The 143,469-nt window shown below is 37.1% G+C and overlaps 10 protein-coding genes and 1 pseudogene across 36 annotated transcripts in view; 7 read left to right on the top strand and 4 right to left on the bottom strand.

Moving 5' to 3' along the window:
- The first annotated feature begins 18,612 nt into the window (after window positions 1–18,612).
- LOC137735651 (uncharacterized) lies at window positions 18,613–23,437 on the top strand. Of its 13 annotated transcripts, none has more exons than XR_015964528.1 (7): window positions 18,637–18,795; window positions 18,894–19,049; window positions 19,451–19,620; window positions 20,634–21,842; window positions 22,109–22,241; window positions 22,437–22,516; window positions 22,668–23,437. XR_015964528.1 is itself a non-coding variant. In XM_088697588.1 (4 exons), the coding sequence occupies exons 2-4, from the start codon at window positions 18,928–18,930 to the stop codon at window positions 21,623–21,625; spliced, it is 1,284 nt and encodes a 427-aa protein (XP_088553714.1). In that variant the 5' UTR covers window positions 18,613–18,795; window positions 18,894–18,927; the 3' UTR covers window positions 21,626–21,886. The 13 variants fall into 13 exon arrangements, 2 of the variants coding, with proteins under 2 accessions (XP_088553714.1, XP_088553715.1); XR_015964526.1 differs by adding an exon at window positions 22,318–22,351 and having other exon boundaries at window positions 22,437–23,437; XR_015964525.1 differs by having other exon boundaries at window positions 22,109–22,351.
- Window positions 23,438–40,769: 17,332 nt separating this feature from the next.
- On the top strand, window positions 40,770–44,235 carry LOC137734738 (uncharacterized). Its single transcript, XM_068474011.2, has 4 exons — window positions 40,770–41,033; window positions 41,132–41,287; window positions 41,855–42,024; window positions 42,981–44,235. The coding sequence occupies exons 2-4, from the start codon at window positions 41,166–41,168 to the stop codon at window positions 43,970–43,972; spliced, it is 1,284 nt and encodes a 427-aa protein (XP_068330112.2). The 5' UTR covers window positions 40,770–41,033; window positions 41,132–41,165; the 3' UTR covers window positions 43,973–44,235.
- A 5,141-nt stretch (window positions 44,236–49,376) lies between these two features.
- LOC137735650 (uncharacterized) lies at window positions 49,377–51,888 on the top strand. Its single transcript, XM_068475092.2, has 3 exons — window positions 49,377–49,685; window positions 50,005–50,174; window positions 50,394–51,888. Exons 1-3 carry the CDS (start codon window positions 49,564–49,566, stop codon window positions 51,377–51,379), a joined length of 1,278 nt encoding a protein of 425 aa, XP_068331193.2. The 5' UTR covers window positions 49,377–49,563; the 3' UTR covers window positions 51,380–51,888.
- A 1,158-nt stretch (window positions 51,889–53,046) lies between these two features.
- Window positions 53,047–60,023, bottom strand: LOC137733228 (CO(2)-response secreted protease-like). Its single transcript, XM_068472379.2, has 11 exons — window positions 59,808–60,023; window positions 59,560–59,663; window positions 59,316–59,413; window positions 57,151–57,303; window positions 56,566–56,677; window positions 55,845–56,382; window positions 55,663–55,763; window positions 55,312–55,554; window positions 54,855–54,969; window positions 54,276–54,489; window positions 53,047–54,054 (listed from the first exon to the last, which is right to left on the bottom strand). The coding sequence occupies exons 1-11, from the start codon at window positions 59,913–59,915 to the stop codon at window positions 53,504–53,506; spliced, it is 2,337 nt and encodes a 778-aa protein (XP_068328480.2). The 5' UTR covers window positions 59,916–60,023; the 3' UTR covers window positions 53,047–53,503.
- A 1,599-nt stretch (window positions 60,024–61,622) lies between these two features.
- LOC137734680 (zinc ion binding protein) lies at window positions 61,623–67,976 on the bottom strand. Its single transcript, XM_068473942.2, has 7 exons — window positions 67,416–67,976; window positions 66,770–67,025; window positions 66,522–66,667; window positions 64,255–64,342; window positions 64,015–64,161; window positions 62,290–62,439; window positions 61,623–62,207 (listed from the first exon to the last, which is right to left on the bottom strand). The coding sequence occupies exons 1-7, from the start codon at window positions 67,625–67,627 to the stop codon at window positions 62,112–62,114; spliced, it is 1,095 nt and encodes a 364-aa protein (XP_068330043.2). The 5' UTR covers window positions 67,628–67,976; the 3' UTR covers window positions 61,623–62,111.
- Window positions 67,977–79,832: 11,856 nt separating this feature from the next.
- Window positions 79,833–82,048, top strand: LOC137733565 (protein CDI pseudogene; annotated as a pseudogene). Its single transcript, XR_015964538.1, has 2 exons — window positions 79,833–79,951; window positions 81,060–82,048. The product of XR_015964538.1 is annotated as a protein CDI pseudogene (transcript).
- An 8,395-nt stretch (window positions 82,049–90,443) lies between these two features.
- Window positions 90,444–95,285, top strand: LOC137734163 (transcription factor GAMYB). The gene is made up of 5 exons (XM_068473473.2): window positions 90,444–90,739; window positions 90,971–91,175; window positions 91,872–92,294; window positions 93,460–94,471; window positions 94,653–95,285. The coding sequence occupies exons 3-5, from the start codon at window positions 91,935–91,937 to the stop codon at window positions 94,934–94,936; spliced, it is 1,656 nt and encodes a 551-aa protein (XP_068329574.2). The 5' UTR covers window positions 90,444–90,739; window positions 90,971–91,175; window positions 91,872–91,934; the 3' UTR covers window positions 94,937–95,285.
- A 2,280-nt stretch (window positions 95,286–97,565) lies between these two features.
- Window positions 97,566–103,158, bottom strand: LOC137733563 (uncharacterized). The gene is made up of 8 exons (XM_088698023.1): window positions 102,460–103,158; window positions 102,195–102,292; window positions 101,463–101,674; window positions 100,586–101,296; window positions 100,314–100,462; window positions 99,867–100,091; window positions 99,551–99,700; window positions 97,566–98,187 (listed from the first exon to the last, which is right to left on the bottom strand). The coding sequence occupies exons 1-8, from the start codon at window positions 102,583–102,585 to the stop codon at window positions 97,930–97,932; spliced, it is 1,929 nt and encodes a 642-aa protein (XP_088554149.1). The 5' UTR covers window positions 102,586–103,158; the 3' UTR covers window positions 97,566–97,929.
- A 9,181-nt stretch (window positions 103,159–112,339) lies between these two features.
- LOC137733662 (SUPPRESSOR OF ABI3-5) lies at window positions 112,340–122,254 on the bottom strand. Of its 4 annotated transcripts, none has more exons than XM_068472808.2 (16): window positions 122,126–122,254; window positions 121,329–121,448; window positions 121,078–121,118; window positions 120,068–120,845; window positions 119,906–119,977; window positions 119,720–119,812; window positions 119,558–119,637; window positions 118,431–118,584; window positions 117,886–117,973; window positions 117,713–117,804; window positions 117,530–117,598; window positions 116,915–117,079; window positions 115,188–115,374; window positions 113,614–114,573; window positions 113,074–113,258; window positions 112,340–112,755 (listed from the first exon to the last, which is right to left on the bottom strand). In XM_068472808.2, the coding sequence occupies exons 2-16, from the start codon at window positions 121,374–121,376 to the stop codon at window positions 112,576–112,578; spliced, it is 3,192 nt and encodes a 1,063-aa protein (XP_068328909.2). In that variant the 5' UTR covers window positions 121,377–121,448; window positions 122,126–122,254; the 3' UTR covers window positions 112,340–112,575. The 4 variants fall into 4 exon arrangements, with proteins under 4 accessions (XP_068328909.2, XP_068328911.2, XP_088553713.1 ...); XM_068472810.2 differs by having other exon boundaries at window positions 120,068–120,839; window positions 122,126–122,251; XM_088697587.1 differs by having other exon boundaries at window positions 118,431–118,581; window positions 120,068–120,839; window positions 122,126–122,251.
- Window positions 122,255–124,363: 2,109 nt separating this feature from the next.
- On the top strand, window positions 124,364–131,054 carry LOC137735700 (protein ELC-like). Its single transcript, XM_088697586.1, has one exon. The coding sequence runs from the start codon at window positions 129,586–129,588 to the stop codon at window positions 130,846–130,848; it is 1,263 nt and encodes a 420-aa protein (XP_088553712.1). The 5' UTR covers window positions 124,364–129,585; the 3' UTR covers window positions 130,849–131,054.
- Window positions 131,055–137,928: 6,874 nt separating this feature from the next.
- The window catches only part of LOC137733638 (putative disease resistance RPP13-like protein 1), a 12,655-nt gene continuing 7,114 nt past the window's right edge, over window positions 137,929–143,469 (top strand). For all 11 annotated transcript variants that reach the window (XM_088697582.1, XM_088697583.1, XM_088697584.1 and 8 more), the window contains exon 1: window positions 137,929–143,217. In XM_088697582.1, coding sequence (XP_088553708.1) covers window positions 139,346–143,197 — 3,852 coding nt within the window. In that variant the 5' untranslated portion in view covers window positions 137,929–139,345 and the 3' untranslated portion in view covers window positions 143,198–143,217. The remainder of the gene's footprint in view (window positions 143,218–143,469) is intronic.

Below are 143,469 nucleotides of genomic sequence, written 5' to 3'. Positions count from 1 at the left end.
AAAATATATAACATGAGTGAACATAGGATTAAGAAGAAAGAACCCTTGAAGCAAAACTGATGTCGAAATCCTTTAAGAAATGGGAGAGTGTATCTAATGGAATGAAGCCGAGAGGAAGTTCCTCATGGTACAAAACAAAGAGAATCAAAGAAACACCTAAACATTCCAACAACTCAAACTTGAATTGTATGAACGTTTAGGCCCTCTTATCTTCCTCTTCGTCGTAGCACAAGGTCTAAGGGATGTTGTTGGTGTGTTGAATGGATTGGGGAATTATGGAAATGGATGAGGAGTGGTGTTTGGATTATAAGGGAATGGTAGCTCACGGCAATGAGGGAAGATTGGATGTGTTTGTGGTGTGTTGTGTATGAAAATGAGATGTGATTTTTGTGTATGAATGCATGGGTTTTTATAGGGGGAATGAGAGAATATGTGGGTGATTGTTTAAGAATGAATGTGGTTGTTATGATTGAGAGTGCATGTGGATGAAATGATGAAGTAGGAAGGTGGAAATGCATGTGTTGAATTGGTGGTGCAATGATGAAAGAGTAAGTGCATGTGTGTGTGAATGGTGGTAGCTAGGGTGAATTATGATGAATGCATGTGGAATAAAGATGGAGAAGGTGGTGTAATGATGAAGGATTAAGTGCATGTGTGTGTGAATGGTGGTGCAATGATGAAAGAGTAAGTGCATGTGTGTGTGAATGGTGTTTCTTGATGGTTTTGGGGTTGTGATGCATGTGAATGCATGTGGCTAAGGGTTGTTGATTGGGCTAGAGGTTTTGCATGGCTCAAAGGATTGTTTGATTGGGCTAGGCCCTTTGTTTTATGTCCAAAGTGCATACAAGGCTTTCAAATTCGTCCAACACTTTGGCTCCAAGCATATGCTATCCATTCCAAGCCCAATTTTGCTCCAAAATGCATCTTTTTGCTTCCTTAGCCATATGAACCTAAAAACACACGAAAATGGCTTAAACTACTAAAACAATTATGAATTAACAACATAGATGCACGAAAACAAGCTAAGTAAGTCGCCTAAATATGCTCCTATCAAATTCCCCCACACTTAGCTTTTGCTAGTCCTCGAGCAAAACAAAATAATAACAAATAAACAAAACGACACTAAACAAGTAAAACACACCCTAAACCTTCCAACAACCGTCTTAGGGATTTCCAATGCACATGACAAGTTAAAAATCATTATTCTCACATATTTTAGCCATCTTTACACTTAAGTACATTCTTAATCATAGTCACCACATACTAGTTCACAATTAAGCAATTAAAACACATTTCAAATGTAGTAACATGCTTTAGAGAATTTACTCAATTCCTTACTAGAATGCACTCTATTTTCACACAGATTTTCTGACTACACACCCTACACTAGTTATATGTGAGAGATTGATGTAAACATGAAAGACTAGTATCTCACATATGTTATAACAAAGAAAGCATTTTCTGGATTTACGATAATGACTTGAATATGATCTCATGAATGGAATGCTACTACTTAGAATGAGAACCAGTGATTCCATAAGCTCATATCAAATCCAAACTCCACATTATTGAACACATAACGATCAAGATAGAAGCATAAGGGTTGAAACGGGGCTAAAGGTGTTTGGCTAACAAAGAAGGGATATGGAAAACAAAGGTTCTTTAAGCCATAGTGAGCAAAGTAATGAATTAGACATTTAGAATTCCCTTTAGAACGCAAAAATGAACTTTGAACACCCAAGGGAAAGTCACACAAAACTTAGGGCCATATTCAACTTTTTGGACCCTTTCTTCAACCATCAATGCTTGTGAGTTCATTCTTACTTATTTTCACTCCTTTTCTTTCTTTTCTTCTTCTTTTTCTTTTGAATCTCAAAACATACATATAAACTTTAAGAACAAACTTTTACTCCCCCACACTCATTTTCTTGCATAATGTAACTCAAAAGGAATTCATTTTCCGTCATGCTTACTATGCTTCAAGAACAAGGGTACGGATGGTCCTAATCTAGGCTAGGTGAGGATAATGTGGGTAAACAAAGAATAAGGCTAAACAAGGCTCAACGGGGTTAAAATTTACAACAAATACGAAATATGGGAAGTAAGGCTATTTGGCTATGGTGGCAATTACACAACTCCATCTTGATATATGTTATGCAATTCAATGTCATGCTTTGAATGAAACGGATATAAGTTCTAGCATTTAGTTCTATCATGATACAATTGCATTCTAAGTAGCAACCAAGCAAGGAATAATGAGATCATGCAACAACTTTTAGAAAACAAAGAATCACAGAATATAACTCTCCAAAGAAGGTAATGGCTCGAGTCTCATAGGGTTGTAGCATTTGTTTGAGTTCCTTTCTTCAAGCATGTTACAAAAACGAATTTTTCTTTTATGATTGCATGTGAAGTCATACATTATAACCATAACCAAGCATATACCAAGAGTAAATCAAACTTTTCTCTATGTTTATAACTCTTTTTAACCGTCATGCAATTACAAACCAAATCCTTATCATTGTGTTGGAAGGTACCCTAAGACACAAACACACAAAAACGACTCAAAACACTCTTTTTAGGCTTTTCAAAACATTTTTTTTTTCAAAATTTTATGTGATTTTCGGAGTTATAAAAACAAAACATACTAAAACACAACTTAAAAACATTTAAAACAGCAAGGAACAACACCCCCCCCACACTTAAATCAAACATTGTCCTCAATGTTTTAAGCATAGATTCACACAAAACATAAGTAAACACACAAACAGCACTAAATATACTAAACATGGCAGAATGTAACTAACAAAGAGAAGAGTTTAGAGACGCAAATCTGGTTATGGTGTGTAAATTCCATCTTCTCTTTGGTGATTGCATTGAGGCTTGATCTTGGTGATTCCACAGGCTTACTCTTGAACTGGTTTCCGCCCATTGTTGATTTTCCTTTGTGCTACTCTTGAACTGGGCAGCAGGATTCTTTTGTTCTCCCCCGAAGGTCTGAGCTTATCCCTTTTATCTGTTTCTTTGTTCAATCTTTGCAGGAGTGGTCCCTTCTCCGGAAGTGTATCAACCGTTGAAGATGACTACTCGAGAGCAACGCTAGGTAAGCAATCAGGAATAGATTCCAGGCAGTTGGCTCCAGATCGGAAGACTGACTCCAAGTGCCGGCTGATTGCTTCTTTTACTTTGCCATGCGAGTAAGAACAAGGACAAAGAAAAAGACAGGGAAAGAGCATGATATGAGATACTTTTGCTTTTGACTTTGATGATATGAGATACCTTTGCTTTTGAAGAAGCGGTGAATGAATCAGCACATGTATTTGTTGTGCTGTTTCCTCCTGGGTCATCTGTACTCCAGGCATCTGGTATCATTTTTGGGGAAGAAGAAAGAATTGAGTATTTCGAAAGGCTTTGCTGGGAGTGCGCCCTCAGAGGTGAGGAAGAGTTGGGCATTTTCTTCAGGTCTGCCTTGCCATAAAAGATGAAGGTCGATATATATATAGAGATAATAACAAGTGGTGGTACCATTCTTTTACCCTTGTCGACAGACGTTTTGATCCCGCAAATCCGGCTTTTTGAAATAGTGGCGCCTCTTCGATCTTTGAAGACGCCCCTTCGATTTCTGAACGACGCCCCTTCGCTTTCTGAATGACACGTGGTAGTGCAGATGCGGCTCCTTTTGACAAAGCTGCACGCGTCTTCTGAAAAGCAGAGAAAGCGTCGCCGAACTTTGCGCTTGTCGGCTAAAGATGTGTAGTTGCGATGATGGCCTCCACGTGTTTTCAGCTTTGTCAGAAATCTTTTGACAAAGTTGAACGCGTTTTCTGAAAAGCCGAGGGAGCGTCGCCTAACTTACGCCGGAAAATCCGGCTCTTTGAATCGGTGGACGCGTCGCCTTGGCTTTTTATAGAGCTATCGATCACCGCCAACATACATACTCTGAAGATCTCCCATTCTTGAAAATCATCTCCGGCCCTTTGAAAATTTACTCCCTCCACCCCTTCTCTTTGAACACTTTTGAAAAAAATGGCAAACTCATCGAACCTTAGCTTAGATTTGAGTCTCAGCAGCGATCCGGTTGCGCCCCGTCAAGGTAATGTATGGCGCCCTTCTTTTTTATCTTCTAACGGTCTTCTTACAGGTGAAGACTCCGTGATGCAGGACGCCACAACAGCTACAATAGTAGCTAGGAACCTCCTTACTCCAAAAGATAGTAGGCTGCTGTCAGGACGGTCTGATGAGTTGGCCGTTCAAGAGTCCCTCGCACTTAGTGTTTAGTGTGCGAGTTCTGTGTCCAACATGGGCCAACGCCTACTTGCTCGCTCCCGGCAGGTGGAATCGTTGATGGCAGAGGTGGAAACTCTTAAGCAGGAGATCAAACTGCTTAAGTATGAGAATAGAAGTTTGCACGTGCTTGCAAATAACTATTCGTCGGGCATGAAGAGGAAGCTTGATGAGCTGCAAGAATCTGAAGGTCGAATCCAAAGTGACCGTCAAAGGTTTGCGGCTTTCGTCCAGAGGCACATTTTTCCTGGGTCATCTAGCGTTCCACCAAGTATTGAGGCCTCGAATGATCTATCTTCGATGCCTCCCGCTCCGATGCCTTCTGCTTTGATGCCTTCCGCTCTGATGCCTTCCACTCTGATGCCTCCTGCTTCTAGAGTTGTGCCACGTAGTGGGGCTTCACGTAAACCACCTTTGTGAAAGTTACATTCTTTTATTTCTTTTTTTTATTTTTTTATTTTATTTTTTTATTTATTTTATTTATTTTATTTATTTATTTATTTATTTTTTATTTTTTATGAACATGCTTTGTTTTATTCAGTGCATTGGGTTGCCTCCCAAGTAGCGCTTTCTTTTACGTCTTGCAGCCGGACGAAGAACCCAATCACTCCAGGATATGTTCACGAATCGGATGAGAACTCCGAGTCATGAACTAGTACCTAAAACAAGAAACAAAACAAAATTAAGAATCTGGAAAAATAAAAACAAACGAAATTAAAACAATCCAAGGGATTAGCAAAGTTGCTAATCCCCGGCAACGGCGCCAAAATTTGATGCGAGAATTATACGCACACAAATTAAACCCTCTTTTTGACAATTGTAGTAAGTATGTAAGTAGGGATCGTTCTGGACCGGGGATTAGGAGGGATTGTTAATCACTTGGATTTGACTCAAAAACGTTAAAAATACAATCTAAAACACTATACTAGACTCAAAGAATGCAAAACTAAACTTTAAAACACTAAGACAAACCAAAGACTCAAAATGCTTTAAAACATAAACTAAATTGATTTCTAACTAAATTGAACAATAAGGTAAAGGGGGATTTAGGTTTTGATTAAACTAAATGACAGATTGTAAATTAAAGCATAAGGAAATGAAGTAAACACAAAATGAATGAATCAACAACTAATAAAAAGAGATAGCACAAATGGAGATGAAGCTAGAGATTCGATTTCACCATTGCTAAGCCAAGTCCATGCTTGTTAAGTCAGATTATACTCATCCCTCTACTTATTTCTTGGGTTTGTTTCACTTAGATATGATCAGCCATATGATGTGTGTATTTGATCAAATGTCTCTAATCATGAGCCTAATTGTGATGTGCAACTTTGGTTCCTAATCAAGACTATGTAGTGCACAAGAAACTTTCACAAAACCAAAGGGAACACTCGGCAGGATGTTTGCAAAACATTCCCTTCATTCATTCACATATCCACCAAGATTATGCATGATGTGTGCTTTAATCTTGGCTAAACAACCTGTGGTTAATTCAAATGATGATCAAGCATTAAAATCAACACACTAAGTCACAATTAAATCGGAGAATGAAACAAGAAATAGATAGATTAAATGAGAATTCTGAATTAACTACATGGCAATCTTGCAAGGCTACATCGAATCCCTAGAGAGAGATTAGTTACACTTCATGTTTACAAAAGGTTTGACATAAAAATATATAACATGAGTGAACATAGGATTAAGAAGAAAGAACCCTTGAAGCAAAACTGATGTCGAAATCCTTTAAGAAATGGGAGAGTGTATCTAATGGAATGAAGCCGAGAGGAAGTTCCTCATGGTACAAAACAAAGAGAATCAAAGAAACACCTAAACATTCCAACAACTCAAACTTGAATTGTATGAACGTTTAGGCCCTCTTATCTTCCTCTTCGTCGTAGCACAAGGTCTAAGGGATGTTGTTGGTGTGTTGAATGGATTGGGGAATTATGGAAATGGATGAGGAGTGGTGTTTGGATTATAAGGGAATGGTAGCTCACGGCAATGAGGGAAGATTGGATGTGTTTGTGGTGTGTTGTGTATGAAAATGAGATGTGATTTTTGTGTATGAATGCATGGGTTTTTATAGGGGGAATGGGAGAATATGTGGGTGATTGTTTAAGAATGAATGTGGTTGTTATGATTGAGAGTGCATGTGGATGAAATGATGAAGTAGGAAGGTGGAAATGCATGTGTTGAATTGGTGGTGCAATGATGAAAGAGTAAGTGCATGTGTGTGTGAATGGTGGTAGCTAGGGTGAATTATGATGAATGCATGTGGAATAAAGATGGAGAAGGTGGTGTAATGATGAAGGATTAAGTGCATGTGTGTGTGAATGGTGGTGCAATGATGAAAGAGTAAGTGCATGTGTGTGTGAATGGTGTTTCTTGATGGTTTTGGGGTTGTGATGCATGTGAATGCATGTGGCTAAGGGTTGTTGATTGGGCTAGAGGTTTTGCATGGCTCAAAGGATTGTTTGATTGGGCTAGGCCCTTTGTTTTATGTCCAAAGTGCATACAAGGCTTTCAAATTCGTCCAACACTTTGGCTCCAAGCATATGCTATCCATTCCAAGCCCAATTTTGCTCCAAAATGCATCTTTTTGCTTCCTTAGCCATATGAACCTAAAAACACACGAAAATGGCTTAAACTACTAAAACAATTATGAATTAACAACATAGATGCACGAAAACAAGCTAAGTAAGTCGCCTAAATATGCTCCTATCAATCATATTTTGTTTTGGGCCCCCTCAGGACTTAGAATCGAGGTGTACAATCCCGCGTCAAGGCACTTCCGCATCAATATCTTCGAGTCATCTCGGTATAGGACCCATTTCTTTGTAATCTTAATTAGTAGTATAACATGTCATGCGTTATCACTTTTAAGTTGTTGGCATTTGATTATTATATTTTATTAAGGTTTGTACTTGAATATTATATTGTGTGGTTACGCGTGAAAATCATATGCATGTTTCACATGTTCTCGTCATATGCATTCATTAAATGGATTACGTCACCCTCGGGTGTCGGCTAACACGTGGCCATTCCGTTGTCCTTCAGACATTGAGATCGGGGTATGTCATATTGGTATCAGAGCATAGTTCATTCAGAGCATACTTAGGATCTTTTTTTTTTTTTTTTTTTTTTTACTCTAGTAGTGTGTCGACCTTAATATCATTTGGATGTGATGGCTTTCAAATTTGGTGCCTTTCGGCGTAGTTGTGCAAACCATTTTCTTTTTGGCTTGTCATATTTTATTTGAAGTAGAAATTCATGTCGGGATTGTGCCTCATCGGTGATGTAATAGATTGATGGACGACTTTCAACAATTAACCGATACTCTACCATATGCATTCCCTAGAAATGGCAGGCAGAGTCGGATTTATATTGAAGTGACGTGAAATAGAAAATCTTCGTGAGAGGAAGTCTAGTTAGACTAGCTGAAGATCCAAAACAAGGATGTTACTCTGCGACATGCGTTCCCTAGGAATGGCGAGCAGAGTCGAATCTACATAGGAGTGTTGGGAAATAGAAAAATCTTAGCGGGTTAAGGTTTGGGCCAGACTAGCTAAAATGTTTTGAAACGTTGATGTTACTTTGTGACATGCATTCCCTAGGAATGGTAGCAGAGTCATATCTTCGTGGAGATTGCTCAAAACACCTGAAGTTCGTGCTGGAGAAAGTGAGGAAACATCAGTTGTAAGCATAGTTTAACAGGTGTTAGTTGGTAGGATCGAATCAATGTTCTCAGACTCGTTCTCACTGAGGAAATTCGTGTGGACCTCAAAACAATTCTCAGCGATTATTCTATCGATAACTTTCTTGTTTACTCCAACAACGGGGTCAAGTTCACTAAACATTAACAATAAGCTTTACACTGAATTCTTTGAACATTGATTTTGTTTAGATTCGATACTTCTCTTAGGAGACTCTATTATAGTAGATGTTATTCTCATCAATTTCCAAAAGAGTTGACACCGTTGGAAATTGAAAATCCTCACAAGGTGTTGTGAAATACGAAATATCTATAGTCTTGTCCACTCTCTATCGGTAGTTCTTCACGATTCTTTGAGCAGAACTTTATTTCTTTGTGGCTAAGGAACTAGTTAATTTTGTTTGAGTTGTTGAAGGTGAACGAAGTTTCTGAGAACGTACGTATTGTCTCACTTGATAATTGTTCTTACACTTTTCGATGACGTAGATAAATTTTGAATTCTATGTGATGTTTTATTGAATGTTTTGTTGTACGCTGATGCAGCATGATCGAGTAGCACGTGTGCCTCTTGATAGTTGGAACTGCATGAAGTGAACCATTTTATCTACGACCTTAAGCCAATGGTTACTATCTTACTTGAAAACCTAATGACACATTTTCTTTGTAGAGATTTCATGGGAAGAAAGTTGGGAACGAAACTTTTTAAACTCATGCTTTTGTCCCTGCTTTTCTTGATGTTGGTGGTGAGTTTTAAGTCTTTTGTTTTGCATCCTTGTCATGTTTAGGGTTATTTTCTGATGTGCATGGGAAGGTCATCGCCTATGCTCCCTGACATCTTAAACCTCACGGAAAGAATTATCTTATTCATGACCTAGAGCTATTAACAATTTCCCTTGTTGTAAAAGCTGGTGACGCTTTCTCTATAGCAAGAAGTGTTGCATCCTTTCTGACCAAAGAAATGGTAGTGTGTTTTCACCTAGAAGGTGTTGAGCTTGAGACATAACAGGTGGATGAAACTCATCGATGATTTTGATTGCGCTTTGAGTATCATCTTGGTTAGGCAAATGTTGTAGCTGATGCTCTTAGTAAAAAATCACATGGACAACTTATCCATCTGAGCTATCCATGTCCTACTATTATTTTCTCTTCAAGGACTTAGCTTTACTTTAGCGCACAATCCATGTTGAGTATTGTTGGCACACTTTTAAGTTAAACCTGTATCGGTAGATTTTGTGCAGGAAACCTAGGAGTTTGATCAGTAATGTGCGAGTTTGAAGGAGTAAGTGTCAGATGACATGAGACGGGATTTGAAAATCTGAGGAGTTGGAACTCTGTTGTTAAGAAACAAATTGTTTTTGCCTAAGGGGAATGAGGTTGTGAAAAAGGAAAATTCTTACTGAGGATCATATTTCAATGTATGCCATGCATGATGGTAGTAGACTTGGCATTCGTGTCGTATTTTTCGTGTTCGTGTCATTTTAATGTCATACCCGATATCTTAACGGGTCATGTTGTGTAACACCAGTTAAAATAAACGAGTAAAATGACCTGACCCGAAATTGCCCCGATAATATTAACAGGTAATATAACCCACCCGTTACCCGTTAAGGAAAATATATTTTAAACCAATAAATAATCAAATGAAAAACATAATACTAAATAAGTATATACATACCATATTGTCACATCCAAAACATAAAAACGGAATTTTCTTTTAAGTATATATTTACATACCCAAAATAAGAGCATAATAAAATATATATATAATAGAACATTACAAAATATCAAATGTTCAAAAGATTTACAAAATTAAGGACATTGGAATATTAGAACATTGGAACCTTGCACATTTTCTTCCAATCAAACCCTTCAATTTTCCTCAATCACCATGGAAATAGTATTAGAACTTTCGCTTGATGTATTGTCTTCAAGAGTTATATTGATGATGTTTTCAGTGAGGTTTTCCACATTGGCACTTTCTTCCGCATAAATTAAACATAGAAAAATCAAACATTGTAAACCATTCAAATTATGGGTACTAAAAATAATTATGAAAAGAAATAAAAAATAGTTCTATATTATATAAACGATATACTACCTCCTTTTCATAGTTGTATGTATGTCTTCTTAGTTCTTGCCTATACAAATACTATACTAGTTTATTTTATTTTATTTTATTTTTGCAAGCATTTTATTTTAATTTGGACAATAACATGTTAAGTAAAATTTATCCTAGTAATGATAATAAGGAACTCTCATAATAAAAATAAATAATGACTAAAACTTTTTTGTTTTTTTAACTTATATAGAATAATACAAAACTATATATTTAATATAGAATACATTGTATATATTAATGTGGCTATTGTATTTTATAATAAATCTTTTAGTAATTAAACTTTAAAATTATCAAAATAAATTTTTTCTTAACGGGTCGAAACGGGTTACCCACGTGTTACCCGCGTGTATTCCCGTTAATAACTTATTATTAACGGGTTCTTAACGGGTCACCCGATAATGACCTGATTATTTATTGTGTTGATCTGAAATTCGTTATTTTCATGTCGTGTCAGAAACTGCCGGGTCTAGCTGGCAGTACTCAATTGTACCATTGTTTTTTGTCCACTTTATTATTGGTATTGTATGAATGAGATATCGCTGAATATGTGAGGAAATGCTTGATCTACTGGTAAGTGGAAACAGAGGGATGGAAGCCATCGGGCTTATCTCAATTTCCTTCTATTCCTGTTTGGAGGTGGGAAGAAATTTCCATGATTGTCTTTTTTAGGTTGTTGAGGACCCACTGTGTCACATCCTGACCCGGGCCCCACCACATCCTAGGCTCGACTCCACCGTAGCACGATATTGTCCGCTTTGGGCCCCGACCACGCCCTCACGGTTTTGTTTCTTGGAACTCACATGAGAACTTCCCAGTGGGTCACCCATCATGGGTTTGTTCTCACACGAACTTGCTTAACTTCGGAGTTCCTATGGAACCCGAAGCCAATGAGCTCCCAAAAGGCCTCGTTCTAGGTAGAGATGGGAATATACATATAAGGCTTACATGATCCATTCCCCTGGGCGATGTGGGATGTAACAATCCACCCTCCTTAGGGGCCCGACGTCCTCGTTGGCACACTTCCAGCCAGGGATTAGCTCTGATACCAAATTGTAACATCTCGCCCTGTGCCCCCACCACATCCTAGGCTCGACTTCACCGTAGCACGATATTGTTCGCTTTGGGCCCCAACCACGCTTTCACGGTTTTGTTTCTGGGAACTCACACGAGAACTTCCCAGTGGATCACCCATCATGGGATTGCTCTCGCGTGAATTCGCTTAACTTAGGAGTTCCTACAGAAACCGAAGCCAGTGAGCTCTTAAAAGGCATCGTGCTAGGTAGAGATTGAAATATACATATAAGGCTTACATGATCCATTCCCTTGGGCAATGTGGGATGTAACACATTGGGTATACAAATGGAAATGGGTGAATGTCACCATAGACTTCCTGTACAAACCACCTTGTACATGTGGAGACTATGATGACGTTTGGGTATTAGTTCATCAACTCACTCGGCATACTACCTACCATTCCGTGATGACTATACTTTCAACCGCTTAGCATAATCCTTCATTCTAGACTTTGTTAGATTGATGTCTCAATTAACATCGATTTTGATTGTAATCCTAGATTCACCTCTTGGTATTGGAACGTATTTTAGTTAACTTTGGGTTCGTGTTTACCCTACAACACTTCGTATCATTTTTAAAGCAGATAGACTGTTCAAGAAAACCACTCAAATTCGAAAATTTTAGCTCAGACCATCAGTCATTCAATCACCCATTAACACCATATCGAGTGAATGATTACCACTAGTGTTTAAATATCCTTGAGGTTATTGTTGTAACAGGTTATGAATATTGGAATAGGAAAAAGTCTAAGTTCCCGCCTATTAGATTACTTTAGACTATCAATCGAGTCAAGTCTGCGCTCAACCATCTCGACTTGCCACCACAGAATCAAGTTAGGTACTCACACGTATTCTGGCATCAAAGTTACGCATTCAATCTAGTTATCTTGTACTCTAGATTTGATGGACTTAATTTGACCCTTAAATTTTTTAGAGTTCTTTTAGCCTTCTCAGCATAGCCTTTCGCTAAATCCGAGAGAAATTTACAAATGGGGACCCTATATTTGCCACATCATCACTTAATGATTAATTTAACAGATTTTTAACGGTTGTATGAAATTGTAAACAAAATAATACTAAATGTATGAGATTGAAATGTTTTAAAGATGTTGTATGAGGTTGTAATTACACTGAAACCTGATGGGGTAAAATGTAATTTGCCCTAACTTTTGAGAAATGTTAAGAAGATTCTCTCAAAAGTATGACTCTCCATGGACTCTCTGCCACTCATCCTCATGGCACAATTCCAATGCCAACATTATAAAACATTGTGCCAAAAAAATGAGGTGGCAGAAAGTCTATAGAGCGTCCCACTTTGAGAGACTTTCCTTAGCATTTCTTTTAAAAGTAATGCTAGAGAGACTAAATTTGCAGACAAAGTTTTGAAAACTAAAGGGTATGGAAGTTGACGATTGGTTTATTACTTACATGTTGATAAACGTACTTATTCCTATTGGTGACACATCATTTAGTTTGCAAATTTAGTCTCCCTAGTACTACCATTCTGTTAACTTTTTCTTTTGTTTTTATTAATTTTTTTCTGTAAATTTGGGGATTAAAAGGGAAGATTTATTGCAATGTGTCAAAAAGATGGCAACATATGTAAAACGGGATAGGCGTCAGATGCTCATTTGTGCGGTACATCAACTATCTGGGTACCAAGTATCGAGTTACACTTCAAAATATTGACGATTCGTATAAAATGTCGTAAAGGCTTGTGGAGTGGCACCACAATTTGTCCCATCTATTGTGTGGCAACTGATCCTACTTTGTTTCCAATTATGGGGTCCATTATTTTCCTTCTGTCTAGTGAGACCTAAGCAGTGTGTGGCATGGTAGGGGTGTGCAAACGGGTATGGGAACCGCAAGTCAGGGAGGGTAATCACGGTTCAGGACAGGTATAGGTATGGGTCGATTCTTAATATTTTAGAGAACAAACGGGGCGGGCCGAGTCTAAATACTTAGAGGGTACTCGAACCGACCATTTTCTAATTATAATGAATGGCCGAGATTGAATGATAACCTATCATCCAATCTTAACCGTTAGTTTCTACCCTAGGCTCTACCCGAGTCCAAGCCAAGGTTCCAGAATCACAGTCACTTTCTCAAGTCTTAGTTGCCTCTCTATCCCTCTCTTGCTTATCTCTTTCCCTCTCGCTCCATCTCTTTCCCTCTCGACTCTGTCACAATTTCATTGGAATGGAAACCTTAATTGCCTCGTACGGAGACTCGTCGTTGGACTTCGACTCCAAGTCACCGGCTTTACCTCCACCACCACCTTCGGAGCTCAACAACCCTCAAGAACCCATGCCTGCGCTGCCTCCCCCTCATCTATCACTTCTTGATAGCCCCAATTCCTTCGGTAACCTCTGATTCCCATCAATTTTCTATCGTTTAACTTTCTGTAGTGATGGCTTTTTTTGAGTTGTGCACCAAGTGTTTGATTCGACTTCTTCAACTTAGAGTCGACGATGGTGTTCTGCTATGACTTCTTTAGCTTGGCTTACTGTTGGTGGTCGTCTTTCTTCTCTTCCTTGGACTTGGGCTTGGGTTTCCATCCTTAAGTCTCATTCTTCTTCACTGATCCGGCTTGATGTTGCAACTAAGCGTCCATGGCTGCTCCGTCGAGTGTTTGGTTGTGAGACTCTGAGTCAGTCCCTCTTCTCCCTCTCCTCCCTCTCCCTTGACTCTCTCATTCCTCTGCCTTCTCTCATTCCTCCCCAATCAAGGTACGCCTAGGGTTTCTATAGATCTCGATTAGTTGAATTGTGAACGATGCATTGTTATAAGTAAATGTTTCTGAATTCGAAGTTTGTATAGGAGATTTGATATTGATTAGGGTTTTTTAACGATCTGTGTTTGTTTAGGTCGGAAATTACAGGCTAATGCGGACACTAATTCCAACGTGCTCGTGAAGGTTGAGGAGCAGATCGGCACTGTTCCAAAACCGAAAAAAAAGAAAAAGAAAGAAATTGGACCAGTGGACACGTCCCGAATCGGTTTGTTTGAAATGGACCAGGTTAGGTCTGGTTTTCAAGCTCAAAATCCTTCTATCTGGCTCGTTACATTTTAAAATGGGTAGAGCTAGGTTCCTCTTAATTTAGGTCCTGCCCGACCTATGCCCAGTGTAAAACGGGACAGGTGTCAGGTGCTCATTTATGCGGTACATCAACTATCTGGGTACCCGGTATCTAGTTACACTTCAAAATATTGACGGTTCGTATGAAATGTCATAAAGGTTTGTGGAGTGGCACCACAATTTGTCCCATCTATTGTGTGGCAACTGATCGTACTTTGTTTCCAATTATAGGGTCCACCACTTTCCTTCTGTCTAGTGGAACATGAGCAGTGTGTGGCTTATGGTTTTCCACGTCATCTTGTAATTCCTTCTTACTCATGAGGAAACAGGAGCCACGAAATGTAAAGAAAATCCACAAAACATAAGTCATTGCGTTATCCTCTTCCCTCTTCTACTTTCTCACTCTCTCTGGAAATGCCAAGATTGACTCCCACAATGTGCCACCATGAATTCACGGCAAGATATTCGCCTTCACTTCCATTGATGGCAATAACTACACTAACACTTGACAGTGAGGAGAATATGAGATTAGAAGGGAAGATTATTTACAACATGTAAAAAGTGATATATTTCTCAGTTTAAATGAGAAGACAGGAGTTAACTGATAGGAGCATATTTATGTGACTTATTTTGCTTGTTTTCGTGCATTTATGTTATTAGTTCTTAGTTATTTTAGTTCTTTAAGCTTCTTTTGTGTGTTTTCAGGTTCATAAGACGTATTTGGCGAAATGATGCATTTTAGAGCCTTTTGGAGCACTTGTGGGCACAAATTGGATAGCTTATGCTTGGAGCAAAAGGAATGGACGAAATTGAAGAGTTGATGTCGCATGGATTCCTACTACGACAAGGATTCCTACTACGACGAGGATTCCAATTACGAGAAGGTTTCCAAATTGAATGAGGTTTCCCACTCACATGAGGATTCCTAGTTGGACGAGGATTCCTAATCACACAAGGATTCCTACTTGAAGTAGGAAAGTTAAGCCAAAGTTTCCTATTTTGGTTGACCTTTCCTAAATCAAGAACGCTCTAAGTTTTAGCACTTAAGATGACTCCCGAGCACCCTTGGACAACCAACAAAGGTTCTTTGCAAACTTTCCCTTCCTTGCCGTGCAAAGAAGGGTGTTTCCCTTTCTTTGTGTAAACTTCCCTATTTTCCAGATATGTTAGGACCTTTCCCTTATTCTAATACCTCTTGTTTTGTGCCTTACCTTTCCCTAAACTTTATGCCGCACCTCCCCTTGTGTTTCCAGATTTCAAATTCTTATTTCCTAGTTTAATTCACTTTCTTAGTTCTAAAACTTTCCCTAAGGTCCTAATTTCTGATTTCTTGCAAGGAATTGACTTTTCCTTACTTCTTTTGCACCAATTTCGTTTCTTACCTTAAATTCCCTTTCCTTGCTGTGCAAGAGGTTTAATTTTTGATTCCTTGCAGGGCAAGGACATTCCTTATTTGTTTAAATTCGTGCATCCCCTTTTTCTGATTTTATTTGGACTTTATTCACTTACCTTTTCTATTTAGACTAGGAAATCTGAATCATAACTTAATTAGGTATGTTATTAACTTCCCAAAACACATATAATCAGCCTTTGGCCGAACCCTAGAGATCATTCACCACATAAATTCGTCCATTCACTCCCACACACATCCATTCATCCCAAAACACCATTCTGCTGCCCAGAAATACAACCAGCCGCTCCACATTCTTCCACCACCTTTGCCGAGTTCTCCACCACCTTCCAACCATCAAACACTCATCCACACTCAACCTACACCCCTTGCCGTGCCTCTAAACACCCCAAAATCCATTCTACATCATCAAAACAGTCCAGAAACCATCACCACCCAATCTGCTGCAAGCAAGGGAAATGAGACAGATTCACTCAATTGTTTGGCTCTTCATTCTGAGTTGTTGAACAATTTTAGGTGTATTCTATCTTATATTTCAATGTCTAATTCATGTAATCTTTGTTTTTCTTTGAGTATGATTGGCTAAATTTGTTTTGGCTAAGGGTGTATTCGAAACCATGATTATATATGTGAAATAAGTTGATTACTTCGTTACATAAGTCGTGAATACAATTTGCTTAACCGTTTGATTGAGAACTTATTCTTGTATGTTGATTGAGAGTGCACGCTTAATTTGCATGCTTGAATCTGGTGCTAGGGTATAAGTTTGTTTCACCTAATCGTTATGAATTTATATTCGCAAGTAGTGAAGGTCGCCAGTCACGATCGTGTTAAGTAGATTCCTGGCAGGAGTATCATGTTTTTCATAGTTACAAATGCCTTGTCGATGCTTATGATTTCCAAAGAACGTAATGATTCTAACATATGTCTTTATCATGCTGTTCATATAGAGAACTTGTTAGGAATAATTTGTTTGCGATGCATATTCATCCAATTCAATGATTCTAGGGAAATCTGAAGGTTAATTTAAGCGGACCTAATTAACTTGGAGTGTCGAGGTTCATAACTTATTGAATTGATAACTGGAAATTGATTTACATTGCATATATTTCACGTGTGGAGAAGAACCCCTTAGCTATTCCATCATCCATTGATTCATCACAATTTGTTTTACAATCTATTTTCTTTACAATCTATCCATTTAATTTAATTTCGTCCAAACACAATCCCCCCCCCCCCCATATTTTGTTAAGTCTTAGTCATTATAATCTGTCTTATTTTGTGTGTTTTAAGTATTTGGAGTCATAAACACCTTCAAATTCGTCCAAATCTGCCTAGTTTATATTATTGTTTTGTTTGTTTGATTTTCGTCCAAAACCAAATCCCCAATTGTCTTAGAGTGTCTAATTTGTTCAATTATGTTTTAGATTGTGTTTTTAAGAGTTTTGAGTCAAGTTAGAACCAATTTTCGTCCAAGTTTGTGTTTAGGCTCAAAACTGCCCAGTTTGTGTTTTTAGGCAGTTTTGAGTGTTTTTAGCTTATTTTGAGTCTTGTGAACTTGTTTTGAGTTTTTTTAAGTAAGTTAAGTGTTTTAAAGGTTAGTTTTATTTATTTGAGTCAGTTTGAAGTGTTTAGCACCCCTAGTTAATCCCCGGTTAGAACGATCCCTACTTACATCATTACTACAATTGTCACAAATAGGGTTTAATTTGTGTGTCACATTCGTAACGCATCATTAACTTAAAAAATAAATAAATAAATAAATAAAGATAATATGCAACGTGTCAGAAAGATGGAAAATATAGCCAGGTGTGTGGTGCTCATTTGTAGGGTACATCAACTCGTAAAGGCTTGTGGAGTGGCCCTATAAATAGTCTCATTTTATAGCATAAGTTTGACATTACCCCCTTAGGCCATCTCCAACCGAAGGGTCCAGATGGCCCAAAATTACCTGAAAACCGTCTCCAATCAAGAGCAAGGCCAGTGGGCTGTGGAATCTGAGAGGGCCCCACAAAATCGGAGAAGGCGAGAGGACTGGAGGGCTGGCTGCATGCAACCAGCCAGCCAGCCTGGGGCTGGCCATAATTCAAATCAATCATGTCGGTTAAAACTAACAGGAATACATTCATATTGTTTTGTATAAATGTATTATTGTCGGTTAATCGACAAGATTGATTTGAAATTTTTTTTTTACAGTTTTATTATTATTTTTTATTTACGAAATTTTTCCTATAACTTCTATTTTTCATTTTTTTTAAAATTCGATTTTTTCCTATAACTTTTATTTTACAAAATTTGTAGTTTTTAACAACATTTAACAAATTATTAAAAACATTTCTAGTTTTTCATATTTGTTAAAAAAAACATTTAACAACATAAAACTTAAACAACATTTAAGTTGTAGATTTTAAATAATAAATTATGTTTGGCCCTATATCTCTCGATTGGAGATGATTTTTTGTGATAGGGCTAAAATGAGCTCTCTGACCCTTTGACCCTCGACTGGAGACGGAAGCAAATATGACATTGTACTGTTCATTAAAATAATAATATCTTGGAGAATCTTGGAGGGTCAGAGGGTAAAACGAGCCATCTGACCAACCATCTGCTGGAGATAGCCTTACACTCCAAAATAGAATAATGTTAGGGAAATTAAAATTTTTAAACCAAATTGCAAACTAAATGATGTGTCACCGATAAGAAAGAAATACGTTAAGCGACACTTAATTAATAATCCAACCGTTTACAACCACGTCATTTAATTTACAAATTTAATTTAAAAAATTTGATGTTTCTAAAGTTACTCTTTCAAAATATTCCGCCCGCAATGAATTTCACTAGATACTGTAGACGGTAGACTTGGCAGCTCCCGTGATTGTCGACTGCTTTGTTTCCAATCATGGGGTCCACTACTGTCCTTCTGTTCAGTGAGAGCAGAGCGGTTTGTGGCTTATTGTTTGCCACGGCATCTTGTAATGCTCACTTGCTCCTGGGAAAACAGGAGCCACGAATTATATCTGAAGAAACCTACATAAGTCATTGCCTTCTCCTCTTTCCTTTTCCCCTCTCTCTCTCTCAATCTGCAAGTGCCAAGTTTGATTCGTTCATTTGAGGAAGGTATGTGTTCTTTGTATCTTTTTTATTTCTGGGTTTTTTGGGTGTTAAATGTTAGTATATAAATATGTACTTTGGTGTTTTTCTTGTTTATTTTATAGATTGTTAGGTGCGTTTGAGTTGCAGAAGAAGCAAATGGAGCAAAAACAAGTTGGGGAGCTTGTATCGGTGACGTTCACATGGAAGATTGAGAAATTCTCTAGGTTGAGATCCCAGAAACATTACTCCGATAGTTTTAATGTCGGTGACTTTGAATGGTATGTTTCACTTTCTTCTTATGGTTTGATTTTTGTTTATATGTGTACTTTGGTTGTCTGGTTGTTTTGGTTCTTGTATATATTTGGTGGTTTGATTCTTGTATATATGTACTTTGGTTGTTTAATTCTTGTATATATGCACTTTGGTTGTTTGATTCTTGTAACGACACACTGAGGTTTTTTGTGATAAAACCCTACTTGTTATGCTGATATGTGGTAAGATGCAAGTAGAGGACAGGACAGTATACGTTTGATTAGTAGTTGGCCGATGACCCATCTTTCTGAAATCTTGATATAAATATCAAACCTTGTTTTTGTTCTCCTTCTGGACCCGTCCAGATTAAAATAGGAGTACGAAAATCACTTTCCTTATAAGATGTATATGTTGTTTTAATCATCAGGCAAATTGTCGTATATCCGAAGGGCAGCAGCGGAATCCCTGGAACGCAAGACCTGTCGATATATTTGAAAGTGGCAGATGCTTCAGCATTGCCGTCTGGGTGGAGTAGATATGCCCAATTCACCTTGACTGTCGTCAACCAAGTCAATTATGATAAGTCCATAACAGTTGGTAAGTCACATGCCCTCACTGCCCTCACTTCGTCTTGTTTATTTCACAATTATGTTGGTGCATTTCTGTTGGTTTTGCTTTCATTCAGGCTCTCACTTGCTTGAATATTATTATTTTACTTCAGATTGCAATTCAATCTTTGATTGCCTTGTCTGCACTTGTTATGTTTTTCGCAAGACTCCTTCGTACCAAGTGTTGTCTATCGGCTTTAGGTTTTGGCATCAGTTGCAGTAGCAATTTTTGTACTTCATGGAACAGGGGACTAGCTGGAAGAAAGAATGGAAATATGAAAGTTTGTTTCTCTTGTTTGTTCTGGACATACAGCGTACCACTAAGTCTCAGATATGATGATAGGAGGAAATTAGGTTCAGGTAAATTGGGCGATTCCAAAAGGTATTTTATGAATTGTTAAGCATGCAGTTCTCGAGGTTGTGGGAAAAGGCATGAATGTCAAAACTCTGAGGTTGAAGGGTGATGGTCGTTTTTTGGGGATAGAAACAGTGAAACTAGAAGGATTTTTCAGGATTGTTCAGGGGTAGGTGTGCTTATGGTAGAGTTAGTTTTATGTCAACTCTTTGGGCTTCAGTCAATGTAGAGTTCAGGGAGTATCTATGCATGCCAATCACCAGCATGGTTGCTGGACTGGGAAGTTGCAGCAAGTTGATTGAGTGTGGTTTGAAGCTTGAATGTCTGGTCGTCTAATTTAACTTAATTGTTTTGCTGCCATAAATTTGATAATTTTCGTAATAAGATTTTGGTTTCTTTTGGAAAAAAAAAAAAATTAAAGAGGAACAAGAGTGGTAACTTTTACTTTCCCATAGAAGGGGTATATATTTAGTTCTTCAGAAAGCATGTCTACCTTTTTTGCCCAGACATACTAGACTACCAGAGAAGAGAATTACTGTGTACATGATAGTAATGTTGAGTTTCCATTGTTATTATTCTTTAATTGCCTATGAGCTATGCTTGTCTTATTATAATTGTTTGTAATCTGTCTTCTTCTGATTTTACAGAAACTAAACATGTGTTCTGCGCAAGTAAAATGGATTGGGGCTTCACATCATTCATGCCTCTAAGTGAGCTTTGTGATGTCGCCCAAGGGTTTATTGTGAATGATACATGTGTTCTTGAAGCTGAGGTTGCTGTCAGTCAGGTTGACTATATGGCCGAAGTCCAGGAAACTTGGTTTCGTCCTCCTATAAAGCCCTCACACCATGAAGATGAAAGGCAAGGGTATTCAGATGTGGAAGCTGTACAACTTACAGTGCCTATTTCTGAACAGGTGCTTGCTTTTCAGGATGCACCAAGTTCTGAACAAAAGCAAACAAATGCTGATTTTGAGCAAGTTCTAATCTCTTCAGTAGCAGTTACAACACCGAGTTCTGCTCAAGTGCTGGCCTTGTGGGACAGACCAAGTGATGGGCAAGTTTGGACTGGGGGTGACGATAGCCCTGTTGGATCTCCGATAGGTAAGGAACATGAGCAAAAAACCTCTGCCCCAGTTGGCGAGCTCATGGATTTCAGGGGTTTAGGGAAAATAGACAAAGCTTTTGTTCCATTCCTAGAGGAAGTCTGTTTGTTGCATCCTTCATTGATCGAGTGCCAAAGGAAGAGAAGTCCTTTGTTTACTGAATGGGCATTCACAGCTTTGGGTAGACTCCTGCATTTTCTAAAGACTAACAAGGGTACAGATATGAACGAGGATGCTTGTGAGCACCTTCAACTTTTATGGGAGGAGCTTGAGTCCTTCAAATTTGGCTTGGCTTGGTTGGAGCCTCATGTTCAGTCCGCATTGGGTATGAAGAAGTTTGTGGAAAGGGAACTAGAGGTAAAGGAGCTGAGAAATAATGTGGATGCTTTGGAGATTGAAGTCAAGAGGTTGAAGGCTAGGCTAAATTTGGCAGAGTTAGATTTTGAGGATGCGAAAAGAGACATGGGAGAGGCCGAACAAAGCTTTGTAGAAATAAATATGGATGGCGAGCTCGGTTATGGTGGGATGCATTAGCCGTACTGCTTCTCCCTTCGATGTGAAAACCATATGCAATATATATATGTATTACAGGCAAAACTCCCTTGTTAAGGGTGATCCTGTATGTAAGCCACGGTGAGGGAGACCCCCTCCGTTGCAATATTTGTTATGAACCAAACCCCCTCCATCTGAACACTATCAAAATCCCTGTTGTGGAGAGCTCCAATACTATCGAGCAACCACTTGTCAACCGGTATGAGAATTTTCACCTTAATTTGACGTTGAGTATTTGGTTTATGTGGGTTTACTTTTGATGATTTAGGGTCGTTAATTTCGTTGAAAATCTGCTTGGTTTTCTTTCGGTTCTTGCTGATTGTTTCTATTCGCATTCTTTATCGTTTTGACTTAATTCTTGCGGCACTAGGGCGTTATGTATTATATTTCAGGGCTTTTATCGAGAGCCATGAAAACTGCATGGTATGACAAATTTGGTCATGTTTACTCTGCTTAAAAATGCAGGCATCATTATGTTTTTTGTCGGACGGCCAGATTCGGGGAGTGGACAACGGTGATCGCTGAACTGAGCAGACTGGAATTCATCATTGTCTAAAGTTGAAGTAACCGGGGAAGAGCTTTGGAGGAAGGGAACATTGTAAATAATTGTATCACAACGTTAGCTGTACTGCAGTGTTTTTATGCAATTTTTTTTAATATTCATGTTTATGCAGAAGCAAGGTTTTAAAGGTGCTAGTCAAGAGACGGGTAGGGGCAGGGGCCTAACGTCTAGGTGTTAACACTCCGCTAGTTCGTTGTGAGACTTAATCCATTTTTCTATCCCTTTGTGTAGATTGGGTTAGCCCTGACAAGTGCGAGCAGGGAGATCGTCTGGCACCCCAAACAATTGGGGGCACAAAAAATATTGGGGTGGTATATTCATACATGTTTTTGTAAACATGAAAATTCTAGTGTCGAATGAAACAAGAACACGTGTACAAAGTAGTTTTGTATTGATTTGAATTCATAGGTTACAATCTCTGTTTACTTTTTTCCTCTGATTCAGTCTTCAAATTTGATGTAGATGCGTAGGTTGTTGATCCAAGGGTTGAGGTGACTTGATTTCGGACGAACTGTTGAACGATTGTTTCAAGGTTTGAGCTTGAAAATGCATGGATAATCTTTACCTCAAGGGTGTGACAAAGGTAGTGTGTGATGCAGGATTTCGTTGCTTCAAGGGTCTTGGCGACTTGATCTTGAAACGAACGTTGCTACAAGTTTATAAGCTTGCAATAAAGTCTTCAAGGGATGGGCACGAGCGTTTGTTGATTCTTCAAGGAAGTGCTTCGGCTTTGGTCGAGAGAAAACTTCGGCTTTGGTTGAATGTTCTTCAATGAGGGCTTTGGCAGCGTATTAGTCTTCAAAGGTTTGGTAAAGTTTCTTCTGTAGAGATTTTTCGACCTTTATGCTTGTGGGAGGATCTTGAGCGTTTGTTGATTCTTCAAGGAAGTGCTTCGACTTTGGTCGAGAGAAAACTTCGGCTTTGGTTAAATGTTCTTCAATGAGGGCTTTGGCAGCGTATTAGTCTTCAAAGGTTTGGTAAAGTTTCTTCTGTAGAGATTTTTTGACCTTTATGCTTGTGGGAGGATCTTGTATTTATAGGCTTCTCAAAGCTTACATTTGGATGGATTTGGTTTTGATTTATGTCTTAATTCGTCTATGGGAGAATTTAGGGATGTTTTGTGTCTTAATTTCAGACATCTTTACTCCCTTGGCCGAATTATAGGGTTTTTGTTGCCTATTTTGTGAGTAATCTTCAATTCTTGCTTGTTTTATGAAGATGCCTTAACTTTCTTTCTGGTTTTGAGAACACTTTGAACGCTTGCCCTTTTTTTTTTTAAAGAGAGGTTCTCTCTCTTTGGTCGAATTCTGGGAAGTTTTAAGCTTCCTTTGCTTGATTTGTGCCACATGTCATTGATGATTATTTCATTTGTGATAAGTCATATGCCACGTGGAGCTTTGCGATGCATCATTTGTATGCAACGAAATTTACATATCTACAAATGCCCCCACTTCAAGGTGCGTTGTAGGCATGTGCTTACCACGTGTAGGAAATGTGTTTGGAAGTCTTGCAATGTGAATCTTCAAACTCAAGGGTCGTTAAGATTTAATCTTGAATTAGTTTACTTTTTCAAGGGTCGTAGAGGTGTATTTATTGAACCAAACATTTCTTCCATGGCAAGGAAAGAGTTTTTCCTTCCCCTTTTGATTTCCTACAACAAGGAGGTGTTTTTTTTTTTTTTTTTTTTTTTTTTTTTTGGTGTTTTGGGAAACATGTCATTTGGCTTGCACGCCCAGTTTGAGATTGATTTATTTTTTGGAAAATTCTGTAAAAAATATGGGAAATGTAGTCTTATCCCTTATCTTTTTACGTATATATCACATGCCACTAGGAAAAATCGAGAAAGCCTTCAACTTTGTATTTTCCTACAGCTGCGCAATCATGACAGGAAAACAACTTCTGTGGGATAAACTTTGAAAACTGGAACGTTTGGCACAATGATCCTCAGCCACTTAGCTTCCTTTTCCAATTCGTCTTGCATCAAAACTCATTCGGAAAGTTGAATTATCACAAAAAACGTCTTACTTGCGCAGATTGGCTTAAACTTTGCCATTTTTTTTGCTTAGAATTTGCTTCCTTCTTTTGGTTGGAATGTGCATCCTTGTTTTGATTTTCCTTTTGCTATTTGGGCATGTATTTCCCTTATAGCATTGGGAAGCAATTGACCCTATTTATAGGACCATTGAGTGTGCATTTTTTTTTTCACAACACACAATTCTTGCCGTGGGCTTGTTTGGAGCTTTTACCGTGGGTTTTGCTTGTTGGTGTTGCTTGGAGCTTGTTGCAGTGTGTCATTATTTACCACGTGGTGCTGTGCAAAAGACTGCAGCGTGTTTACGCTATGTAGTGCCTTTTGGTCACAGTATTCCCTTGGTAGTGATGTTATCGTGCGCATTTGTTGTTGCTGCTGCTGCCGTGTGCATTGTTGTTGCTCCTTGCCCTACCCCTTGTTGCTGTTTGGTGCGAGTTGTAGTTGCTTGAAGCTTGTTGCAATGCGTCGCTTTTACTGTGTGGGGCTGTGCAAAAGACTGCAACGAGTTTATGCTATGTAGTGCCTTTTGGTCACAACTTTCCTCGGTGGTGACGTTGCCGTGCAGTGTAAGACTGCTTGCGTAATCGCTGCGGGGTTGTGTAGTGTGATTGCATAGTGTTTTGGTTTTCTTTGCTACTGTAGCGCGCTTCGAAGGACCATCATGTAGCTACTCTCTGCCGTGCAGTGCAAGAAACTGCTTGCGTAATCGTTGCAAGGCTGCATAGTGCGATTACATGGCATTTTGGTTTTCTTTCCTATTGTAGCGTGCGTTGAAGAACCATCTTGGAGTTGTCTTCTTTGTTGTGCTTGACCAAGCTTTGTGGCTGATTTTCTTTCGTGGTTGTGACTTCATCATCGTCATTTTTCAACGCTTACAAGGTTGGTCTCACATGTCTTTTGCTTTAGTGAAGTGATTTTTCTTTCTTTGCTGCCCCACTTTTGTGCTTATGTTGCTTTGTTTATTTTGTTGCAACCATGGTATTTTTCAAGTGCTTTAAGAATAATATAATCACTATTTTTGCGAAGGAATGTGATTCGTAAGATAGAGAGACGATGTTGAAGCTTTGAGCGCCATTGACTGGCCCTAGGGCGCTTGTTCTTCATGCAAAAAACAATTTGATGCACATCAAGTTGTGGTCTTCTGAAGTGTCTTGGGAGGTAACAGATTTTAGTTGATTAACTACGAAGAAGAAGGCGTGTACATCGAAGATTCTAATCTTGAATCTTTCACACCATGCTCATGACAATTCACCAGCTTCGTTTGAGCTTCTTGGCGATCCCATCCGTAGTGGAGTTGTGGCTTGGAATAACACTTTGCCAACTACTGGAGAAGCCATCTTTGTTGAGTTTTATTGGGAGTGGCTTAAAGATGTATTAAGCCAATCCAAAATATGTGCTTACCAATGTGGGCCTTTATCACGCTGTGTACGCATCATTGTTTAGCTACGATCTCCATCCTTCCGTCCTTTGTGTGTTTTTCGAGCATTGGTGTTCAGCAACCAACACACTTCACACAGCTTAGGGGGAGATGTCGATTTCACTTTGGCATCTCCACAAGATACGAGGCTTCCCGATCCAGAGAAAATTTTACAACGAGGTTGTTCCTAGCGTGAAGAAGTTTTCTCATCGCATTAGCTGAGGATTGCCTGCAAGTTGTCGCTATTTATTTTGGGCGTATTAGAAGCTTTCCTAGGATGCTTAGGGTAAGTCAGGCGTGAAGATGTCTTCATGGATCTAATTTTGGTATTGGGATGCCATGAGGTACAAGAGACCTTCGAAGAAAAGTGGCCGCAACATGACGATGAAGCTGAAATGAGACTTGGATCCGTCAGGTGTCATTGGTCTAGCTGGGAGCCGTATCCCTGCCGAGTCAAGAGCATTTGAGGATCTTGGCGTAGCGTCAGAGCACTTGGAAGAATTTTACCTAGCCGTTTTCTTAGCTTGTTGGCTTTGTAAGTTTTCTTCCCCAAAGACGACGTAAACTTTCTCTATCCCGAAGTCTTCAAAGTTGCTAGCAAGATGGTTGTAGGTGAATCTTTTAGCCTTGCTATTTCGGTCTTAGCCAATATTTACAATGGCTTGAGTGTTGTTTCGAACTTGATGAGCATCGAAGATCGTGTTGCGGTACTTCCCTATCACTATGTATACGGTTGGTTGGGTGAGTACTTTGGCACTCATTTTTCTTCGTTGACTTTAGACAAGTCAAGGCCTTCTTCACCAACTTTAGTCAAGCCGAGGCCTTTGATGACAAAGTATTATGGCGTGCTTTCCGCGAAGAGTCTTGATGATTCGCAAGCGCAAGCATTGTTTAGAAGTTGTGATGGCTTGAGGATGGACCACCTAGCAAGAGTTGGCTCGGCACGGCGAGGCCTCATAGATGATTCACACCTTTGTTCTTCCAATTTGTCTTATCTTACTAATCTTCGCTTGAGGTATGTTTCTTTGCGGTAAGGAGATCGATGTCTTGTTCAGCCGTATAGTCCTCACCGTTTCAGCAGGCAATTTGGTTTTATCCAACATGTGCTAGGCAAGCAGAAAGAGAACACATAGATGAAATCCTTGCAAGCCATGTATATGCATTGGGAGTCTTATACTCGTTCATGCAAAAATGCTTCCAACACCCTTCTGGCCAAGGACGAGTTTAAGAGCAATGCAGTGACCCGTGCCTATGTAGGTTGGTGGTTGAAGGTGCACCGTGAAGACTTATGGATGGCAAATGGCACTAATTCTTCTCATTCACGCAATGATGCGCAAAGAAAGGGTTGTTCCGCGGTTCTTACGCAGCTAGAGCCTTTTGATTATGCCAGTGCATCTCATTTGCAAGAATGACTCACAACTTTATCCCCTCAACGCTCGTGCTTGTCTTCTCATTGTTTGGATGCTTCTGAAGAGGTGGGTGATGAAGTTGATTCGTACGAAGATGAGCTTGTTCTGCGGCAGTGTCAACAAGTTTTAAACAAGCGACCGCATGAAGGTGTTTTGGATGACAGTGATGTCAATTTTTGTCATAAGAAGAAGAAAGTATTCAGTCCTCCTCAAATTGACTCGGCGAACATGGGTGTTCATTCCTGTATAGAGATGCTATTTGGAGGCAATTTACCTACGGACGAGGAGATTGGGAATTCGCCTATTGCAAAGCTTGTTCCAAATCAGCCAAATTTCCTAAGCTTGCTGTGTGTAAGTGAGGTATGCAAGAGCCCATTATGCGTCCAACACCTTTACCAGCTAACTTTGAGATCTCTCTGAGAGGGCCGAAAATTGGTGGCACTGAGTAGTTTGTCCATTGCGTCAAGCTTCGCACGACCATGTATCTTAAAAGCCATATTTAGAAGAGAATTTCAAAATGCTCGTTGGAGGACCTTGCTTTGCTTAAGGAGGACTTGTTGAAGCTTGTTTCTGCAATTGACAACCTTAACGTTGACTCCTCGCTCTTGAGAGTCAATATTGCCAAACTTATGGCTACCTCAACTGAGTATTCTTCCTTGCATGCTATTTCCTTGAAGAAGTTGAGTCCAGAGATCAGAGCTCAACAACTTGCAACAATAGACTTATCAATTGCCTTAAGTTCGTCTTCTCAACAAGCTACTTCGGAAGGTTATCAAGCTACATGAACCTCTTTATCTTCGGCCTATGTGCGTCTTGAAGCATTGGCGCAAAAGCAAAGGCATTTGGAACCTGAAGCATCACGACTTCAAGGTGTTCTCTTGGAACAAGAAGCTACACTTTCTCAGCATTAAGAGGAGAATTCACGCCAAAGCAAGGGAGAGGTGCAGCCATGGAAGTACCTACTTTGTCTCCCACCGATGTAGAGACTTTGGAGACTTTTGAAGGCTTGCTTGAAGAACATCGTCGTAGTTTTAGGGACATAGCTGTTCGGTAGTGTCTTCCATTTTTGTGCTTAAAGCCTTCTTTGTTTTTGCTCATTTTGTAATAAAGCTTTGTAGCCAAATTCTTCCTTTAAAGAAATAAAGTATTCACCTTTTGAATATTTTCTTTATTCTTCAAAGTGTTTGCGTTTTTTTGTTGATGATGTGACTGTACTTGAAGTTTTTGAAGTTTCAAGTTGCCTACGTACCCTTGGTTGAGGAGGGATCAAGTCATGATGTAGTTCAAATGAGTGATGGATTTTGGTGATTTTGATGGTGATTTTTTTTTTTTTTTTTTGCTGTACACAGTTTATGCTCTTGCGAGCCAGAAGCGTTGAGTGTCACCTTTTAAGCTCGTGCAAACAAGGAGTATTGAGTGTTGCCTTTTAAGCTTGTCCCAATAAGGAACGTTGTGTCGTGTGCAGTTTTTGAAGTTTCAAGTTGCCTACGTACCTCTGGTTGAGGAGGGATCAAGTCATGATGTGGATCAAGGGAGTGATGGATTTTGGTGATTTTGATGGTGATTTTTTTGTTTTGTTTTTGTTTTGTCGTAAATAGTTTATGCTCTTGCGGGCTAGGAACGTTGAGTGTCGCCTTTTAAGCTCGTGCAAACAAGGAGTGTTGTGCCGTGTGCAGTTTTTAAAGTTTCAAGTTGCCTACATACCCTTGGTTGACGAGGGATTAAGTCATGATATAGATCAAAGGAGTGATTGATTTCGATGATTTTGATGGTGATTTTTTTGTTTTGTTTTTGTTTTGTCGTACATAGTTTATGCTATTGCAGGCTAAGAGCATTGAGTGTCACCTTTTAAGCTCGTGCGAACAAGAAGTGTTGAGTGTCGCCTTTTAAGCTCGTCCAAACAAGGAGCGTTGTGTCGTGTGCAGTTTTTGAAGTTTCAAGTTGCCTACGTACCCTTGGTTGAGGAGGGATCAAGTCATGACGTAAATCAAGGGAGTGATTGATTTTGACGGTGATTTTTTTGTTTTGTTTTTGTTTTGTCGTACACAATTTATGCTCTTGCAGGCCATGAGCGTTGAGTGTCGCCTTTTAAGCTTGTGCGAACAAGGAGTGTTGATTGTCGCCTTTTAAGCTCGTGTAAACAATGAGCGTTTTGTCATGTGCAATTTTTGAAGTTTTAAGTTGTCTACATACCCTTGGTTGAGGAGGGATTAAGTCATGACGTAGATCAAGGGAGTGATGGATTTTGGTGATTTTGATGGTGATTTTTTTGTTTTGTCGTACACAGTTTATGCTCTTGCAGGTTAGGAGCGTTGAGTGTCGCCTTTTAAGCTCGTGTGAACAAGGAGTGTTGAGGGTCGCCTTTTAAGCTCATGCAAACAATGAGCGTTGTGCCGTGTGCAATTTAGGCTCGTGTATGAGAGAAGCATTGAGTGTCGCCTTTTAAGCTTATGCAGACAAAGAGCATTGGGTGTCGCCTTTTAAGCTCGTGCGAAAAATGAGCATTGTGCCATATGCAGTTTAGGCTCGTGCAGGCGAAAAACATTGCTTTTTTGGTTTTAAGGGTAGTAACGCTTCAAGAATTTACCATTGATGGGCCGATCTTCAAGCCTTTTTCTGCCATGATTAGGTAAGCACTGTTGGTGTAGACTTCTTGTATTATGTAAGGTCCATCCCACTTTGATGTGAATTTGCCTTTTGTTTTGTGAGTTGTGATGATGGGCCTTCGTAATGCCAAGACAAGATCTCCAGTTTGGAAAAACCTTGGGCAGACCTTCTTGTTGAAGGCCTTAGATAGCCGTGCTTGGTAACATTCCAAGTGTTGTTGAGCTTTGAGCCCTATGTCGTCTAGTGCTTCCAACTCTTGAAGTCGCAGCTTTGCGTTTTCCTCTTCAGTCAAGCCTTCTTGTATAGCCATCCTTAGTGAGGGGATTTGACTTTCGAGTGGCAGAACAACTTCCACACCATATACGAGAGAATAAGGCGTAGCTTGGGTAGGAGTCCTATGTGTCATCCTATATGCCCAAAGTCTTTCGCTTATTCTTTCATGCTAGTCTCTATTTGTTCGAATGATCACATTCTTTAGGAGGTTGCACGGTGTTTTGTTGAATACTTCCCTCAAGACTGTTGGCCGAAGCATGATACATGAAAGACTTGTGCTGCTTGAATTTGTATGTCTCGTAGAGCTTGTCCATAAGTCAGTTGGAGAACTATTTTCCGTTGTTAGTGATGATGTAACAAGGCACACCATATCGATAGATGATATGCTCTTTGATGAAACGGATGACAATTTCCTTCTTAACTTCCTTTAGGGGTACGCCATCAATCCACTTGGAGAAGTAATCTGTTGCTGCTAGGATGTAGGCTTATTCGGCAGATGATTTTGGTACGATTGGTCTTATGACGTCCAATCCCCATGCATCAAATAGCCATGAGGCAACTGTAGGGTGTAAAGGCTCAAGTGGTTGATGTATGAAGTTGGTGTGAAACTGGCAAGCTTGGCACTTTTTGGCGTGCTCCAGGCAATCTTTTATCATGCTTAGCCAGTAATAGCCCATTCTTTTGAGCTGGAAGTGTAGCTTGGGTACAGATAGATGCGCCCTGCATATGCCTGAGTGTGCTTATTTCATGGCTTGATTGGCCTCTTCCTCACCTAGGTATCTTAGAAGTACTTATTCAAAAGAGCGTTAGTATAATGTTTCTTTGTAGTAGAGGAAGCAAGGTGCTCGTTGACGTATTTTAGAACAATGTCTAGGATCGTCTGGAAGCTTTCCATGCTCTAAGTAGTCGATCAACAGCAGTCTCTAGTCTTCAGTGTCGACTGGAAGTACTGAGGTGACGTTTGTATCATCTTGTAGCGTTTCAGTGTTGAGCGGGATCACCCATCTTTGGCAAACAGGCATGTCTGCAGCTTCGTTTTCGCCTGGCGCTATACTTAAGGCTAATTTAGCGAAAGCGTCCGTCATTTGATTTTCTTTTCTTGGCACATGTTCTAACGTCAAGGCCTCGAACTTTTGTAGCAGTTGAGTTGCTAGCCGAAAGTATGAGACGAGATTATCTTTCCTTACTTCATATTCAGTCAAAAGTTGATTGATTATGAGTTTGGAGTCGCCATACACTTCTATTGTTGTGATTTCCACGTCGATCACCATTTGGAGTCCGATAATTAACGCTTGGTACTTAGCGACATTGTTGGAGCATAGCTCGTTTAGTCGGAAGAAATAGGGTAATATTTGTCTTTATGGTGACATGAATACCACTCTTGCCCTAGCTCCGTTTGCTCGTGCAGATCAGTCGAAGAACATTGTCCATATTGGGAAGATGTCAATGTAGAACACCTTATCGTCAGGCAAGTCGTCTAAGATTTTCCAATCGGCTGGGATTGGATGATCGACAAGGAAGTCTGCTAGGGCTTGTCCTTTGATGGCTTTGGCTAAGACATAGACAATCTCATACTGATTGAGAATCAATACCCATTTAGCTAGTCGCCTTGTCAAAATTGGTTTGGGCATGATATATTTGACCAGGTCAACTTTAGCAACTAAATAGATAGTGTAAGCATGCATGTAGTGTCTAAGCTTTTGGACAGCAAAAACTAAGGCAATGCAAGTCTTCTCAATCGGTGAGTAGTTGAGCTCAACACCAGTGAGAGTTCAACTTAGGTAGTAGAGTGTTCCTTCCTTTTGGTCTTCATTTTCTTATGCTAAAAGTGCTCCAATGGAACCTTTTTGTGCAACAATGTATAAGATGAGTGGCTTTCCCGGTATGGAAGCTCCTAAGATAGGTGGGTTTGCCAGGTACCTTTTTTATGTTTTTAAAGGCCTTGTGGCAGACGGCATCCTATATAAATGGAGCGTCTTTCTTTATGTGTCAACTGAAGGGTTAACAGCGTCTAGCAAGGTTGGAGATGAAACGCCTAATGAAGGCTAGTCGTCCTTGTAGACTTTTCAGCTCGTGTAGATTCCTTGGCTCAGGCATGCTTTGAATGGCCTTAATCTTTAATTGGTCACGGTGCTTGACTTTTCCACTTCAATGCCACGATGCTTAACTTTTCCATCGAGGAACTTCCCAGAAGTAATGCCAAATGCACATTTTAACTGGTTCATCTTGAGGTTGTAGTGCCGTAGTTTGTCGAACACCATTCATAAATCCTTTAAATGATGAGATCTCTTCTTGGTCTTAACAACTATATTGTCTACATAACATTCTACATTTTTATGCAGCATATCATTGGAAATCTTCTGCATTGAATGTTGATATGTAGCTCCAATGTTTTTTAATCTAAAGGGCATTACCTTGTAACAGTGGATACTATTTGAAGTGGGGAAGACTGTTAATTCCTTGTCTTCGGGAGCCATGCAGATTTGATTGTACCCAGATGAGCTGTCTATGAATGATAATGACTTATAATGAAGATTTTACATTACGAAACTTCGAACGTTTTTCGGATATTTCGCGTTTCATCTTTAGTGGTTTTAATTTGTGAGCCAATGAAACCCACTTGGGATTTTTGTTCCCCTTTTTCTTTCCCCCTTACCCATGAGTCCCCCTTCCCTTTTCTTTCTGTCAACCTCATTCTCTCTCTATCATTTTCTTTTTCTCAAACTCTTTACACTCTCTGCCCTCTCTAGAACCACCATTTCCGAGGGTTTTTCACACAAACAAACAACACAACAACATCCCCACCGTCACCATGGTGAACTCAAAATAGAATGAGAACCCTCTAAACCCTTCCAAACTCGCTGCACAATGCATTCATTGTTCACCGAGTTTTCGAATGAGTTTTCACGTTCTCCGATGATGGTAAGCCTCGACCCTCATCCAAAAGTTGTAGATCATGTCTTGGTGTAGGTTTGGCAGTAGTTTTGAGAAGTTTTGGTGACATTTGGACTTAGGAATCTCATGGTGAAAGGTTCCCCAGTTTTTCGACGAGCACCACCACCTTCGAGATGTTTTATAGCCAAACGATGATGAGATAGCCATCGTGCAAGGTTCCATTCTCTTTGTCTCATCACGAAGTATGATTTTTGTTTTTGAAGCACTTGATTTCGTTGAGTATTGAAGAAGTTATGAACGTTTAAAGTATACCCAGATTTGACGAGTTTTTCAGCTTTCCTGTGGACCAGTCACTTTTCAGGCCATTTTCTGACCATCTTCGGTAACCATTGGGATTCCAAACAGTACAATCTTATTCTACACTATCCTAGCTTCATTTTGATATATTATAGGTCGAATTTGGTTAAGAAATGAGTGAGATACGAAGCTTTGAAATTTGCCCAAACTTCCAGCCAAAAACCCAGTTTTCGATGACTGGGTTGTCCCGACCCGTTTACCTTTATCCCAACCCGATTGACCTTGACCTGATCCGATGATTTTTTTACCGTTGATCCGTCAACGTTGACTTTTGGGTTGACTATTTCGAGTTTCGGCCCGGACCCTTCCTAGACTAATTTCGACATCCTGATTCCAAATATGTGCTCCATTTTCCCAAATTCAATCATTTAAGCAGAGTTTTATTAATTGGTCCTTTTATGTGCTTAGGTGCGTTTGTCAGTGACATTTCCGTCTTCTATAGTTTGCACGACTCTTCGATAACGGAATAAGGTGAGTGAACCCCTTCCAAAATGCATTATTTTACTACTGGAAATGCATACATGAAAAGCATGATTTTATGACTATGCTTTATGAAATATCATGCTTTACTGAAATATTTATGATATGATATTTGAGCTATTAAGCTCCGATGAGAAATATTTTGGAAAGATTATGTTCATGATTTTATGTGCTTAGTGGTTATTCGTACTATGTGCCTACGGGTGAATGATATTTATATATGGCTTTGGTTGGAAGGTATTTATATATGGCTTCAATCCTGTGATGTAGTGACTTCGGTTGGAAGATATTTATATACGGCTTCGGTCGAGCGAGATAGGGCCTTCGGGCAATTGTGATACGGCTACTAAGCACATTATATATGCTATATGTTTTATGAAAGGTTTTATGGCATGCTAGGGTTTTCAGAAAACCTATTACTTATTATGTTATATGAGTTTTCTAAACTGGGGGTTAGTACGTTGAAGAATAACTATTTTAGTACTACTTATATATACACTTGGTCCACTCATGTTTTGTTTTGCGCCCCTTCAGGACTTATAATCGAGGCATACAATCCAGGCGTTAAGGCACTCCCGCATCAGTATCTTCGAGTCCTCTCGATGTAAGACCCCTTTCTTTGTAATCTTAATTAGTAGTATGCTTTGAACATGTCATGCGTTATCATTTTTAAATTGTTGGCAGTTGAATATTATATTTTATTAAGGTTCGTACTTGAATATTATATTGCGTGGTTATGGGCGAAAATTATATAAATGTTTCACATGTTCTCAGCATATGCATTCATTAAATGGATTATGTCACCCTCGAGGGTCGGCCAGCATATGGCCATCCCGTTGTCATTCGGATATCGGGATCGTGGTGTGTCAAATTGGTATCAGAGTATGGTTCGTTTAGAGCATACTTAGGATCTTCTTTTTACTCTAGTAGTGTGTCGACCTTGATATCATTTAGATGTCATGGCTTCTGGATTTGGTGCATTTCAGTGTAGTTGTGCAAACCTTTTTCTATCTGACTTGTCATATTCTATGTGAAGTACAAATTTGTGTCGGGAATGTGCCTCATCGGTGATGTAATAGATTGATGGATGACTTTCAACAATGGACCGATACTCTGCGACATGCGTTCCCTAGGAATGCCGGGCAGAGTCAGATTTACAATGAAGTGACGTGAAATAGAATATCTTAATGAGAAGAAGTCTGGTTAAGACCAGCTGAAGATCCAAAACGAGGATGTTACTCTACGACATACGTTTCTTAGGAATGGCAAACAGAGTCGGATCTACATATAAGTGTTAGGAAACAGAAAAATCTTAGTGGGTTAAGGTTTGGGCCAGACCAGCTGGTGTGTTATGAAACGATGATGTTACTCTGCAACATGCGTTCCCTAGGAATGGTAGGCAGAGTCATATCTTTGTGGAGATTGCTTAAAACACCCAAAGTTCATGCTTAAGAAAGTGAAGAAGCATTAGTTGTAAGCATAGTTTAACAGGTGTTAGTTGGTGGGATCGAATCAATGTTCTTGAACTCGTTCTCGCTAAGGAAATTTGTGTGGACCTCAAAACAATTCTCAGCGATTGTTTTATCGATAACCTTCTTGTTTACTCCAACAACCAGGTTAAGTTCACTAAACATCAACAGTCAGCTCGACAAGAATTCTTTGAACGTTAATTTTGTTTAGATTCGATGCTTTTCTTAGGAGACTCTATTATAGTAGACGTTATTCTCATCAATTTCCAAAATAGTTGAGACCATTGGAAATTGAAAATCCTCACAAGGTGTTGTGAAATGCGAAATATCATTGGTCTTGTCACTTTCTATCGGCAGTTCTTAATGATTCTTTGAGCAGAGCTTTATTCCTTTATGGCTAAGGAACTAGTCAATTTTGTTTGAGTTGTTGAAGGTGAACGAAGTTTCTAACAACGTAAGTATTATCTCACTTGATCATTGTTCTTACACTTTTCAATGACATTGATAAATTTTGAATTCTATGTGATGTTTTATTGAATGTTTGGCTACACACTGACGCAGCATGATTGAGTAACATGTGTGCCTCTTGACAATTAGAACTGCATGAAGTGAACCATCTTATCTACGACCTTAAGCCAATGGTTACTGTCTTACTTAAAAACCTAATGACACCTTTTCTTTGTAGAAATTTTGTGGGATGAAAGTTGGGAACCAAACTTTTTAAACTCATGCTCTCGTCCCTGCTTTTCTTGATGTTAGTGGTGAGTTTTAAGTCTTTTTTTTTTTCATCCTTGTCACGTTTGGGGTTGTTTTCTGATGTAGCATGGGAAGGTCATCGCCTATGCTCCCTGACATCTTAAACCTCATGGAAAGAATTATCTTATTCATGATCTAGAGTTGGTAACAATTTCTCTTGTTGTAAAATTTGGTGACGGTTTTTCTATAGCAAGAAGCGTTGCATCATTTATGACCAAAGAAGTGGTAGTGTGTTTTTACCCAGAAGGTGTTAAACTTGAGATAGAAGAGGTGGATGGAACTAAGGGTGGGCATGGGCCAGGCCGGGCCCAAATTTACAAGAACTGGACCGTACCGCTGTAAATAGTAATGGGGCGGGTCCAACCAGGTCTACGGGTCCCTGTCTTTCTTGGTCATCTCTCCTAATCCCTAATCAAGGTATTTGTCTCTCAACTCCAATCAACGACGATACTGTTAAACACCACCTAGATGCTCTAAACTCCATAACAAATTCAGAAAAAAGAAAGAAAAAAAACCCCATCTCAGATTTCCCACCATACTTGCAGATTAATGAAAACTCATAGGCTAGGCTAGCAGGAAGAACTGGTTGCTGCATGTACTCCTTCCATCTAAGTTTAATAACTGCCTCTTTATCCACTGAGAGTAAGGAATGGAAATTCCTAGTCAATACTATAAGAGACATTTTTTAAGCAAAACATTGAAACAAAGTAAAGAGAAGAGAAATTACAGCAAAAGGCAACGATACCTGCAGATTAATGAAAACCCATCAATATGTAATTAATACAAAGTTATAAATCTCCTCAAACTATACCTATAGATTAATGAAAACCTAGATGGGTCATGGGTTTGCTAAACTTCTTTCAGGAAGTGACGTCGTCAGAGTACAAGACGCCGACGTGGATCTTCCTGAATCCGACCTAGAACTTGTACCACTGGGCGTTCCCGAATTGGACCTTGCCCACATCCAACCTGGAGAGCCTAACATCAAACCGGCACTAAACGAACACGAAAGACTATAGAGGAAAGAAGACTGGGAGAAGGATAATTAAGAAGATAGGTCGTCATGGTGGTCGCTAAACTCACAGTAGCGATGATGTTTTGGTGGAAAAGATGATTGACAAAGACGGAGAGTGTGGGTGGAAGGGAGGAGACGCAAGAAAGAGTTGGGTTTGATTAAGACTAGGGTAAAAACTGACGGTTAAGATTGGATGATATTGTACTCGTCAATCTTGTTTGTTCATTAGAATTACAAAGGGGCCGGTTTGGGAACCCGTTTTTCTATACATTTGGACCTGGCCAGCCTCTAAAATTTCAAAGCCTCGCCCTACCCAGCCCTGTTTCTCTTTTTAAAAATTAGGAACTAGCTCGTACCTTCCCCGAACCTTGATTACCCGTCCCGACCCGCAGTTCTTATACCCGTTTGCCCATCCCTAGATGGAACTCTTCGATGATTTTGATTGCGTTTTGAGTATCATCTTGGTCAAGCAAATGTCGTAGTTGATGCTCTTAGTCATAAATCACATGGACAGCTTACCTCCCTCCAAGCTATCCATATCCCACTATTGCTTTCTCTTCGAGGAATTGGCTTTACTTTGGCACACGATCCACAGTGAGTACTGTCGGCTCACTTCTAAGTTAAATCTGTATCGGTAGATTTCGTGTAAAATGCCCAAGAGTTTGATCAGTAATGTGCAAGTTTGAAGGAGTAAGTGTCAAATAACATGAGACAAGATTTGAAAATCTGAGGAGTTAGAACTCTGTTGATAAGAAACAAATTGCTTTTGCCTAAGGGTAATGAGGCTGTGAAAAAGGAAAATTCTTGATGAGGCTCACATTTCAGCGTATGCCATGATATGCCATGCATGCTGGCAGTACTAAATTGTATCATTGTTTTTCGTCCATTTTATTACTGGTATTGTATGAATGGGATATCGTTAAATATGTGAGGAAATACTTGATCTACTGGTAAATGGAAACGAATAGATGGAAGCCATCGAGCTTATCTCAATTTCCTTATATTCCTATTTAGAGCTAGGAAGAAATTTCCATCCTTGTCTTTCTTAAGTTTTCGAGGACCCACTGGGGATGCGAATGGAAATGGGTGAATGTCACTATAGATTTCCTGTACAAACCACCTTGTACACGTGGAGGCTATGATGATGTTTCAGTATTTGTTCATCAACTCACTCACTCAACATATTACCTACCAGTCCATGAGGACTATACTTTCGACCACTTGGTATAATCCTTCATTCTAGACTTTGTTAGACTAACGTCTCGATTAACATTGATTTCGACCGTAATCCCATACACCTCCTGGTACTGGAAGGCATTTTAGTTAACTTTGAGTTCGTGTTTACCCTACAACACTTCGTATCATTTCTAAAGCAGATAGAAAACCACTCAAATCTGAAAGTTTTAGCTGAGACCATCAGTCATTCAATCACCCATTAACACCCTATCGAGCGAATTATTACCACTGGTGATTGAATATCCTTGAGGTTATGTTGTAACAAGTTGTGAATATTGGAATGGGAAAAAGTCTAAGTTCCCACCTATCATATTACCTTAGACTACCAATCGAGTCGAGTATGCACTCAACCATCTCGACTTACCACCACAAAATCAAGTTAGGTACTCACACGTGTACTTGCATCAAAGTTACGCATTCAATCCAATTATCTTGTACTCTAGATTTGATGGACTTGATTTGACCCTTAAATTCTTGAGTGTTTTTTTTTTAGGCTTTTCGGCATAGTCTTTCGTTAAATCTGAGATAAATTTATAAAAATGGACCCTATATTTGTCACGTCATCACTTAATAGTTAATTTAACAGACTTTTTAACAGTTATATGAAATTGTAAACAAAATAATACTAAATGTATGAGATTGAAATGTTTTAATGTTGTATGAGGTTGTAATTGCACTGAAACCTGGGGGTGTAAAATGTAATTTACCCTAACTTTTGATAAATGTTAAGAATATTCTCTCAAAAGTGTGACTCTCCATGGACTCTCTGCCACTCATCTTCTTGGCACAATTCCAATGCCAACATTATAAAACATTGTGCAAAAAAAAAAAGATGAGATGGCAGAGAGTCCATGAAGCGTCCCACTTTGAGAGACTCTCCTTAGCATTTCTTTTAAAAGTAATGCTAGGGAGATATTTGCAAACTAAATGATGTGTCACTAATTGGAATAAGTACGTTTATCAATGTGTAAGTAATAAACCAATCATCAACTTTCATATCCTTTAGTTTTCAAAACTTTATCTACAAATTTAGGGGGGTGTATTCAATTGAGATTCTGAGAGAGTTTCAGGGAATTAATAATTCTAGGGGTATTCAATTAGGAATTTAAAAGACTTTATAAAAGTTTAGGTGTATTCAATTGAGAATTATAAACACTTTTTAAAAGTCTCTAGAAATATAGGTGTATTCAATTGAGATTTCTAGAGACTTTTTAAAAATCCCTATAAATCTAGATGTATTCAATTGTGATTTTTTTCAAAGTCTCTAAAAATTTAGGTGTATTGGAAAACGAATTGAATTTGAAGGAATTTGTGAATTGGTGGATTTTGGAGGATTTCAATATGAAACCTATAAATACCAAAGATGGAGCGACTTTGAGCGACTTTGTGTGCTGGTTTCCTCTCCAAAGATGGAGCCTTCTGCTCCAAAAACAAAGTAGCTATTCACCTTATACATGTCTCCCTAGCATTACCCTTATGTTAACTTTTTCTTTTGTTTTTTTTTTTTCAGTTTTTTTTCCTGAAAAGTTAGGGATTAAAGGGGAAGATTGATTGCAACGTGTCAAAAAGATGGCAACATATGGAAAACAGCACAGGTGTCAGGGCGCTCATTTGTGCGGTACATCAATTGTTTGGGTATTTGGTATCCAGTTACACTCCAAAATATTGACGGTTCGTATAAAATGTCGTAAAGACTTGTGGAGTGGCATCACAATTTGTCACATCTATTGTGTAGAAACTGATCCTACTTTGTTTCCAATTATGGGGTCCATTACTTTCCTTCTATCCAGTGGGACCTGAGTAGTGTGTGGCTTATGGTTTTCCACATCATCTTGTAATTCCCTCTTGCTCCTGAGGAAACAAGAGCCATGAAATGTAAAGAAAATCCACAAAACATAAGTCACTGCCTCATCCTCTTCCCTCTTCTGTTTTCTCACTCTCTTTGCAAGTGCCAAGACTGACTCCCACAATGCACCGCCATGAATTCATAGCAAGATATTCACCTCCACCTCTATTGATGGCAATAACTACACCAACGCTTGACAATGAGGAGAGTATGAGATTAACATGGAAGATTTTTTGCAACATGTTAAAAGTGAAATATGTATCAATTTAAAAGAGAAGACAGTGATTAACAAAAAAAAAAAAAAAATATATATATATATATATATATATAGTATGCAACGTGTTAAAAAGATGGCAAATATAGGCCAGGTGTGTGGTGCTCATTTGTAGGGTACATCAACCTTCTTTTTTTTTTTTTTTTTTTTTTTTGGGGCAAATATCTAGTTACATCCCCAAATACCGACGGTTTGTATTTAACATCGTTAAGGCTTGTGGAGTGGCCCCATAATTAGTCTTATCCTATCGCATAAGTTTGACATTATCTCCTTACACTTTAAAATAGAGAAATGTTAAGAAGATTAAATTTTTTAAATCAAATTGTAAATTAAATAATATATCACTTATAAAAAATAAGTATATTAATTAACATTTAATTAATAATTTAATTATTTACAACTATATTATTTAGTTTGTAAATTTAATTTAAAAAGATTAATCTCTGTACGATTACTCCTCCGAGTTATCACGTCGACAATAAATTTCACTGATACTGTAGACTGTAGACATGGCAGCTTCCGTGATTGGCGACTGCTTTGTTTCCAATCATGGGGTCCACTACTGTCCTCCTGTTCAATGAGACCTGAGCGGTGTGTGGCTTATTGTTTGCCACGGCATCTTGGAATGCTCGCTCCTGGGAAAACAGGAGCCACGAATTATATCTGAAGAAACCTACATAAGTCGTTGCCTCATCCTCTTGCCTCTTCCCTCTCTCTCACTCAATCTGCAAGTGCCAAGTTTGATTCGTTCATTTGAGGAAGGTATGTGTTCGTTGTATCTTTTTTATTTCTGGGTTTTTTGGGTGCTAAATGTTAGTATATAAATATGTACTTTGGTGTTTTTCTTGTTTGTTTTATAGATTGTTAGGTGCATTTGAGTTGCAGAAGAAACAAATGGAGAAAAAACAAGTTGGGGAGCTTGTATCGGTGACGTTCACATGGAAGATTGAGAAATTCTCTAGGTTGAGATCCCAGAAACATTACTCCGATGGTTTTAATGTCGGTGATTTTGAATGGTATGTTTCACTTTCTTCTTCAAATTATTACTCGATGACATTCTTCGTTTTCTTATTTCATTTTTTTGGTTTGATTTTTGTTTGTATGTGTACTTTGGTTGTTTGGTTCTTGTATATATGTACTTTGGTTGTTTTGGTTCTTGTATGTATGTACTTTGGTGGTTTGATTCTTGTATAGTTGTATATATGTACTTTGGTTGTTTGATTCATGTGTGTATGTACTTTGGTTTTTTATTCTTGTATATATGTACTTTAGTTGTTTGATTCTTGTATGTGTACTTTGGTTGTTTAATTCTTGTATATATGTACTTTGGTTGTTCAATTCCTGTAACGGCACACTGAGGTTTTTTGTGATAAAACCCTACTTGTTATGCTGATATGTGGTAAGGTGCAAGTAGAGGACAGGACAGTGTACGTTTGATTAGAGTCCGCCGATGACCCATCTTTATGAAATCTTGATATAAATATCAAACCTTGTTTTTGTTCTCCTTCTGTACCCGTCCAGATTAAAATAGGAGTGCGAAAATCACTTTCCTTATAAGATGTATATGTTGTTTTAACCGTCAGGCAAATTGTCGTATATCCGAAGGGCAGCAGCGGAATCCCTGGAACACAAGACCTGTCGATATATTTGAAAGTTGCAGATGCTTCAGCATTGCCATCTGGGTGGAGTAAATATGCCCAATTCACCTTGACTGTCGTCAACCAAGTCAAATATGATAAGTCCATAACAGTTGGTAAGTCACATCCCCTCACTGCCCTCCCTTCATCTTGTTTATTTCACAATTATGTTGGTGCAGTTCTGTTGCTTTCGCTTTCATTCAGGCTCTCACTTGCTCGAATATTATTATTTTACTTTAGATTGCAATTCAATCTTTAATTGCCTTGTCTGCACTTCTTATGTTTTTCGCAAGACTCCTTCGTATCAGGTGTTGTCTATTGGCTTTAGGTTTTAGCATCAGTTGCAGTAGCAATTTTTGTACTTCATGTCGCTGGAAAAAAGAATGGAAATATGAAAGTGTGTTTCTCTTGTTTGTTCTGGACATAGAGCGTCCCACTAAGTCTCAGATATGATGATTGGTGGATGCCAAAAGGTATTTTATGAATTGTTAAGTATGCAGTTCTCAATGTCATGGGAAAAGGCATGAAAGTCAAAACTCTGAGGTTGAAGGGTGATGGTCGTTTTTTGGGGATAGAAACGATAGAAACGGTGAAACTAGGAGGATTTTGAAGGATTTTTCAGGGGTAGGTGTGCTTGTGGTAGAGTTAGTTTTATGTCAACTCTTCGGGCTTCGGTCAATGTATAGTTCAGGGAGTTATCCATGCATGCCAATCGCCAGCATGGTTGCTGGACTGGGAAGTTGCAGCAGTTGATTGAGTGTGGTTTGAAGCTTAAATGTATGGTCTTCTAATGTAACATAATTGTTTTGCTGCTGTAAATTTGATAATTTTCGTAATAAGATTTTGGTTTCTTCTCCAAAAAAAAATTAAAGAGGAAGAAGAGTGGTAACTTTTACTTTCCCATAGAAGGGAGATTTATTTAGTTCTTCAGAAAGCATGTCTACTTGTGGTGCCCAGACATACTAGACCACCAGAGAAGAGAATTACTGTGTACATGATAGTAATGTTGAGTTTCCTTTGTTATATTTCTTTAATTTCCTATGAGCTATGTTTTTCTTATTTTGATTTACAGAAACTAAACATGTGTTCTGCGCAAGTAAAAGAGATTGGGGCTTCACATCATTCATGCCTCTAAGTGAGCTTTGTGATGTCGCCCAAGGGTTTATTGTGAATGACACATGTGTTCTTGAAGCTGAGGTTGCTGTCAGTCAGGTTGACTATATGGCTGAAGTCCAGGAAACTTGGTTTTGTCCTCCTATAAAGCCCTCGCACCATGAAGATGAAAGGCAAGGGTATTCAGATGTGGAAGCTGTACAACTTACAGCGCCTATTTCTGAACAGGTGCTTGCTTTTCAGGATGCACCAAGTTCTGAACAAAAGCAAACAAATGCTGATTTTGACCAAGTTCTAATCTCTTCAGTAGCAGTTACGACACCTAGTTCTGCTCAAGTGCTGGCCTTGCGGGACGGACCAAGTGATGGACAAGTTTGGACAGGGGGTGACGATAGCCCTGTTGGATCTCCGATAGGCAAGGAACATGAGCAAAAAACATCTGCCCCAGTTGCCGAGCTCATGGATTTCAGGGGTTTAGGGAAAATAGACAAAGCTTTTGTTCCATTCCTGGAGGAAGTCTGTTTGTTGCATCCTTCATTGATCAAGTGCCAAAGGAAGAGGAGTCCTATGTTTACTGAATGGGCATTCACAGGTTTGGGCAGACTCCTGCATTTTCTAAAGACTAACAAGGGTACAGATATGAATGAGGATGCTTGTGAACACCTCCGACTTTTATGGGAGGAGCTTGAGTCCTTCAGATTTGACTTGGTTTGGTTGGAGCCTCATGTTCAGTCCGCATTGGGTATGAAGAAGTTTGTGGAAAGGGAACTAGAGGTAAAAGAGCTGAGAAATAATATGGACGCTTTGAAGATTGAAGTCAAGAGGTTGAAGGCTAGGCTAAATTTGGCAGAGTTAGATTTTGAGGATGCGAAAAGAGACATGGGAGATGCCGAACAAAGCTTTGTAGAAATAAATATGGATAGCGAGCTCGGTTATGGTGGGATGCATTAGTAGCCGTACTGCTTCTCCCTTCGATGTGAAAACCATATGCAATGTATACATGTATAACAGGCAAAAACTCCCTTGTTAAGGGTGATCCTGTTTGTAAGCCACGGTGAGGGAGACCCCCTCCGTTGCAATATTTGTTATGAACCAAGCCCCCTCCGTCTGAACACTATGAAAATCCCTGTTGTTGAGAGCTCCAATACTATCGAGCAACCACTTTTCAACCGGTATGAGAATTTTCACCTTAATTTGACGTTGAGTATTTTGTTTGTGTGGGTTTAATTTTGATGATTTAGGCTCTTTAATTTCGTCGAAAATCTGCTTGGTCTTCGCATTCTTTATCGTTTCGACCTAATTCTTGCGGCACAAGGACCTTATGTATTATATTTCTGGGCTTTTATCGAGAGCCCTGAAAACTGCGTGGTATGACAAATTTGGTCATGTTTACTCTGCTTAAAAAATGCAGGCATCATAATGCTTTTTATGTCGGACGGCCAGATTCGGGGAGTAAACAACGCTGCTCGCTGAACTGAGCAGACTGGAATTCATCAGTGTCTAAAGTTGAAGTGACTGGGGAAGAGCTTTGGAGGAAGGGAACATTGTAAATAATTGTATGACAACGTTAGCTGTACTGCAGTGTTTTTATGCAAATTTTTTTTAATATTCATGTTTATGCAGAAGCAAGGTTTTAAAGGCGCTAGTCAGGAGGTAGGTAGGGGCAAGGGCCTAATGCCTAGACGTTAACACTCCACTTTGTTCGTTGTGAGACTTAATCTACTTTTATATCCTTTACTGTAGATTGGGTCAGCCTTGGCAAGTGCGAGCAGTGAGATCGTTTGGCGGCCCAAACAATCGTGGGCACAACAAAATGTTAGGGCGGTATATTCATACATGTTTTCGTAAGAGTATACAAGGTTTAGGGTGGTATATTCATATATGTTTTGATAAGAGTATAAATTTTTAAATTTGATTAAATGATTAGGAAGTTTAACAAGAGATGGTTTCTGCTCCTTAAAATTAAGGAGAAGGTTTTGGGTTGAAAACCATACGTGTGTTTCTTTATTTTCTAATTTTTATGAATTTTATCATTGAGTATAAATTTACAAAACTTGGTCCAATGATCAAGAAGTTTAATCAAAAGTTGTGGTTTCTACTATTTAAAATCAATGATAAAGTTTTGGATTCAAAATGCAATTCATGTATTTTTTTTCAATTTTTACAAATTTCTGTTTGGTTGTTAATGTTTTTTTACCTCATGTTCGATTGTAATTACTAGCTAGTAGTTATGTAGGTTGCAAAGTCTAACCATCAACAAAGAGTAATGCTGGATAGACCAAATTTGCAAATCATATAACGTGTCACTAATAAAAAATAATTACGTTAGTCAATACTTGCAATAATTGTGGAGCCTAAAATAATACTAAAAATTCTAGAGACTAACGTGGAATTTTGCTCAAGAAAAATAAGATTGCCCTCAATAAATGGGCATGCTCCTTAAATATTTTCATGCGCAGCTCACATCCCTAAAGGTTTCAGTAGCCGAATACGACTGCCCAAAGTTCACCTTTCATCGGCAAGGAAAAGTCAAAGCATTAAAGATATTAATTACCCAAATGCTATATTTATTACATTCTCATTTGAAGATTGACTCCAATCAAGTAAGTAATCCAAATTCAAATCAATTAACGATAATTACTTTATTATCTTAAAATATTATTTCCTATTTAATATCTTGAGAATAATTCTTCATAAACATTGGTCAATAGGATGCCACCATGGGTAGGGTAAAACCCTAACATTATGGTCGGCCCTCTTCCATACCCTATATTCTACTAAATTTCAAAAGCTTTTGCGATCCTAAAAAATTCCTAAACACTTTACTCTCTTAAGGAAACTAACTTAGCATCGGAGATCCATTGGCCTAACCCCTCACCCCACCTCATGGGAGCGTGAGGCTTAGGTCTTTGATCAAATGTGTTTATTGTTTTGCATGTGTGTTGAAGGCTAGGCTAAATTTGGCAGAGTTTGAGGATGCGATAAGAGACATGGGAAAGCCCGAACAAAGCTTTGTAGAAATAAATATGGATAGCGAGCTCGGTTATGGTGTAATGCATTAGCCGTACTGCTTCTCCCTTCGATGTGAAAACCATATGTAATGTATATATGTATTACAGGCAAAAACTCCCTTGTTAAGGGTGATCCTGTTTGTAAGCCACGGTGAGGGAGACCCCCTCCGTTGCAATATTTGTTATGAGCCAAACCCCCTCCATCTGAACGCTATCAAAATCCCTGTTGTGGAGAGCTCCAATACTATCGACCAACTACCTGCCAACCGGTATCAGAATTTTCACCTTAAGTTGACGTTGAGTATTTTGCTTATGTGGGTTTAATTTTGATGATTTAGGCGTTAAATTCGTTGAAAATCTGCTCGGTCTTCCTTCTGTTCTTGCTGGTTTTTTTATTCGCTTTCTTTATCGTTTTGACTTAATTCGTTGAAAATCTGCTTGGATTTTTTGACATCTCCTTTGGAAATACTCTTAAAATGACACTAATAATTTGTATAGGTCCACTTGACAATATTTTTCAAAATCTAAACCGATCAGTTTTTAAGTTATGATTATCATCTGTAAAAGAATTTCACTAAATCAAAAGTTGTTTAGTTATCGACATGTGATGATAAATAGACGAACAAGGTGTTGTCAGTAAACAATAAAATCTTCACAATAATTCTAAACCATTTCCGATTTGAGTACATTTTTCAAAAATAATCTATGAATAATGACATGAAAAATGAATAGTTAAGGTTATGAGATTAATTTGTGCAACACACCCAAATTAATGGTCAACGCCATGTTACTAACTGGTTAACGGTGAAGCAATAGTAGATAAACCAGTTGCATCTCGACTAACAAAACCAGGATCAGCCTTGTCTCCATCTAAGTTTAGTATGAGCATCTGTATCGCCGGACATATCCATTTGATGATAGGGATATGATTTTGTATAGGTCTCACGTTGGTCATCCTGTTAGCATTGAAATAGTCCTTACCCACCAAAGCACAGCAATCATTGGGATCTTAGCTGGGTGGTAGGGTTTGCAATTCCGGAACAGCACGCCATAACTTTTTGCTCCATTTAAAAATTGAGTTTAACCAATAGCACCAGGCCTCCATATACATCCGTCACTTGCTAAACAAAAAATACAGCGTAAATTCGGAATAGGATCCTAACGGATTCTTTGTGTGGGAATTCAGAAGATCAATCAATTGTATCTGTTTATCTTATATTGTACGGTTAAAAATCATTTAAAATTTTTAATTTAAAACTAAATATAAATTGTACTTAACAAAATATACAATTTACGATAAACGAACATAATTTATTAATCCCTAAATCCTCATAAAAAAAATCCAAAGAGAATCCTTGTCCAGTAAAGTCCATCTCAACATGACGTTTACATTTTATTTAATTTTTTTTTTTACTAAAAGCTGAGGAGAGCATCCTACCCATTTGAATATAATACTTTGAATATCTTGACAGCCATGCCACAACTAGTTCCTATTATTATATATACTAGTATAAGTACCCGCACGTTGCAGCAGATTTTTAAAGTGTATAAAATATGCAAAAAGTTTTGTACATATGTACAATCAAATTAGGGGTTCAATTATGGATTCGTATTCTTGTTTACAGTTATATTTGCACACATACACTAATCAGCACTTTTAAATTCTTCGATCGTCACTTTAGAATTTCTTTTACTTTTTAGGATATACATGCTTCTCGGTCATAATGTGAAAAAATAAAAGCTGCTAATGTAAATTGTTAAAATAATTAAGATCGCAGCTCTCAAATCCATTTAATAGGATACATTAAAAAAATTTGCAAGCTACCTATTATCGTTAATCAGTAACTTTTTACATACATTATTATGGTGGTAGCAAAGGTGGATCAACAACCTTCTACAAACTTTAATCCTTACATAACATTGACAATAGTAATATGACATGAAAATTTTATGATCATAAAAATCAACCTTTGAAAATAACAACTGACAAAAACCTGTTCAGATTCAAGATAAAGCTTCAATGACACTCGCATGATAAATCTACCATTCATCAAGTAGCATTCTTGAAAAAAAAAAATGAAAAGCATTAGATCCCGAGGGATTTGGATCCTCGCCAAATCCCCTCCCTAGGGATCCTAACGATCAATGAACACGGACCATTGATAAAAAAATCGTGCGATCCCAATTAAATATTTTTTATATTTTTAAAAGTAAACCAACATCGTTTCGCATGAAAAATATAAAAAATAAAATAAAAAATATGGCGCACGATTTTTGATTAACTATCCGTGTTCGTTGATCCCTAGGATCAACAGGGAGGAGATCCGGCGAGGATCCAAATCCGATCCCGAGCACATACCAAAGCTCTCATTCAAAGACCAATAGATGATGCTACACCAAGAGCCAGCCACCAGAGTCCAAATTGGACACAACGAATAAGCTCCTGGATATGCTGCATTTTGATTAATTATAAAATCAATAAAGGAAAGTCCAAAAGTACATCAACATTATGCAAGAAACATGGCCGATAATGCATATATAATGCAACATTCATGGGAAATCTTTATCCCAGCAACTCATACAAACAATATTAGGCAAACTATATTAATCAAATAACGGTTACTCTGACTCTAAATCTAAATGCAACTGAACAACAATGTCGCCCTGCGAGTAAATACCTCTTGTTGAGGTCCACCAACTGCAGCAGTGATCACTCCTATACCTCCTGCTCACATAATTAGAAGCAGAAACCAACCACCTCTCGCCATAAAACGCCGAACATATTGGCCAATAGCCAAACTGAAATACTTTAAATGTCTTTAACGGCTGTGTTGCAAGTGTTAAATTTTCTAGTTCCTGGTGATGCTTCAAACGGAGTCCTGCGAAATTCAAAGATTACAGACAACCTTCAGATTTTCAATCTGACAATTGAAAACATTAAACTACTTTCCTCAATTGGAATTTGATTAAAAATTTAAAGAGTTAAAATAATCAAACTTTTTGTTCCTCCTTCTCCTCATCCTTGATCAATATTCCTCAATGTATCAATGTTTGCCTCTAACTTAGAACAACTTATCAACAGAGCAGCTCATCGCCGATCGATCGCCGTCGGAAAGCGCTCTCTCTCCTCCGTCCCTCCGTGTTTCTCTTTTTAGAATGAAATTTGAAGACGGTTTCGAAGTTCGATTAAGTGTGGGAACTCGCTTTGTTGATTTGAGGGTTTTAGGTTTTCTCCGATTTATTGGTTTGAGGTTTCGAATATTTGTTCTGTTAACTGTGAGCAACAGAGCTAAAGTGGACGATGTTTTGCCAGATGAGGCGAAGAGGCAGAGGGGAAGAAGCGGTGAAGATCCACACGTCACCATTCTGCTCTCCGTTTGACAGCAAAGCAACCGTGGCAAAGTTGAAATAACGGCAAAAAAAGAGGGGTACCGGTTTTAGTATATATAGATAATATAAAGAACAAATTTCGGCTCTGTGATAATTTGGTGTTTTCTTGTTTAGTTTGTTGCTCTTGAGTTGCAGAATAAAATGGAGAAAAAGCAAGTTGGGGAGCTTGTATCTGTAACCTTCACATGGAGGATTGAAAAATTCTCAAGGTTGAGACCCCAGAAGCATTACTCTGAGGGTTTCGCGGTCGGTGATTTTAAATGGTAAGTATGTTTTAGTTTCTCCTCTGAATGAATCAATGACATTCTTCAGTTTCTTATTTCCCTATTTTTCGGTTTGACCAAAAAAAAAAAGAAAAAAAAAGAAAAATTAAATTACAACGAAGATCAACCACATGTCAAAGTTTAATCTAGAAATTACTGAACAAGAAGATGTACTAAAGCAGATATGACAACCAAAAGTAGCAAGGCCATCATGTTCGCTTTCAGATAGATGCATGTAATATTAATATGAAAAATTTTATTTGAGAAGATGCTAAATCATTTGGCCTAAATGTCTTTTTTTTGTTGTTGTTTATCTCAGGCAGATCGTTGTATATCCAAAGGGAAGCAGTGGAAATCCCGGAAAGAACGACCTGTCGATATATTTGAATGTCGCAGATGCTGCAACATTGTCATCTGGGTGGAGCAGATATGCCCAATTCACCTTGACCGTCGTCAATCAACTTGACAGTGATAAGTCCATAACATTTGGTAATTTATGTACACTCCACACTCTTCATCTTGTCTATGCACTTGTTGGTGTTTCTGTCACTCAATCCTTGATTGCATTCTATGCAGTTTTTATTTTTCATTTTTCACAAGATTCCGTACCGAACAATTGTCTGTCAGCTTTATGTTATGGCGTCGGTTGCAGTAGCAATTTTTCTATGATGGTAATGTTCTGTAATCCGCCGTTGTTTGATTGTACAGAAACTAAACATGTGTTCAGCGCAAGTAAAAGTGACTGGGGCTTCACATCATTCATGCCTCTAAGTGAGCTTTTTGATTGCACCGAAGGGTTTCTTGTGAATGATGCATGTGTTCTGGAAGCCGAGGTTGCTATAAGTCAGGTAGACTACACGAGTGCTTCTGAAGTCCATGAAACTTGGTTTTTTACACCTATAAAACCCTCAGAGAACGAAAATGAAAGGCAAGGACATTCAAATGTGGACGCTGCGCAATTTCCACAGGTGCTTGCTTTTCTGGATTCACCAAGTTCTGAACAAAAGCAAACAAATGCTGATTCGTTGCAAGCTCCAATCTCTTCAAAAGCACTTACGACATCCAGTTCTTATCAAATGCTTGCATTCCAGGAAGAACCAAGCTCTGAACAACATTGCCCTGAGCCTAACGATAGCCCTGTTGAATCTCCCATAGTCAAGGAACATAAGATAGCACGCTCCACCCCACTTGGTGAGCTCATGGATTTCCGGGGTTTAGGGAAAATAGACAAGGATTATGTTCCATTTCTAGAGGAAGTCTGTTTGTTGCATCCTTCATTGATCGAGTGCCAAAGGAAGAGAAGTCGTGTGTTTACTGAATGGGCATTCACAGCTTTAGGTAGACTCCTGCACTTTTTGAAGACTACAAGGGGTAAGGATATGATCGAGGATCCGTGTGAGGAGCACCTTCAGCTTTTATGGGAGGAGCTCGGAACCTTCAAATTTGACTTGGCTTGGTTGGAGCCTCATGTTCAGTCTGCTTTGGGTATGAAGAAGTTTGTGGAAAGGGAACGACATGTAACGGAGCTGAGAAATAATGTGGATGCTTTGGATATTGAGATCAAGAGGTTGAAGGCTTGGCTAACTGTTGCGGAGGTAGAATTTGTGGTTGCAAAAACAGACATGGGAGAGGCAGAAGAAAGCTTTGTTGCAATAAATAGGGATAGCGAGCTCGGTTATGGCGGGAGGCATTAGCCGGCCTTGCAGAATTCTCTCTTTTATACGAAAAAAACTTGCAATCTATGTATTACAGGTCAAACTCCCTTGCATGTTAAGGATGAATGTGATCATGTTTCTTAACAATGGAGTGGGAAAGCCCTGCCATTTCAGTTTTTGTTCTGAATCAAACTCCTCCAGCTAAAGATCAGTAGCGTTGATTCCGGGTTTTATTGTAATGATTGTCGTTTCTTGTTTGTAGTACTAGCTGGGTTTATTGAAGCTTAAACTATAATTAGGTCTGGTAATTTGTATAAAGCCTTAGTTAATTTGGCATTATGTCTTGTATTCTAGTTAGCTGCATCAGCTCATATGCAAGACAGCTTGTGGCTTTTCAATCAGCCCAAAGACGAACTAGGGTTTGCCCTGATAGATAATCGCTTGTCATGTGGAATTGATAGTGTATGTGTCTATAATTGTGGTCTATGACGAGTTGTTGTACATGTTTGATGTGTGATAATGAGAATGCACCATGTAGCAGTGTAGTATATGGATGGTCCTTTATGGTTAATTCACACTAGGGAACTAAACTATTATATGTATTCTATGGCCCTGCCTGTTTAATCCGTATTGGGTATGGTTCTGCCTCATTAATCCATATTGGGGAACCATATGCATTCAAAGGTGACTCTGCTTGGTTAATCCGCATTGGGGATTCACTAACTACTATTATAGGAAACGGTCTTGCTTGTTTAATCTGGATTGAGGGACCACGCTAATAGTTGTATGCCTATGGTTTTGTCTGATTCATCCGCATTGGGCAACCATACGCACTCTAGCAGTGGTTCAGTTGAGTTGGTCTGAAACCCTACATTCTGGATTTCGTTGAGTTGGTTAGGAATCCTACTTCTGATTTGGTTCCCTTAAGTTGGATCCGAATCCCGCTTGTGTTTTTCGTTTTGTACCAAGATTCTGCTACGTGGCAGAGCATGCGGTGGCTGCGTTTGCTGCTATTGAGAATCGTAGCTGTTTTTAGGAACGTTTTGAGCCAATCGAGATTTGTTCAGTTGCTGATCATATTTGTACTGGCCTTGGCAACCTCCAAAAGGGCTCTAGCATGTGATCATCTTGACAACCTCCAAAAGGGTTCTAGCATGTGATCATCTTGACAACCTCTCCGACTCTCCAGCCAAATAACATAACGGTTATTCCTCCATTTTCACTTACACTGGGTTCTGGGGAGTATTTGACGATGTTCCTAAAACCTTGAACGTAACAAAAACTGCTTTGACTGAATTGCCTGCGCTTAACGAACAGAGCGTGTCACACGCCGTGCTTAAATGTCCTCCTAACGGTGGAGTAAAACCACCTCACACCCACCCTTGCTCCGCTGAACTTTTGTTCCCTGTTATTGGTTCTCTGCTATTGCTTCCCTGTTAAACACAAAGAATGTTCTATATACACAAAAGCTTGGAGTTGGAGGCATGTGTATGTGTGTTTCCCCAAGGGACTAGTCCATTATCAGTTTAACCCGGTAGCTGATTTACCAGCCTACGCTATTTTAGCATTCGGAAATCCAAATATACACAACAGTTTCTGTGCTTGTGTCTGTGTTTACCACCGGAATAATTGAGACCGTTAAGAAGCCCAAGGCTGGCCTTGCCGCTCAAAAATGAGAGATTACACATTCTTTTTCGGGCAGTGGATTACTTGAAACAACAATCAAGGCTACGAAACCTTGTCATTACCAAATTTAATTAAAACATATTAACAAATAGGTGGTATTCATTGTCCAAATAGAGAAGGAAATACAATCACAGTAAAAAATACATTTGTCAAATAGCAGCCGGATGGCACAGTGGATAAAAAGACTGACTGAGACAGAGACAAGGAGATGGCGAAAGGTTTAGGGGATTCGTAAATTAGATCAAAATGGCTGAAACATTGCCTTTGTCCATTCGTGTTATGCAACACTGACGAGCCTTAGCCTTCACCTCGTACCAGCTTTTTTTCACCATGCATATTGAGGACGGGTTTATGATAATATAAGGATGTCAATCGTACTTTTGGCTTCCTCTTCTTTCACATTTTCCCATCCTCACATGAAAGATCTCTTCTATCTTTTAGATCACTCCAAGCAGTTAACACTTTCACCTTCCGACGTTACTCAACATTCACACTAAACACAGTACGAACTGAATGTTGACCATTAAACCATATAATGGACCCAAAATTGTAGCCGCTAGTAGCCTTCTTGCCGTAAAATGACACTTGGAAAGACACTCTCCTCACACCCTCAGAAAAAACCAACTTCTCCGGAAGTACCTTGACTGTTAATCCTACCGGAGCCTGCACCTTTGCAATGTACGTAGAATTCCGGGCTCCAACATTGGTCACGGTTCTTTCAATAGCCTTTGCAGGTTGGCGCCGGCTGAGCTTTCTAATGGAGATGGAGGGGTAGTTGATGTTAGAGATGAGTTCTTCAGTGGAGATTTTAGGGCAGTTGAACTTTGTGTTTGACATAAATCTTATGTTCTTCTGTGGGTAGCCGTAATAGCAAAGGAATTCGAGATAGTTTTCTGTTGTGGTTTCGAAGACTAGTCCCGGGTTAAGAGCTTTAAGTGGGTTTACTTCTCCGACCCCCACCTCGTGTGGATTTGCAAAGTGGTTAGAGCTGTTTGTCAAAGGCTTTTTCATGTTGTTGTAAATGGTTGCTGAAACAAGAAAAGATGTCGATATAAGTATCTCCTATGTGCCGGTACCTTCAAGTGAAAATAAACTCAAACAAGTATAATCCAGGTAAGGAAATCGTGTAATTCTCAAGCTGTAAGTATCTTCCTAAATATTTTGCACTGAAGTCAAATGAAAGGATTGATGAACACAACATCGTTAACATAGAATGGCTGCACAAGATGTCGAAATGTCTATAGAATACCTGTGGTCATAAGGGCTGATTTGATCATGGAACTAGTCCATCGACGATGCACTGACTTGATGAATGCAGCAGCCCCCGTTACGTGTGGACAAGCCATTGATGTCCCGGATTTTATGGAAAATTTTGATGGCTTCTTCCCATTTGGGACTGCCCCTTTTTCATTCTTGGGAGCTATGGCAGCTAAAATGGCCACTCCTGGAGCCATTATATCAGGCTGAATAGCACATAAAGAAACACGAAAAGTAAATACAGTTAGTTTTGCAAACAACTGGTACATTACCGAAACTTGGTAAATGTACGGGTAAGCACATTTTTTGTGGGTGCTGACTGATTTGTGACAATGAGATCGACCTGGCATGTAAAGCCTTTATTATCCGATTTCATCAGGTCTGTACACTTGCTTCAGAGTTGGAAGGTTTAGTGCGAATCCAACTAAATCATGGTTTCCAACTTTATAAATGTTTGGAGAAATGTAAAATTTGGAATGCACATCAAATTAAATACATACGGACATATCTAATGTTACGATGCAGGTGAATTTCAAAAAAAAACAAAGAGGTGCAAGCTAAAGAAAATAACCTTCAGAATGTTTTCTGTAAGCTCTGCAGGACCCCTCGATGAAAAAAATGCAACAGCCGGTGCAGGTCTATACCGTGGAACTACAACTGTTGGAAGAATCCTTGCTGTTGGGTTTCTGTTGTTAAGGCATACAAAATTCATTGCGGCCAACATAAAAATAGTAATCATAACTGATGCGTATGAAAATTGTTGTAATAGAAGCTCAGATTCAATGGCCATATCCTTTAGCAAGGAATCACCTTATCACATAGGTCTGACTGGAATATATCAGATATTCAGCAGCACATAATATTGAACAAAGTAGCACACGACAAGAACATGTAATAACCGAAATACTGAGAGTTCGTAAAAATGATCCCATGTATTCAACAATGCAAGGAATTATATAGAACGAGTATTATGGACAACAAAAACACACATAAATTTCTCAGCATAAATAGTTTACATAAATGCTTACTTGGTAGAATTTATGTACTCGAGAATCTGAAACCCTGCAGTATTGCCAACTTCTGTAAATGGGAAAATGCCCGAATCGAAAGGTACACCTTTCTCAGCTTCATCAATCAAAATCAACCCTTTGGCTTTAGTATCAGCAACAACTAATTTCTTGATTCTCCGTGAAACAGCCGGGTCATCATCAACACAAACAACTATTTTGCCAACCACTTTCTTTTGATCCAATGATCCTGGATAGCAATTTCTGCAGTTAATTGCAAAACCAAAGATTTTATCTAAATGCTAAAAGAATTATCACATGAATATGAATTCCAAAAGGAAAAGAAGCCGGAGGATGATGAATTATGATCACCTTGCTTCAGATACAGGCGTGTAAATGCCAGCGGCATCTTTTCCAAATACAAGAGGATATGTCTTCGCATGAGTGAGATTGGAGAAATTGATGGCTGAACCCTATTAGAACCTAGATATGAGAAACTTTTGTATAAGCAAGATACCGAAATACTAACTGCAGGACTTCATTAAACGTCTTACTGTGAATGTTCTCCCATTTCCAAGAACGATATTAGATTGGAAATCCCTATCAATGTTAGAAGCTGCAATGGTGAAGATCCACGGTGCTGTGTTTACAGTAGTGTAAGGATCGGGACCATCATTTCCTGCAGAGCAAATTACCATCACTCCCATTTGCTCAGCATGAAATGCTCCGATGGCTATGGGGTCATTTAAGTAGTCAGGCTGAAACAGTGAGCTCATCCCAATGGAAATAGATATTACGTCTACTCCATCTCTAACTGCATCATCAATAGCCTTCAATATGGTGGCACCAGAGCAACCAACATCAGAGCATGCCTTGTAACACGCAATTCTAGCTGACGGTGAGCCTCCCCTTGCTATACCTTGTGCTAAGCCATAATAACTAGCATTGGGAACTTGCACACCGGCTGCTATGGATGTAGTGTGAGTTCCATGGCCAACAGAATCTCTTGGTGAGCCATTTGTAGTGGCTAAATGGCTCTGGTTATCGTTTGTTGTCAGCGAAACATTATAGTATCTTGCACCTATCAACTTTCTGTGACAAAAAAAATGTAATGAAATCAAGATGTTGTATCTTACACATCAACTTTTAAATAATCTCCAAAACATTCATTTGAATCCCTTTCTCTCTCTTTATTTTTCTCATTATAAGCCAGGTGAAATAGCGATTAACACCATAAATGCAGTGTTTAGATAGAATGTGAAACAATATAATCACCTATTACAATTAGATTTCTTGAAGTCAGAGCCTTCCATACAGACTCCTTTCCATCTTGAAGGGACTGCACCGATTCCCTCATCACTGAAACTCGGAGACTCAGGCCAAATACCTTAATCAACACATTAAACTTTCAAAATTATTCTACAGAAATGGAGTTGCTATGGAAAAACTTATCTTATAAAGTACGCGATACACAAATAGGATTATCATCATAACATATAGGGATTTGGACTTTGACCATGTAGTCTGTGAAGTAGCCATTGTTTTAACTTTTTAGTTAGCTTATGGAAAACAAGAACATCAGTTGTTCCCAAGTTCTTCTTATCCATAAACAACGTCGTTTTATATTTATTAATTTTTCCAATACAAATCCTAAATACTAAACCAAACCCGAATTAATTAATCTTTAAACGCATACGAACAAAGATCAGCAGAGGATCCTATTTCTGTTTACATGTTCTCAGTTTTTTTTTTGCTTTACCTTTTTATTTGGACCTTCATATACACATTGTACCATAGAAAGAGAAACAAGATAAAAATTATCACTGGCAAAGAAACTAGAGCAGAAGGATGAGGAGTTACCTGTGTCTATCATCCCAATTATAACATCACTTGATGGTCGCAGATACTTATTCTTCGATGCCCTGACAGATTCCGGCTCCAAGAAATCCCAAGAACGTGTTGTATGTAGTTGGAGTATTGAGTCGGGGAAGATGGAAACAATATCATCATTGCCTGCATGTTGCAGAATGGCTTACTCATTTTTTTTTCTTTCAGATTTTGAATATGTACATTTACCGGAGTTAAACTTAAGACATTCCACTTACAAATGGGAGATACGTACTAAACTATAGCAAATGTTGCAATGTTAAAACATCTCCATTCCATAATAATATAGTTGATTGACTAAATGGGTTGTCTATATATTTATTGCAGTTAATTGACTAAATGACCTAGGTTTAATTGATTTTTAATTTTGATATGTTATATAACCAGTTCCGATAATAAGCAGGGAGTTTTGTGAATCAACCACAAAGATTTTTTATTGAGAATTCCTACTTATCCTTCAATAGTCAAGTATTATTCCTCAAATAACTTTTTAGATAGCTAGTGAAAATTTTCAAAGCTGATTCGATAATTGAGTTTTATTTGAATTATAAAAGAACTAGAAGCTTTTAGTAACATGTAAACGATGACGATGTAGAGAGTTTAAGGTCTCATCTCAATTTTTTGCTCACCCGCACAATTGTTCATATGAAACAGTTGAAATTTAACTAAAATTTTCAATTAGTTAAATCCAAATAAAAGAAATATGTGAAGAAATTTTTTCACTCATCTCGTTTCCTCAACCTCCAAGGCATAGGCCCAAAAGAAAGAAAAACTAGTCTAGGTTGTTCTTGGGCAGCAATACCTATGAACACCATCAGCTACTCCTGAGGGAGCTCCAACATAATTAAGCCCAAATCAAACAACATATATCCCAACAACCCCATCTTCAAATATTTCGGAAAAAATATATATATTTTTTTTAACAAACGAAATTACCAAGGAGGGGTGGATAAGCTTTACAATGGGGTAGAATTTCATTAAGAAGTCCGGCTCTTTTGTTCACCTATTGATTTATGGATATATAGTTATTGATTTTTAAATTTGATATCGAAGGTCTTGTTTAAAACATTAGAAGAACATTCATATGTTCTTCAACTTAATATCAAATCTAAAAGTGAGTAATCATATCAATAAGTGACCAAAAAAACATTTTTTTATCATCGATTGTACCTCCTGTTAAATTGCTAGTGAAATATATATATATATATATATATATAATATACATGACTGTATACAACACATAATAATGAGAATTGAATAATAATAATATTATTATTAATATTAATAATACTCTGTTAAATTGCTAGTGAAATATATATATATATATATATAATATACATGACTGTATACAACACATAATAATGAGAATTGAATAATAATAATAATAATATTAATATTAATAATACTTTACTATAAGCACAACTCATCCAACATGTGTTCTGGAGATCTTGGATCCGTCTATTGTATTTGTTCTATATAAAATTCAGTGAGATAAATCAAAGCTTTTTATAATTTTTTTTTTAATAAAAAAACTAGCTGTATTTCTGCAACAGCTTCTTCTTCTGTTTTTCTATTATTCCTTTTTATTTTCCTTGCTATGATGCATGGCTGGTAGTTGGTAAAGAAAATTAATGAACAGAATTTGAAAACTTTGAGTTTTAACAATAAAGATAAAATAAAGGGTAAAGTGAATAGTACCATGATTGACTTTTTAATATAAAAATATAATTTTTCATTAAAGTGAACAGTACCAAGAGTTTTTCGTTAAAGTTCTATTTTAATTAATTAGTACGGGCCCATGATATAATCATTCTTTATAGTTGATACCAGAACCAGCGACGAGTTGCTCTATATATTGTGGTAGGGAGGGACGAGGGACGGAGGGTGACTACATGTGCATGCCTGAAATTACCTACTTAACCATGCATCCTCTCTCTCTCTCTCTCTCTCTCTCTTCCTTGACGGATTCATTAGTAAACTAATAATATAAATAAACAACCAAAGAGGGATCTGGGATCCTAATTTGAAGGTGTACAAAGTAAATACACACACACACACAGATATATATATATATATATATATATATATATATATATTATCTAATGAAATAGTAGAGAATTACAAAAGGAACTAAATACCTGATAAAGTGGAAGCTTCAGTTTCTGTAAGCATGGCAGAGAATCCTCTAAAAGCATGATTATACTTGTGTATTACAGAAATTCTCTCAATCTCATGGCTGGCAGAAACAGAAACATGATATAATATATTAATTAATGACTAATTGTGCAGAAAAATTAGATTAATTGATGAAGAATTAATCCCAAACTTCATCAAGTTTATGCTGGTGATTATGATGTTCCTCATGATTATGGTGATCATAACCTTGGAATAATGGATGACAACATTTGCAAGTATGCTGATTCATCAGCTCCATTATCTCTTCCATTTCCATTTGAGAATGAACTTCCCATATAGACCACATGATGCTGCCAAATTACCAATGACATATGAAAGAATTTAATTTAGAATATTCAAACATAACACCATCCGTATCCATTTTCTCAGCAACCAAACAGAGAACAAGATTAACCAGAAGACAGTTTGGACACGAACCCATAATTCAAAGTTACCTTGGGAATCTGAGTTGAAGTAGTAGTAGTGGTAGTGGCGCCACAGAGAGGGAGGAGGAAGCAAGGTAGAGAGAGAAAAGGTAGGAGTAGAATTAAGGCAGTAGCCATGGAAGCAGCTGAGTCTGTGACTGAGAGTGCTTCTTCTTCTGATCAGTTAAGTGAATTGGTTTAGCAAAATTTAGAGACCAATATTGTAATTTTGTATTGTTTTGAAAGTTTTGCTTATATATGAAGTTATACATTTTGTAGGCTCAGTGTGAAGGGAAAGCTTTTTAATTGACTCATTAAGAAGCTTGAGCCATGAGCAAAGCATCTTTGATGCTTTTGTGGTTCTCAATACATATGTATCATAAGCATTCATAATTTTCAGTGAAATGCAAACATCCATAATTTACTTCTCAATTATTAGGTTATTAAAGTAACATTAAATCCGCCTGATGTATGTCGATGTTCTTGTCCAAGACATATAAAGATATGTGTGTATTTGTTTGGGTAAGTTATCATCATGTTAAAGTTGGACCATCCAAATTCAAACCTAGTGTATTTTTAACTTACTTATCTCTGTTTAGTAAGTTTAAACTTGAGATCTAATTTCATTAAAATTGGGTCACCGACCAACTTGTTATACTTTTCACGGTGTCAATTGCAGATTTCTTCAACTGACACCTACTTTCGTCAAAATTTTTGTTGGTTTTATATCTCATCCTTAACACGGCTACTTTTCTTGAATGTATATAAGAACTAGAGCTTGTATTTTAGGTTTTAGCTCTCGAGTTCAAATATCATGAACTAAAATATAAAACTTATGCCAATTGACCGAGAAAGACAGTGTCAAACCTGTCGATTGGCACATTTCTAACTTAGATTTTTTGGCATACAATAAAAAAATAAAATACAAAAGATAAAGTATCAACCTACTTTCTCCACTCTTCCTTGATAGAATGTGAATTCCTCACGATGCAATCATTTAGTCAACAGGAACATGGGTATTGTATTTAAGAAAATTGATTATTCTAATGATTCTATAAAATTCGAGTGCTGAACTAACCAATCTGAAAAGAAAAACATAACAAATTTATAAAAGCGATATAATTAGTCTATAAGAGCGTTTAATCAATATGACAATAAAAAAATTATTCTTAGAACATTTAGCCAGTTACCCTTATATTTTGTATTACTTCTTCTTATAAAGGAGAAGCCATACAAAAATATCATTTCAACTGCAGATTCCAACTTTTTTTGTTTTTCTATTTGGGTAATTTTTTTTTTTCCAGTTTTTTTTTTCTAGTAAACTTGTATTGCAAGTAAACAATGACTCTTTTCATGTGCACCATTTTCTGTTCTTTTTCTTGTTTCCTTTATTCTCTCTCTTTTTCCCATTAATTCCAATTTTCCACCTTTAAGTATCTGAATTAAAATATTTGTATATATCCCACTTTTTTTCTTTCTTTCTTTCTTTCTTTCTTTCTTTCTTGGTATTCTATTTTTTGTGTTTGTTATTTGATGAACGAGTTTAGCCAGCAAGAAAAAGTGCAGAAGAGCCTTGCAAGTGCAAGCACCATTACCGGCTTTTACTGCATCAACTTTGTAAACCAATCTTATGACTTTAGGAAGCATTAATCAACATTATACAAATGCAATCGAAGTTTCTTAGCGGAATGCAATTATACAATCGAAGTTTCTTACCTACCATTTGAGGGAGGACCGATCACGAATATAAGGATTCGAACATTATACAAGTGAAATGAGGGAGGACCGATCACGATGACCATAATAAGGTTTGCACACATAAACTATTATGTGTTAGGGGTTGACTTAACCAAAGTTCGAATCCTCCCTTGCTATTAAACAGAATACACAATACATGGAGATTCTCTTATTTGTTGAATTTATACAGAGTTGCAACAATACAGTACTGAAGCCATCAGAAAATCTTCCGAAACCATATCGGGTAAGTAAAGGGAGGTGAAGTCTAAACATGAATACAATGTACTGCCAAAGTGGGATTTTAGGAGGACAAAGCAACAATAATGCACAGATAAAGGGAAGGGCGGAATGAGAAGTATCGGAAAACAGTGCTCTGGCTCATTATATAGTAGATGACTCTTTTATATACAATACAACTGAGTGGTACGTCTACGGAGGCATCAATCAGTGAAGTAGTACGGAACAATAGCGCCAAACATTTCATTATCGAATGCCACCGCAGCAATCAATCTCCCTCAGATTGACTGTGCTAACGGAACTTTATTGCTTACCTAACCGAAGCTCATTAGGATATTGAAGCAAAGCGAACTTATTTTACTAGATCTCTGCGGTTCTTTCTTCAGGGGCAGAACTGACGTCAGATGTTTGCTTCTCCGCAACTTGACTTTTAAGGAACTCCATCACTGAAAGCCGCTGCATTGGAAACAAAATGTTAAATCAATTCTTCAGGATCCAAACTAATTACTCAATGAGGTCAATCAGGGGAAAATCTTACCCGTTGCTCAAGGGCACTCTCTTCGGATTTTAATGTCAAAGATTCCAATAATTTTATGCCTTCTTCAAATTCATCAACTGCCACATCCTCGTCCCCTAGATTCCTGTCAACATCTGCAACTTTTGCAAATGAAACAGCTAGATCCAGAATCTGTAATTGCAAGAATAAATATGCAAAGCCAAAGTCAGGAACCACAGTGCATTTGGTATTAAATAAAAACATTTAACCATTCTTAATGGTAAATGTATTTCAGTAATTGACGAGGGTCATAATTTATAACTACACAAGGTTCCATCGTTGGTATCTTTGTTTTTTCCTTCATTAGAAACAAGAGGGTTAAGAAAGTTAGAGGTTGACATTTGGGAAGGTCTAACAACGACATTTGAAATAAAAGTCAGTTTGTTGAAGTTCTTCCATTGGCCTTTTGTTAAACTTAAGAGTATTCAACTCAAAACCAATTGCCAATGGGCAAAAAGATAAGAGGTAGTACAAAGCTTAGAATGTCCGGTGTATGACTTGCTATTCTCAACATCTTCTTTTGTATTGTGGCCAAATTCAGCCAAACATGTATTCATGTTGGATGACATAAGAATATAGGAGGTCAAATTTGCCAAAAATCAATGAAATTTAAGTTAAAGTTACAGCATTCAACTCAGTCAGAACCAACTGCAATAGTTTAATGGGTAAAAAGGCTTTGAACTTAATATATTGTGATGCAGAGCTTAGAAAATCAGATATCGGACTCTAACCTTAACACCTTTCTTTTTCCATAAAACTAAACAAATAAACAAGAAGAAATCAAGATGATCTTATCTTTCTCTTATCCCTGCTCTCCCTTAGACTTAACAAATTGGTAATTTCCAACCATGATGTGAAAACACAAATTTTCTACCACTAACCAATGCACCTTTGTACTAATATCATATATACATAAACCGAGCAGGCATAAGCTGCAAAACAGAAAAAAAATGGGAATTGTTATTAGCACTTCAAAAACCTCATTCTACACTCCAAACTTTCTTTATTAGGAAAGAAAAATACACTTGTGAGGAGTGTAGAATGAGATTTTTGGAGTGCCAATAATACTTCCCAAAAAAATCCCTACACACGTTGGTCTCACTTATTACTCTCCCAGCAGGACCACATTAACTAATGGACCATATTAATCAATACACCTTTGCAACACAGGAATATTTACATCCTGTGTTTATGGTTTCTACCCCCACCCCATCTACATGGATGGCTGAAATTTGCGTAATTTCAACATAGTAAGGAAATCCCATAATGCTCCAACCGAATTTATTTGTATAGATGCAAATATTTTGCATAAACAGGTGTTCCTACCAACAAAAGTTTCATTTTAGGTTCAGGGCCGTTATAGTATTGAAGCAAAAATATTTGCTCAAAAAGACTACTACATCAAATAATTCACCCTCACAAGCTAGATATAAAAGTCCTCCCAAACAATTATTGTGCTTAAATATGAATATACAAACCAACTGAATTGACCGGACCCAGCAAATCAATCCATTAAGATACTCAAGTGACCTATACTAGTATTCCAGATAATAGCAACCAAACAGATACACATCCAACGAGCTAAAGTAGTATCAATACATTCCCAAGTGCATTTAAATGACATTAATAAAAAGTGTATAGCATTTGTATTGATACTGTAAGTCACAAAAGAAACCTAATGACGACAAGCAAAAGATAGTTGCTGACCTGGGATGGAACATTTGGATCATGCTTGACAGCATCACGTCGAACATTCAACGACTGGAAGTAGTAAGATCGTGCAGATTTGAGGTCTCCGTCATAATATTTGAGATCTCCAATTTTATTAAGTGAAATAGAGAGTGTATGCATTATCTACAAAATTAAAAAAGGAAAAATAACCATATCAGGGAAAAGCACGGGTAGGACATAATGCTGATATTACAGTAAGGGTTTGGATGTAATAACCTCCCAATCATTTCTTGCCAGTTTTGAAAGAAACTCAACACTCTCTTCAAAGTAACTGACTGCAGAAACAGCGTCTCCTGCAGCCCGACTGCACAAAAAACAAAAAAAAAAAAAAAAAAAAAATGATTAATTAGAGATCCACTCGAGTGAAAAAAAAAAAAAAAAAAAATCAGGGATCATAGTCAAATTATGCCATGAATATAGTAACAGTCTAGAGTCTACATATGCAGAAAATACATTAAGCAGTTTTCTCAATGTTAAAGATATTCTTAAAACACAGATGGTATGAATCAAAACTCATCTCCGACTTCTTACGAACAATCTAGTTATCCTCAAATAGGCAAATCTTAATTGACAGTCTGATCATTTCTTACAGTGCATGCAGAGTTGAACATCCACAATGTCATCAGTCCATAGCTTCACTTTAGTGACAAACATGCATGGTATTCCAACAATAAATTCATTTTTCTCCCAACTAATGGGAGGGAAAAAAAAAAAAAAAAAAAGCAGTTATATGTAGTTTATGCATAGGTGCAAACTTATTTATTAGGTTGTTTCATTAATAACAAGTAGAGAGATTGATTATTCTCTACATGTACACACAATAATGTAGGGGTTTAATTATATGTTATATATTTTATCAGGGTATCCACAAAGTTTATTATTATGGGATTTTACACGGGCTTGCTGTAGTAAAATTTGAGCCTTTGGCGTATCCATTAAGAATTTAGACACTGACGTCAACCCTTACACTTCATCTCTCTTTTTCTCTTGTTTTTGTCTCATTGAGTATTAGCATCCTTAACCTATTTTGGTCTGCCATCACCATACCACTAAATCATCACCAATCCATAGAAGCGAACCACCAACAAACCTTTGGATCCATTACACATTTTCGCACTGCAATCTATCAGCTGTCATTAACTTGCCAAATTCCAGCCACTAAACTTGCTCTCAAAAAGCTGACACTGTCAAACACCAACCACCATCTTTAGTATGCATACACCACCATCTTTAGTTGCATGCATACACTACTATCCAAACCAAGACCAGTTTTTAAATTTAGTTCTTCAACTTTTTTCCTACCCAACCAAAGAAGAATTCAAAAATAAAAAAATAAATGTTTCCTCTATTCTGGTATTTCGCCTCATCATCAATTGAAGGAGTGTTGTTTAGAACCAAGTTCTTTCATGATGTGTTGAGTTTTCTTTAAAATTGTATTATTAGCATAGTTTCCACCTTTACTTAACTTGTATTCTTCCTTTTTCAATAAACTATATATTCAAAAAAAAAAAAAAATCCAAGTTACCCATTACAGCAACTAGAATCAAGGAAAAGAGGGTCCAATGGTCTTTCACTATGTATTATCTAAGGATCAATACTAAAAAATCAAGTTAAGATGAAGAAAAAAAAAGCATGAGGGACAGGAAGATGAGAATTTTATAAGGTGATCTCTCAGATACGTGAATTTCTTGAGAAGACTCAGATAATCTAAATATTATCTTGCACTGAATTTTCAAACTCTCCTGTAAGAGAATGAATCGCATTGTGTCTTCATCTTTATGTGACAGGTAATCAGTAAAACGAATGAACACTTGTGTTCTATAAATCAAATTATACAACTAGACGTATAAAGTTTATATTCCATCCAATATTGATGATATGAGGTAGCTAGTATCTATATTCCATGAACAAAACTTTATACAAGTGTTGGATGGCCAAATTTGATGAAACCAATATTTGTGGTCTCTGTGTAATCAAATCACAGTTTTACTGTTTCATTACAACATAGACAGATATATGAACACGGAAGTTTTTTGGTGGTGAGGCGAAGAGAGAAATAGGAAAAATTTTGACCTAGAGAAACAGTTTGAAAAGTAAAACTATGAAAACTCAGTCCATAAGCACTCTAGGTTCAAATTCTAATCCTGTAAGGCTTTCTCCATCACCTTGGTATGCTTCAGAACCAATAGATTGGATAAAGGTTATGTGCTTACCAACAACATTACAGATGAACTATTCAGGTATAGGCTAACATACACCATCTTTCGCTAACATGATTGTGTTAACTATCTAAATGTATACCATTAGGTAAATAAGTCTGATTCATAAAATGGCCCTATAACAATGTTCTCTTGTCATACTGTTATCCAGCAAACATAAAACATGTCAAGCTAAAAAATGCTATCATACACATAATACATGCTTAGTTGCTTACAAACATTCATTGTGTGGATACATAAAGAGTGTGGAGAGAGAGGACAAACCAGCAGTCGCCAAGCATCCCAAGAACCGCTCCAAGCTGAGAACACAACTCTGATGTGTTACCCATCGTTTCTAACTGACCTCTGATGTCTTCTGCACAAAGACTAAGTCTAGATTTGGCACTTTCTATATTCTGGGCTCGGAATGCCTGCACATTAGACAAGATATAACAGCACCAACAAGTGAACACGGCAAAGCAAGAAAGAAAATGCAACACCAAGAAATCAAACCACAGGCGATACAAACTCACCCTCATGGCCTGTTGCACCAAGAAAGCCCCTCTCTCCAAAGACACGTCTTCGTATATAACTCTCTTGTTATTCTTATCCTCATTCTTGTTACTGTCATTTGTTGAATCCTGATTATCCTCTGCATTATGAGACCTCTTGATTCTGGCATGGCCTTCAATGAAGCGATCCACCAAACCCTGAAGATTCGAGTCGGCTTCAATCTTCTCAATGTCAGCTCCACACAAAGGACAGTCCTTGAAACTTGATATACAAGCTCTAAAACAACAACGCAATTAAAACAAAACAGGAAATTAAAATAGAATAAATTAAAACAAAATCTACACAATTAATAGGAACCAAACCCAATCCAATAAAACAAGTAATTAAATTGAAAAACAAAAGGAACCCAAGACAAAAGTATGTTGAAATGTTCAAAGGATCCGATCCAATTCGATGAAACAAGTAATTAAATTGAAAAACAAAAGAAACCCAATACAAAAAGCATGATTCAAAATTCAAAGGAACCAACCCAATTCGATAGAAACAAGTGATTAAATTGAAAAATAAAAAAAACCCAATTCGATAGAAACAAGTGATTAAATTGAAAAATAAAAGAAACCCAATACAAAACACGACAAAAAATTCAAAGAAAATCATCCGACATACTGGCAGAAGGAGTGAGAACAAGGGACGCATTTGGCAGAGTCGAACATAAGAGCGTGGCAAATCATACAGCTGAGAGGGCCAAGCTTGAAGGTCTGAGAATCGTAACCCAAGGGGCATTTTGGGGGAATTGTAGCGGTGTCAGCTGAGGTCTCTTTCTTGCTTGGCTCTGATGGCCGACCGGCTTTCGCGAATGGGCACACTGGCGTCATCATCTTCTTCTTCTTCCTTCCTTCTTTCTATGGACTGTTCGAATTTTGTCGCTGCCCTTGCGATCTTGCTAAAGCTTTATCCAGCTCCAGGATACGACGACCTTTGGGTTCTGTTCGGTTGCTCTTGCTCGACTCGATCGTCTCGGAATTGTGAACGCTGGAGGGTGAATCGGTTATTATCCTCTCTGCAATTCCTTTCATTTATTTATTTCCACAAACACCCTGGGCTTTTTCTCAATTTATTTTTTACTCCTTTATCTTTATTTTGTTTTTCTTAATTAATGCTATAACATAAAAAATAAAATAAAATAAAATTTGGTTGGGTACGCCGCTATAGAGCTTCTTCATGGACAACTTTAATAGCAACTTCACCCGTTATGTTTAAGCAAATGATAAAAGAAGGGCAATATCGTAGTAGACAAAGAAAGATGAGCGTGACACCAATATGTTGAGCTTATATTGCAAAAATATATATATTGAGCTATGAAGGAATCACAATCCTACATTGGATCGAAAAATTTTAGTGTAATACTAATATAAAATTCATGAGTGCGATACTTATATTTAGTAGATTTTAAAGTATGACTGTCACTATTATTAAACTCACACTAGTGCAGCAGTAGTGTTATAGGTATCAAACTCAAGTTGTCTATATACATATAGTGTTGGAACCAAATTCAGGCACCACGATCATAAGACGAGTGCTTGATTAGCCACCTACAAAGAAGAACAAACAACCGTGAATTCCTAATCACCGGTGTGGTGTTGGCTGAAGGATTTCCATCGGCCCATCATCATCATTATCTTAATGACATGACTTTCAAGGTCACACACTTGCATCCGCAACGTCTCCACTACCTTACATTGGTAACAGAATAGAATTGACAAATGTAAAAGAATTCGGAATGGCAATTCTGATTTACACTTACAGACATCTTTACTATTCACCATCAACGGGAACACCCTTTCTGAAGCATATTTAGGGGAATTTGAAGGGCTCATGAAATTTTCTAAGTAGGAGTGAGGCGGATCGGAGTGCCCATGCCTCAGAAATCTGATTATGGACTCAACAGTTCCGAATCGGATTAAGCCATCTAAACGGAAAAATTGTGCCACCACACCCTGTTGGGCTCCGAAATGATAAGCTAAGATCGACCATGCTTGTTCCACAAGACATGGAAACCTGATCCAATTGGGGTTCGGATTGGTTTCCTATATTCTTAGAGATTTCTACAATCTAGGGATTAGCATGCGTTGCAAGTAATCACAATCCTAAAAGAAGCAATATCTTATTTACATATCCTTTGAGTTTCTCCCATTTGAATATGGATTTTATATCCTAAAATGACCCCCTCACGATTAGTATAAATAACCCATCAAGGGTTCATTGTTCATTTAGGGTAGTGCCTTCATGATGCATACTTTGCTCTCTTGCCTAATGCTTGAGTTATAAGATTTTTATAATAACTTGACCATCGAAGAGACTTTGCGGGTACCACACCAGTACATTAGGTTAATCATGGTTGTTTATTCTTTTGTGTAAGTGGTCGTTCTCGCATACTTTTCCATTCATGGGGTGCAAAAAATTTGGTTGCAACAACTACAAAAGAATAAGATGAAGAAAAGAAGGATGAGGTTAAGGAAAAGCTAAACAAGAAGCACCTGAGGGTACTACACCAGATTCTGTATGGGTGTTACTGGATGCCGGATTTGGAATTATAACTGAGAATCTTGGAAGGAAGGGAAGATATGTTAATGGTGTGGGTGTTTTCCTCGTATAAATACCTCCGGATGTGTTTCATGGATGTGGTTCTTCAATGTCTTCAAGTTTTGGGTTAACTAAGCTGAGACATCAAATCAAGCTTCTATCAACTGGTTTTCTCAAAGTGCAAAAGGAGAAAGAAGAGTTAAGAGCACGATTGGATTCGCAAACAAGGAATATAGATATGATATAACAACTGCAAGCTTTTTAGTTGCAAATCAGGGGTAGACCATTAACTACTCTATGAAAGGTACTGATGGTGATTTTTCCTATCCGAACACTTTTTTTTGTTGAACATCAGGGCCATGATATGAATGAAAGCTAAATTTTGATATTATGTTTTTTGTTGTTAGTTTCAAATATGCGGAAGGAGAAGCAACAGCAGCCTGAGCTCATCGAGCTCAAGCGCTAGCCATAATAGGAGCAGTGGAGGCCCATGAGGCTTAGAGTTTAGGGTTTAGGAGCGTGTGAATAGTAGCATGTGAGAAATAAAGAAAAATTAACAAAAATAAATTAGAAAAACCTTAAAAAATAATATTTGAAAATGGGGGATCAGTTAAAGCTAGCTATTGATACAAGGCACCGTCGCTATCACAATAACTATTGTTGCAGGGTGAAGTCGCTATCTAGATAGCGACACCATCTGTGGACAATCGGTCACAAATTCCCAATCGTATCCATTTCTATTTTTTTTTTCTATTTTTTTTTCTTTTTCCATTGTATTTTTTTCTTCCAACGTTACTTTGTTTAGATTCATATACCGTTAGATTTAGATTTAGATCCTTGTTTTTGAGTGTTTTGACATGGATTATAAGAAAATGTTAACAAAAATAAAAATAACATAAAATAAATAAAATTGATGGTTTAAAGCCTTAGGTGGAAGGATAAGTAGCAGCAACCCAAGCCCATCAAGCTCAGGCTTTAGCTGCAGTGGAGGCCCATGAGGTTTAGGGTTTAGGGTTTAGGAGCGTGTGAATAGTAGTGTACGAATAGTAATAGGTGAATAGTAGCAGGCCATAAAACTAACACCTTGAGTTTAGCGCGTTTCAAAATGTCCGACGCACTCGAATTGTTTTTATGAAATTTTTTTTAAGAAGGAGTTACTATGTTAAAATTGACAACTTTAGTGTAAATTGGGATACAATTTGTAAAATAAAATGACATATAGATTAAAGTATTATAACATATTGAAAATAGAAATGGGACAATTTCTTAATCTTAGGACAGAAATAGAACATTTCGAATATGCACACGGTATGCACAACAATCAAATAGAAATAGGATTTTTTTTTTTACACCTTAAAATGACCAAATTGTCCTCCCGTATAAATGGGTTATCCAGAAATTCCAGTCTTCATTTTTCATTTTGTAGAGTGAGAAACAGATAGAGAGAGGAAAGAGAGAGAGAGAGAGAGAGAGAGAGAGAGATCTCACCCAATTCCAATTCGAAGAACCCTAACCCACCCATCTTCGTCATCCAAGAGCTCTCTCTCTAACCACCCATCTTCTTCATCCAAGCTCTTTCTTTTTCTCTTTCTTTTTCTCCCTCTCTCCTCTCTCTACATTTCGATATGCACAAGAGCCCTCTCTCCAACCCACCCATCTTCTTTGATTTTTACCTTTTCATTTGTAGGTTTTGTGAACTGGGTTTGCTTAATTTTGCTTTTGATTGATGGATTTTTGGAGTTGAAGTAATTGGTTTGGTGTTTCTTGGAGGAGACCCAAATCCTTCATTTTTTTTTTTTTTTATCATTTCTCTTATTTATGTGTAGTTTTTCATTTCTTTTGTCTTCTTCATCCCTCAGGTTCTTCTCTCGATCCAAATTTACAAGCACTAAAATAGGGTTTGGCTTTTACTGCAATTAAATGAAAAAACGTATTAAAGGCCAATTGCCTTTTGGAGAAGAGATAAATTTGAGGGAAAAAAAAGAAATCAGAGTGGAAAGAAGGAAAAGAGAATGATATGGACAAAATTGTTACTCATTCGTTCTCTTCATATTAAGCTCGCTTATACATTGTATGTACACAACATGCACATGACATGCACATGTTATGCTCACATATTTGAGTTCAACCCAAAAACCCAGAGCTCACAACTCTCTGTTTGAAATCAGAAAAATGACGCAATCAGATATGACCTTAAACTTTATATGAAGAATCGAAAATTCATTCATTTGAATTTGGTATCAAATTTGATTGGGTTCACATATTTCAAAGATTTGAAAATTGCAATTTGAATAGGCATGAAAGAACCCAACTAAATCAAAGGAAATTATTTCATGAACTTGTTCACTTTTTTCGTATTTGCAGGGCCTACTCTGAATCAAGGGAAAAAGTAGTAAACTACGTCAATGCGAAGAGTATCAAAGATGTAAATACGTACCATATACACTATATGCACACCACATGCGCATAATATGTAAAGTACTTGCACATAATATGTAAAGTACTTGCACATGATATGCACAGAGCGGGAGAAACTTTAATGACAACATATTGGTATAATTGATACAATTAAAACATAATTGTTATGTATATAAGGTTACAGTGACAGTTTGAAAAGTCTTATTACGTATATTAACCACCACTTAACCGTGCACGTGAAAAACATGATACTCGTTGTCGTTATTTCATGGACACTCATGACCCTTAACGTCCTTTGAGTTTTTTTGTTTTTTATAATTTTGTTTTTCACCGAGGCCAACTAGGTTATGGTCTTACTTGTTAAATTCCGAGGCACAACATACATGCATCATAACTAGTGAACATTTCCGCTTCTCATATTAAGATGTAGCCACGCACACCACATACACATTACAAAATTTTTTTTTTACAAATTTCTGCAATTGGACACTTGATGTGAAATCCCGCTCCTGAATTTCACTATTGAAAATTTTGTATTATGTATTAGCGAGATTTTATATCATTTTTAGGAATTTATCTGAGTTTTATTAAATTTAGATTTTAATTACACTAATTACGAAGTTTGAATTTAGGTTAGTGATCGTTAAAAATCTGTAGACCTTACGAGGTCATACTAAGTACAATTGGACAAAGTTCAATCCCATGAAAGAGTAGGCAGAAACCGTTCCTAAATCGAAGTTGAAACGAAGAAATTATAGGCATTTAAAAAATAAAAATAAAAATAAAATAGAGAAAGACTAGAATTTGCCAAATGGCAGTGGGAGAGAGGGAGAAAATGAGAAAAATGAGGGGGAGAGAGAGAGTGATCAATCAGAAAGAGGGAAAGGATGGGAAGGGAGAGAATGGAGTTTTCCCTCATCGAACCCGCACAACCCTACCCGTTGTGCGACTTTTTTGACATTTTTCCGTTGATTTTCCAGCGACCCAAAACTCGCCACCACCTACAAACTAACCATCATCTTCCCCTCTTCCATTTCCAACCAAACTTCATTGGATTTAACCTTGAATTCGCGAAGAGCGAAACCCTTCAGTTCCGAGGGTGCCACAGCAGAGATTTGCCGATCTTGAAAGCTACGTCGACCCACCACCATCAAACCATTCTTCTTGAGGCCAGGAACAAACCCTAAACAAGTTTATGGGCGGTGAAGCACTGGAGAGGATGAATCGAGGTTCACCCATTTTAGGGTTTCCGACGATTCGTCGGAATTTCAAACCATTTCCAGGCCAAGTTGGAACTCGATGCATGTATAAAACTTACTCATCTCTTCACGATCTTCAGTTTGGTATAATTTGGGAATTTTTTGAGTTTGGTGAATTTTCTGGCGAGTTAGGTCCGGCTGCCGCGTGCGGCGACGCATAGCCTGAGGAGCCACTTAATCCTTCTAGGCTACATTTGATACCTTGGTTCCACATTTGACACCTAATTAGTGAAATTCTATCATTTGAACCTAATTTCAGTAAGGAAGACCACCTGACCATTGTAGCAAACGATGATATGGCCGTTGGATCGTCACCAAACTTTAGTATGTTCTTGTACGTAATATTTAAGAACTTTAGGAACTTATGGATCTAAAATCCGGTAGACGGATATTCCTGATTGGATTACAAGGGTTAACTTTGGTCAAGATGTTCTGAAGTGTTCTTTAGTACTAAAAGTAGCATTACTAGAGACCTAGTGGAGCCTATCGGGCCTATCTTAGTTAGGGAGTTATCCTAAGTGATGTGCACCTCGATTTAGATGCAAGTGGCACCTTATTGTGTGATACATGTTTATTGAACTTCTAGATAATATGAATGAAATATACGATTGCTAATATAGAAATGTGAGCCTAAAATTTTGTTAGAAATATTATGTAGAACTTATATGCTTGTATGACAAGATAGTTAGTGACCATGAGAAGTTGATAGTACAAGTGCTTACGTTGTAAATCATAGGGGTTGAGGTAAGGGTAGGTTGCGTGTTGAACTGATTTCACCATGTAACAGTGGTACATGGATGGTCCTACGTGGTATATCCATGATAGGGGGCCATACATATTACAGGGGTAATCATGCTTAGTATATCTACGATGGGTGATCACCGCCTACACGATTAGACTATGCATATGGTTCTGCTTGATATATCCATAATGGGAGACCATACACATTCTAGGAGTGATCATGCTTGGTATATCCGCGATAGAAGGTCACTAACTAGAGCTATAAGATACAATCCTGCTTGGTATATCCGCGATGAAGGACTGTATGTGAAATCCCATCCCCAAAATTTCACCATGCATTATGTACCCCGTATTTTAAATTCGTATTTCGTGATTACGTGATCTTTATTAGTTAATTTTAATTCCATTAATTTTAAGTTTGGAAATTGATTTGGTATCGAGTTGGAAGTTTCATAATCAATCTTTATCTCTCGTTGACATTTGGAAGTTACAACTAGTTTTTTTTAATAGATCTCGAACCCACGAATATATAGGCGAAAGCCGTTTGAGTGTCCGAATTATAACGGTATAGTTACAGACGTTTGAATTGTGAACTTTAGATTGTGGGAATTATTAAATTCCCGCATGTGGGTAAAGGTTAAGTTAGGTTTTTTTTTTAGGGACCAATCAGTTTTTTTAGAAGGTTATAAAGGACCATTGAGGGAGGTGAGAAGCATACATTCCCCCCTAGTTAGTGACCCGCATGCTTCACCAACCTAGTTTCAAACCCGCTAATTTCAAGCCAATTCCTCCGGTTCTCAGCTGACTTTCTTGTCTACTTCACCTATAACTTGCTCGACTATCTCCTTCCTTCCATCTCCACCAAAAATCAAGTTTGTTGAGGCTTACTTCAGGTAAAACTCCACCGGAGAACCCAGGGGTTCTCGACGGCGATTCGTCATTCCGGTGAGTGTCACCATTCACCATCACCCTTATTCAACTTCCCTTGGACCCAGGAACAAGACCCAACTGGTGGTTGGGGCGTTGGAACACCAAAGAAGCTGAATTGAAGAACGCCCACCTTAGGGTTTCGTTGGGTGCGAACCAATTTGAGGGCCTTCTCAGCCACATGTATAAAGTTTATTCTACTTGTTGTGATATTCGCTCTTGTAAAATTTGAGATTTTTTTGGGAAAAAAGGTCAAATTTTTTTGTTGTGTGACATTGGAGTTATGGAAATGTTGTTGATTGAATATATTATCGATAAGGTCCGCCACTTGATTATTCTAACAATTGACGATCTTACCATTGAATTGACACCAAATTTTAGTGTGCTATGGTAGATATTGTTTAAGGACCTTAGGGACTTACTAGTGAAAATCTAGTGATTGGATCTTGTGGAGTAAACGACGTAAGATCATGGACCCTACCTTAGAACAACGGTTTGATCCCTTATTAAATGTGTTGTGGGAGACATATAAGAGTTTTTGATTATGTGAATTATCGAAGGAAATCTAAATGTGGACTTGTGCTTTGTTCAAGAGGTGATAGAACTTGATGCCTTGACTCTCGTGCTAAGGTGCATTAGCGCAGGCTCCAGGTGAGGGACTTTAATATATGTGATATTAGTGATTACCTTGCTTTCGTAATTACTACTCTGTGAGGGTATGCCTTAGTGTATAAATATATTTCTATTGAATTATTATGTTAATACCTAGTTTTGATTCAAGATTATGAAATGAGATTCGACTATTACATTTTGAAATATGATGTATATTGTTGATTGGCATGAAGTGATGAAATGTGAGGGCTAGTGGTGGGTCGTTAACCCATTGGGGATTTGCTGCTTCGATATTGTTTCATTTCCGTTTCGTTGATCCGTTCTAAAAGTTAGTATTTATACCTTACTTCTCTTGGTTGAGCTTTTGTAAATGAGGTAACTTGTGTTGGTCTCAGTTTTTTGAACCGTTGTACCTTATGGGTGTTGGCTTTCCACAATTCCGTTGAGTGATGGTCCGGAATCGTACCCATTCGGATTCCATTAAGAGATGGTCCGGAATCCCTCCTACTTCGCGATTCCGTTGAGTGATGGTTAGGAATCGTAACCATTCAGATTCCGTTGAGAGATGATCCGAAATCCCTCTTACTCCGCGATCCCGTTGAGTGATGGTCCGGGATTGTATCCACCTTAGTTCATTGAGTTTGGTTTGAGATAGTTGCAAAGGTGTAGGCTTTGGATGAACTGTGTCCCCCTAATTCTACTTTCATTGTGTGTATGTGAATATGGGTGTGAAATGTTATGGTTGTTTCAAATGAACTTTTGGATGTCCGGATGACTCCTTCGGAGTTTCAAAGGTTTGGTATTGATTATTATCAATTAATTATATTCAATGTTTATAAATTGTGTTTGATGGATGGTTTTAATATTTGTCTCACATACTTGGTATTATTGTCACTCACACGAGCTTCGCAGCTTAATTGTGTTGATGGTTGCCGATGTACCATTTCGATGGTGTAGGCACTGACCGTACAAGTGACAGGTTGAGTAGACTTCGAGACGTTTGTAGGTGGGGGTAGCAGTGTGGTATCAGAGACTTGGAGCGTTAGGTTACCCTTGATTCACTCTTGTACTTTTTATTTTGGGACTTTCTTTTGAGCACCTCGAACTTGTTTTTAGTTTGGAGAAGGTTGTACTTCTTTTTGGGATGTACATATTTGTAAATATCAAGTGGAGAACTTAGTCACCTTCATATTATTTTGGTTTATCATTTAAAGTATTTCATTCAGTCGCTTATACCGTATTCAACGAACGTTATTTTCCTTATCACGTGTCGATTCTCAACGTATGTTGGGATCGGGGCGTGACATTGTACATATGTTAGGAGTGGTCAGGCTTGGTATATATGCAATGGGTGATCACTGCCTACATTATTAGACTATGCATATGGTTCTGCTTGGTTTATCTACAATGGGGGACCATACACATTCTAGGACTAGGAGTGATCATGCTTGGTATATTCGTGATAAGTGATCACTACCTAGAGTTAGGATGTGGTTCTGCTTGGTATATCCGCGATAAGGGACCATGCGTATTTCAAGGGTGATCATGCTTGGTATATCCGCGATGGGTGATCACTGCCTACACGCTTAGAGTATGCCTATGGTTCTGCTTGGTATATCCATAATGGGGTACCATACGTATTTTAGGGGTGATTATGTTATCACTACCTACTTAGGGTTATGAGAATTAGTTGTACTTGGTACATTTCGATTGGCGACCGTATTTTAGTTGGATTTCGTTGAGTGGTCCAGAATCCCTACTTTTGCTTATTGCCATAAGGTTAGTACGGAACCCTAGATTCGAGTGAACAAGAATTACCCATAGTAGACATTGTGAGTATGAATTAGATTTACCATGTTATTTCTTATAATCCAAGTAGGAAATTATGTGGAGTTCCTTTATTAAACTCATGAAATGATATGTTATCTCATTGATTGATTATCATAGTTAAATGATAACATCGTGCATCTTTGATTCACGAATTGATCAATGGACATGTTTGTGGATTGGTGTTGGAAAAGCATGTGATATAAGTGAATGACAAAATGATAAATCTCGGTTAGTATATAGTTGTTATATAATGTGGTACGTTATGTGCTCTGCTAGGAAGTATATTGAGAAAAGTTTAGAGTTTAACGACAGGTGAACTACGAATGACTTAACCCCTATTTAGGGTACGTAAGCAGTCTAACACAAAAGTTAGATGCAGCCATGAAATAAAAGAAAGTTACTACATGTTGAATCATTGATTATTTTTTTGGTTTTATCTCAGGAGCGAGACATGATAAATAAACAGGAATTGGTGACGTCACGTGTCAACCCTGGACATATCTTGGGATCGAGGCATGACACTTGAACCAGAAATTGTTCCATCCTAATTTTCTAGCACGTCAAAACTTGAAATTTATTTCACAATTCATACGCCCCAGCATGAAACACAAACCTTAATTTAACTTCTAACTATTAATTCATCAGATAAACAACTCATTTATTCCATAAATCATTGAGGAAAGAACTTGAAACTAAACACCTTACCTTACTATGCCAGTCGAATCTTTAGTCGCAAGAAAAAATGGAACTTTCTGGCCAAAACAAAAAATATGGTACAAAACCTAGCTCACTCTTCTTGCCTCTCTTCAAACTTCTCTCTTTTCGAAATCAGAGCTCAGAGATCTGAGCTCAACCCAGAAACTCAGGGCTCACAAAGCTCTCTTGATAGCCCTTTTTTCCAAATGAGAACAATGATGCAATGGGCTAATGATTTTTAGTATTTATATGTGGGTATTTTAGAAATTTCGATTTTGTGCATGGTGTGCATGACTTGTGCATGGTCGGTTTGTCCTATTTCTGTCCCAAGATTAAGAAATTGTCCCATTTTGGGGATATTTCCCTTGAAGGAACAAGCATATAATGAATGTTTATTCAAATATTAACAGGTCTCTTACAATTTATTGAACAAAAATAAAATCCAAATGAAATTTATTGAGTTTTTGTCTAAATAAGAGTCCCGACCTAGACGGGTGATTGGGTGAGTCTAGGCAGGCTACGCGGTCACCTAGTTGACGCTAAAGAGGTCTAGGCACCTTTCCTTAATTTTCAAACGCCTAGGAATTAATCGGGGTGTTGACCAACAGTCTAATGCCTAATCGAGACCTAAGTTGTGCTAGGCGGTGATCTTTAGAACAATGATTTGATTTGATGTGGAACACCTTCTCATCTATAAAACATTGAGGTAAGATGTTCATGGTAGTTTTTTGAAGCATTAACAAAATTATTTCCAAGAATACCAAATATCTTAGGGTCACAATAGTATGGTGGAATCATATTAGCCAACGTGAAGATTGTTTTCAAGTCAGCTCACGTTCTTAACGTGGAACAGTTGGCTTTAGAGGAAGACGACGGGTCGCTAGGATATGGGTGAGAGTGAGAGTGACCAATCTAGTGGGCATACGCAACTGAGTGGTAATCTTTTTCCGTGGCTTCGAGTACATCAGTAAGTTCGTGTAGAGGGACTAGTATTTTTCCGTGATTTTTTTTTCTATTTGAGGAGGTTTTAGTTTCATGCTTTGAAGTCCAATTGTAACCTAAAGTCTAAAACCTATTAAGAGTATTAAAGAATTTCAAAATAATGGAATTTAATATTTTGTAACATACTAAGTTTCTTATTTGGGAAACCTAAAAACTTAATGGAATTTATATACAAGTTTAGAATTATCAATCTACAAATGGGAAGTGGTATACAACAAATGTGGTAGTGGAAAGTGCTAGTGATTGTGGTGGTGGCAACCGTGATTGTTGCGGGACTGGGAGCCGGAGTGATGGGCATGAAAATGTTGTGGTAGCAGAGGTGGTAGTGATGGTGGTGGTGATTTTTTGCGATTGTCGATTATGTGAAACAAAATTTTTCACGGAATGACTAAAATGATTGATAACGGACAAATTCAGGAATCACTTCTATCGATTTCAAATCTCAATGACCAAATTAAGAAGTTATGTCAATCTAAAAAACCATTTTAGCTAAAAAACTAAATTAAAATAATAATAATAATAATCAATACAGTAGTTGATGATTTTTCTACTTTTAAAACATAACTACGGTCAATCTTGTATCTAACTTTTGCACTTTTACTCTTTTTAAGTTATTATTTGATGAGTATATATAGTAACAAGATCGTTAGAGAGATCTCTTTGTAATGTTTTATTTAAAGGGAACTACAAGAAGAGGGGAGGTGACTTTGTGTCGGTGGGTTTTATAACTCTCTACCATAGCTTGATTTGCCAATACATCTCAAGAACACGACAGAACATTAATTCTCTTTCAATGCTGGCCAAGTGACCATGCAATTTCCGGAAGATCTTTGGATTTGATGAGCCAATAATATTTTGGTATTATTGGAATGGAACATTACGACAGCGGTGATCTCCTTTCATGCAAATTACTAAAAAAAATGAAAATTAAATTAAAAATTAATGTGACAGCCTGACATGCTCATGTGCAATTGTAGCACAGCAGTTGGAGCTTGCCATCTCAATTGATCCCATCTTATCGTTATGTATTAACTCATTGTTTCAACTCGTGCCTTTAAAACCAAGCCACAAGGAAACACCTGCAATCTGCAGAGGCAAAGCAACAAGAGTGAGTGACTCACTTGAGCCAAAAAGGTACGTTTCTTTCTACTTCAAATGGTAGTCATCATTTTTTAGCTTTGAGGAATGATTTTATTGGAAATATTTTTGGCTTGCACCTTCCTGAGGTTCATAATTCGTTCTGCAGAATCTGGCTAAAATGCATGCTTTCCCAAGTTGAGTTTAGCAGAAAACGTAAAATGTGTTGGTCTGTTGTAGACTTGAGCATTGCCAAATTGGCTAGAGCAATGTACTCTCACCTTTACACCCACTACAAATACCCCTCCTTTCATTTTATGTTAGATTAGAATATTGCTCAGATGAAAAAAGAGAGAAAGGGGGGATTTAGTTTGTTCATTTGTGCTTTAGAATCTGATTAAAATGTAAAGGCTTATTCAGTATTCTACTTGAATCTAATTTTTCAAACTGAAAAACACTTTTTAAGTTTTAGACCTTGAAAACTTGTTTTATAGGACTATTGAATTCAAGACTAATTTAAGAAATAACATATTATCTAAAAACACCAAAAATGAAATTTTTAAGTTTTTAAACTTAAAGGCCCACTCATTTCTTCTCTCTGCCCACCCCTCTCACTCCAATTTTCTCTCTTTCAATCCGCTCTCTACATTCTCTTTTGTTTCTTGTTACTCTCTCCTCCTTCTCTATCTCTGCCGATCTTCTCTCTTCATTTTATCTCTTCCGATCCTGTCATTCTTTCTTTTCTTCTCTCTCATCTTTCTCTCTCTTTTCCAACACCCCTCTTTTTGGATCTCTTTGTCTAGTTTAAGTTTTAAGATTTAAAAACAATTTTAAATCTCAAACCAAACAAGTTTTCGAGTCTTAAAAGAAAGTTGTTTTTAGGAGATGTTCTTAAGAAATAATGATTTTTTTTAGTAGGATACTAAACTGACCCTAAATTTGTATTTGGCAGAAAATGTAAATTGTAGAATGGGTTGGTACTGGTGTATATCTGACTAAAAATGTTCCTTCTGCACTCTTGCAGTTCGTCCAAGGGGACTACTAGTATTTGGGCTACTTTGAATTCCACTACTTGACTTCATGGATTGGGATTATAATGAGTATTTTATTAACTCATTATTTGATTATTATTTTAATTGTTTCTTCTCTTTTAAATTTTGAACAGATTGCAGTACAATCTTTATCAAGTAAGATGAGTTTGAATGATAAGAAGGTTCATCCAGTGAGTTGTAATGGAGACATGAAGAAGGACAACCCCTTCAAGATATTTGTGGGTTACGATTCACGCGAAGACATTGCGTACGAGGTTTGTAGACACTCAATACTACAGCGATCTTCGATCCACGTTGAGATCATACCAATCAAACAATCGGACCTCAGAAAGAATGGCCTTTACTGGCGCGAAAGGGAACAGCTAGAGAGCACCGAGTTTTCTTTTACCCGGTTTTTGACTCCACATTTGGCGAACTACGAAGGTTGGGCAGTGTTTGTGGATTGTGATTTTCTTTACCTTGCTGACATTAAGGAACTGAGAGACTTGACTGATGACAAATATGCCATAATGTGTTCAACATGACTACACACCAAAGGAGACGACAAAAATGGATGGAGCAGTGCAGACTGTGTATCCAAGGAAGAATTGGTCTTCCATGGTGTTGTATAACTGCGGACATCCCAAAAACAAAGTGTTGACACCCGAGGTTGTGAATACGCAAACAGGCGCTTTTCTTCATAGGTTTCAGTGGCTTGAGGATGAAGAAATCGGGTCCATCCCATTTACTTGGAACTTTCTTGAGGGGCACAACCAGGTTGTTGAGAATGATCCGGAAACTTTCCCAAAGGCGATACACTATACTCGCGGAGGGCCGTGGTTTGAGGCTTGGAAGGGTTGTGAGTTTGCAGACCTGTGGTTGAACGAAATGGAGAAGTACGTGCAGGAAACGAAGAAGTAGATCGGAAACAAGATAGAATTAGTAGGTGGTGTACTGCATTTGAAGTTTGGGATTCATCATTGAAGTTCATTTGCTTTTGTTGCTGCTGTCTTATGATTTTATTTAGAGATTTGAGAATTTCTAGCAGTGATTATTGGCTAGGTATTGCATTATATGGTGTAATTCATCATGTAAGAATAAGATTTAGATTGTTATGCTGTAATATTTGTACTAAATAAAAAAAAAACTAAAATAATGTGTTTTTTTAATAATATTTTTACTATTATTAGGGAAAGGAGAGAGAGTTCTAAATTATTACAATAATTTTGAGAATGAAGAATTTCAAAGCCGTAATGCATTGGTAGAAATCCATCATTTTATTCATTGAACCAAATACGAAGAACCCATAATAATATACGTATCTTGTACATTTGAACCTTAATGGTGTGGCATGAGATAAGAAGCACGTTATATTTATACCTACTCAAGCTCAGCATAAATGTACTGTTCATTATGTGAGAGATAGCAATGTTGGTCAACAGTGAAAGGCGGAAATACCCTTGGTTTCTGCTTTGGTTCCCATAATGTTTACACTTTGATGTAGTAAGAAGTCTGTTTTGTCCTTCACGGCCTCGCGTCTCTCTTCAGCATGCACTCCCCTCTTTGCTACATCCGAAACCTTTGAAAAAAAAGCCAAAAGAAAAAAGCAACCCACAAAAGAGATACTAAATGCAAAGTGGCAGAAATATATACAGCACTTTTTGGGAAGGGATTCTTTTTTTTTTTTTGAAAAATAGGGATACATTTTTTACCATTAAATTTGACTTTAATGAAATTATGTAGTTAAGATTAAATCACAGGCCACAGAATCTTAACTACATAATTTCATTAAAACCAAATCTAATGGTTAAGAAGATGTTCCTATTTTTTTTTTTAAAATGAAATCCCTTCTCTTAAAGGCTTTATATATATATATATATATTGGGCAGGGCAGAAAAGATAGTCAGGTCATGATGCGAAGTAGGAGAAAAAAGGAAAAAAAAAAAAAATATATATATATATATATATATATATATATATATATTGGGCGGGGCAGACGTGATCATCCCTTCCATTTGTCTTTTCAGCTCTTCTTTTTTATTTCTTTTTTCTTTTTTTCTCCCACTTGATAATGTCTTTTTTTGTAAATTATATAAACTTAGACAGCTTTGTAAAAATATTTTGTCCATTTTGTGTTTGGTATTTATAACTCTTTGCCTATTTATATGTTAAAAACATAATCGATAGTTATATTCTCACTCCCGATGTTGATGTGAGTTGATCCTGTTGTTTCATTTTGTGAAACAGTGGTGTAGTCTTTGTCAATGAAATGTTTTGCTGAAACACCCAATAAGAATAAAATAACCATGGTAAGAAGCAACCTAATTTCAGAAATTTTATGTGATTCAGTTTTTAAATTATAATCTCCTAAAAACCTTTTGTAGATTGCAGAGCCATTGGAGAGACGACTTGCAGAGGACTTTGAGAATGTATATAAGCTATAGTGTTCGTTTCAGCAATGCAGGTTGAGTATGATTTTTGAGATTATTTCTTCGTTGTTAAGAACCTTCTTAGTGTATGTTGTATTAGCTATTGACAATAATCTTAACCTCATTTGTGGTTGAATTTGACAGATTATTTCCTTGGCACAAGAGCATGAATTAACCCCAGACATCCTCAAAACTACAAGAAAGAAATTTTTTTCATATCATATTTTCTATTTTCATAAATATGGAAGAATCCAACATATACATTACTTAAGATTAAAGTTGGGTCTTCTTTCTGTTTTTCATTTGGGTTTCCTGGTGGGTTATCGGCCCAATTTTAGGCGGGTTCACTGGACTCACTTTGATTGCCTATCCTTGAGTATTCATGTCATATTTTTTTCTTCTTTCTTCTTTAATATGACTTTTGAGTCCTATGATTTTCAGGTACTCAATCTTCAATCCTGCGTAGTAGCACCGCATGCCACCTGTTTGATAAAAGGTACGGGAGAAACATGCACACCCACACACACTGACACGGTGTCTAGGTTTTGTTGTTTTGTGTTTTTATGTGTTTACAGTTGTTTCTTAATCATAAAATACTTGCAGAAATAGCTTATAAAATAGGAGTTGTCTTTATATGATTTCCAATGAGATCATAAAATCAAGAGATTGGAAGGAATCAGTTGGAATAGTTTAAATGGACTTCTCTAGATAATGAACTTTAGAAAGATAAGAGTAGAAATTAGGATGGTAAGGTACGATAAAGCAATCATAATGAAGAAAGACGGTAAATAAAAAGTAGTTATTAATTCTTCTTCTCTCATTTTTTGTCTTACGACACACATTTCGATTTTACAATTTTTCAAATGCGATGGGTTGGTCTTGGATGCATATTGCATTGCAACTATAATGTCAAATGGTTGTAACATAAAGCAGAAGAACCAATAAACTGAAAATTTTACTAAGATCATTTCATTAAGCAGTTATCCCTCGAAATTGGGGGGTTTCTTAAGATACAATGTTATCAAAATCCTTTTTCTTTTTTTTTTTTTTGTTTCTTTCTAATTTTATGATTTTGGGGGTAGAAGTCAACTCTTTCTCTCATGTTACTGCGGTATTTTTATTATTAAATTTTGGTGTAAACATGGTTTAGCATAAATCTTATCACAATACAAAATAACATGGAGATAATTTTGGTGATATTGCATCTATGTTTGTTTTTTAACAACGTGCATACTGTTCATTCCAAGGATGTTAATGTGATAGCTAAAGGATTCAATTTGTAGAACATGCTTAAAAAATTATAGCTTTAACTAATTACTCATCTTTCATCTCTCCTCTAGCTCTCTCACTTTGGCAGTAACTCACGACGTATTCCGTCTGCTTTTGCTGCTGCTGGTCTGCAGGTAAATTTTCACTTTCCATATAAAGTTTGCTTTTTTCTATTCCTAGCACAGTCATTTGACACTATATTTTCTTCGAAGTTGGTCTGTGAGTGCATTTTCAACTGATCTTTTTGTTGAACTCTCAACGGAGTTCCAACTTTGATCACAACATTGTTTGAATTTTATCCTCTATCCTATGTCGTTTTCCACTGATTTCAACTTCCAATTTTTCCACATTAAATGTTCATGGTTTAAAGGCATTGTTCTAATATTAAACTATTTTATTTTTTTTAACAAAATTGCAGACAGTATACTTATTTCAGTAGAATATAATTTTGCACCTAAGATCAAATATGATACCATTCACTCAAATGCACACAACTGATTAATTCTCTAAATATGTGTTATCAAATGGTTTGCATGATAGCTATCTTTCTAATGTGACTTATAGGTTGTCAGATACATGTGGAATATTACAATTCGAATGAGAAATCGTATTTGATTAAAAAAAAAAGAACTTAGATATTAGTCCGAAAATATCTATATTTCACGCTATATGACTACTGCTTCTATGTTCTATGGTCTAAAATGTACTTGGCTTGCTAGGTTTGGGTATGACGAGGCACTAAATCGTTTTTCTGTTCTTGGGGTGCAGGGAAAACGGAGGAAGAGAGAGAATAAAATTCTGGATTTATCGGGAACCTTGTAGATATTCCATGCATTTTTGCAACTGGAATCATTTGGTAAGTACTTAACTTTTTAATCAAAGCCTACATATGCCAAGGTTTTGTAATTAGCATCAAATAAGATAGTTGCTTTTATCTTTTAATGGCTCTATTAGTTGTGCAGATATACACAGTAGTGCGTTTGAAATAACTTTTGCAGTATGGTTATATATATCGTGGCACATATGGAGGTGCTGTTGCTGTATGCCACTTAGTCTCCGTGGGTCACTACAAATTCTGGCCAAGTAGCTTCGATATGGTTAAGCTTGCCTGCATATAGAACTTAGTAGGTATTCCTTTACTTCCTTTTTCTCATTGATATTACATTTGAGTCTGGCATCTCTCTAAGAACCAGTATGGCGTACTCATTCATTTACACTCTCATCTTATTCATTCTATTTTTTTCAGCAACTTATTCAAATTTTGGAAACCATTTTGCCAATGTTGAATATTTACGAGAGAGCGAGCTATTGTTACACTAAAAAATAATATTGTAACGGAGATAAATGATTATGCAATAAATTTGTTATTTGGTCAAATTAAGTTCAGATTCTTTATGCCCATCTTCTGAAAATTTTGAGAATCTTAATATAATGTATCCTACTGAATTCCTCAACACACTTGATTTTAATGGCTTACCTCTGCAAGTTGATTTTACAGATAAGAATGCTCGTTTTCCACTTATTCTCTTTACATTATAAATCTGATGTCATGGATCTCATATACAATATAAATTCAGTCTCTTGATTCACAGTTTCAATGAAGCCAATAAACCTGCATTCACAACGGAAACCATCTTCCAGTCAACAACTTTTATGATCTTTTTTTAATGTAAATAGAACAATAGTTTGTCATCTTTTTGCATGTAAACAGGATAATGTTTCGTAATCTTTTGTATGTAAATATTACTATCGATGCAAAGCCACAAAAACTACCCAGGTGTAGAATGTGTCAATCTAATCGTTTTGGCGTGTAGGTAGGACAAAGTTCTATTATCTTTTGATCAAGTGATACTATCAATCCAAGGCGACATGAACTACCCATGTGGACTGTGTGGATCAAATTTTTTTGTACATAACAATTCATCTAACATTTTCAATGTAAATAGTGTTAACTTTTGTGACACAATCTCTTATATCTTTCAACATAATTTTTCATACATATTTCAATCCCGCAAGAACGTGCGGGCACCAATTTTTAGTACTAATACTATTGATCGGAAACGATTTTCACCCGCTTTTTTTTCCCATTTTGCACACCCTTATTTAATTCTTATCATTAATTTGAATAAATTAAAAGAAGCGGCACATAAATAAAGGGAAGAGTGCAAAATGGAAAATTTGTGTACAAGTAATTTCCCTTTATTGTTCCTGTATGGATGGTTTGAAGAGTGTATCGTATTTGTTTGGGGTTTTGCTTTTAGGCCTTAGTAATTGTAATGTATCTTCGAAATCTCACTTTATCCGATAAAATTCATCTTGGTCTCAATTTACCCTATAAATTAAATTTCTATGTGTCCTACATTACCTCTGCTGTCAAATTTGTCAAATTTTCAGTCGAAGTTGCTGACGTGGCTTCTGAGGGTCTAACCCCATCTAGAGGCTAGCGGTTATAGCCTAGATCAAACATAGTCTAAAAAAAAGATATATTTGAAGATAGCATATATCCGGTTGTGATACACATACATTACATACTACTAAAAACACAGTCGAGATTCAGTGGAAAGCCAAATATAATTAAATTCATGCATACGCCATAGATCATGAATGAAATATGGCTTTGTCATCTAAAAATCTTGTATAAGGAGAGGAATGGATGAGAAAGGTATGCATTTCTGCCAAATATGGCAACATTTGCTCGCAACTTGGGCTTGAGTAGAGGCTCACACAATCCACTTTCAGAAAGCCAAAAAAAAAAACAAAAGTTGAGACGTGTTGGATTAAATTAGTGAGGGCATTAACATCTGGATTCGAAAAAGAGTAATGTTATACTTATCACTTAGTTGTTACATTATTTATATCATCTCTCTAACAGATATAGAGTCATTCGATGCATGTGAGTCTCATTTCTATTAGAAAGATGATACAATTAAATGGTAAGAGTAATATTTTTGTTTGAAAAATTAAGGCAACTATTAGGTTAAGCTCAGTTTTATCTTTTCTCTCTTTTTTTTTAATATATTTTTTAAAATATTAAAGATAATTAAAATCTTCTAATTTCATGCATTTTTTGAATTTTGAATATTTCAAAATTGGTTTATTTTCAATCTACTTAGGACTGGTTTGGTATTGTTGTGCTTTGAAAAAAAACTGTTTCTGCTGTACTGTGAAATAAAGCAGCATAGTGTTTGGTAAACTTTTTTGTAAAAGTGCTTTTGAAAAAAAAAAAAAAAAAACAGTTTTATAGTGTTTGGTAAACTTTTATGTAAAACAGATGTGAAAAAAAACCGATTTTTCAAAACTGAGTTTTGCAGCTTCTTGTTTTTGGCTTTTTTTTCACCCAAAACTGTGAAAAAAAGCTGAAGCTGAATGTTTACCAAACACAAAAACAGCTCCCAACTTTTTTTTATACCAATTTTTTTCAGAATCACCTTAGTACCAAACTAGACCTTAATATCTTCTCACAAAAAGCTAATATACTAATATGAACATACAACCTAACTCAAGGAACAAATATACATGAATGGGTAATAATACCTATATGCAAGATATTTAAACCCAACTAAAATGTGAAAAATCATAACCTACTTATGAGCAAGACACATTAATCTCTGACACATATTGGTTATAAAAAGATATGTCACAGAGGTAAATAATATAATTAATCTGTGATATAGGTTGATTATAAAAATTTTAAAATAAAATATATAAATGAGTTCTAGAGCATAAAGAAGAAAAGGAAATAACAAAAAAGGTGAAAATAAAATAAGAAAATAATTATTAAAGAGATAACTATGAAAAAAATTAACTTTTTCATTAAATAGATAATTATTAATAATAAAATAATCTTAAACTCAAGGGATTGTGTTTTTTTTTAATAAAATGAACTATTCCTAATAAAATTAGACTTATATCAAGTTTAAAATCAACATTCCTTACAAGTCAAACTTTATATATGGCTTCAGTTTTGGAAATCCTGAGACATTCTCGGCCTAAGTGTGGACGCATACCATGATACCAAGAACTAGTAGATATCATCCATCTATTTTTCTGAGTTATCAAAACAGTTGGAAAAATCCAAGGGTAGCAATTATTCATGCATGCTACGTTATGTTTCCTTCTTTTTCTTTGGCTTTTTGGTTCCATGCACATAATTGCTGACACAAATGGATGAAATTAGGTTTCAAAGTTTTCAAAAGGGAAATATTTTGAAATGTCTTACGAAGTTATACATTTTATTTTCCAATTGTCGTCATATGAATTAAAATTTTAAATGATTTCTCATGTCAATTTTTTGAAATCATTTATCTGTAATCTCACTATAGCTTCGTTAAATCTTGCATCCAACTTGCACATGATTTATATCCAGAGTTATTTACGACTTTTGACCTCCTTTTTTTTTATAAGGTTTTTGCTTCTTTTTAGTACAAATTCTTAAATTTTGGCTATTTAAAAAACATGTCATGTTCATTTGAATAGCTTATGGTGAACTACTAATATGTACACTAAACTCACTAACATGGAGTTGTGGTAAATTGCAAGCTTTGAGAATTTAATGTGACCAATCATGTCCATTAAAAAATGTTCAATCATGGCAATTTCTTTCACTTTATTGCTACTATATAAAAAATGCAGTCCATTGTCTAATCATGTTCCAAATCAATGGCACTAGATAGTGAGAAAAAATTGCCTTAAAGTTCAATTTGACACATAGAGAAGAGAGTGCCCGTCGTTCCCCTTTTTGGAACAAAAAATCCTCAGATTATCTTATTCTAGATTAGCCCTTTCTGTGCTTTTTAGGAATTTTTTTTTAAGGCAATTTATTGTAAGGCCATTAAGGTGTTGAAATGCCTAAAAGAACCCTGAACATAAGCCATGCGCGAGGCATGCAACTTAGTATGGATAAAAAATTTAACGGAATGGGGTGAGATAACTAATTAATGAACTCAAGAAGTTAATAAAACAAATTGCTTAAAATTTTAGTTAATATGACAAAACTATCATCAATATCTAATCATCTTAAGTTTTGAGCTTCTTACCCTATAATTGGAAAGGACATCCGCACATTTTCGTTCCAGATTTTTCGTCCATTCTCTTCCTTTATGTCTTCTTTGCGAATTCAACTTACATATTGTACCTCTTTCACAACCCAATGTGAGTCTAGGACTCTTGTTTCCTTTTTGCGCTAAACATATTATTGTTATTTATCTTTTAAGGTGTCTTCTTTAATTGTGCTGCTATGGCGGAAGCCGCGGCAGTTCATGCAGCGTTGTTGGTTTGTACAGAGGGCGGCTGTGCAAGGGTGGAGATCGAATCCGATGCTCAATCGCTAATTCGAATGCTCAATAGGTATATTCAATGGATGCTAGTTTAGAGCGTTTCATTTATGGTATTAGATGTTTGGTGTCCCAATTAGGGAAGGCGAGGTTTCTGTACGTCAAATCGAATGGAAATTCCGCTGCTCATGGTGTTGATTCATATTTATCTCGTGTGAAGATGTTTTTCGTTCAGATCTTTTGCGTTTTGAGTTTTTATTTAATATTCTTACTAAAACGTGAACGTTTTCATTATACTTTAATAAAATTTTATCCTTTGACAAAAAAAAATTTAAAAATGGATCGAGGGATAAGATAGTGATTGAAAATAGGATCACTCCTGTCATCGTAATTAGTCAATGCTCGACCAAAAAGTGAGAGGAATTAATTAAACATAGATATTGTTATTCGTTACCCAAAAAACATATTTTAATTATTATTTTATTTAAAATAAAATAAAATTTTGAGGAAGAAAAATAGAAAAAGTAAAGGAGAAGAAAAAGGGTGAAGAGAGAGAGAGAGAGAGAGAGAGAGTGAGTGAGGTGGTAGGGAGTCCACAGTCACCCTAACTTCGCTCTGCTCTTGCCATTTCGCTTCTCAAATCCCCAATTTTTTTATTCGCCATTTCACATCACTCCGCTTTTCATTTCTCTCTCTTCATCCGTCTCTCTCTCTGTCTCTCTCTCTCTTCTGTGTATTGGGTGTGGGTGTGTGTAAATGTCTGTGTTCGGATCTCCGTCTCAGTTTGCAGATGTGTTGCTCTCTCTACGCTCGAATCGTCTCTCTCCTCGTTCAAAAACTGCGGTTAGATTCCTACTCGCCTCAATCTCTCCTTTCGTTTTCTTCACCTAGGGTTTCCGTTTTCCGGATCTGTAAATTTACAAACCCACAATTCGATTCCATGCAATTCGCATTTGGGTAGACGCTGGAGCTCTTGGAATTGCGATTCCAGCACAAATTAGCCTTTCATTTCTTGAATTTCTCACTTTTCTGAGCTGATTTCTTCTGAATTCTGACCCTTTTCGTCGATTTCAGGTGCTCCGTTGGCACGATTTTCTCAGCTCTTAGCTCATTCCGTCACTACTTTTGAGTTCCCGATTTCGATTTCTTTTTCAATTTCCGTTTCCGATTCCGGGGATTTCAATTGGGCGCAAAAGGACTTGTCTTTGGATTTTGGTTGATTTCGCAGCTTCAATTGTTGGTTAAATTTGCATCTGGCTCCATCTTCCCTCTAATTCAGGTATGCGATGAGTTTTCGGCGTGATTGGGTTTGTGTATAAATTCCAATTAATTCAGCTGAGGGTTTCAGTATTTATCATCCATATGGTAATAAATGTGGTTGCCATATATAGTCTTGGTTCTAATCAACAAAGTCATTGTGATTTGGATATGGGTGGTTCTAATCAACAAAGTCATTATGATTTGGATATGGGTTTGTCTCCACTTTCCTTGTTTTTTATTTTTTTGCTTCTGAATGGGGTAAAAAGGATTTAATTCGACCTTTGAATATAACTCACTGCTTATCCTTTTGTGGGTTTTGAAGATCTGCATTTTAGAACATATCATTAATTTGCATCTTAGTGTTAATTCCTCATAAGTAGTGTTGAAATAATGCTACATGTATATGTTATGCCATCTTTACTCCCTTGTCCCATATTGCCTATCAGGAACTGCTTTTATGATTTTCCTTATTGTTTTCTTTCTGTTTATGGATTAAAGTTTATTTATTTATTTTATATTTGTGTGCTGTTGAGTTTTGGGGGTCGTTTGTATTTATGACATGGATCAAATTTTTGTTTAAACCATTGGCTATTTGTTTTTTTTTTCTTTGTTCTGTTCCATAAATAAATACTTTGTGCACGAAGCTGGAGTGCATGTATAACAATTGGCGCTGCGGTTGTGTTTATTACTGTGTTTGTCTCTCTATTTATTCCAGGTTGTCAGCCTACTCTTTGCATGGTCTTGGCTCTTGGTAGGAGTTTTGATCACAAATCAAGAGATGAGTCGGACAACAAATGACAGTGAAGATGGAGTGCTGTACAAGGATCAGATTGATTCTCCGTTGATGGATGAGAGTAATGGAGGGAGTGGAAATGGTGGAATTGTTCTAAAGAAAGGGCCATGGACCTCGGCAGAAGACACAATTTTGGTGGAGTATGTTAATAGGCATGGGGAAGGAAACTGGAATGCTGTTCAGAAGCACTCGGGCCTGTTCCGTTGTGGCAAAAGCTGCAGACTGCGATGGGCAAATCACCTAAGGCCGAACCTGAAGAAAGGGACATTTACCCCTGATGAAGAACGTCTGATTGTTGAACTCCATGCCAAGATGGGGAACAAATGGGCACGCATGGCAGCACACGTAAGTACATGGTTTATTTTTGTCTGTTTCTATATGGTTCATACGAAGCTCTATTTCCTTGTATTGCCTCAAACTTAAATTTTATGTGGTTCATTCTTTTGGGATTTTCTTTCAAAGCTTTAGCTGCAACTTTTGGTTTTGTGTAGTAGGATGCTTCTTTTGCATGAAACAAACATTGATAGTTTCTCCAATTATCCTTTATCCTTTCCGTCAGACTTCCTAATTACTTACCAGTGTTGTCATTATATATGTTCACCTTCTAGAACACAAAATTAAAACTTGTTGACTGCTGCACATATTTTGCATTACCACAAGTAAAGAACTTGTGCCTATTATGATTTATCTATTAAGATCAAATTAATAAAATCCTAAAAGATAACGCTACACAGTGATCCAAAGTGTTCCCTTAATTTAAAAGAGAGTAAAATCATAAAAGATAACAGTAACAATACCCTAGTTTGATACAACTTCTAAGTAACATTGATTCTCAATTGGTTAAAACCGTATTGAAATCTTGTAGCTTTTGTTCCTCCACAACTTCTTAGATGGATGTGAATGAGAACCTGGACGTGATATCTATCAGATTTATTGTGTGTTGAGCATTTGAGAGATCAGAGAAAAGTTTTTAGGGTGATACATATGTTAAATATCCTTCCTAGATTTTATAGTCTATGTTTTGCGAATTTTATGGAAACTAAAATCTTGACCGAATGCAGTAACAGAATGTACAATCTTACACGATACTTTGGCTAGATGAAGACACGTATTAATCCTAAGATATTTTGCATCCCTAAAGGGGTAAAATATAATTTCATAATATATGGTATTGTTGTTTAGATAAAAAAATGGAGATCATTAAAGTGTGTATGTTAGGAGATTATTATAAGAAGATAAAGTTCATTGTTGCACAAAATGCATGTTGTAGCAGATGCACCATATTAACATATCTCACCTAAATGTTCTTCACAGACTGGTACTTCTTTTTACTATTTTTTTTATAATGGGTTCCTTCAATGGTTTTTTCTCTTACTAGTTTCAAATTGAAAATAAAATAAATTATCAATTATTGTCAGCTTGATTAGAATCTTAATTTTCGTAGTATTCTTCTCAAAGTGTTTTCCTTTGTTTATTGGAAATGATTAACTGTCTTTTCTGCACTCCTTAGTTGCCTGGACGTACGGATAATGAGATAAAAAACTACTGGAATACCAGAATTAAGAGGCGCCAGAGGGCTGGCTTACCACTTTATCCTCCTGAGGTGTGTTTGCAAGCATTGCAGGAGAGTCAACAAGGCCAGTCCAGTGGTGGAATTAATGGTGCGGACAGAGCCCATAATGATTCCATGCAAACTAACAGTTTTGAGATACCTGATGTTGTATTCGACAGTTTACAAGGAAACAACTGTGTCTTACCTTATGTTCCTGAACTTCCTGATATTTCTTCTGGTGGAATGCTGATGAAAGGCCTTGGTTCTTCTCCATATTGTGGTTTTATGGCACCAACAATGCATCGCCAAAAGCGTCTTCGAGAATCAACAGCTTTATTCTCTACTTCTGATGGTAGTTTCAAAAATGGTTTCCCCCTGTTTGATCAATTCCCAAATGATACTTGTGAAAAAGTTGCTCAAACAGTCAGGTTGCCTTTTCCTCATGATCCTGATCCTACCATTCCACTGTCTTTTGGTGTAATTCAGGGTAGCCATTCCCTTTCAAATGGCAATTCTTCGGCTTCTAAGCCCACAACCGGGGCTGTGAAGCTGGAGCTCCCTTCACTCCAATATGCAGAAACTGATTTAGGTAGCTGGAGCACTTCTCCTCCACCCCCCTTACTTGAATCAGTTGATGCTTTTATCCAATCGCCCCCACCGGTTGGTACATTTGAGTCTGATTGCACTTCACCACGTAATAGCGGCCTGCTAGATGCTTTACTCCATGAGGCAAAGACTCTCGGTAGTGCGAATAATCATTCATCTGAGAAGAGTTCAAATTCATCCAGTGTTACTCCTGGCGATGTGGCTGAAAGTTCCAATTTGAACATTTGCGAGACAGAATGGGAAGAATATCAAGATCCGATTTCTCCAGTGGGTCATTCTGCTACTTCGCTGTTCAGTGAGTGTACACCTATCAGTGCCAGTGGAAGTTCATTAGATGAACCGCTGCCTACTGAGACCTTTACTGGTGAGTATCTTAATCTATGAGACCTGGAGACGAATGAGGTTGATAGTAACATTGTAAATTGATTCTTATATTCCTATAGCATCATTTTTTGTATTAGCAGTTGGATAAGTCCATATCTATGTGCAGAATATGTCCTGTCCTGCCTGTTCTTATGACTTATGTTGTTTGACTATTCTGCCAGGGTGCAATGTGAAATCAGAACTGGTAGACCAAGCTTGGACCCCAGATACAGAAAGAGAAACCGCACTTCAGTTGGATTATACTCGTCCTGATGCTATACTTGCTTCAGAATGGTTTGGTAACGGCATGCATGAAAGTATTGCATCACTGCTGGGAGATGATTTGGCAGCGGAATGCAAGCACCTGGCTTCTGGTAGTCCTGCATCAAATCAAGGGTTGGGTTTTAGTTCATGTCCATGGAACACTATGCTTCCCGTCTGTCAAATGTCTGCTCAGCATCCTTAAGAAACCGCTCTGTCAATTGTATGAACCTGAAACTTTTGTCGCCGAAGATGACTTGTTTACTGTGGGGGAAGTGAGTCCTCGTCTGAGAAAAGGTCACTTGCAACCGAGACTTGCAGGATGTGTTTTTCATGAGTCGTGGTTATGTTTTTGTTTGTGGTTTTCATTCGGTTTCTTTTCAAACCTTGCAATGCATGCATGTATGCCTAAAGAGAACCATATGAGGTACAATTTGCTTGCAGGCTTTTGCTATGATTGCAGAATAACTATGCATTTTCGAACATGGAACCGTTCTCATACGATGGAACCTGCTTAGTTTGTTTTAATTTATTTGCATTTGAATTGGTCCATACTGATTACTGTCTACGCTTTTCCTTCTTCCCTTGCTCTCTATTCTTTTTCCCCTCGTTGATAAAATGTGGCAAACGATAGTTTTATTGACTTAAATTGTTAGTTTGGGTGGATCAAAAGGAGATGTGCGGTAGACTGAGACCTCTGACGTGAAGAAAGCAATGTATTAAGGCGGAGGCGAGGCATTTCATGGATAGCCTCACCTAGGCTTGAGGTTGTCTCACGGGACCTAAATAATTTAATATATATTATAATACTTTGTAAAACAATTAATCAAAAGCCAAATTGAGATTAGAATACTAAAAAACTTGAATTTTTAAACAAATTGTGGTGGTTTGGAGAATTTTGAAACAAATTGAGGTATGAGATTGAAGTAAAATTGAAATATAGGATTGGGATTGAGAATTTAGGGTTTGAGGAATTGGGGATGGGGTGAAATATAGCAGAGAGAATCGGGTATTGGTTGATGAAATATATAGAGAAAATGGGTACAGCAGAGAAGAAGGTTGCAGTGATTATAAAAATAAAATAAAAAATTAAACTTGGCCAAAACGATGTTGTTTTGGGCCTTATTAAAAATAAAAAACCTTTCTTCTTCCTCGTGCAGTCATCTTCTTCGTGAAGACGCTGTTGCAACAAAGTTACAAAGCACAGAGGTTTCCAGACAATTTCAGATTTCAAGCAAGATTTTGGATCATAGGAGTGCCAAGTCAACGCCTCAGGCGCGCCCTGACGAAGCCTAGGCGAGTTTCCACCCACTCCCATAAAACAGAGGCGAAATTGCTGAAGCCTTGCCTTCAAGGCCACCTAGGCGCTCCTCGAAGCTCGTCATTTAAAACACTAGAAGAAAGTCAAGGTTTCATTATAAAACCAATTCGGGAACTATATAGGGGAAAATGGCTCTAATGTGAAGAAAGTTAAGATTTCATTATAAAACCAATTCGAGAACTATATAGGGAAAAGGAGATTTGAAAAATAATCGATGAAAAATGGTTGTGGGAGATGGGTAGAAAAAATGTACAAGAAAAGACGAGCAAAAACCCAAAAACTACTTTAACTTGGTTTTATTTTCAAAATTTCTTTTATTCATTTATCCTTATTTTCTCCCCTCTCCCATAACCCTTCTTTATCACTATTTTTCTTCATATAGTGTCATCTTATCTCCAACACAAAATGTAAAAACTGAAATTTAAAAATGAAATAATTTAGGTTGGTTCCATTTTCAAAATTTTGCTTTTATTCATTCATCCTTATTTTATCTCCTTTTCCATAACTCTTCTTCATCGCTCTTTCCCCATATAATGCCATTTTATTTTCAACACAAAAAGTAAAAACTGAAATTAAAAAAAAAAAAAAAAAAAAAAAAAAAATTTATAAATTGAGCCTTTAAATTTTGCCATTGTAACTGTTGAGAGTTGTCTCACATTGATGAGGAACAAGGTTTGCTATATGCTCATATGATTTTGGGCTACTCCCCATACTGCCAATTGGTTTTATGGTGGAACTTCAGTTTCATCATGGTATCAGAGCAAGGTTGTCCACGTGTGAAGCCCAACGGCCACACGCACTCCACGTCACCCAGTTGTTGTACACGTGTAGGGTTGAAAATCCGTCACACGTGTGGGGGCGTGTTGAGAGTTGTCTCATATTGGTAAGAGACAAGGTTTGCTATGTGCTTATATGATCTTGGGCTACTCCCCATATTGCCAATTGATTTTATGGTAGAACTTCAATTTCATCAATTACATCCATGTGAACGAAACCCAATTTGACGATAAAAATAAAATAAAGATGTGTAAAAAGATGATAGAGATGTAATCACTCCCCAAAATTAATTCTCCATTTTGTTTCTATATATGACTGTAACTCTATCAAAAGAAAATGGCTTTTTAGCCAAATAGTCTTTAAAATTGGTTAAACTCTTCACTTTGGTCTCTACATTTAAAATCGATAGAACTGGTTTCTGAGTTTGTCCCACATCAATCATTTTGGTCATTCCATGAAAAATCTCCGTTAAATAAGGATAAAATAACAAAAATACCTCAATTTTTGTTATATCATTTTGGCCCATTATTTACTAAATTGAGAGTATTTTGTCACTTTGGTTTTTATTTAACAAAGATTTTTTATGGAAGAACAAAACAATTGATGGTGGACAAACTCGGAAACCACTTCTATCAATTTCAAATTTCAGGAATCAAAGTAAAAACTTATACCAATCTCATGGACTATTTCGGATAAAAAGTTATATATGGTTTGAACTAAAAAATAACAAATGTCATGGAAAAATAGATATGGATATCCAAATGTCAAACTTAATATAGTCATACAAAATTAGAACGTTCGGGCCTTTGCAGAGAAGAGGTACCACCACAGTACGTACAACCCAAAAAGTTCGATTAACTTTCCTCATGGGGAGATTGGTAATCTCACCCTTAAAAGTACTCCACCACTCTTGTTTACAAAATAAAAAGTTCAAAAAGATGTGGAACGTTTCCGCACCCTTGTTTTCTCCACATGCACACTGAAATATCTTAATTACATAAAAGATAATTACGAGATAATGAGAAACGACGTGTGTGCGGAAATCATTTCTGGGGAAGAGTACTCACCATTATTATTATTCCGAGAATTGTCTCTCGTCTTCAGTACTCCGAACTAGTACCCGAGGGGGAATTCTCGGAGACAGTGAAAGAGCTAGACCCTTCTGTTTCTGAAGAAATAGTAGAGGTGGGATGTTGCATGTAGTCCATGGTAGGAGTAATTTCTATGCTAATATAATCAGTAGCATGCGATTCAGAAGATCCTGGAATGCTTCCAGCTGGCTCAGATTGTGCTGGTGAAAAGTCTCCAATGCTACTAACTGGGTTAGCATCATTCAAGTAATTCAAAGCATTCACCACCTGCCATCGTATCAGAAACACAAGCCAAACCCATCAGTTTTCTTTTGCCCCAGGTAGCTTCCTATAAAAAGTTACAAATAATGTGTACAATTGATATGATTGATGAGCAAATTAGAGTACTACAAGTCTCGTTCGGTCTCTAGGACTGGATTGGAATAGATAACCACTAAATTTCAAAGCATACTAAATGTAGAAGTGAATGATTTTTTTATTTGGACGGATTAGAAGAGGATTAGACATAAGTAAGTCGTCTCTTCTAATCCTACCATTTTAGGTAATGGATAAGTTTTATTCATGAGTAATCCATTTGATACCTTTTAGTCAGACATAATTTTTCACATTTTCATTTTTTTTTAGACAAATGATAGCATTAGTGAGTTAAATTTTTAAATGTTAGTGGAGAGGGTGCATAAGCATTATTATTTTTCGCCACTGCAATAAAGTGTCATCTGCTTCATTCTTCCTTCAAACGTATTGTTAGAAGAATCATCATCTACGGATCCTTCTCCTTAATTTATGTTTCCTTGTACAATAGGTCAACTCAATTGTAACTATATTTTAGATTCCTACCACGTATGGGTTAAGTCATCCCTTTGTTTAAGGAATAATATTTCTATACGTACCTTAAGTTAGTGATATATCCATTCCAATCCAAACTTACATACCAAACGAGACCATAATGACAAACAGAAATGCCCCAGATTTTGGTTATCAATTGATGGGTTAGTACTTTCTTGTTTATTTTGTTGTACAAAATGTTATTCACACACATAAAACTAACTATATTCTTGGTATCCATTATTTGATACTTATCTTTATTCTTATTCCATTATTCATCTACAGGTATCCAACCTGTGTCCTAATTTGCACTGGCGGAGCCAAGTTAAGGGCTGCCCTGGGTTGTAGCCTAGGTAGCTTGCGGTGAAAAATAAAATTTTACATGTAATTTTGATTGATCTCCGAATGTAGTCCACCAAATATTTAGTCACTAATTCGAATTCTCTAGGTTTAACTATATAAAATTATATAATACAGTTTGCAAACCATCTCTTTTCCTTACATTATTTTTCTCATCGCTTCTTGTACATGTACAAGTTTGGAATTGTTTAATTTTAACACGTATTTGTTTAATTACAAATTTTTTTGGCTCACCTTGTGAATTTTTTAAGCTAGCTAATACTATGAAAAATAAGGTATCAAGTTTCTTTATTTATAAAGACTTAAAATTTTAATCTCGTCCACCTGGTAAAAAATTCCTAGCTCCGCTATTGCTAGTTTGAAACTTTATGTTCCAGTTGTTGTGTTGAAGGACTAGATTATGCAGACATATAGAAATTATCAGTCTACTATCAGGTGGACTTACACTATCCATAGTTAATCTCTTGTGTGGATCCCTGCTGAGACATTTTTCGGCTACCCGAACCATCCAATAGAGCTGGTGAACATCATGGCAATCTGCATTTTTCTGATCGATTAAATCTGGGTAGTTCCTTTCTTTTAACAGTGGTCTTGCCTGGCACGAAAGTTACAGAATTGTTAGTTCAAAATAATGAACATACTAGAAGGCTGCTCCTTTTCTTAGTAATCTGTTTGTCATTAGTAATTAATGTTTCCTTGTAACAAGTCATGAACAGTGGGGAGTATATTTTTAGATTTATTTATGGTATGGAAGCTCTTACCCATCCCACAAGACTTTTTCCTTCAAGCGTCTTGTCAGTAGGCCTCAGTCCTGTGATAAGCTGTAATAGAATGACCCCGAAAGCATAAACATCTGTCTTAGTTGACACTTTCCCATTTTCCGCATATTCTGGGGCCAAATATCCCAGAGTTCCGACAACTCTCGTTGTATCTGATGATCGATCAGAATCTTCGTGTTGAGTTCTTGCAAGACCAAAATCTCCTAGCTGATGCATAGAACATGTTAGATGAAGCATGAATGTGGTTACTATGGTTAAACCATGAGGTTTAACTTAAGAGTATTGAAAAATTGGTTATCCAGTCTAGTAACTGTGGCAAGAAGAACGCTTGATGTTTCAGTTATTGGATTCGAGTCACATAATAACAGTGATGTTATAGGATCATAAAGCTGATAATAATAGCAGACACATTGGGTTTAATAAACTTACCAGAGATTCATAATCGTGTGTCACGAGGATGTTGTTCGGTCTCACATCTCTGTGGATGATGTTGTTTTGATGTAGGTATAGTAGGCCTTTTGCAGCTCCAGTAGCAATTTTTATCTTCTTATCCCAACTGAGAGGTCTTTGCTTGTGTTCTGCATGATTTTAGAAAAAATGTTATGCAGCGTTTAGGGGTTAGACCTCTCAATCCTGAAATATTAAGGAAAACACTTGATTTTTCCAAATTACGGGTTCTTCTAGGCTTGTTCACAACTTACTCGATAGATGCTTATCCAATGAACCATTGCAAACATATTCGTAAACAAGCAGCCTCTTGCTTCCTTGTGAGCATGATCCTAACAGCATTACCAAATTCTCATGTCTTGCCTTGCTGAGTACATGAACTTCAGACTCAAATTCTTTTTCTCCTTGGCAGCTTGCATTCTTATGTTGCTTAACAGCAATCTTCAGCCCATTAAGTTCTCCTCTGTAGACGGAACCAAATCCACCTTCAGACAAGTAGTTCTTGTCGGAAAATCCGTCCGTAGCAGCTACGAGATCTGCATAGGTAAAGTCTCTCTTCCATCCAATCGTTGGGCGTTTATTCTTGCAAACTGTGCATACTGAATTTTTGAATTCTTCATCTATTCGACATTCTCCTATCCAGTCGTCCTTGTAGCCACGCCGTTTCTGTTCATCGGGACTCCCACCATTATGTATTTCCTTTTGATCCCTTGCTTGAATCTCTGGAATTGGAAATGAGGACTGCTCTCCTGCTTTCCCTCTTTCAGCATTTGTCGCGCTTTCTTCCTCACCATAATTACGGGCAAAACCAGGATTAAATAGGTCAGTATTCCCCAGAGTTGAACTTGACCAACTACTTGCTAGCTGCAGATCACTTGATGATGTAGATTTCCTATAGCTAGACCTTGAGTGTCCACGACCATCTTGTTCTTTTCCAAAACTGCTCATACGAGGACTTGGAGATTCTGAAACAAAGTGCACTCTTAGTCAAGTTCTTGCATTTGGTACCGACCACAAGAAATGTGGAGTTATGTGTGATAATATAGTGAAAATCTCTTTTGATTGTAAATTTAATCCATGAACTTGGAACTCCGAGTCCCAGATCATACGAGCTGTGATTAGATTTCTTACTTTTAGGAGAGAGTTCTTCCTCTGGGCTTCCTGGTATCATTTCATCATATCTTACATGGGAGCTTTTACTGCGTTTTTTGGTGACTGGTTTGTTGATGATCCCCCCAATTTCCTTTGGCCCTCGCAATTTTTCAACAGAATTGTTACGTTTCATCCTCGATATGCCACATGGCAACTTCTCCATGAAGAATTGCTTGTCTTTCTTCATCTGCCTGCATCATCAGATCAGAAACAAGCTTTCAAAGGTTGGTGCCTCTATGTCCTCTTACATTTTATTGTTTCCAAATCGCAGTTTGTTTCAATAACAAATATAATTTAACTTAACATGTTTCAGAAATTTAACAGTTTTAAGCAGGAAGTAGGAAGCTTCATTGGTAGTAAAATGATTTTTCACATCATCTAGCTTGAAAATACACAATTTAATTAATAATATTATGGCTTCAGAATTCAGATTTCAGACTGCACCATAACTATGTTCTCTTGAAATTGAAACCATAACTATTAACAAAGCTTCAATCATTCGTCAAATGATTGACTATTTGACAACACAAATTCATCAATTCAATTCAATACATAAGCTTTTGATATTTCGGATACATTTTAGCTTATTAACAATTTATTGTCTGTTTTTATTTATTATGCAAAATGAAGGGTGCACTTGTGAAACAAGGTTGGATGAGTACGGCACGAAGCAGAACAATTTCAAATTCTCCAAGTCTATTAATGACTGACCTATCGAGAATCACCCATGTTGCTCCCAATCTTATCGCGGCGTCTGCAGCAACCATCTTCTGAGAGGGACCACCAACGACCTTCATGCTGAACTCAACCTGAGAAATGTCATCCAAAAAGTGATCCATTTGATTGAAAAAAAAATTCCAAGCGGAAGATGCAATATTGGTATGATACATAGTATAGAATAGTGATCTATATATCTTTAACAAACAGCAGGTGATCTCCACGTTGTAAGAAATAGTGGCCGGAAGTCTTATCTGACCTTCACTCTTTTACACATCCTAGAAATCATAGTGATCTCCTCTTTGGTACGATACTCCTCCGTTTTCCTCACAAGCTCTTCTTCTATGACTTTCTGGTTGGTTCCAATAAATGAACTCGAGTCCATCTTGGTTCTGTATCCCACTGAGAAAGAGGACAGAGAAGGTGGGAAAATGGGGTATTGGGGGAAATAAAAAAATTAGCAAAACCTGTTCTGTGTGATAGAATCATAGAATAGAACTAACATTTTTTTTCATCATATTAATTGGTGATTTTGTTTGTCATACTTTCGGACTTTTTTTTCTTCGTTCTATTAGGAAAACAAAAGCAAAAATTCTTACAGAGTCTCCCAGCTAACGTACTAGGGTTATTAACCTGGTGAAGAACCAAAAGAAGTACAAGTTCATCCCCAGGCTTAAGGGAAAAGCTTTGCAGGACCCATTCGATTGAGCTCGAACTAACAATGTCTTTGGATGCATCCTGGATCACCACTACTTTCTGAACTTCCGCTGCCATAATTTTTTTTCTGAAACTCGAAGTAGTTCTCCTAATGAATTTTCAAAACAACGATACAGAATAGAAGAGAAGATTGACAAAGTGAAAGTATTACGGTACGTATGCTGAACTGGTTCCCAAATTAATGCTTAGTTAGTTAGTTTTATGTTGCATGTAGACTTCTCCTATGTACATTACGTGTAATATGAATATATGTGTGTGTGTGTGTATAAATATACTTATATCAGGAAAGAAACTAACACAAATATGTTTGCTTGATGATTAAGAGTTGCAACTGTAATATAGCAGTTGCTAGGAAAATGAGAGTATTTTACTGAGAGAATATGATGAAAGTGGATTCTTTTATCAGTGACATTTTGCTGATGATTCAATAGAACTAGAACGTCGGAAATGAATTCGAGAAGAAAATATAGTAGTGGTGAATCCAATCAGTGGCCTCGGGGAGTTAGTTCGAGTATATGCGGATATCCGAAGAATGGGACCTGCAGGGGGTGTTTGTTCTTCAAGTTGTGGAGACTAGGGAGAGTATTTAATTAGCATTTGTTTACCACGTTGTTAATACCAATGCTACGCTTGATTATGATGCATGAACTGTAATTTAATTGCTGTCCTCAAACCAGAACAGTTGGGAATTATTGATAATAACTAGGAAGTCTATGAAGTTTGTTCTTGTAGGTTACCCATTTGTTTATATAAATTTAAACTCTGTTTATTTGGTAATAAAATACTTAAAACGGCTGCTTTATTTTAGCTGCTTTTGCAGGATATTTAAATTGTTTTAGGAGAAAGATTAAAATGGGTGATTGTTTACTAATATCTAGCACTAGTTTGTCAAAATAGTCAAATTTTTTTATTTGGATTTTCTTCTGTTTGATCTTTACAGTAACCGAGGTGGGTTTTATCACCAATAACCTAAGACTGCACATTGTACTCGACATTTGTTAGGGCGTAGTTGACTGTTCAGCTCATTATCACTTTTGTTATGGTTTTGCAATGTTTTAAAAGGCGAACGCGTGAGTGAGACGTTTGATAGATAACTCCGTCTAGGTAAAAGCCTTGAAGCATGAGGCGAAGTCTTACGAGACTTAATTTTCATACTATGTATTTATTATAATACTTTGTAAAATAAATATTCATTATCATTCAAAAGTGCACAAATTATAAACAAGTATAACTCACATGACCAAGTTTAATCAAGCAATCAAATTAATCAATTTTCAAGCATCTACTTAAGTAAATGCACATGTGTGTGTGTGTGTGTATTTTAAGGAGAAAAAGAGAAATAAGGATAAATATAAAGACTTAAAAAAAAAAAAAAAAAAAAGAATAATATAACATTAAAAAATATAATAAAAGATGTTTTTTCTACCGACCAATCATAAGCATATTTAGGAAAATAATAAATAAAATAAAAAACGGTTATCTTGTATATGAGGAAATAAATATTAAAAGCAAAGGGTGAAGAGTAAGGAGATGGGCGTGTAATAAATGTCAATAAATGAAGATAGTGGGGTAATAAATATTAACAAAGTGGGGCAATTAAAGCTTTAAAGACAAAAATTAAAAAAAAAAAAAAAACTCAGCCTAAAAAATCCTAGTCGTTGTCTTCATCTCCTTCACTGGTTTCTTGGTCTGCAACTCAAAAACAGCCTTGCAACTAAAAGAAATCCAGATTTCTACAACCTAAAATGAAAAAGGGACGCCCAGTTGACACCTCAAGTGCCTAGATGTGCCCCGACGAGCCTAGGCGAGTATTTCGCCCACTCCCACAAAACATAGGTGAAAATGGTGAAGCCCCGCCTCCAAGGCCGCCTAGGCACACCCCAAGACGAGTTTTTTAAAACACTGTGGTTTTATCACTTTAGAAAACAATAAAACACCAATTAGAATCTTGTAAATGACGAGTTTGATATCAATTTATTTTCCAATAGTTAGTGTAAATATATCGTTGTATAAACAATGCAACAAAAACACCTTCTATTGTGTCAAAGGTAGTGCTCCCGCCTTTTATGCTTGATTTCGAGGCCCCTCTCGTAAGTTAGAATAGTTTACAATTGTAAACGTGAGATTCTTGTGACTAATCAAACAGGAACACGTGTAGAAAATAATATTTGTATTGATGAATGTTTAGGTTTACAATCTCTGACTAGAAATTTGATCCTTAAGTCCGATATTCGGGATGCAAAATGTGTGTGTGTGTAGGGGTTGTTGATACGAGGCTCGTAGTGACTTAATCTCGAATGAACGGATGCCGCAAGGTTTTGGCTTGTGGTTTTCAAAGAACTGTCATGTGTAGTGGTGCTTGAGATTCTTTACAGTTGTGACAAAGAATGCAGAGAGCTTTTTGAGTCTTTTGAGCGTTTGGGAGCGTTTGGGGCTTGAGAGCTTGAGCATCTGGGTGAGAGAATGAATTTCTGAGCCACTTTCTTTGTCTTGGATCGTCGTCTTTATAGGCTCTCCAAGTTTTGATTGGGGCTTGATTTAGCCTTGATTGTGGACTTAATTAATTGACGAAAGAACCAAGACTTGATTTGTGGCTAGGTTCATGACTTGACTCTATCAATTAATTTGTTTTAAATTTAAATCAATTAATTTGTCTAATTTGAATTAAAATTATTTAAAGAATTAATAAAGATAATTTCTTTAACTGCTTTTTGTCGATGCGTGCCACCTTAGTGACTCATTTAGTTTTGACGAGTCACTTGTCATGTGTACAATTTATGACACGCGCTACACTCGGAAATATTTTGTTTTTCTTTGCTTCTTGTATAATATTCTCAAGTTCGACAAAAAAACAAAAAATAAAAATAAAAATAAAAGAAAAAAAGAAGGTATAATATTGTTAGTAAATAAGACATTCACATTCTATACAAGGACTGATTTGACTTGAACAAATTATAAGAATTGGCTTCGTTGAGTTGGTTCCATTTAGGCTCATCAAATGGTCTAAAATAAGCGCACACAGAGAACGTATAATCTCAACTTAATCAACTGTTAATTAACAGTATTAACTACATGTTCGATCCAAACTGAGATTATCAGATTAATGATAGTCAAATCCAGTATTAATGCGGTTAATCAAAAAACCCCTAAATGTGTTTAATATCACATTCTATCAGAATGACAAAACTTCATATATCGCACTCATGTAGTGGCTGGAAGATGGGACCATATTGGAACCAATTTTAGTTAACCTAAGTATAGAATCGACATTGAGTCATATGGGCTTGTTTCTAGTTCAGATCTCACATGTAAAAAATTCGAGCTCTAGAGTATTCTATATTCCAAGAAATGTTAAGGAGACTCTATCAAAAGTGGAAATTTTTATGGACTCTCTGTCACCTCATTTTTTTTTGCACAATTCTTATGTTAACATTATAAAATATTGTGCCAAAAACGTGAGATGACAAAGAGTCTATGGAAAGTCTTACTTTGAGATAATCTCCTTAGCATTTCTCTCTATACTCCAACTATTAGATCTCGATTTTTGTGTTTTTTCTATAAAAATTTACCTATTTAAAAGTTCGAGTATCTAATTCTTCAGAACACTATAAAAAATCTTGTCACATGTATATATTATTCATTGAGAGTTGAGCGCTGTTGTTTGGGCTATAAATAAAAACAAGGTATGCTATAGGGCCAATCTATTTTTATTTACGCAAAGGCATGCGATACCGACCCACCAATTTCAAAATCGAACTCAAGCTAACTCCCCAGGGCTCAGGATGACCTCATCCCCTTAGACCTCACCACTGGAGGGCTCAAACTCAACCCTTCCAAGAGCGCGTCTGCCATGTGAACGACCAAACCCAAGAATATCTCGCTTCCTTAAATGACAAGGAATGCGTCACCAACCAAAAATTGCACTTATTGTCAGCGTCAAAAGACCGATATACTCTTACTTCAACTCAGAGATATGATCGAGGATGCTCCTCTCCAACTGCCTATCAATAAAGCTAGAGGCTTCAAGCAAAAGACCTTTGTCACATTCAATCTCTACGGTTATACAAATGCAAGTGATTTTTCAATTAACCCAATTGCTTTTCATCACAAACAAATTAGTCTTCAGCAAATATTTTAGCTTTTCAGCTATAAACCCATGCTTTCTTCAAAGCAAACCCATATTACGATCCTTGCTATCTAAATTTTTTATAGCTCTGCAATCACGTAGCATGATTTGGTTGACGAACATTCCAACCAACCTAGGCCTCTATGAGACAATGTTTTCTTTTTAGTTCAGTCATACATTAGTGATATCACGGGACCCCTCTAGCATTATTTTGCCTTGTATTGCCTGAATGTTGCTAGTGTTTACTGCTTTAGTTACATTTTCAAATCTATTTACTTTCCAGTTATGTAGATCAGCTCATCAGCCTCGGATCTCCATTGTAAACACTTGTAATCTTAATTTCATCATTTTTTCGAGGCATAAAAATGAACTTAACCGAACTAGTATCCCGTTCGGTGTATACTCATTTGGTTAAGAAATCAAATGTACACATAAATCTAAACACACTCTTAGGTTGACAGCCTCCAATAGGGGGACGTCTATTCCCTTTTTCTTCATTTTGTGGCATTGAGACCAAAAACAATACTCGAGACAAATCACCTAATCAGTGGAGAAGGGGACAAGGGGAGAGGGGGTTGCGGTTTTTTTTTTTCGTTTTTTGTTCTTTTTCTATTTGTTACTTTCCTTCTTAATATTCATGGTAATTGAAATTTTAAAATTGGTTAAAAATTGTTTTTGTTTTTTTAAACCATGTGGCAATATCTGAGTAGTTGTGTGGTCCTCATATTGTGCCACGTTAACAAACTAGCAGAAAATTTAACGATAGTAGACGACATGGAGAAAATTGATGTGTTCAATTTCAGAGACAAAATCAACCAATTTTCAAATTGCACGACCAAAATGATAAGTTTTATCAATTTCAAGAACTATTGGTGATATTAGAGACCTTTTGGTTGGTAGAAGTTCAAATCATCTGCAATACTCTTGGCTTCTTGAAGGTAGTCATGAATAGAGTGAGTCTCCTTTTGCAAATCAAGGAAGCGGAAACGTAAATTAGCAGCGTAAGCCACGTAGACTTGAGAACGAGAGAACAAAATCGGAGAGAGAGTAGAAACAAGATAGCTGCACACCAGTTAGTTAGTTTTATACCATGCACGAAACATATTCAGGTTTAGGCTTGGCAGAAACATCATCAACAGTAGGAAGCTCAGTGTTAGGAGCAGAGGAGAAGCCATCAACATAAGAGAAAATTAAGATCATGACAAATCGAGAAGGAACGCATCTGACACGTCCAGTTGAGAAAATTGGTCTCCGTAAGCTTGAAGAAGTGAACCACATTAGGTCAGGAAGGAAGAGGGGGCGGAAGAGGAAGCATGGGAGAAGGAGATGGCAAAAGAACTTTAGGTCAAGGGAGAGGGTGCAGCACACTAGGGTTTTTACAACCTTAACTCGTTGATACCATATAATCTTGAAATTATAATCTTCTATATTACTCATAGCACAAAGGCACCAACAGGATCTTCTCCGGATACTTTTTACGAGGATTTCAAGGATCCGTGAATAGTGTCTGTTTATCTTACATCGTACAATTAGTTTTTGTCAGGTACTGTTGTGTTCAATTTTAAATAAAAAAAAATTAAATGATTTATGACTGCACGATGTACGATAAATGAACACGATTAACTGATCCTCGAAATCTTTACAAAGAGGATCCGAATTCCACAAAAACATTTATATCCAATCGTATGTACCAAACATACGAATAAGTACCTCTACGAATAAAAAGTACAATCACAATCATAATATTAATTCTTAAACTTTTGGAAAGACAATTTTCTAGGAAAAGACTTGTCTAATATTTGTAGCTGACGGATTTCCACATACAATGCCTTGACAGAGGTTCTCACCGGATCCTCTTTGTGAGGATCTTGGGATCCTTCAATCATATCCGTTCATCATACATCATGCGATCAATTTTCATCAAATAGTGTTTTATATTTAATTTTAAATAAAAAATTTACAATAATTTTTTATCACACAATATATGATTAACATATTTGATTTGAAGATCCTCAAAATCCTCGTAAAGAGGATCAGGCGAGGATTCTCACTCCAATGCCTTAATTTAGATAAAAGGTCAATTTCCTTGGTAATATAAACGAAGCTAAAAATCGTGCCGACCATTCGTGTCCAAAACATTTTTTATTCAAGAATCTGCATGGTACCAAAAGCAAAATCATCTAATTTTTCGTCATCCTTCAGAGATAAGAATTGTATATAATTAACTAAATTTAAAATTGTTTAATTATTTAATTAATTTTAGATAATTTCGATGTTGGATTGAAAAAATCGAAACCGTTTAGTTATTTGATTCTATTTATTCAGCAATCTTTATTGAACACGAGTTTGACATTGTGTTCTTTAAGCTGTCTTTGGTGATGAATCATCATGCCTACAAGGTTTTCGCATAAGACGAACTAAACATAACGTTATAGCTTTATTTAATGGAGTAACCCAATTTAATTGTAAATCACGTTTTGTGATTGCACGACCAACTTTACGGATTTGCAGTCTAAAAAGTCATTTCCTATGGTACCGTTTGGTACGTGGGACAGGACGGAACAGAGTGGGACAAGACGTTCCGTCCCATGTTTGGTGCGCCTAAAACGGGTGGAACGAGCTGTTCCATGGGATGAGTTTTGGGTGAATTTTCGTTCCATCTCACCCCCTGGAACGACTCATTCCACATCCGTGGAACGCAAAATTATAACATCTCCGTCTCCTTCTTCTTCCTCCTTGTTTCCATCTGAGGGCATCTTTGCTCCCGCTCCGTTCCGTTCCGTCCTGTCCCGTCCCGTCTGCATACCAAACGATACCTATATAATGGAAATGGTTTTTTTAGTAGGTCTTTGCAATATTTTGATGATCGACATTGAAATTCTTAAATGAGCTCTTAAGCTAAAATTTGAAGAGAAAATTTGAAGAGAAGTAAAAAAAACTACTATAATCATGCGTCTTATCCTTTACAATAGACCAAGAGTGCCACAACAAAGTCACGTCAGTGCAACAGATTAGTCTTTACGCAACTGGACTCTTGTCGATTCATAATATTAAAGATTATTGTTTTAACATTGCCTAAAAAGATTTCATTCTAATGGACGGGCAGGGTTTCTGGGTGTAATGGTCCTCACCCCTTTGAGGGTACTTATGCATGTGATCATTGGAGAATAACTAATCTCACCTAATTTTTTTTTTAAAATAATAATAATATGGCACATAGAGTGGCGGATCTAGGATTTGAACTTATGGAGGTCCAGTGTTAAATACAAGTTTTTTAAATAGGAATAGAATGCGAAGCACGCAAAAAAAAAAAAAATAAATAAATAAACCCGAAGCAATCTGGTGAGTGATATACAGAGAACTTGTCAAGTGTTGTTGACGCAGCATGTCAAGATATGTCTAGCATACATCACATCAAACATGTAGTCGCACACAAAAGAAACTCGTACCGAACATTCGAATAATCCTCAAAAGACCTTCACATGTATATTTTCCAAACTCATATGGTCCTGGGACCACCTTGGTCCCTATTCCCATCCGTCCCTAGGCTAGGCAATTAGTGAGGCTTTTCTAACTAGAAAGTATGATTGGAGTAGAGAATAACTTTTGTAATTTTTTTAAGTTAAATTTAACTTAAAACTCATCGTTCATCTAAAAATCATATAATTATTTATGTACACGTGTCACATTCTAATATTACCAAATATTATATCTCGTCCACTATGACCAGATGCTTGTTAATTCTCATTAGTCTTTTCATGGGAAGGCGATCGAGTAGAGAGAGAGAGAGAGAGAGAGAGAGATTAGTCTTAATCCTGTCCTGGTTCAATTGGGAAATGTATAGTGATGGTATTTTGTATCAAATTACTGTCGCTAATGGCGTAAAAGTTCCACATTTTTCAGCCGATGAAGTCAATGGGAAATTTAATGTTGATTGGTTGACGATCTTTGATCTTATGAATGAGTCCATAATCCCGCCGGTGGGGGAATATGGCTCAGTTGGTAGAGCTCCGCTCTTGTAATTGGATAATTGCGATTACGGGTTGGATGTCTAATTATCCAGGCGGTAATGATAGTATTTTGTACTTGAACCGGTGTCTCACTTTTTCTAAGTAATGGAGAAGAGGACCGAAACATGTCACTGAAAGACTCTACAAAGATAAAGATGGGCTATCAAGAACATAGAGGAGGTAGGATGGGCAAAGTTGTAGAATAGTGCATATTAAGAATGAGTCCATAAAACACATTATAAAGATTATCTCTACAAAAAAATTGTTTAGTCAATCAACTGTAGTAAATATATAAACGGTTCGTAATGCTATTAACATTCCAACCATCTGTTTTTATACATTTCTATGACTAAATAATCTCATATGTTATTAATTTTTTTACAAAAATTATCTTTAGAGAATAAGTTGTAATATGAATGGTTTTGATCATTTCAATTGATAGATAAGGATTTTTCATTTTTCAATTGGGAGCTTTGGTTTTGGGTCAATCAAAAGTTACAACAATAGGAATAAATCAATTATATTTATCCTAATTAACAAGAGATCAATGTAATTTTCAACCAAGACCAGAAACTACATTGCATTTCTGTTTACACTTCTGCATATTTATACTTTGACTTGGCGTTTATGCTTTTTTTTTTTTTTTTTTTTTTTTTTTGAGATGTAGTATGATATTCATTGACGAAAAATTAAAAACATACAAAGGTAAGAATATAGTGCTAACATAGACCTCGATAAAAACTTTGCCATTTATGTTTTATTACAGTCAAATGAATCAAATCCAATATTCCAATTTAGCATAGTTATTGGTTTTAGAATCCTTGTTACTTTTTTTTTTCTTCTCATTTTCGAGTTGAAAATAATTTGCATCAAGTTAGAAAGCGCTATGAGTCGTTCCATTTGCACTTGCTTTGCTTCTTCTTACGTACTTTTCAATTCATGTATTAACTAAAATCATCGGCCGAACTTACCCAAAATACACAGTATCCGTCCACTGTTAGAACATGTATTACACGAGAACACCTCGACCTCGACCTCCTTAGCTCGTTAACTCCTCTAAACCCATGAAACCCCCACCATGGACGCGAATGATGATGGAGATCGCACCAGCGTATTACAAATCCCTCTTACATGCCTTTGTAAAGCGTTGCAGTTGCAGCGTATCCATGGGGGACTAAGCTGTCTCTGTATTTGGAGACCATTGGATTCTAGATCAGTTGCAACTATGCCAAAACTAGAAGCCAGCTTTTCTTCTATAAAACGAACTGGAATGGGTACATATTGTATTTATGTCGCAAATCTCGATAGTCCACTTTAAAACTGAACATTTTAACGAGTGCTAGAAAGCAAGTTTTTACAAAGAGCGAAGCACGCACAATAACACATCACTACGACAATCAACCACTTGCTCTACGACTGCTTCCATCACTTTGTTCGAATCATCTTCCTTAAGGAGACAAATATCGTCTATATCTACTTCCTAAACCCTAAAAAGACAATCAAAATAAAGATTAACAATGGCTTAAGACATCTCCCGGAACCTGGCCAGTGCCTTCTTGTGAATGAGAGTTTTGTAACTATCTCCAGCCTGCACCTCGAGGGTTGGATCTAACTTCTTCTGCTGACTCCCAAGTCCTGCTCTCCGTTCCACAGACTGAGCCTGGACTGGTTCTACCATTCCGCTTCCATCTCTTCCTAACCCCTGTGATCCGATCAACAGCAAAAGAAGAACAAACAATACCCAAAATATTTAGTTAGAAACCTTGCACACATGCACCGTCTAGCCAGGGCCATACGACAGGTAAAGTATGGGCGTCAGATTATTGGCACGATAAGCTGCTGTATTTATAAGAATAGCACTACCAAATTCACTTTTGACCTATACAAAAAATAGAGCTCTGCCTGAATCATGTAATTCGAGTTCAATAAGGGGTATTTTTTGGGGGTGCTATCTGGTTCAACCGAGTAACTAATAAAAAGTTTAGAACAAATTATGAAGTGCAAAAGAAGGATATGCTACCAAGCCTTCGTGCCAGCCCATGTTGCGAAGCATCTTGTTGCCCACATTGCTCTCATCAATTGCTTTTTCAGCTGTAATCACCTCATAACTGTCTACGTTGGCATCTCCAACCCCACGTCCTCCACCAACACCAGGGGGAAAAGGCATTGAATCATAAGAACCCTTTCTTGATGCAGAATCTCGATCTTGACAGTAACAATAGTAATCACACAAGATTTTTATAAGTCAATTCACAATTGTGAAGTACAAAAATGACTCATCCAACTTGGATAATCCTATTGGGGCATCGAATATCAAAATTGAACTGACATCTTCATATCAATTATGCAGACCAGTATGAAAGGTTGCAAAAGTGATGGTTCTAATAAATGAAATTTGAAACTAATACTAGATTCGATTGAGCTTGCACGACAGAAAGAAGGGCTGTTCCAATCGAAAACCATATTCGAGAAAACTGACTGATGTGCATTTATGTATTGACCATGTAGTAAAGAAATAGAGGGGCAAGTCAATCAAAAACAAATTCTTAAGAAAGCTTACTTGACTCCGCAAAACCAAGGTCAGATGCATCGTCACCAAAAGACGCCGACGAACCATACAAGTTCCTTCTCTCAGCCGCACGATCCCTGTATGCAGTGTGAGGTTCTTTAGGAGCAGAAGCAGGAGTTAGTGGCATTTCAGAAAATCTTCTCTTTCCACTCCCAGCAGCAACAGGTGGCGTATAAGAACCCAATGCAGATGCATCTGTTCTAAAGGGTGTCAATGCTGTGGGGGTGACTGCATTTGTTGATGCAGATGAACCTGCCTTGCCTGGAGCAGAAGTCGAAGGTGTGGAAAGTCCAACACTTGATCCTGAAAACGAGGCATCTGATTTCAGCACACCTCTTCCAGATCCCCTTATGACTCCCATCACTGTCCCTCCTATACTGTTACTCACAGGCCTTGGCATAACTGGACACTCCAAACCAACAGTCTCTGCAGCAGAAACAGTTGCAGTAACCCCTGAATTAGATGTAGTAGTCTCCTTTGTCACATCAGTTTTAAACTTGCTCTTTGCAGACTGCACAGAGGAAACTGGTCTATCATCAACCGAACCACTTGGCTGGTTGTCATCCAGAGCTACACGGGTTGCTTGCCCTTCATGATTCCTTTGCTTCCACATTGTCAACACATTACTCATTTTTTTCTTGTTTGCCAAAATACTGCTCTTTGAAGCCAGTTTGATCTCTTTTGCCTTTTCCTTTTCCTTTTTCTCTGCAGCTATTGCTGCTGCTGCAGCAGCCTGGACTGCATCTGGTAACGACGCAGCCTTCTCAGATGTTGATGTTGTAGCTGGTGCAGAAATTACTGCTTTTCTATTACTTGAACCATCCGATGCCTTGGAAAGCTCAGATTGATCAGCAGATGTTTTGTTATCATTTTGATCAGTACAAGGGATGTACTGCTGAGTTTGTTGGTCATATGTATACCAAACGCCACTGTTACCATCGTAGTAAAGGCCTGCGTTGAAAAAACGTACATAAGATACAATAAACCACGAATTAAGATAGGCGCAATCTTCGTCTGTGTGTGTGAAAGAGGCGTAAGGGGAAGGGGACAACTTAGGCAGAAAAACTAGTCCAGACAATTGATAATCACTAACTTACTGTCTTAGTCAACAGAACCTAATGATCTAAAACAAAATGATCCACTACCTCAAAGAACCAGCCAACTACTCCAGATCAAAAACAGGGAAATACAACAAACATATTTAAGTCAGGACTCTTTGACAGAAACCACCTATGGAATCCTAACAATCATTCATATTTATTTTAGACAGAAAACCTATGGAATCCTAACAATCATTCATAATTATTTTAGACAGAAAAATGTACTCAATTGAGAAAAAGAGTCCTTAGTTTTACAACTTCAAACTGCATTTCCAAGATGTGAAATAAATTAGTCAGAGCCATTTGCTTTCAAAAGCAAACAAATAATAAAATAAACAGTTTTGTTCAATAACTCAAATGCACAAAAAAAAAAAAAAAAAAACAAACAAGTACAGAACTATTAGTTTGCAACGAGTTTGACAACATGGACTAAACGAGGCAAAATGAAAAATAAATAAAAATAACCTGTATTTTGGTCATAGTAGAACCCAGAAGCAGCATCATAGTAATAACCAGATGCCTCATCCCACACAAAACCAGATTGTGGAACCAAACCATCTTGTTGTACTGCCATCTCCCCACCATTTTGCTCGTTAGTGGATTGTTTATCATCTGCATTATATTCCTTTGGAGCCCATCCAACAGCGTCATACTAAAACAAAAACAAAAACCAAAAAATTGCATAAGGTTTAATAAAATATACAGTAACAGTAACACATACATAAGAAAGCAAACAGCATACCATCAGCACCATGCACCATAGACATATTCAATGACTAAGGGTGATTATCAGCAATTTGAGTTACTTTCTCTTTGCACACTTACACTGGAGCCCTCTCGTGCTCACTTTACTTGCTTAAGGATCCTTTTGTATCTTAGGTTTTCCTTTTTTAAGATTTTGTAAAACAACCCTTCAGGTTTTGCATGCTCCCAGCTTAAAACTATGGACTATCTTTAAACAAATGAGAGAAATTTAAGGTTAATCATAAGTTCATAACCCAAAAAGTTCCAAATACACCAAAATTCAGAAAAATAAAATATACTCCCAGTAGGTGATAGAGGTGTAGTGTTCGTTGGTGGCTCAAAGATCAAAACTAAAACAATGAAATTCAGGCTGCAACTGGCAAGTATGATACAGTACCAAAATCTCAATGGTGATTTAGACTATGGTCGTTGTTTTCCCGAATCAAGTTATCAAATGGGTTGGGTGTTAACACTGTTACCTATGGTCGTCGAGTTGTGATTTGGCTCGCCAAAATACCAAGGCCTAACAGGTTTAGGTTTCCAATTGGTGTTGGGAAAGGAGAAAAGGAATGTGCACAGGTTATTTCCCATAAGAATTGGGAAATGGGTTTTTCTTTGTAATCCCAATCAGTTTAGGATTAGGAAATAGTTTTCCATTTTCTAAAAAGATTTAGGAATCCTATACTTGTAAGACATGTAACCATCGGCCTATGTACAATAAATAGGCTTGTTGGGGACTGTTTATTCTCACAAACAGCAGAGAAAATACAAGGGTAGAGAGCCAAGAGTGATAGAGAGATCTAAAGCAAGATTTTGGTGTTTAGCATAAGGTTTTTCAATAAGTTCTTGTAACCAAGTTTTATTCTCCATGAAGGAGATGATTTCATCACACGAGGAGTAGGCAAAATTTGCCGAACGTCGCTAAATTCTGTGTTTGTGTGTGGCGTGTTTACTGTTCATATATTCGCATAGCATCATCTTATAAGTTTGTATAACGCCGGAGCCTATCGAATATCGATAAACATGATGGAGGTGATTTCTCAAGAGAGATCACAGGACACTTTTGAAATTTCAAGATAGTGAACAAAGGATTAACCTAATGGGTAAAGGTGACACAACCAAACTTGATAGGCAGCATTCTTGAGAGGTGCTTAAGCTCAGAAGTGCTTTTATTAGCTTTCATTAGAAGAGGCGCTTTTACATATTCACTTAAAAGAGCTACATGAAAAGCAACTAAAAGGTCCTTCTCCGGCAAATAATTGTCTATAGAATACCAAACTATAAAACTTGCATTTAGTTTATGAACCGCTTTTGGCACTATCTAAAGCACTCCTAAACTGACCCATAGTAGTAAAAGAGTCAAAGAATGCAGTAGCTCATGTTGCCTATAAGGAAGTTTAATCACAAACAATACTAGTGCAAGCTTGATACTTTAAATCTCAAATCACCTGTTGAGCAAATGTGGCTGCCTCAATTGCAGCAGCTGCCAGGCTGCTTGACTGTGAAGATCCTGGACCAAGAACGCTCTTTGCATATGCTACTCTCAAAATTTGCCCATTCCTCTCAAGGGTTGTTCCGTTTGTTGCTTCAAGAGCTTTTGTAGCATCTCCTATCTGAAAATCATTCGTTGTAGTTTAAACCAAAATAATTTTGACTAGAACTATGTTAATATCTATGTATAATAAAAGTTATAAAACATCATATTATGGAGCTTATTTACTAGTAGTAATACAATAAACCTACAACTATAAAAGTTTAGCATATAATGACTATATAAAAGTTCTGAAGAAATAAATTCATAAGTTCTGACATGTACATTTGGAAAGTAAATTTTGTACAAGTTCTGTAAATATAAGTTGGTAGCATTTTTTGTTATATTTCTAAGTTCTGTACTTTTAATTGCTGGCATCAATTTCCCATCCCCACATCAGTTAACTTCAGTGTCTCTGAATTCTAGTACCATAACATTAAACCATGATTGATAAATAGATACCAAAAGAATGGAGGAAGACAATCCAATTCCAATAATTAACCAACTCAATCACTGAACAAAAGGGACATACCGAATGGAAATGTACAAAAGCAAATCCTCTTGAAACATGAGTAAATTTGTCTCTCACAAGACGAAGATCCTGCAAATATTACATCAATAAACCTTCCAACATAGAAAATAGATTCTGTCTTTTAAATTTAAGATGAAAGTAAACGAGTATCTACGGATCCACTGATTTGTTCAGCATTTGCACCTTAATTGCAGCATGTTTGGAAAACTCATAGCGCAACATTTCCTCATCAGCATTTTCATCCAGTCCACGAACAACCAAGACATGAGTAGGACCTAATTACATATATACTCAGGTGAAGTTCATAACAAATAATACTCAGCTACTGCCAACTAAAAGCAACAAAGTAGACCAACCAGCTTCAGAACCCTTCTTAGCTGAAGTCGTTTGATTGGAAAAAGAAATATCTGCTGCGGGAGCATCCTCAGTTCGTGCCTTATTGCACTGCAACAGCGGGCAAAAATGACATATACTAACATGAACTTCTTTTCGAGAAAAAACTTACATGAACTATTATAAAATTAACATAAGAAAAGTCATACGCTACACATTTCTGCATGTTGAAAATTTTCTTTGCTGAAATAATAAACAGAAAAAAAAAATAAAAAAAATAAAAAAAAGATAATAAAAAAAAAGTTTCCACTACTGTAATTTTATATTTTCTTGGACACAATAAGATTTCATTCTCAAAGCACAGTACCCAAGCCTAGAATAACTGAAAATCTAAATCCAACACCAGGTAAATTGCTTGTTGGCACGCATTTAGCATTACCACAATCATTGTCAGAATGCCATTATAAATTATTTATAACACGATGAAGAGTTCGAAAGGTTTAAGAATTCGATCAAAACATATCATAACCATGGGAATGCATGTGTTCTAATAATAAAAAAGGCATACCTGAAAACAGGAAGTGCGCCGTGCAAAATTAACATATTCACAACTTATGCACATCCAATCAGACGGCACCGTGATGTTTTTATGGCTATTATGGCCTAATTTAACGGCATTCTCCTGACCAAAAGATCCACCTGCACCCCCAGTTGGCTTACTACTGCAACAACACAATTGAAAGTCCAAATAAGTATACTTGAGGAAAAATAAATGGGTTCCTAGGATACAAATAAATTCAACCTTTAGATGTTCTTCTATCATCTGACAGCTGAGGATACATCTGACACAAGAATAAACCCTTCATTTTTTAAGACATTAAGCATCTACACATCGTATGAGATGTCTGTTTTCCTCTACATTAATTAAGCAATCCTCTTCACCTTTACTATATTTCCCTCTTACTACTATCAATACCTCCTCACTGCTTTTTCCTCGCTATGATCAAAGTTTGTGTAAAACGGTTTAACTTTGAAGAACTAGTAAGAACCCAACTACTGCCCTGGTTATCCCTACCCTATTTATTGAAGCTCTTTTGGATTCAAATTCTATTTTCTTATTGTCTCTATCCTGTCCTCTGTTAAATTATATTTTCATTTTCATCCGAAATGAACTGCAGAGGAACACCCAAACAGCCAAAAAAAAACAAGAACAAAAGAAGACACCCTAAATTACAGTATGTGTCACGTAAAGAATAAGACATGTAGCATTTCATAAACTGCTATAACTGCAACATGAATTTCAAGTAGCCGGTTGGTGAGTATATCAAGAGATGAGGCTGTTTAAAATTGTTACGCATTTTCTGGTGGATTCCTACTTCTGACCAAAAAGAGGAAGAAAGAGAACTTAAGGAACAGGGAGAAGATATTAAAAACAAAGCATACATGAGGATATACTACATACATAACATTGGCAGGAGGTAGCGATATTAACACAGCACAGGCTAAAATGTGGGTTTTATTTGTTGAAGGTTATATTAAAATTTATCCACATCTGACCATTTTTCTGCTCCATGTTACTTCCTCAATGTTCAGAAGGTAAAGATATTAACACAGCACTGTCCACCATTACTATAATACTTATTACAAAAAAGTATATCAACAAGATATGAATCAGGAGCATGGGAGAAAAAACACCTATACTCGAAAAAAAGCTTCCTGTCATCAACCACAAGCCCTTCATCCCCAATCTTGTCCATCATAGTGCGAGCTGCTCCCTATTTAACAAACATAAACTCCATTGTGAATTATTCTTTTAAATCAAACGTAACATATTTAAAGATAAAGAATGATACATACCACAGAAGGAAAATCAATAAATGCAAAACCACGAGAAGTGCCAGAATTACGTTCTTTGATCACACGGACATGTCGAAGAGGTCCCCATTCAGACTGGTAGATATCGAATTGCTCATCAAAAAAAAGGAGATAAAAGTAAAAGAATAGCATTCACAAAAAAACAAAAAACAACAAAATGAATATTACAAGTATCTGGTATAAATCTTCCTCATTCGTCTTCTGGGAAAGACCCTTCACAACAATAGTTGCAGATGGGGCCTACAAAAGAATATCATACTTATGAAATTATCAGGCATGTAAACCCAAAGGAAATCAGATTGAACACAAAAGAGGGATGTAAAAATATACCACAGAATAATATTCTCTATGGCGTTTCTCATCACGGTCCCTTCGCTTATCAGTTCTCTCATACCGTTCATCATCATAGCTGTCCTCTCGATGACTTCGCCCATGGCTTCGACCTCTAGGGGACCTTGATCTAGGGCGATCATCATGCCCACGAGAAATGGACCGAGAACGGGAACGCTCATACCTTCTATGAGGACTCTGTTCTCTCTCCCTACTCAAACATTTCTTATCACGGTCACGGTCATGGGATTCACGAGATCCCCGACGCCTCCAATTGCCATCTCTCCTACTACTTCTGTCGTAATCAGAATCATAACTGTATCGACCATAGTCATAATCCCTTCCACGACTATCCTCCCTGTTCTGATGGGTTGCACGAGGCCTAGAGTCAAAATCATCATATGCATAATCATCACGATCACGTCCACCAAACCGAGCAATCCTGTCAAACCCAGGATCACGATAGTTGTCAACACTACGATAGCTATCCCGAAATTTATCAAAATCCTGAAATGAATCGATCTCATGATCAAGAAAGTTATCCATCTCGTGATACGAATCCATGTATTGTTTCTCATGTCGCCTAGGTTCCCTCTCGATTGGAACATCTTCCTCATAACTTCTTCTTGAGTGTGGCCAGACACCAACAGCATGAGGAGGTGGTGGTGGATAGTTATCCCTATCCAGAATATCACAAGGAAAAGCATTTCTTGGATAGACATTGTCCCTTGAGTATCTTTCATCTATAAACCTCCTCTCATCATATGAACCACTGACCCTGCCAAAAAAGCAAATATAATGGGACGAAAGGAAAAGAAAAAATGTAATACAATACAAAAGATATATGACAAAATTAAAGAATATATTCCAACAGTGCCAATGATAGATATAGTTCCACAATCATCCATGAAGTTTAAAGTAAAACACTAAATTAAGCCTCAATCTGCAACAGACACAAACTTAAGTAGCCACCAAAGTGATGATGAAAAGCAACATTTAGTAGCACTCACCGAAAGTTTGGCTCGTGGACTGCACCATACCCCTCCAGAGCCTGTGGATTCAAGAGAATAAGGTAATGTCAGCAAGAGATCAATGATGACATGAGGTAAGGCAAATCCAGTCAGTCCATATCCACATTGCCCCACGACTCTCTCATTTTTCTCCCAAAAAAATGGACATTCAGATTGGGCCCTAATAAATTCTTGTATTTATCATCATTCATCCCATATAGGTGATTTATTAAGGAGGAAACCACAATTACGCTGTTATTATCCCATCCTTGCTGATGACCATAGCGACCGGGATCCATTTCTTTCTTGCATGCAAGTGAAACCCGAGAAAGCTCTTGATGAAGATATCGTGCAGAATTTGAATATCTTTCCTGTATATAATGCACAAACAGACACACAGTTATACCTATGATGAACCAATAACCTACAATTCCCATGACTTTGACCTTGTTGGCCTCCCTTTCACAAGTCACAACCGGAATAACCAAAATCCTTTCCAGAAAGTCCCAACTTCTCTTAACACACAACACCCTCGACAGAAAACACCATCAGCTTATGTACATACAAAATACCATTCAACCAAATCTTGAGCAATCAAAACGTTAGAGACCGAAGCACGACTTACCCTTTTAAACAGGCTTCATAAAAATCATAATTGAAAATACAAATTACTTAAACCTAATCCAAATTCTAATTGAACCCACTAAACCCTCAAAAAGCACTTCAAAATAACACAATGCAGATCTGAACAAAATCAAACCCGAAATTTTAATACGGGATTAACGAAAATAGTCACATAATCCTAAATTTCCCATAGTCAATCACACATACGGAGAAATAATAAGCATCAGGGCAAACTCAATGGATTGGATTTCAATTCCATGGAAACTGGATTGAAAGTTGAGAAAAAGGGTAGCATAAGTTCGAATTTTCGTTTTAAATTTTATATAAAAAGGAGTTTCACAAAATTGGGAATTCCAGCACTTAGAAATTCCCATCGGCACCATAAAAATCCAAAAGGAAGAAGAAGAAGAAGAAAAAGGCTTACCCCTGCAGATCCTAAGCTTCAGATCACAGGCCACCTCTCTCTCTCTCTCTCTCTCTCTCTCTCTCTCCAGTCTCCTCTCCTGCCTTCCGGTTGTTGCTCGTTTCGACCAAAAGAATTTACTCGTGCATTATTAAACGTTTCGCTACTACGACTCTTGTGCTACTCGCGCACATGGATTGGGCTATTTGAATCAAAAACATCCTTTAGGCCCAAATCTAAATATTGGATTTCCTTCAACCATTTCTATTTAGATTAGGCCCAAATCTAGAAATCGGAGGCCCAACAGACCATGTGTATTCTTCCACGCATTCTAAGGCTACGCACCCAGTTATTAATCACAATACCAAAAATAAAAACATTATTACGTTTTACCACGTGTAAAATCTCTATTAATTAATAAAATTCTATTTATCAACTAAAATAGTGTGAAAAGACTATTTAGTCTTCTATCACACAAAAAAAATAATGGGCAATAATGTAAGTTCACAGGTCCAAATTTTATTGTTTTTTATTAAAATTTCACCTACATGTGATGTTAAAATATTTCCAATATTTAAAATTAAAAAAAAAAAAAAAACCAAAAACAAAAACCTCACACTCCCCCCTCTCCACGTTCTCTCTCTCCTCTCTCTCCCTCTCTCCTTCTCATTTTTCTAAAAAAATATGTTCATACACATAAAGTGTGTAAGCAAAAACTAGTATAATATTAAAAAATGTAAATTAGAATCAAATGTCTTATTTTAGACTTTTTTATATTAAACATTTGTTACTTTCTTAATTTCGATTAAACTACTTTCACTTTTGATTAAACTCTATATTACAGGTATACTATTAATTTAACTGTTTTTCAAATTCATTTTTATGTCAAAAATGCATTGAATAATATTAATTAATGTATTGTTGATTTTATGGGATCTCATCCCTTCCTCAATTTAAGGATTCAATTATATATTCAAAGTATTTAAGAAATTTCAATATATCTAAATTATTTCTGACTTTGTTTTATACAAAAAATTGTTTGCACCATCGTTCTTTAAAAATAAATATTGACACGCACCAAAACAATTTATTCTCAAATTGAAACATACTTATGCTAAATTAAAATGTATTCATACTGAATTAAAGTGTATACTTACTAAATTGAAATGTACACATGCCGATTTGTAATATACCCTTATGGCTTGCAACATACCAATAGGTTTTACGGTTACACATAACTTACCGTTAGCATTTTACATACTAAAATTATGATAATATAAACATACCAGTAGCTTGGTAGTTTGGTAGCCTTTGAAGCTACAACAGTATAAAATCGAGTGACTGGCGCCGAAGTGCACCGCGGCGGCTTGGTATTTCTCAGGTCCAACTGTGTGTTTCAAATATCATGTCTTAAGCCAAGAAACTGTCCCTGTTAACCCCCGTGTTTTAAGTGGAAAAAAAAAAGTATTATTTTGTAGGTGATTAGACATATATTAGAAAAATACTGATATGTGACTATACATGTTGCAAGCTAAGAAATGTCACATGTCAATTTTTGTTTATATTAACTCACGTCTTTAATGGGTGGAGAATGACATGTGTTTTTATCAACTTTCATCTTACAAAAACAATTCATTATCTTCAAAAACAGGAGACTCGTATTGTTTTTCTCCATAAGTTTTCAAAATTCATAAGTTGATTGTCTAATTTGTAAACAAATTACAAGATCAAATTTCCATGTGTTAATCAAAATCATAATAACACCATAAGTACCAAACTCTTCTTTTGAAATTTTCGCCCAAGCTGATATCCAATAGAAAAAGTTGTTCAAATGAACTAGACTTCATGCTTTGTATAGTGTATAGGATGTATAGGAAATGTCACATTGCTTAAATTTCACATGACATGTTAAAAAATAAGAATTAAAAGATCATTATTTTTGCAAATCAAAGAGACCACAATTCAACCATTAAACTCAAGAAACACCATTTAAAGTAGGGGTGGGTTCAAAAAAACCAAAAACCGAAAAAAAAAGGGAAAACCAAACCAAACCGAAACCGAAAAAACCGAACTGAACAAAAAAACAAAACCGAATTAAAAAACCAAATCGAACCGAATCTGGTTGGTTCAGTTCGGTTTCTAGGGTTCGGAAACTGAACCGAACCGAAGTTTTGTTAAAGCGACATCGTTTTATATTTATTACTAGAAACGACATGTAATTCAGTCTGAATGTTTATATTCGCATTGGTCGACGTCGTTCAGTCTGAAACCCTAAACATCCCAAAAAGTCTCTCCCATTTTCCCAGTTCGTGCAATGGCGTAGCCTCTGAGCCTTCTCTCTCTCTCGGTCTTCAATCACACTCTCAAACTCTCTGTCTCTCATTCCCAGAGGCGACCTGCGACCCTTCGTAGTTCTCACTCTCAATCTCTCACACCTCGCCGTCAGTCTATCATCCAGTTCAACTGTAATTGTTATTTGTTACTGCAAAATCCAGTTCAGTTCGATTAACCATCGTTCTCTGCTACACCATTACCCCGATCGGCTGTGGCAGTAGTTTCAGCACCTAGAGTCGCTGAAGCTGAAAAGGAAGCCGAGGGCGGTGATGTTCAATTTGATTCCGGAAGACTGGGGAAGGTCTGTGGCCATGGGTGAGGATATCGCCGACCCCTTCCACCGCTTGACGTGTCTGCACTTTTGGCATATAATTCTTAGGGATTTGAACTAGGAGCTGCTAGCCAAAACGCACGGGCGCGTGCTCCAGGTGCTTAAGCTCGACAAGTGCTCAGGGTTTTCCACCGATGGGCTTTTCCACATTGGCCACTCCTGCAAGTAGTAAAGTTCACAACTTTATGTGAAATTGTTTTACTTGCGGTGAATTTTGTTATGGGTTCAATCAGAAACGTTTGATGCATTCATTGTTTTGGTAAAAATTGAAGCACAAAGTTATATTGTTTCACTGCATAGTTTCATTACTTTTTTAAGTTTTCTTTCGAGTATCGGTTAAATAATTCTATGTTTGGTGGAAAGGCTTTTATAGCCTTGACTACATGAGTATGAATTACATTGTTGATTAAAAAATTTAGTTGCAGGGATTTTTTTGCTATTGAAGAAGAAGAAGAATGGAAAAAAAAAAACCGAATTGAAAAAAAACCGAAAAAAATGAACCGAACTGAAATTTCGGTTCGATTTCAGTTTTGACAAAAAAATCAAATCGTTTCAAACCGAACCTAGCCCTAACTTAAAGTATCATATGATTTCTGATGAAGTAGTCTATTCAATTCAATGTGTGCAATTAGGGGTTGACAATGGGCCAGGTTGGGCTAGCCCGACCCATTTTTTGTGCTTGGACCAAGCAAGGCAAAAGAATAGGCAAGCTTGGAATGGGCTTTCATGAAGAAATTATAAACATGGACTGGGCTTACCCTTGTTGTGCTTGATTAATAAAACTAATTAATATAACTGATGTGGTGTAATTCACTATAGGGAGGTTTATAAAGGGAAAGGGACATCTTTGATGCACTTTAATATTTGATGTAGTTTAAGTTCCAACTAGTACTAATAGTTAGTGATATGAAAAGTTTGTATTTGAATTATTCATTATTTTTTAGTTGTAACAAAAAAGACATATATTTATTATAAAGATAGTTAGGCATACACACATAACGTGTCTTGGTAGCCCTTGAACCTACAATAGTAAAAAAACCGAGTGGTTGGCACCAAAGCGCATCGTAGCGGCTTGGTGTTTCTTAGGTTCAGATGTGTTTTCAAATATCATGCCATGGACCTTAACCCTTATGTTTTAAGTTAACGAAAAAGTATTTATTTTGTAAGTGATTAGCAATATATTAGGAAAACAAAACTTGTATGAGACTATACAATTTTACATGTTGTAAGTTAAGAAGGTTCACACATCAATTTTTGTTTACATTAACTCACGTCTCTAATGGGTGCAGAGGGGCATGTGTTTTAATCAATTTGCACCTTACAAAAACAATTCATTATTCTAAAAAACAGTGGACTCTTAATATTTTTCTCCATAAATTTTTAAAATTTATAATTTGATTGTCTAATTTGTAACAAAATTATATAATCTGTTATCCATGTGTTAATCAAAATCTAGGCTGCACTCTCGGCGGCGGCTATGAGGGATTAGGGGTGGGTTCACTTCCTTTCAGTTCGATTTTTGGGCGAAATTGAAAATCAAACCAAAGTTATTGTTCGGTTCAGTTTGGTTCAATTTTTCTTTGGTTTTTTTCGACTCGGTTTTAACGGTTCGATTTTAGTCCAGTTCGGTTTTTTCCATGATATTTTTTTTTTTTTAAATATAGATATTGTTACCTGCATAGCCAGTTCATCAGCAAAAGACATCAAATTCTGACTCACGGTTTCGGTTCTTACGATCTCAACCTCTTCAGACTGGTTTGGAGGACATCTTTTGTGATTGTCACCACTATGATCTCCATGATCCTGCCATTTTTCAATGACGTTGTTGGACTTCTAAGGGCTTTGGGATTTTGGCCGCTCACAATTTACTTCCCTGTGGAGATGTATATTGCTCAAAAGAGGATACCAAAGCGGAGCACAAGATGGCTGTGCCTCCAAACCTTGAGTGGTGCTTGCCTTATAATCACCATAGCAGCTGCTGCTGGGTCAATTGCTGGTGTGATTAGTGATCTCAAGACCTTCAAGCTTTTCAAGACCAATTACTGATGAGTTTAGCAAATATGTCGTAACACTATATATATGTTTTCATCGTCACTTAAGAGTCAAATTTTCAAAAAGTAAAAGAGAATTGGCACTTTGATTTCTAATCTTGTTCATGTTCACAACTATTAATTTAATTAATTAAATAAATAATACCCAAAAAACCGAACCAAAAAAATTCGGTTCGGTTCGATTTTTTTGGTTTTGGTTCGGTGTTAAGTTCAATTTTTATCGATTTTCGGTTTTTTGAACCCACGCCTATGAGGGATCGCTAGACCAGCAACCAGACCAATAATGAATGTTTAATGATGGTAATTCCACCCTAGGCTAAATAAATGATTAAAAAGGAGTCCATAACCCGCGTATAAAGGGAAGACGAATTTCAAACTTATCTCTCAAGTTATACCCATTACCAAAAATGGACGTCATTTTGTGACACATGTATATTAGCTGCCTCTTTAATAACACTATAAGTATCAAATTCTTCTTTTGAAATTTTCGCCCATGTATTATCCAACAGAAAGAGTTGTTCAAATAAATTTGACTACTTAAGTTTTGTTTGCTTTGTATAGTGCATAGGAAATGTCCCGTTGCTTAAATTTCACATGACATGTTAAAAAAAAATGTCAGTTTTGCAAACCAAAGATACCACAATTCAACCATTAAAATTAAAAAACACTAGTTAGAGTATCACATGACTTATGATAAAGAAGCGAGTACAATTAAGGGTCGACAATGAGTCAGGCTGGGTTAGCAAATACAGTTGTACTACATTTGTCTAAGATATAACCTCAACTTCAAGCCTTATATCACTGTCAATCAACAAAACATATGATCAATAGATGTATGATAATTTGGTATAAAAGTTCCAAGTAAGGAAGATCTAACCTTTTAAAAGTCCTCCTGTGCGGAAATCAGGCGATGATGCAAACAATAACGTGTATTCGGCTACATTCCTTGCTTCGCCTACAATATTATTGTTGATATCCTTGTTAAGTTGCTTATATTTTCTTTTCATTGTATTTTTAGCAATAATTTTTCCTCAGCCTAATGTGTCATATTTATGTACCTCCAACTGCATGTCAGTAATATACAAACCAAATGTCTTAGTAGGTCTTGGAAGAGTGCGTATATATGTGAATGCCAAATTTGCTACATAAGAATTAGGTTCGGGACCTTCCAATTTTTCAGTTGATGATACTTCATGGATTTCCAAGCTTATTTACATTTTACCATATTCTCCGTCATCATTCCAATTGATGGGTGAAGACTGAAGTTTCAATCAATTTTTTAGGAAATTGTTATTAGCGTTCCAAAAATCTCATTCTACACTCCAAACCTTTTATATTAGTAAAGAAAAATACACTTGTAAGGAGTGTAGAATCAGATTTTTAGAGTGCGAATAACACTTCCTATTTTTTATATTTGGTCTTTGCTTCTGAAACTGAAATAAAAAGATTATTATTGAATAAATAAGAAGAATTGACATATAAATCTAAAAACAACATTGAATATATTAATAAAATAAGGAAATCAAAACAGAATGCAACTAGAGATTAAGGACAATGTATTTTAGAGGAACATGATTTGTTTACCATTTAGCAATCTAAGTTCAGGACCTTCTAGAATTTGGTGAAGAGTCTTGTACAATATTCAAAAAGGAATTATAGGATTTTGGTGAAGAATCTTGCACCTTTAGGTTTGAGTACAATTGCAATTTCATACAACATCTTCACAACATTTCACTTTCATACATTTACTATTCTTTTATTTCAAAGGGCATTTTTGTAAAAACACACATTTAAAATTATAAAACCCGTAAAATTAGGAATGGGCTGTTACAATAAACTTTGAGAATATTACATCAACCATAACTAACAACATTTTTCTTCAATTACATTTCAAATAACCTAAAATTTAGTTGAAGTAGCAAGCTATGATGCACGGATAATTATGTATAATCGCGTATCTTGTATCCGATACTTGATCGAATATGATACTTGAATATTTCTGATATTGGTTGGCCACGTATCATGGTCAATGAATACAACTTTGACTTGATGGATACACACATCCCACATTTTGAATACACCTATCCAACTTTTAAGATACATTTACGCTTTCGAATTTATGTTTTTTAAAACGTTAGGTAGTTATTTGGAATGTTTTAAAATGTTAGGACCAATACGTAATCACCCCTAAAAGTTGGGTAAATGTCCTGACTTAACCCTAAAGATTATTTATGCAAAACATCAATCAAAATTAGGATTGTTTTGTCAGTCAACTATAATAAATATATAGACAGTTTGAAATACATTTTACCGTTACTAACAATTTATTTTTATACTATTCAATGACTATATGACTTTATTTTTATTTTACTTAAAAATAATTATATAATAATTTATAATATGAATAATTTCGATCAGTTTATTGACGTTTTTCCTTAAGTTTTTTAGCCCATATGAAATTCAATTTTCTTTTACGATAATGGCCATGTACCGACATGGCCGTTGGCAAGATTTTACCTTGATGTTGTTGAAAACGAGTGAAGACACAGAAGTCACCCCACTGCACAGTCGCCTGTCCCAAACACGCTCACACTCCATCGTTTCTCCCGTAAGCAAACATAACAAACAAACAAAATCCCCCAATTTCCATCCAAAATCTTGATCGATCAAAAACTCGCTCCGATTAAAATCCTCCCTCGCCTCTCTCTTCTTCTCGGAATCTCAAATCTCAACCTTCCGAACCCGATCCGATCCAAATTGCTGCGATGGTTCCACCGGCCGGTCCGAGCCCACCGAACCCCCAACTGATCCAGCAGTTCCTGAGCTCCGTCCTCTCCCAACGTGGCCCCTCCGCCCTCCCTTACTCCGAGGACACCAAGTGGCTCATCCGCACCCACCTCGTCTCTCTCACCTCCGCCTACCCTTCCCTCGAGCCCAAAACCGCGACGTTCACCCACAACGACGGTCGCTCCGTCAACCTCCTCCAGGCTTACGGCACCATCCCCATGTCGTTTCAGGGCGTCACCTACAACATCCCCGTCATCATCTGGCTCATGGAGTCCTACCCTCGCCACCCGCCCTGCGTCTACGTCAACCCCACGCGCGACATGGTCATCAAGCGCCCTCACGCCCACGTCAACCCTTCTGGTTCCGTCTCCATCCCCTACTTGCAGAACTGGGTCTACCCTAGCTCCAACCTCGTCGAGCTCGTCAAGAATCTCAGCGCCGTTTTCGGTCAGGACCCGCCGCTCTTCTCCCAGCGCAGGCCCAATCCCAATCCAAACCCTAACCCTAATCCTAACCTTGGTCATTCCTCGTCCGCTGTGTCGAATTCAGGATATTCGAGCTACCCGGCATATTCGGGCTCATCGGGATCGGCTAGTCCTGCCCGTCCTGCAATTCCGCCGAGGACGTACCCGCCGTCACCCTATGGAAGTAGTGGATCATTTTCTCGTGTTCAGACTGATGATCCGAATGAGGTTTTCAAGAGGAATGCGATCAATAAGCTTGTGGAGATGGTGCACGGCGACATGGCAGGGTTGAGGAAGACGAGGGAGGCGGAAATTGAAGGCTTGTTCAATGCACAGGCGGTGCTGCGGCAGCGATCGGAGCAGCTCAACAAAGGGTTGAAAGAGATGGTGGATGAGAAGGAGGGTTTGGAGCAGCAGTTGCAGATGGTGCTGATGAATTTGGATGTTTTGGATGCCTGGTTGAGAGAGAATGAGGGGAAGACCAGGGGGAGGCTGGATGGTGATGTGGACGATGCTTTCGAATGCATCGACCCACTTTCGAAGCAGATGTTGGATTGTACAGCCTCTGATTTGGCGATTGAAGATGTTGTGTATTCTTTGGATAAGGCATTGCAGGATGGGTCAATAGCCTTTGAGGAGTACTTGAAGAATGTGAGGTCATTGTCCCGCAAGCAGTTCTATCATCGTGCTACAGCTGCTAAAGTCAGGGCAGTACAAATGCAATCGCAGGTTGCGAATATGGCTTCCCGACTTTCACATTATGTTTCATCTGAGTAGAAATGGTATAGTCTCATGTTGTATTCTTGTGGAAATATGTCAAAGCTTTCTTGTTCTTCTTCTTTCTTTTCCAAATTTTTTTTTCCCAATGTTTCTTTAGGGCTGGTTTCTGTGGGAAATATGTTGTTGTTCAATAACTAATATATTGAAACTCAGTTTTGGTCTAGATTTGTATATGAATATCAGATATAATCATTTCTCCTGAATTCTTACTTTTTAATGATATGCCTTTTGGTTTAATTTGTGAAAGTTTTATTTTTCTTGTGCTGTAAGTCCTATGATGTGGATTTCAGTCACCGAAATTTATAGCGGAAAGATGGTTGTTGCATGGGAACTCCTGAAAACAGTCAAGTGCAACTATGTTTATTTGAAGTACCTATTAGCCTTTTTTTTTTTTTTTTTTTTTAAAAAGGGTAGCCTTTGATGAGTATTTGAAGAATGTGAGGTCGTTGTCCTGCAAGCAGTTCTACCATTGTGTTACTGCTGCTAAAGTCAGGATAGGCCAAATGCAATCACAGAATTTGGATTATGTTTCCGCTTGAAGCATTAATTTGTTCCCACATTCCATTAAGCAGAGAAGTTGTTGTTTGACGTAGACAATTAATTATTGCTTACTGGTATACAATGATGCGTGGGATACTCAGAAAATCTGACTTGAATGGTGCTTTGGAGAAAAATTAAATGCTTTTGTTAATGTGCTTTGCATCTGGTCTGTGGATTTGATCAGTAACCATATGACTCGTTCCGACCAAGCAATGGGAATTGGTGTTGGTTTTGAAGTATTCATGCTCATAGTTTCCTTTGGAACATTGTAGCTTGTCCTGTTAGGCTGTCTTAGTTAGGTTACCATGGGCATACATAGCGGAACCAATAAGCAGTTGCAGAAGGCACATTGGTACATGCAGTGGGGTTCTAAGGCCGACAAGAGGAAGCATGACACTTCCCCAAAATGGAAAGAAGCAAAACCCTAAAGCATTTTCTTTTAGCTCAATTGTGAAAGCCAAGTGTCTTCAGTCTCACTCAATCGAGAAAGAGCGGCGCAGGCTTCATGTCCCAACCTTTGATCGTTCCTATGGCAAACAAGCTCCATAGTCGTGGTGCATAGACCTCCCAAGGTATGCATAACATTGTCTATTCCTTGCCTGCATTGTATAATTGTCACTCAATCTGCTGTGAAATTATTCAAATAAATAAATATATATACATATGTTTAATCCTTATTGTTGATTCTAGGTTTGCAAGCGTTTGTTAATTATGGCTTGTAAAGCATTATACCAATCATAATTTATCAGAGGTTCTAGGTCCGGCTACCATTATTTCAGGTGCCATGTTTCGCCATTTTCTTCTGATGTTGCGATAACTTTATTTGATGTGATATGGAAACAATGCTATGATTGACGCTGCAAAGGAAATCCTCACGCCATTTAATCTTATTATTTTTCTTCTACTGTCTCGACATGGATGGTTTAAACTTGAAAGGAAATCCTCACGCCACCAAAAATTGTACCCTATTTTTTTAGGACGTTTGTGAGTGCAACTCTTGTCATGCATATCAAACACGCACACTCGTCTGCACACACGTGAACACACACACATTTATAGATGTCAGTATTATGCATTGGGAGACCACTCTGCTTGAATATTTATTCAGTGGATGTTGTGGGTATCTTGATACGTTATTTGTTACATAAACACTACCTTTTTTGAGGATTTATTCAGCTGACCACACTGTCCATTAATATGATAGACATTTTCTTCACAGGAAACATTCAAATTCCAAATCCAGGGTTGGAACCAGGTCATTTATGTTTATATTGAGGCCTATTAATTCTTTTTTAAAAGAATTTTGTCAGAAATATCTTTCAGATCTTCATTTGGAATTATCGTTTGTCTAATTATGACTATTGAATTGTTTATAGCTGTTTAAAATTTCGGTGTTTCATAAGTATAGGAACATTGCTATTTTTTGGCATTCCATTTTTTGCATTCATCATAATATTTATATTGCTCAAAATTAATAGAGATTGGAGTCATCATCTTGCGGGGAAGGCATAAACTCTGAAAATATGATTCATAGAATCTTGCTGTTTATTTTTAACAATATATTTGTTGTCTGATGTACATTCGGCATCAGGTTCATATTGCAGGTGTTGAGGATTACAGTTTGGATTTGATCTGGTTATAAGAACGTATTTCGTAGATGTATCGATTTTGTGGAATGCTGTCTACCAGCCCCCCAACGGCTCAAATAGAAAATAAATAAAGAAGAAAAACGAAAATCTAGTCCATCATATGGAGCATGTTATTTATCTTCTTTTGATTCCTTTTCATTTAAATTTTTCGAATTTTAAGTTTATACCCTTTGTTCCAAAGCTAGTTTATTTGTTTTGGCAGGCACAGTTTAGGATCACAGCAACTGCTGTTGTGCTTGAGTTCAACCACATGCATCACGAGTAGTGAAGAACTGAAACTAGGTCACCCATGCAAGATCTTCAAGAACACTGCACATGTGAAAGATGTGTTTACCCCAGACCTTGAAATAGCTCGATTTGATCCCGGAGCAGGTGAAAAAGGTATGCTTGTTTGATGTTGAGGCATATTACTGATAACATCCCAAAATAGCTTGATTTAATCCCAGAGCAGGTGAAAACGGTATGCTTGTTTAATGTCGAAGCATATTACTGATAACACCCTTCATTGCAATCATCGTTCTGAGCGTGGACAGGCATGTGTCTTCGTATGATGCATTATACTAATTTAATTCACTTTTATTCATTATAATCTCGACAGGCTGCAAAAGAAGAAATTGGTAACCAACCAAAAAGATGGGTGGACAACCAGAAGAAGGGATTGCTAGGTGCACTTCGAGGACAAAATTTTGATGACAGACATTGTTTTCTTGCCTGCCTGGACTCGAGTTGAAGTTCCTCTATTTTACAACCCATTGACGACATCCCTAGAACCCTGTGATATGACCTGGGCAAGGGATGAAAACTACCACTGAATTAAGCAGAGATCATGATATTCCCTTTCCTGTTAACAGAGGTTCACTTTACAGGGTAATCTACGACGCTGAGCTGTTTATTGCAGCTGCACGTGGTTTCGCACTCTCAATTCTGCCCTGGAAGTACTGCATGTTTTTCAAGATAATTGAACATTTTTTTGTTTCATTTGCTTGTGTTGACAGCCAATTGAAAGGAAGCCGAAGAAGTCTACAGGCCGGTGGTTCCAAAATCATTGCAAGAAGTTCTGCCATTTGAATCAAAATCGAAGGATACAACCCGTATAAGAAAAAATCAAACAGCTGTTGGATGAATCGACGTGAACTGGAAGATAATGCTTTCATCCAAGATCTTTGATTAATTACAAACGACAAGGTATGCTCTTAACACCTTGATGAACTTCTTATGAATCTATTTGACAATCAGTTACTGGCTTCGAAGTTTTTGTCTGAACACGAATCTTACATTCGGAGAGGATTACTTTTAAGTTTTGACATGTGAAAGTGTGACACCAATTTAAGATATCCCTTTGTCTGAACTTGCTTTAGCGCCTTAGTATGACTTCTAACAAGGAGCTGTTATTTGCGCTCCCAAAAATAATAAAGTAGGAGTGCATGATGATGACTTTTGAGTTCCATATGTTCTCCCTTGAGCTTAGTCATTAGAGCAACTCCACCGTTGCTTGTTGACTTGGGGATAGGCAATCCAATCCACTCCCCCCTCCCAAAACACTCCAGCCCACTCGGGTAATTGGGCTCAAGGCGAGCCTAATGGAGAAATTAGGCAATAATCGCCTGACTCAACGCCCTACCTATGTGACGCAAGGTGTTAGTTAAAATTTAAATTATTAAACAATTTTAAAAAATTAATTAAAAAAATTATAAATATGTAAAATAAATTTTTTTTTTTTTTGTATAAGTATGTAGCCATGTTCTTCCACTTTACTTTTACACTACATTTCAATATTTTCAAATACTTTCAACCAATCTTTTATTAGTATCCAAAATTAAAAATGAAGTTATCTTTTATTATTTTATAAATAAAATATTAATAATTTAATATGAATTGCTTGGGCTATTTAGTTTAGGGATGGGGATGCACTTGGACAGTTAGTGTTCACTGCAGGCAGTTATTGTTCATTTAAAGGGATTGAGTTGCCTATTGTCCGGGGGGCTTACTATACTGGAAGTGCACTAGTGCGGCCCTCTTTATACTCCAAAATATCCAAGATTAAAACTTTCACAAATAATTATATTTTGGTTAAGCTCCTCTTGATACCCCTTAAATTTCCATATTCAAGTAATTAAACCTACTCATATCATATATTAAGGCGTATCGATTATATAATCAAAACATAATCAACATAAGATTCCAAACTTAATCGTAACGTGTTGTATCTGCCCTTCTAAGAGCAAAATCCCAACGCGACTTCTAGTATCAACAAACAGCAGTGATGTTTTGGTTAATTACCATCCAAAGGCACATAAACTAAATGACATGAAAGTTGATGATTAGATTATTACTTGTTTAGTTGATCAATGTGCTTATTTCTTATTGGTGGCACATAATTTAGTTTGCAAATTAATCTACAAATTTAGTCTACCTAACATTACTCATTCAGATTTTGGTGACGGTCTCTTTCTTCTCGCACTTTTGGCCAACAATAATTGTTTCATTTGGCGACTTACAAATGGTCTCTTTCTCTTTGTTCCGAATCTTTTACTCATATCATATATAAAGGCCTATTCATTATATAACCCAATCTACTAAGGCTTAAATGTCAAAATGGTTCCTCTATTATAGCCATATGGCTAATTTAATCTCCGTGTTTTCAATTTGATTAATTTAGTCCTCGTACTTGTCTCTATTAGCCAATTAAGGACATTTCATTCAACATCTTTTAAAAAATTCATAAGAAAAAATCATATAGGAAATAATTACCCTTTCTACTTACAGAAAAAATTGCAAATCAATGAGAAATAACACATATAAGAAACAAAACTTCTAATCTGAAAAATGATTAAGGTTGTGACATAGAAAATAAAGGAAGTAATGCTAGGAAGGAGGTTGAAGAGTTGAGAGGAGAATAATTTTTCTTTTAATTTTTAATGTTATTTCATTTTAAATATTTTAAATCAAATAAATTATAATTTTATAAATAAGTTTATTAAAATTTATAATTTTTTTTAAAAACTGAAATTAGATAGAAATGTCCTTAATTGGTTAATGAAGATAAACACAAGGACTAAATTGGTCAAATTGAAAACACATGAACTAAATTGACCCAATGATTAAAACACAGTGACTATTTTAACATTTAAGCCATCTATTAATTAATACGCATGATGACATGATAAATAAAAAAACAAAAGATTCCAATCTAAATCTTAATTAATTAGGTGATCAATTTAACTAATCATGTGTTGTATCTGCCCGTCTAAGAGCAAACTCCCGAGGCGACTTTTATTATCAACAAGACAATAGTGAAGTTCTGGTAATTACCATCGAAAGGCACACAAATTAACCATAAATTTTAAGCTCGATCGAGCAATTATTTAGAGGAATAATGAATCGAGTATACGATTAGGAACTGAGTTGTTTGTTTAGATTTACCAAGACACCAGACATGATTAACTGTTTCATGCATACACACTCACGATGAAGATAATTCAAAGTTTCATATTGTAATGTCGTGGAAGGAAACCGATCGAAAGTCACCCAACCCACACTCTTGTCACTCTCACACCAACCAACTACAAGGAAATTCTCATTGGAATTGAAGGGAATATAAGACTCTATGATTAACGTGTGGAGTCCGCTTAATTATTGACCACCAAGTACCAAGAAATTGTCAGTTAACTTACAAGGAATAAGACTCTATGCTTAACCTGGGGTTTACTAAATTATTGATTAACAGGAAACTGTTATTTGCGTTCTAAAAAATAATAAAGTAGGAGTGCATAATAACGACTTTTGAGTTACATATGTTCTCCCTTGAGCTTGGGGGGATGGAAGTACACAAAGAATGTACAACTCACTGCCAACTCAGCAAGCCAGCTCACAGTCCAGCTCATCGGAAAAGCATGAAAAAGAACAAAAATTAAACCTACTCATATCTTATGTAATGGCTTATTGATTATATAATCAAAACATAATCAACAAAAGATTCCAATCTTAATCGTAACGTGCTGTATCTGCCCTTCTAAGAGCAAAATCCCAACGCAACTTCTGGTACCAACAGACAACAGTGATGTTTTGGTTAATTACCATTCAAAGGCACATAAATTGACAATAAAATTTTGAGCTCGATCGAGTAGTTATAAGGCATGATGAGTTTTCTTATTTATATAATTAGGTCAATCATACAACTTTTTCTTCGTTATTATGGAGCATTGTTTTTATTTGGAGTTTAATAAATTCGAACTTGGAATCTTTTCAAAGTATGGGAAGAGAATGACGCTAAACCAAAATCACTCTTTTAATATTGGGAAGATGGTCCATTTTTTGATGGATTACATCAAATTTCAAATACCCAAATCACCTTTTTACTAGTGAGAAAATTGTAGCAATGATCCTCCAACTAAATATTCATTACCATTGGTTCCTTAACTCTTCAAAATGTGCAATTATGGTCCATCTTGTTAACTCTGTCAGAATTATGTCAAAATGAGTTATGTTGGAAGGATCATTGCTGCAATTAGGTTAAAATTGAGGAACCATTTCTCCAATTGTGTTAAAGTTGAGGAACCATTTCTTCAATTGTGTTAAAGTTGAGGGACCATTGCTCTAATTGGGTTGAAGTTGATGAATCATTTCTCCAGTTGGGTTAAAGTTGAGGGACTATTGCTAAAAAAATTCTCATTTGGTTTTCCATATTTACTCTTTGATTTAGACTCATGTGCATGGCACATGCCTTATTTTTACGAAAGTTCTAACAAAGTTGAAGAAAATGACCACAACTGCATGTTTTGAGGAGTTAGGGAACCAATGATCATAACTTTTTAGTTGAGGGATCATTACTCTAATTAAGTTAAAGGAACCATTGTTATAATTTACTCTTTATTAAGAGACCCAGCTTTAATCCACCAATTGATGGGAGGTCCATGTTATGTAGTGGTTTTTATTTTAGAAAACTTTATGCCATCTCTCTAGCATTATTTTTTTTCTTCCATTGTTTAATTCTTTTGATTAAGTGGGAAAGGAGAGACTCTAGGTTGGCTGTGGACTTGGTCAATAATAGGCGATTTCCACACAGGCTATTTTATTAAAGATATTATAATCTTTAAGGTAATGCTAGATATACTAAATTTGTAGATATAATTTTATAAATTAAATAACATGAAAGTTGATGATTAGATTATTACTTACATGTTCAGTTGATCAACGCGTTTATTTCTTATTGGTAACATATCATTTAATTTACAAATTTAATCTACAAATTTAATCTACCTAGTATTACTTATTCGGACTCAGGTGATGGTCTCTTTCCTCTGCACTTATAGTTATGGCCAACAATAATTGTTGCATTAGTGACTTAAAATTTGTCTCTTTCTCTTTGTTCCGAATCTTTTACTCATATCATATGTAATTTGTAAAGGCTTATTCATTATATTACTCCAATCTATTAATTAAAATGCATGACATGATAACATAAAAAGCAAAAGATTCCAATCTTAATCTTAATTAATTAGGTGATAAATTTGACTAATCATGTGTTGTATCTGCCCGTCTAGGAGCAAACTCCCAACGTGATTTTTATTATCAAAAAGACAATAGTGATGTTTTGGTTAATTACCATCCAAAGGCACACAAATTAACTATAAATTTTAGGGAGTTTTAACGAAAAACTCGCGGTACTGTTTATTTTAACGAAAAATCATATTTTTACATTAAAAAGTCAAACCTGGTACTACTTACTTTACCCTTTATTTCGTCCTTATCGTTAAAACTCAAAGTTTTCAAACTCTTTTCATTAGTTTTCCTTAAATTTTAAGCTCGATCGAACTGTTAATTAGAGGAACAATGAATCGAATATATGATTAGGAACTGAGTTGTTTGTTTAAGTTCACCAAGACACCAGACATGATTAACTGTTTCATGCATACATCAATCACAAAGAAGAAGATGATTCAAAGTTTCATATACTATTGTCCGGGAAGGAAGCCTACAACCTGTCAATCTCACACGAACCAACTACTAGGAAATTGTCACTTAAATTATAGGGAATAAACACTCTATGATTAAATCGTGTGGTCCACTCGATTATTAACCACCAACTACTAGGAAATTGTCAGTTAAATTATCTGGAATTAATTCTCTATGATTAACGTGTGAGGGCCACTGAACTATTGACTAAAAATTATACCAAGTCGTCTCTTTCCGAAACGAAATTAATCACTCTTCCTCACCTCAACACTTCTTTGAAGACCAAAAAAAAAGAAAAGAAAAAACAGAGAGAGAGAGAGAGAGAGAGAGAGAGAGAGAGAGAGAGAGAAATGGCAGGAGCTTTGATCGGAGAGGCTTTTCTCTCTGCTTCCATCCGGACGCTGTGCGACAAGGTTTCTTCTGGCGAGCTAGTGGACTTCTTCCGGCGGAAAAAACTTGACCATTCACTATTGGAGAAACTGAAGCTGACGTTGTTGACCCTTCATGCAGTGCTCAATGATGCAGAGGAGAAGCAGATTGTCAACCCTGCTGTGGGGATGTGGCTCAACGAGCTCAAACACGCTGTCTTTGATGCTGAGGATCTACTGGACGAGATCGATGCTGAAGTTTTGCGCTCCAAGGTGGAAGCTGAATATCAAACTAAGAAAACCCAGGTGTGGAACTTCCTATCTACCTCTCTTAATCCTTTTTATCAAGGCATGAATGGTAGGGTACAAGTGATATTTGAGAGACTAGAACACCTTGCTAAACAAAAAGATCTCCTTGGTCTTATAGGAGGTGTCAAGGGAGCAGTTTCTCAAAGAACTCCCACAACATCCTTTGTTGAGCATGAATTTAGTGCTTATGGTAGGGAGAGAGATGAAATGGACTTGAAAAGTATGTTGCTATCGGATAATGCAAGTAGTAGCCACATATCGGTAATCCCCATAGTGGGAATGGGCGGGGTTGGTAAGACAACCCTTGCTCGGGTCCTTTACAATGATAAAAAAATAAAAGAGCATTTTGATGTTACAGCTTGGGCCTGTGTTTCCGAAGATTTTGATGATATTAGGGTAACTAAAACCCTTATTGAATCAATTATCTCAAAACCTTGCAGTCTTCAAGATATGAGCTTGCTTCAAGTTGAACTTAGGGAACAAGTGAGGGGGAAAAAGTTCCTATTTGTGTTGGATGACCTTTGGAATGACAACTATAGTGATTGGGATCTTGTACGGGCTCCTTTTACTTATGGTGCGAGGGGAAGTAAGGTCATAGTGACAACAAGGAACAAAAGTGTCGCATCCATTGTGCAAACTGGTCCTATTCACTATTTGGAACAATTGTCGCATGAAGATTGTTGGTTGTTACTTGCAAAACATGCATTTAGAAATGAAAATCCTAGTGCACATCCAGAGTTGGAAGAAATTGGTAAGCAAATTGCACGCAAGTGCGATGGTCTTCCTTTGGCTGCAAAAGCACTTGGGGGTCTCTTAGGTTGTAATGTAGGTTACAAGGAATGGAGTCACATTTTGAACAACAATCTTTGGGAGACATTGCATGATAAAAGTGTTCTTCCATCTTTAAGATTGAGTTACCATTATCTCCCTACTTATTTAAAACAATGCTTTGCTTATTTCTCAATTTTTCCAAAGGACTATGAATTTGAAAAGGAAAATATAATTCAACTTTGGATGGCACTCGGTTTAATTCCACAAGCTGAGAGTGGTAAAGGATTGGAAGAGCTCGGTGGGAGATACTTTGATGAACTATTGTCACGATCACTACTTCAAAGATCATTAATTAGGAGATCAAGTTTCACAATGCATGATCTCATTAACGACTTGGCTATGTCAGTGTTTGGAGAATTTTGTTTTAGATTGGGTGAGGGACAGCCACATGAAGTTCCTAAACGAGTTCGGCATTTGTCATATATGAGAGAAAGATTTGATACCGTAGCAAAATTTAAGCCATTGGATGAAATTAAGTGTTTGCGCACCTTGTTTCCCATGTCTTTAAGACCATACTCCAAGTGGGATAAGAGCCTCTATGTAAGCATAAAGGTTCTAGAGGATTTGTTACCAGCACAAAAATGTTTACGTGTGTTGTCATTGGCAAGATATAAAAATATAACTCAGTTACCTGATAACATTGGTAAACACTTAAGCTTGCGCTACATCGACCTCTCTTACACTGCAGTTAAAACGTTACCAAATACGATGTGTGAGCTCTACAATTTGCAAACTCTATTATTGTTAGGTTGTTCCTCTCTTGTTGAATTGCCTGCAGACATGAGGAAATTGATTAATTTGCGTCTTCTTGATATTAGAGAAACTAGTATAAAAGAGATGCCGGTGCAAATGGGTAGACTGAAAAGTTTGAGAACATTAACTGCTTTTGTGTTGGGGAAATCTACTAGGTCGAGTGGCATTGGAGAACTAGGGCAATTGTCGAACCTTGGAGGAAAACTATCTATCTTGAATCTGCAAAATGTAGTCAATCCTATGGATGCCTTGGGGGCCAATTTGAAGGATAAGAAAGATCTTCACGAATTAGAGTTGGCATGGGGTCATGAGGATGCAAATGATTCCGTTAAAGAGAGGCAAGTACTTGAAAGCCTACAACCTTCCGTAAATTTGGTGAAGCTGACCATCATATTTTATGGTGGAACCAGGTTTCCGGATTGGTTGGGAGACTCTTCCTTCTCCAACATACAAGTCATGCGTCTCAGCAAATGTAGTACCTGCCTGTCATTGCCACCAGTTGGGCGGTTACCGGCTCTCAAAGAGCTCTATATAGAAATGATGAAATTTGTTGCGAGTATTGGTGTTGAGTTCTACGTGGGTAATGGAGCTTCTCTAAGTCAACCATTTCAATCTCTCGAGAAACTAGAGTTCAAAGAGATGCCGGAGTGGGAGGAATGGATGTCAAGTCCCGGTAGTGGTCAATCTTGCTTTCCTCGTCTCGAGGTGCTTGCTTTACGCAATTGTCCGAAGTTGAGGGGAAACTTGCCTGATCGTCTTCCTTGCTTGAGAAACCTTACTGTGTCCAACTGCGGGGTTCTGCATGAAAGGGCTACCAGAACTAGATGGATACCCTGGTCTCTCATCGTTAACACTGAGTCCTTGCGACGATCTCTTGAAACCCTGACGATAAATGGATGCCCTGGTCTCTCGTCGTTACTAGAGACGGAGTCGCTGTCCTCGCTTTGGAGGCTTGAGGTTCAAATTTTTAGTAGCACAGATTGCTTGCAGCCGCACTTGAGCAGTTGTCTTCGACAGTTGAGTCTCGTTAACTGCGCGTCACTCTTGTCGTTCCCGAGAAATGGTCTACCCACTTCGTTGACAGTTCTTAGAATAGAAAATTGCAGGAGATTAGAATTCCTATCTCATGAGATGATGGCCAAATTGACATCCCTTCGAGATTTGGATTTGATCAACAGCTGTGATTCACTGAGGTCCTTCCCGCTGGGCGTTTCCCCCAAACTTTCATATCTTCGTATCTATGGCAGTAAAAATCTAGAATCCCTTGCCATTGGAGAAGGAGCTGATGATGAAAATCTCACTCATCTCGAGCATCTCTTTATTTATGCTTGTCCAAATCTGGTCTCTTTTCCCCACGGGGGATTGCCCACTCCTAAACTGGTTAGTTTTCTAGTCTGGCGATGCGAGAATTTGAAGTTATTGCCCGACCGAATGCACACCCTCACCGCCCTTCGATATTTGGATATAGACGAACTTCCAAATGTTGAGTCATTGGCAGAAGGGGGTTTGCCTCCCAACCTACAATCATTTGGAATCAGTGGTTGTGAGAAACTGAGGCCTTCAGTGGAGTACTGGGGTTTGCAACGACTTGTCTCCCTTCGAGGATTTCGGATCGAGAGCAGCGAGGATCTGTTGGAGACGGTGCTCAAGGAACAGCTGCTCCCTACCACTCTTCACACTCTCCTAATCTATGTAATGAGAAGTCTGAAATCTTTGGAGGGAAAGGGACTTCAACACCTCACTTGTCTTCAAGAGCTCGAAATTAGCAGGTGTGATAGTCTCAAATTCCTGCCAAACGAGGGTTTGCCGGCATCGCTCTCTTTTCTGAGCATAAAAAATTGTCCTTCTCTGAGTAAGAGGTGTCAGGAGAAGACGGGAGAAGAGTGGAGCAAGATAGCTCACATTCCTTGCATCAAGATAGATGATCAAGTCATCATTTGAGATCTCAAAGTCAAAGTCAGGTACGTACAGAGCACCATTTTCCTTCCATAGGCAAGATTCAGATTCTGTACAAGTTTCTCTTCAATTGTTTGCTGTCATTTATACTGTTTTAATCAATCAATTAACCAGTTTTTAATTGTTTAATTCAACTACGCTACCCTTCCATCTCCCTTCCGTGTTTGTTCTCCCCTGTAAACCATGTATCGTTAAATTTCAAGACAATATCATCCGAGGGCAACTTGTGTTAGCTTACATTAATTACTAGTCGTCGA

Source organism: Pyrus communis, chromosome 7 (assembly GCF_041283825.1).
Source record: "Pyrus communis isolate YQ-2024b chromosome 7, ASM4128382v1, whole genome shotgun sequence".
Taxonomy (NCBI): Eukaryota; Viridiplantae; Streptophyta; class Magnoliopsida; order Rosales; family Rosaceae; genus Pyrus; species Pyrus communis.
Note: the sequence above shows the minus strand (reverse complement) of the source record. Positions and strands in the feature narration are given on the sequence as shown.

Excerpts from the sequence above, each read along its gene's own strand:
- LOC137735651 (XM_088697588.1), top strand. The coding sequence starts at position 18,928 with ATGGAGCAAAAACAAGTTGGGGAGCTTGTATCGGTGACGTTCACATGG. Across the intron at positions 19,050-19,450 it reads AATGTCGGTGACTTTGAATG|GCAAATTGTCGTATATCCGA; the intron begins GTATGTTTCACT and ends TTTAATCATCAG. Across the intron at positions 19,621-20,633 it reads TGATAAGTCCATAACAGTTG|AAACTAAACATGTGTTCTGC; the intron begins GTAAGTCACATG and ends CTGATTTTACAG.
- LOC137734738 (XM_068474011.2), top strand. The coding sequence starts at position 41,166 with ATGGAGAAAAAACAAGTTGGGGAGCTTGTATCGGTGACGTTCACATGG. Across the intron at positions 41,288-41,854 it reads AATGTCGGTGATTTTGAATG|GCAAATTGTCGTATATCCGA; the intron begins GTATGTTTCACT and ends TTTAACCGTCAG. Across the intron at positions 42,025-42,980 it reads TGATAAGTCCATAACAGTTG|AAACTAAACATGTGTTCTGC; the intron begins GTAAGTCACATC and ends TTTGATTTACAG.
- LOC137735650 (XM_068475092.2), top strand. The coding sequence starts at position 49,564 with ATGGAGAAAAAGCAAGTTGGGGAGCTTGTATCTGTAACCTTCACATGG. Across the intron at positions 49,686-50,004 it reads GCGGTCGGTGATTTTAAATG|GCAGATCGTTGTATATCCAA; the intron begins GTAAGTATGTTT and ends TGTTTATCTCAG. Across the intron at positions 50,175-50,393 it reads TGATAAGTCCATAACATTTG|AAACTAAACATGTGTTCAGC; the intron begins GTAATTTATGTA and ends TTGATTGTACAG.
- LOC137733228 (XM_068472379.2), bottom strand. The coding sequence starts at position 59,915 with ATGGCTACTGCCTTAATTCTACTCCTACCTTTTCTCTCTCTACCTTGC. Across the intron at positions 56,383-56,565 it reads AAGAAATCTAATTGTAATAG|AAAGTTGATAGGTGCAAGAT; the intron begins GTGATTATATTG and ends TTTTTGTCACAG. Across the intron at positions 54,490-54,854 it reads TTACAGAAAACATTCTGAAG|CCTGATATAATGGCTCCAGG; the intron begins GTTATTTTCTTT and ends TGTGCTATTCAG.
- LOC137734680 (XM_068473942.2), bottom strand. The coding sequence starts at position 67,627 with ATGATGACGCCAGTGTGCCCATTCGCGAAAGCCGGTCGGCCATCAGAG. Across the intron at positions 67,026-67,415 it reads TGTTCTCACTCCTTCTGCCA|AGCTTGTATATCAAGTTTCA; the intron begins GTATGTCGGATG and ends TTGTTGTTTTAG. Across the intron at positions 62,440-64,014 it reads ATCCAAATGTTCCATCCCAG|ATTCTGGATCTAGCTGTTTC; the intron begins GTCAGCAACTAT and ends TTGCAATTACAG.
- LOC137734163 (XM_068473473.2), top strand. The coding sequence starts at position 91,935 with ATGAGTCGGACAACAAATGACAGTGAAGATGGAGTGCTGTACAAGGAT. Across the intron at positions 92,295-93,459 it reads GGGCACGCATGGCAGCACAC|TTGCCTGGACGTACGGATAA; the intron begins GTAAGTACATGG and ends TGCACTCCTTAG. Across the intron at positions 94,472-94,652 it reads GCCTACTGAGACCTTTACTG|GGTGCAATGTGAAATCAGAA; the intron begins GTGAGTATCTTA and ends CTATTCTGCCAG.
- LOC137733563 (XM_088698023.1), bottom strand. The coding sequence starts at position 102,585 with ATGGACTCGAGTTCATTTATTGGAACCAACCAGAAAGTCATAGAAGAA. Across the intron at positions 100,463-100,585 it reads ATTGGATAAGCATCTATCGA|AACACAAGCAAAGACCTCTC; the intron begins GTAAGTTGTGAA and ends AAAATCATGCAG. Across the intron at positions 99,701-99,866 it reads GAAAAAGTCTTGTGGGATGG|GCAAGACCACTGTTAAAAGA; the intron begins GTAAGAGCTTCC and ends CTTTCGTGCCAG.
- LOC137733662 (XM_068472808.2), bottom strand. The coding sequence starts at position 121,376 with ATGGATCCCGGTCGCTATGGTCATCAGCAAGGATGGGATAATAACAGC. Across the intron at positions 119,638-119,719 it reads TTATTGATTTTCCTTCTGTG|GGAGCAGCTCGCACTATGAT; the intron begins GTATGTATCATT and ends TTTGTTAAATAG. Across the intron at positions 117,080-117,529 it reads CTTTTGTACATTTCCATTCG|ATAGGAGATGCTACAAAAGC; the intron begins GTATGTCCCTTT and ends AATGATTTTCAG.
- LOC137735700 (XM_088697586.1), top strand. The coding sequence starts at position 129,586 with ATGGTTCCACCGGCCGGTCCGAGCCCACCGAACCCCCAACTGATCCAG.